The sequence below is a fragment of the Orcinus orca genome, chromosome 20 (genome assembly GCF_937001465.1).
Source record: "Orcinus orca chromosome 20, mOrcOrc1.1, whole genome shotgun sequence".
In the NCBI taxonomy this organism is placed as follows: domain Eukaryota; kingdom Metazoa; phylum Chordata; class Mammalia; order Artiodactyla; family Delphinidae; genus Orcinus; species Orcinus orca.
This window is the reverse complement of record NC_064578.1, coordinates 33812280-33955661: the sequence shown is the minus strand read 5'-3', so window position 1 is coordinate 33955661 and position 143382 is coordinate 33812280. Positions and strand designations below refer to the sequence as shown.

Below are 143382 nucleotides of genomic sequence, written 5' to 3'. Positions count from 1 at the left end.
ATCACTAGTTTCCTCCAAGAGTATAAAGCTGAAGAGGGATTTTATGTGTCCTAAATCCTTTTTGGAATCATCAGCTACTTTTTGTATTTAACAAAATCCTTGAATCTTTTCCCCTAGAAAAATATGTCTGTGTATGTACACATACGGTGCATGTACTTGGAGAGGTTTTCAAGGATTTCCTGATGCCAGGCTACTTGGAATCCATTGGCTCCAAGAAAGAAATTTTTGTTACAGTTCCAAAGATTTTTCATACCTTTACTTCTAACAGAACAGTTCATTTTCCAAAAAAGTCTTTGCTCTGGTTGAAATGGACCAAGGATCCTTGCTAGGTTAGCCTCTCATCACCAGCGCCCTCACTCTCTCATACGCTCTTCCACACTGTTAGGAAATTACTGTTGAGTCTAGTCCTCTAACTTTACAGGTGGGGAAGACAGTCTTAGATTTTCAAAGTGACTTTACGTCCCCATGACTTACTGAAGACAACTAACACCAAGTCTCTTGACTCTGATTGAAAGGATGTTTATGTGTGTGTGTTGAACTTAAGTCATGAGCCATTATAATGGTATGGTTAAGAATGTAGACGCTTATGCCAAACTGGATTCTAATCTCAGATCTTACTACTTGCTAGTTTTGTAACCTTAGGCAAGTTAGTAACGTTAGTGTTTTCATTTATAAAATGGGTATAATGCCAATCTCGGTAGAGGAAGATAATGTATAGGATATAGGTGTATCACCAGTCATCTTATATTGAGTATTAAATTGTTAATTCATGGAGAGCACTTAAACAGTGCTTGGCTACAGAGTCAATGCTCAGTAAATCTAGTTGTTAAACCAAACCCTAAAAGTAAAAAAAGGAACAAAACAAAAAACCTCATTGTTACAACTTTACCTAATATCAACATCTCAGTTGAGATAGCCAGGAGGAAGTTGTGCTTATCTTTTGAATCAGGCAAACTCCTGAATACTGGATTAAATACAAAGAGAAAGGCTATTTGGCCTCGAATGATTTAAGAAACCTAAAATGGTTCTAGGTGTTTTCTCAAGCAACTTCACTGAAAACATAAAGGCTGTGACTGCCGGATAGTGCTGCTTTTTGAGTGGCTCTTTTCTCCTTTAGAACTGGACTCTTGATGGGCATTTTGTAGAGACTTGAGTCTCTACATCCTTCTGGCTGACAGATGCTCTGCCTTCATCAGCAACTAAAGTGGCTCTATCATTTCCTCTCCTGTTGAAACCAAAGAAACTTGAGTCTCATTCTGTTTCCAAACTACACTTTCTATATGCTTTACATTAGGTAAGTATAATTTCTATCTTTTTCTACTAAAAATAGGTGCACCTTGTCTGCATCATAGAACACAAAACATTTTTTAAATTGATGTTTTTAGTGAATGATTGTGTGCCATGCAAGTCTATTTGTGTGAGAGACAAAAAAGGAAGTAAAAGGATATCCATTACCTGAAAGTTCTAGGTGTGCTCCTTCATCACCTTTGTACACTGCCCTTTAAGTGGCAAGTGCTTTGTTGGGTATTTGTGTGAGGAAGAATTTTTGCACTCTCAGAACTTGTTGCCTGGGGGGAATACAGACCAGTGATTGAGCAGTTACCATGTGGTTTAAGTGCTATGAGGGGTAAAAGTGTGGGACGCTATAGGAGCCCAGAGGAAGTGGGCCAGCCCAGACACAACTTGACAGAGGTTATTTCCTTCTGATCTGAAGGGTCAGTCGTGGCGGGTAGGGGTGGGGCAGAGGCAGTTCTTGAACTAGCCTGGTGGTGAGGAGTTGGAGAGGAATTGTGGCAAGAGCTGAGGCTGGAAGTAAGTAGGCATCTGGGGTTGGGAGTCTTGTGAGGGTAGTGGCAAGCCACCAAACTGTTTTGGTAGGGAAGTGACTTAACTGGATTTGCATTTTATGATCATGACTGCAACTGTGTGGACTGAAGGGCCATGCCCTGGAGGGCAGTTAGGAACTGCTGCTATATAGTCCAGGTGAGAGATGAGGGCTCCTGAACCAGAGAAGTAAGAGCTTTCAGTAGTCAAATGAGTGGGACTTTGTGGGAGGCCAAGAGAGGGAGCAGTTGAGCATCAAGTCTACCACTTTTTCCATCCTGTTACCTGTTACAGAAATAAAGTTTCAGTGATCACCAATGATTGGGAACTATTTTATCTTCTTAGAGAGTCCCTATGCTCCAAAGCATATTAAAAGCTCCAAGTGGTCCTGCAGTAGAGGAACCTGTTTCCCTGACGTTTTGTGAAATGCCTGTTAATGTACACTGTGGATATTTGGGTATTTGTCATATTTGTCTACCAAGGTTGTTTTGAATGCCCTTGCTAGGTGTGGGGAATGCCAGCTGAATGAGTCCAGTCTCTTGGAAGACAACCCAGAAAACTCCCTTCCTTTGCATTTGGGACGAGGGTGAGGCCATAAAGATAAGTTTCTGTTGCAGAGTACTTAGTAGTGCTCAGTGGTAGTGGCACCGGTTTCCTCATCAGGCCAGCTTGATGGCATGGGTATGGGCATTCTTTTCTAAAAGTTTAGCCAGACCTCCCCAAAGTCCTGTGAGGTACCCAACCCTTTCGATAGTCTGTCTTCTGTTTAATCAGCCAAAGTCAGCTTCTCTTTCTTGCCAATAAGACCCTGACTTACAGAATATTACACAGAAGAAGTGTTCCAAAGAGCATGCTTTGAGGAGACTTGACCCGTCCCTGTAAGGGACTAGGGAGCTGCTTCAAACCAAGCGTGATGTCATCTTCCAGGTAAGGGGTCTCTGGGCCATGTGTAGTGGAAGAGTCCAGCCTGGCAGATTGACTTGGGTCGTAGTCCTGGTTCCTCCATTAACCGCTTAGGCAGGTGACTTATTCTTAAAGTTCCTATATTCTGAGTCCTTGTCATCCGTGTATCTTTAGTACCCTAGAGCACCTGGCATTTGGAAGATGCTCAGTTACTGTTGGTTGAATGAGTGAATGAACCTTAACTTTGGTATTTAAATTTTGTACATAATTACACCAAGTCATAAGTTTTCTTACGTAATGTATCTAGTTTTATGGGGAGGTTCTTAAGATAGAAGGCTAAATACTAAGATTTGTAAGGTAAATAACAGTAGGGAAACTAACTAAAATAGCTAAGTCTATTATAAATTCATTAAGTAAATCAAAAGAGAAATATTGTATATCCTTGCTAGAAGTTGCTGTTTTTTAAAAAAGTTTATTTGTTTTTGGCTGCTTTGGGTCTGCGCTGCCGCGCGCGGGTTTTCTCTAGTTGCGGCGAGTGGGAGCTACTCTTCGTTGCACTGCGCAGGCTACTCATTGCGGTGGCTTCTCGTTGCAGAGCACGGGCTCTAGGCACGCGAGCTTCAGTAGTTGTAGCACGTGGGCTCAGTAGTTGTGGCTCGAGGGCTCTAGAGCACAGGCTCAGTAGTTGTGGCGCATGGGCTTAGTTGCTCCGCGGCATGTGGGTTCTTTCTGGACCAGGACTTGAACCCGTGTCCCCTGCATTGGCAGGTGGATTCTTAACCATTGCACCACCAGGGAAGCCCCTAAAACAATAATTTCATACCATCAAATATTCAGCTCATACTTCCCCAGTTTCCTCATAAGTGTCTCTTTTAGAGTTGGTTTGTCTGAATCAAGAATCAGATAAAGTAAATTTAAATAGCAACAGTTTGGGGAAAAAAACAAACTAGGGTCTGGGCCTGGGTTTCTGAAATTATATCTGATTACATTTGTGAACTCATGCACATAGAATACTTTTTCAATAAATAAAATGACTCCAGTTAAGAGCTTCCACAGTAAACAACATTATCACAGGAACACCATTGCGCTCTCTTCATGTATTAACAACTTCAAAGGAAATGGGGAACCCAGTACCCAAGTCACAATGAAAGTCCAGTTTGACTGCTGTGCGGCATCCTTAGAGAATTCCCAGTCCAGATAAGGGCAGGAGGAAAGGAAGGAGATCACAGGAAGAAACTGGAATGGATATATTTGAACATACGGCAAATACTGTTGACAAAGATGTTAGACATTTGGAAAAAAATAATGGCAGATTGATGGAAAGCCAGGATAATGAAAAAAAGGCAATTATTAACTCCAAGATAAATGAAGGTTGTATAAGAAAGAGACTGGCTTTAGTGGACTTCTTAGAAGTTTAGCAGTGAGCAGTATTTGCATTGTCCTAGTAATTTGGATAGTGATCGCTGATTTAATCAAGAATTGTGGTACAGTTTTGTTGGATGAAGGAGAAATGGGGGAGAGGGTACAGGAGAGCTAAGTCCTTACCTACCAGGGCAAGAAGGTAAGAAATAGTATATAATACTGACAAATAAGAAAAAGTAATAGCTTATCATTTGGGAGTATGGAGATGATAATAGGAGAAACAGGTAGAATAGTTGAGAATGTCTACTTCCTAGAATGGGCTTGGGGTTGGAAAGAAGTAAAGCAAGGGACTGCCATTCTTTTATGATTTTCAAATTGTGTATATGTATAAATACTTCTTTTCAGTGAGGTAGCAAAATGAATATGAGTTTGCTAGCTGGAGTAGTTCATTTTATGAGTGGAGAAACAGGTATAGAGAGCATTTTACCCAATTTGAGAGCCCTTGCTCTGCTCTTATACTTAGTCATTTTCTACGTTCCTCCCTTTATCTGGTGTTACCCATTAAAACTTTGGTTTCCTCAGTTTGCTAGCTCTTCAGTAAATACCAACAAATTCATTAGGAGACAGTGTATTGCATTTATTTTAACTCAGGTCTGACTGTGTAGGGTCAGTCCCATATTTGTCGTTTGCAAATCACGTGCTCTTAGGCAAGTAGCTTAACTTCTCTGTGCTTCAGTTCTCTCATCTCTAACATAGGGATGCTAACGTCACATGGGATTGTTGACGGTTTATATAGCTTAATGCGTGCAAAACTCTTAGAGCAGTGTCTGGCACATAGTGATGGCTCAAGAAATACTGTCAGTGGGACCCTCACTCTCCAAATAGGGAATGGAACCCATTATTATTACCAATGAATATGGGGGAACTGATCAAAACAGGGATAGGTTCTAAAGGCTTTTAAAAAAATCAACTTTATTGAGGTTAATTTACATAAAACAACTCTCTAATTATTATAAAAAACAGTTTTTAACTGTACAGTTTGATGGATTTTGATAAATGGAGCACCCCTGTAACAATCACTACAAGCAAGACACGGAACATTTCAGTCACCCCAAAGGGTTCCATCCTCCCATTTCCCAGTCAGTTCCATCCCCTACCCCTGGCTCTGGGCAACTCCTGTTCGGCTCTTTAGATTTGTGGTTTCTAGAGCTTCACATAAATGAAATCACAGTATAATCATACAGTACTCTTTAGTCTGGTTTCTTTTGCTAAACATATTTTTGAGACTTTTTGTCTATGTTAATATATGTATCTGTAATTCATCCCTTTCCATTGCTTTTTTTTGTTTCTCCATTTACCTGTTGATGGGTATTTGGATTGTTTCCAGTTTGGGGCTGTTATTAATAGACCTTCTGTGAATATTCATGTACAGTTCAGTGTGGATATATTCATTTTTCTTGAATACCTGGAGTGGGATTGCTGGATTATGGGCTGAGTATACGTGACTTTATAAGAAACCACTCAACTGTTTTCTGAAGAGGTTGCCCCATTTTACATTCCCACCAGCAATGTTTGAAGGTTCCAGGAGCTATACCCCCACTAAAAAGGCTAAAATGAGAAAGACTGACAATACTGGTTTAGGCGAGGAGATAGAACTGACTCTGTTGACTTTTGGGTAAATAGGACGCTCTTAAAATGTTCTCCCATCACTCTGTTTGGATCAAAACCATTTAAGGTTTGTTGCTTTCCAAAGGTTAAGTGAGTTAGATGGGATTTAGGGCAACCTGTATTGCCCTAAATACTCACCGCAACGAAGAGTAGCCCAGGCTCGCCGCAACTAGAGAAAGCCCGCGCACAGCAACGAAGACCCAACGCAGCCTAAAATAAATAAATACATAAATAAAAAATTATGCCAATACTACCTGCTTATTCTAGAAAACCCCCAAAATAAACTAGTTGAAAAATAAGATATTTAAATGATCTCCTTTAACTCCCCCTATAGTTAAACACAGGTGACACTTCGGTATATATACTTTCATAGGTATTCCCTCTGTGTGTGTTTTTCCAAAAATGGGATTATACTATATATGCTGCTTTGTAACCTGCCTTTTTGCTTCATAGTACCTGGTGAACACCTTTCTTGCCTTATGAATAAACACTGTCAAAGGATGATTTTCAACAAGTTTATATTTTCATTCATCAAATAAACGTATAGTGAGCATCTGTCAGTTCCTTAATGAAGGAAACAGGAAGATGGTAAAATTGGTATAAAGGAGGAACAGAAATTTATTTAGTGAGGAATAATATACTTAAACAAGACTGCTAGGAAACCATAAAATTCCTAGAAAGAAGAAAAGATTGGCAGCACTCTTTCTTTTTTTTTTATCTTTTCTTTATTTTTAAATGAATTTTTATTGGAGTATAGTTGCTTTACAACGTTGTGTTCATAGGCAGAACTCTTTGACATAAATTGCAGCAATATTTTTTTGGATCTGTCTCCTAAACTGAAGGAAATAAAAGCAAACATAAATAAATGGGACCTAATTGAACCTAAAAGCTTTTGCACAGTAAACTAAACCATCGACAAAATGAAAAGACAACCCACTGAATGGGAGAAAATATTTGCAAATGATATGACTGATAAGGGGTTACTATCCAAAATATATAAACAATTCAACATCAAAAAAACAAACAACCCAATTAAAAAATGAGCAGAAGAATTGAGTAGACATTTTTCCAAAGGAGACATACAGATGGCCAACAGGCACCTGAAAATATGCTCAACGTCATTAATCAGCAGAGAAATGCAAATTAAGACCACAGTGAGATATCCCCTCACACCTGTCAGAATGGGCTGTCATCAAAAAGAACACAAATAACACATGTTGGCGAGGATGTGGAGAAAGGGAACCCTTGCACACTGTTGGTGGGAATGTAAATTGGTGCAGCCACTGTGAAAAACAGTATGGAGGTTTCTCAAAAAACTAAGAACTACCATATGACCCAGCAATTCCACTCCTTTGTGTACATAAATATATAGAGAGAGTGCGTGTGTGCAAGCGCGCTAGTTGGAAAAGATACATGCACCCCAATGTTCATAGCAGCATTATTTACAATTGCCAAGATACAGAAGCAACCTAAGTGTCCATCAACAGATGTATGGATAAAGAAGATGTGGTATATATATACGGTGGAATACTACTCAGTTATAAAAAGGAATGAAATTTTGCCATTTGCAACGTGGATGGACTTGGAGGGTATTATGCTAAATGAAATAAGTCGGACAGAGAAAGACAAATACTGTATGGTATCACTTATATGTGGAATCTAAAAAATAAAATAGTGAATATAACAAAGAAGAAATAGACTCACAGATACAGAGAACAAACTAGTAGTTACCAGTGGGTAGAGGGAAGGGGGGGGAGGGGATTAAGAAGTACAAACTACTAGGGACTTCCCTGGCGGTCCAGCAGTGAAGACTCCTTTGCTTCCACTGCAAGGGGCATGGGTTAGATCCCTGGTTGGGGAACTAAGATCCCGCAAGCCGCAAACCACGCGGCGCAGCCAAAAAAATAACACCAAACAGTACAAACTACTATGTATAAAATAAATAAGCTACAAGGATATGTTATACAACACAGGGAATATATTTTATATTTTATATAAATTGTAATATTTTATAACTAATGGAATATAACCTTTAAAAATTGTGAATCACTATGTTGTACACCTGAAACTTACATAATGTACATCAACGATACCTCAAAAAAAAAGAAGATTGCTAGGTTAGGTATGAAATTGGTTGTGTCCTACAAGGCAATGAAATTGTATTCTTTGAGGTTATATTTTCTACTAGACAGAAATAATTTGCATCTCAATAGGACAAAATCATTTGTAATTTATCAATCTATAAATTATATCTAACTTCATAGAATCTAGGCCAATAAGCAAATAGTCACTCAACAAAAGTACATTTCTCTGATTCTCAACCTAGGGCAATATTGCTGCCCAGGAGACATTTGTCCTCTGAGGGGCAAAGTCATCCCCCCTGTTTAGAACCCCTGGTGTAGATTTGCACTGTACAAAACGGTACATGGAGGGCTGAGGATAGAGTATCTGCTGGGACAGGAGGACAACAGGCCAGGCCCCACAGGACAGCCATCTTTTTGGTTTACATCTCCTATCCCACAATGAGTCTAACACTCAGAGGAACTGGAAGTAGATCTAAGACTGTGTATCAGGAAAATGGAAATGATTAATGCCAGGGTGTACTGGGGAAGCTTGCTGAGCTATACAGCCCCCAGGCCTGGGTAAAGGAAAGTCCGAGGGAGTTTCTGGGGTGACTGAGGAGGCTCCCAGGCAAGAGATGAGGTGTTGGAAGCATGTGGCAGGGTGCTGTGGCTGCACAGGTATGTCATGTAAAAGTCTGAGCCTGATTCTACCTGGTTCAGTTATGCACCTACAGGGTCAAAGGTTTTCAACGAATATTGATCAGAGTGTGTTTTTAGGAAGATTACCCAACAGACGTGTGAAACAGGAGTCTGAGAGAACAGCTAGTTCCTATTTGAAACAAAATTTATCTGCAAATAATTGATTACAAGCATTTTTATTGTCTCAAAAGGAAAGAGGCCTTCTAAGCAATCTAATTCAAAAATTCCCTCTTGACAGTGATAATTTGTAGGAAAAGGGGGTGGTTGGCTGGATCATTGACGTTGATCATGTCAATCATTGCTTGGCTGGATTTTTTAAAATGCCTGGTTAACCTGGATTATTAGATGGTTAAAGGTCACTGGGCTTCCCCTAAGACTGATGATCTTAGGTGGGTCCTGGAAGGGCTCTTAAGCTCATTAGTTTATCATTCATTTTTAGTAGAAATATAATATCTCACAGGAAATAGTAATAAAATAGATCCCATAGTTCTCCCCCGACTAAGGTTTTGAACTATTTTTTCTTGCTCATCCCCATAGTGAGAGAAATAGCAAGAATCTGTTTTGTCTCCCCCTATTCTGTCTAGATTGCATGCCCTACTCTTTCTTGATTATGTGGTCTCTATTCATTTAAGAAATGGCATGCTTATTTTGTGCCAGGTCTTGGCCAGTGTTGGGAAGACAGTGATGTGTGAAAACAGGCAGTCTTATCCTTACAAGGTTTAGTGTGCAGTTGGGCAGAGTATGGGTATAAGAATTGTGCAGAACTATACACAAATTTAAGTTATAACTGTAATTTTGAACTGTGCTTTGAAGCAAAGGAACAGGATATGTGCCATCTCCAGGGAGACCCATCTCAGACTTCAAAATCAGAGGAGGCACCTATGAAGAAGTGACTCTTGCATTCACCGTGACAGCGGTGGGGTCTGGGGCTTGTCCAAAGTCCTAAGGCAGAAGAGGCCCTTTGGAGGGCGGCTTAAGGGCAGAATGCAGGAGGTGACGTGAGATGAAGCTGCAGGCCAGGATGAGACACTGCAGCTGGCTAAGATTTTGATCCCCATCCTAAGAGAAATGGAAGCCACTGAAAGGGTTCAAGCAAAGGAGTGCATATGAGAAAGTTGGAGGGATATTCATTCTTAAAGAAATCACTCCAGCTTCTCAACGGATGGTGAGGGTAGAAAAAGAGACCAGAAGGCCATGTGGTCAAGACAAGAGAAGATAGTAGCTTGGACTAGGGAGGTTAGATCATCAGTAGCCAGGAAAGAGAGATCTAGGAAGTAAAACCCACCAACATATATCTGGGGGCTCCAAGTTTTCCTTGTGCCTAAAGTTGGTCTTTGATGGGCCTCAGCTTCTGTACAACTTCAGCTACACCTCTGTGATTATTTTCCAAAATATGCTATAGTAATTAGTCATTTCCTTTACTAGACAGTCAACTTTTTGAGGGTAGTGTTGCCATGGGATGGAACTTTTCTCCCATACATTGGTGACCTGAAAGCTATATATCTATTGGGTGCTCCATAAATGCATGTAATTATAAAGACTACAGGAGATTCTCCTGTACTTTTTCTTCTTTCTGAGTACTTACCACAACTGTAATTAAATACTTACATAATTATATATTTAACACATCTCTCACTAAACTGTAAACTCCATAAGGACAAAGACAAATGACAGGGTCCATATCTGTCTTGGTTATTGTTTTATCCCAATGCCCAGCACTGTACCTGGTACTCAATAAATATTTGTGAAAGAATCCTTTTGTTATTTGTTAAACGAAAGCTTCAACCATACATTTATATGGTGCTTATTATGTGCCAGTCTCTGTTCTTAGCATATTAAACACATTAACACATTTATCCTTATAACAACTCCATTACGTATATATTACTGGTATCCCCATTTCATTGATGAGGAAACTGAGGCAGGAAGGTTTAGTAACTTCTTAGGGAGTCCATCAAACAGGGACTTTGTCTGTGACAGGAGCTGTGCTAGGCACAAAATAAAATCGTGGTTAATATTTTTTGAGCACCTACTACATACATACATCAGGCTTGGAGTTAGGCGCTTTACATAATATTTTTTTAAGCCTCACAATAACCTGGCAAGTTAGGCATCCTTAATCGCATTTGATTATTATGGAAATAAAGGTTTGGCAAGTTCAGTAACTTGATAAATGTCACTAGCTGGTGGGAGGCGGAGTCGGTTCTACCCTTCAAATCCAGCCTTCCCCTTCCTGAGAAAACCCATAAGACACGCCCCTCCGCAAGGTCTGGGCCCGCCCAACCTCCCCTCTACGCCTGCGCTCTCCCCGCGCTGGCCACCACCCCGCTCCGCCGCCGACACGCCACGCGCACGCGCATTGCTTTCCCATGTGGGCTCGGGCCGTCATCGGGCCCAGCTGAACAGTAGTGCATAGACCTCTAGACTGCAAGACCTTGCTGCCAGCTGAGCAGACTCCACCGTCTTGCTGTTGCCCTCCTCTCTCGGTCTTCCCGCCAGCGCAATTCACAATGGGCAAGAGCCGGACGAAACGCTTCAAGCGACCTCAGTTCTCCCCTACGGGCGACTGTCAGGCCGAGGCGGCGGCGGCGAACGGGACTGAGCCAGAGGAGGACGACGGGCCAGCGGCGGAGCTGCTAGAAAAAGTGAGGCGAGGGCTCGCCGGGCCGCGCGGGGAGGGGCGGGGGGCAGGCCTCCCCCGGAGCCCCCGAGCAACGCCACACGCCCCTGCCGCCGCGTCCCCGCGCGTGCGCTCTGCTCTCTGACACTTGTTCTTTCCCGCAGCTCCAGCACCCGAGCGCCGAGGTCCGCGAGTGCGCCTGCGCGGGGCTGGCCCGGCTGGTGCAGCAGCGGCCGGCGCTGCCGGGCCTGGCTCGGCGGGACGCCGTGCGACGCCTCGGGCCGCTGCTGCTCGACCCCAGCCTGGCGGTGAGGGAGACGGCGGCTGGCGCACTGAGGTGAGCAGGGAATGGGGTCCGGGGTTGTGCCTCGGAACCGGGCCCACGGCGTCCAGCTGGCGCCTCCTGTGTGCCACGCACCGTAGCTAATCGGCTTCATCCTCAGTGCACTTGTCTGCGGCAGCTCGGGAGGGCCAGGAACTGCAGAGGCTCTCCTGTTTGCAGAGGGGGGCATTTGAACATAGGCTTCAGACTCCGGAGGACCCCATGAGCCCCGGACTACACGCATTGCTGCTTCACCTGCAGTAGCCACCTGTCAAACGTCCTCTCCTCAAGGCCTAGCGCACGTTGTACCCTCTCCAGGGAGCCACCATGGAGTCCTGAGGTTCAGTGAACTCTTCCAGTATAAATGCCAGGTGTTCTAGGTGCGGTAGATTTTGAGCAGGCAGGACATTGAGCAAGACAGCCAAGATCCCTGCCTTCACAGAACCCGTGTTGATGCGGAGACAGACAGGAAACCAGTAAACAGGTGAAACATAACATTAGATCGTAAGTGGTGCTATGGAGAAACCAAGAGGATGATGAGTTGGGGGTGGGAAGTTACTTTAAATTGGGTGATCTTTAGATGACATTTGTGAACTCTAGCCTCCTGGCTCTGGAGGCTAGAGCCAGGCGTGGACAAACAAGGGAAAGAGCATTCCTGACAGAGGGAACAGCAACAGCAGAGGGCTTGGCATGTATCTTGGTTAAAGAATGGGAAGGTTATGTGGCCGAATAGAGTGGAGGGCGGGCATTGTAAGAGTTGAGGCTGGAGAGATGGTTAAGGATCCGGTGGTGTAGAGCTAAAGGACCTATTCTAAGCAGGAGTGACTGGTCTAATTTACCTTTTCAAAAGGCCACTCTGGTAGCTGTGCAGAGAATGGACTGTAGGGGGGGCAAGAGTAAAGTTAATATTCGTAGTTTTCATAGCTCTGTCTTTATTTATTCTGTTTCATTCATTGATTTAGCAAGTATATATTGAGTGCCTGCTGTGCACCAGGCAGTGGGCTAGGTCGTGGGCATGTGGCAGTGAACAAGACACATAATTTCTGTCCTTAATGGATCTTACAGTATTGAGGGAGGCAGGCATTATGCAATTAATCACACAAGTGTGTAATTACAGCCAGTGATATTTACAGAAGATGCTGTGAGAAGGTATACCTGGGGGTTCAGGGAAGAAAACCCTAAGGGCGTGATGTCTGAGGTGAGATCTGGGGGATGAGTGGGGATTAACCACTTGATGGAGGAAACAGTGTGTGGAAAACCCTCCCCTCCCCCCAAAGCATACACACACTGAGAGCTCCTGGAAGATGGTGAGGCTTCATATCCTGAGTGCCTAGCACAGTTTCTCTTCATATCCTGATTGCCTAGCACAGTGCTCTGCACTCAGAGGGCAAGCACTGTCTTTCCAATCAAAACTAAATTTAGTCAGGATTGCTTCAAGGGAATGTCTTTCTCAATAGCCTCACCCTTCCTACCCTGGAAGTCCTGATTCCAAGAAAAGTTCCCTTCGTATAAAATCAGGCAGGGGACTTCCCTGGCAGTCCAGTGGTTAGGACTCCCTGCTCTGTCTGCGGAGGGTGCGGGTTCAATCCCTGGTCGGGGAACTAAAATCTCACAAGCCAGGCTGTGTGGCCAAAAAAAAAAAGATCAGGCCATGACTGATTCACATTAAATAAGAGAAGTCTTTCCTCTCCCTGTGTATCATCTCAGTCCTGAAAACTAAGCTGTTACAAGACAGAGACATCTGTTTACTTCATGTAGAGCAAGGATCAGCATAGGTGGAGATCTGTGGATTGGCTGTGCAACATCTTACAGGAATCATAAGCAATTTCTTCCGGGAAACCTTAAGTATGGGTAGAAATAGAAATAAACTTGAGCGCTTAATATGTTTTGTGACATGTGGTCTGAAAGTAAAACCTGTTTTAAACTTCTTGTGTAGAAATCTCAGTGCTTGTGGCGGTTTCGAAGTTTGTGATGACATGGTGACCAAGGATATCATGACTCCGCTGGTCGCACTGCTGAAAGAGGTATGCCACTTTCCCAGGTCGCTGTTAGTATACACACTCAGACGGTTTGGGGTTTTGTTTTGCCCTTTTTTTTTTTTTTAATAAGTTTATTTATTTATTTTTGGCTGCATTGGGTCTTTGTTGCTGTGCGCGGGCTTTCTCTAGTTGCGGTGAGCCGCGGCTACTCTTCGTAGCAGTGCCTGGGCTTCTCATTGCTGTGGCTTCTCTTGTTGTGGAGCACGGGCTCTCGGTGCGAGGGCTCAGTAGTTGTGGCTCGTGGGCTCTAGAGTGCAGGCTCAGTAGCTGTGGCGCACGGACTTAGTTGCTCCACGGCATGTGGGATCTTCCCGGACCAGGGATCGAACCAGTGTCCCCTGCATTGGCAAGTGGATTCTTAATCACTGTGCTACCAAGGAAGTCCCTGTTTTGCTTTTTAAGTACTTTGGTGTTAGTTATTTTGTCTTTCCTCAAAACATTCTATAGGAATTGTATTTCTTTCCTGGAAACACTGATCTCATCATGGATACTAGTCTCTAGTTTGTCCCCACTACCTTTATTTATCTGCTTGTTAGAAAAGACCTTCCTAAAACTATAGACTGACTCCTTTAGACTTTAAACTTCATACGATGAAAATAAGTTGTATTTATTGGTTGCTTATTTATGTGCTCGGTGCTGTCTTGTGTATTATTTCACTTAATCTTCGGAGCAGTCCTGTTTGGCAGGTATCGTTATTCCTGTTTTACAGATGAGGAAGCTGAAGCGCAGACATTAGGAATTTGCCGAGAAGACTAGATTATGTTCTCAGATTTAACATCATGCCACCTTTATTGCATGATGTAGTTCAGGGATTAAGGAGCTCTTCCTCCGCCGTGCCTCCGGTCCACTCTTCTGTATTGGTGGGTAATTTTCACTTGAGGCCATATAAAGGATATCCAGTTTCGATGAGAGGTGTCAGTCTTGTTCCCTTTAGAACAGTGATTGTACTAGGGATGATGTGCCCTGCAGGGGACATTTAGCAATGTCTGGAGCCATTTTTGATTGTTATGGCTTTGGAGTAGGGGTTGCTACTGGCATCTAGTGGGTAGAGGCCAAGGATGCTGCTGAACATCCTGCATTGCGCATGACAGCCACGTGCACCACAGCAAAGAGTCATCCCATCCAAATGTCAGTAGTGCCGAGATTAAGAAGCCTGCTTTAGAGGGTGCCGTGGATTTTAGGAGGGGCAGAACTGCAGAGTGGTTCAGAGCACCAGTTCGGAGCCAGGATGCCTGGATCTGAATCCCACTTCGCTAGATACTAAGCTACACCTTCAGCAAGCTCTCTGTACCTGTTTCCTATTTGTAGCAGGAGATTAGGGATAAGAGTTCATCTACTTCATAGGTTTGTGGTGAGGATTAAATGACTTAACAGACATGAAGTGCTTAGAATAGTGCCTTGCACAAAGAAGGTACTGTATAGATGTTAGCTCTTATTATGTGTTACTTTTCTTTGCCTTATATACTATCTTTACCACATTAGATAAAATATTTTGTATTGATTTTACATTTTCACTTAAAATGTGAAATGCTTTTTATCCAGTTTGTACAGTGCCTTGTGAACCTTTCTTGTCTGTATTTCTTGCCAGAAGGGCGCAGGGTTACAGGAACTGTACTGTTTAAGAATTTGATGGGCTTGTTAACCACTATCATTTTTAAAAAAATTTTATTGGAGTATAGTTGATTTACAGTGTTGTGTTTATTTCAGGCGTATAGCAAAGTGAATCAGTTGTACATATACACATCTCCACTCTTATTTTTTCTTTAGATTCTTTTCCCATATAGGCAACCACTATCATTTTTGATGTTTACTTTTTGTGATTCTTCACTGTCTTTCTGTTTAATTTTTCTTTTGAACAAAGGTACTAATCATGGTATTTGATTTCAGTGTAGTACTGGACTGGATTCAAATGAGATGTCTCCACAGGAAAAAAAAGATCAGAACAGAAATTCTATTGAAAACATAGCCAATGAGGCCGTAAACGTGCTGTGGAATATATGGTAAGATGCTTTCCAGACGCAGCCTCCTGCTTCAGTGCTACTCAGGCTGCTGCTCCCTCTGTTAAACTGCAGAGGAATCTCTGTTCTCTTTGGTAGGCGTGTAAATCTGTGATGTTCGTGCTTGGTCGGAGGTCTCATCAAGTGACCTAAGATCAACTGTCCTTCCCAAGCCGTTTTCCTCGTAGCATCACTACGTCCTTTTTTGCTTTACAGCTCTTCTCTCCAGTCATTGCTGCTGACAAAATAAGAGGAATCATGGTCATTAGTACCCACTGCACCTCCTTCCTCCCCCACTACCCATGTACCTTAAGGAGCAGTTGTCTTCAAGCCAGCCGGCCCCCAGTGCAGTAGATGCTTTGGCCTGGCATCTGGAATGAGACAGGGACCACAGACCTCAGTGGGTGCTTTACTCCTCTGCCGTGGCAGGTGCCATTTGACAGGGAAGTAGATGCCTGAGAAGAGCTCCTTTGGTCCCAGTAGGAAGAAGGCCACGCTCCATTCCATCATTGTAACAATGGCCAGGGGCGGGGGAGGGTGGGAGTAGGGGTGGGGGTGGGTGGACTTGCTTTTAAGAATGGAGATGGCTGGAAACACAACCTGCATTTTTTTCTATGCCATTTTATTGTCTCACATTTCTAGCCAGATTCTAGCAAGAATCTGTCATTTCCTTATTTTCAGTCAGCAGCGATGATTATTTCTGACCTAAAGCACAGGTACTTCATAGAATACAAGGTTAAGTTGGATCCTGGAAAGCTGCCTACACAGCAATCCAAACTTGCCTATGATTTCTCTCTTTTTTTTTTTAGTTTTTATTTTTATTTTTTAATTTTTATTGGGGTATAGTTGATTTACAATGCTGTGTTAGTTTCAGGTGTACAGCAAAGTGAATCTGTTATACATATACGTATATCCACTCTTTTTTAGATTCTTTTCCCATATAGGCTATTATAGAGTTATTGAGTAGAGTTCCTTGTGCTCTACACTAGGTCCTTATTAGTTATCTATTTTATATATAGTAGTGTGTATATGTCAATCCCAATCCTCCAATTTATCCGTCCCCCCCATGATTTCATTTTAAACTAGTGGATGCATTCCACCAGGAGAATTGGAGAGATCAGGTTTGAGGAAATGCCATATTCAAGCAAGCTAGTGGGTGCTGTTTTTCAGATAACTTTAATATATAAATTGTTGAACTCAGAAATTTAAAAAAAGTTTTCTTTGAAAAGTGCCTGGAAAAGTGGTCTCCACAGTGATCTCTCTTTCCTGAGTGCCCATTATCTTAACACGTTTATGCTTTATTTTCCTGACTATACCTGACTTTACTATGGGCTTCTTGAGGGCAGGTTCATAGCAGTGTTGCAGTAACTAGATGGATGGATGGATGGACGGATGGATGGATGGATGGATGGATAGATAGATGGATACATAAACAGAAAATAGTTTATCTTTAGAGAGCAGGATTGAATTTAATCATTTAGTCAGCTCTGTTAGCTGTTAGTCTGTCATGTGTATATATGGTATGTCTGGAGGAATATTCTTCTCTGGAACCAGGAAAAAAATTATTATAATTAGCTCTGTTTACCCTATATTTAGCATATATGTTAATAACATTGATAACATTAATTCTGATTCTTTTATTAAAAAATAGTGTAATTTCAAAAATGCTTATTATAACAATTTGTTGCAATCTACAAATTCTGTTAAAATTATAATAGTCTAGATGGAATGAATAAAATTTTAATTTTACTTTCTTTTAAATTTGTACTTTTTGTGTGATAAGTATAGAGGCCTTTTATCCTTACTTTAATTTATTATTACTGTGATACAGTGGAAAGACAAGTTAAGCTGGACCCAAAGACTCACTAGTAACAAAGTGTGTGATCTTTGGACAGATGACTTCACCTCTTGGGGTCTGAGTTTCCTTACCCACAAAATGAGGAATTGAAGTAAATGATTTCTAAGCTCTCTTCCATCTTTAACTTCCTGTAAGGAAATTGGCGTGCAGGTAAAGAGATTGGCTAAAAGATCCTACTGAGATGGAAATAAATGTACAGATAGCCAGTTGTGTTCCTGCACAGTGACTATGAATGGGCATTGGTTTCTTCATCTATAAAAATGGTGGGTGTATGACTACAACTCTTTGGTTCTTTTACAAAGCCTAATTATTTTTTCATGAATTTCTGTGGTTGATAATGTTAAAATGTGAATAGTAAAACATTTTTTTTCCCCCTTCAATTTAGTGAATGCAGTAGTAGAGCAGTATCTATATTCAACAAAGAAGGGTGTTTGGAGATTGTATTAAAGTATTTAAGTAGGTTTTCCACCAATGTTGACCTGGCTATTTCAGTAGGTAAGTGAAGAAAAGTATGTGTGGCCTTATTCAAAATTTTTTATTCAGACATAGCATGTTTATTCTACAGGAGTGATTTTTTTTTCTCATTGTATGTAAATGCATAGCTGAGTTCTATTCTGAAGCTTTTAAAGTCTGTGATTAATGCTTTACTTACTCATGTAGTTTTCCCACTCTTGACCCTGAGAGGGAGGAAAGTAATTATGTGAGCATATGTGGTTTCTAGTATACTACCATTCTTAGAAGGCTTTATTAATTCTGGAAGCTTTCATCTCCCATTTGCCGAGAAACAGTAACCCACAACTACCAGGCCTTTGAGCCATAGTTAATTGGAATGTAGACTTATTTAAATGGCTTGTACCACTATCTCATACTTCCAGAAGAATACTTCTGATAACTTGTGTTTTTTTTGAGAGAGGAAAATAAGTGATTGGAATTTCACGTAGGCCTGCTTGCCTTCCAGGCAGGGAAAGCAAAGTGTGGCAGCTTCAGCTGCCTTGGCTCCCTCGCCTTCTGTACATGGGGTTAGAGAGCCACCGGGGGCCCTTACTCAGCAGGTGGAGGAGACAGAAACCAGAGGATGGGTGGCTCAGCAGAACTCTGGGGGCAAGTGGAGAAATAATCGGTGAAAAGCATTTTTTTCTACCCATCATAATATAGGCATCTGGCTGTCCTTTTATTTAACTGTGTATTTCTCCTGGCAAGGACAAGTTTATTCCACTTCCTGAAGTGTATTCCCCTTACCAGTGTTTCTCTTGGCTCTAGTGGACATAGAACAGAAAAGAAAAAAATAATAGTGGAATAAATACTACTGAGAAAAATTTTTAAATCAGTTTCTCAAAATGGAATCTTTGGCAAAGGGGAGATTTGTGAGTAAATGAGAATTTTAAAAACAGTCGAACTAGGAAATTGGTAGGTGACTTTTAGTCTCAGAGGACAGTCTTTATTACAATAAGAGAATTTCAGGAAAGTTCATAGCTTTTAAAAGAGAAACTTCACTTCTGTTTTGGGGCCTTAAGGTTTGTAGATTTGGTTATTTATTTAGTTTTTTTTCCTAAAGAACTTTTTTAAAGAACTTTAAAAAAATGGATCAGAATAAAGTTATTTTGCATTGTATAGCAGTGTTTTCCTTGGCACTTACCTAGGTTCATGATTTTTTAAACAAATGTCAAACTACTTCTGTTTTGGAAATCAAGCACAGCTTACATATAGTAAAGTGAAATTCTGAGATTCCATCCTATGTATTAATACAGCTTTCTTTGAGCTTGTGTTGTCATAGCAATCACAACTTATCTTGTTTTTTTGCTAAAGTGAGTTTAATTAGTCTCTTAATGAAAAAAATACTACATTGGGATATATGTATATGTACATATATGCATATATATGGATTTATATATAAATGTATTTTGGAAACCAAAATAGAGCACAGCAATAGCATGTATTTTGACTACTAATTTGGATGGGAACGATCTGCTTTGGAAGTTTTAGACCTGGAAAGAAATGGATTTGTATGGTCTACAGTATCTCAAAGAAAACAGATTTGGGCTTGCTTCCTCATTTGTGCTTCGGTCAGACCTTTCATGCAGTCCCAACTGTTTTTATACTTTCAGTTAATTATTTCTAATTTACAAGTTGTAATCCATTGTCTTGTTCTAATGCCAGAGAACAGTTAAGTGCTAAATAAATCATATGTCTATTAATATTTTACCCATCTCTTAATTTGCTCATATTTTTATATAAAACACTTTTTTCCTTAAATATGTTTCACCAGAAATAACTCTAACTTTTAAGGTCGTGCTGAATTTCAGCGAAACCAGAATGTTCCCAAACCTAGGGCTTGTCTTTGACAACAGAACTACCCTGAGAGTGTTGTCAGTGCACTGGTGTTTGGTCCGCAGGCTGTTTGCTACTGGTCTGTGATGAGTACAGAAATAGAGGCTAAACCTTTATAAATGTTTATAGTAATTCCACATTGTCACGGCGGTTAAGAGGCTTTTAAATTATATTTCATAAAAGTATAGTTTTATAAAGGATTAGAAATTAAGAAAAAAGGGAAAAAGGTCTTTTATACCTCTGATAGTTTGGGAAGCCTCATTTGCATGTTCCGTGTTTGAGGGAAAGCGTATATCTCCTACAAAAGCTACCTGTGTCCAAAGAACTTGTAAAGATGCAAATGTTTTTTGATGAGTTATTTTGGTTTAAATTATCCTAGCAGAATTCATTTTTTTCTAAATATTTGATGTTTGTCTTTATAGCATATTGTTTGCAGACGGTGACTGAAGATAACCCAGAGCTACTGAAATCTTTCAGTGCCCCGGCATTGCATGTGCTGGAATCAGCAATGCTTTCTCCTGTCAATTCCATGGAATATATTCTATTAAAGACATTGGTGGCAGGTAAAGTTTAGCCATATGTGATAGTGTGCTTTTTTAGTAACTTGCAGTAGGTAGAGATGGGGGACAAAGTTATTCCCCCATTTCACCGCATCAGGGCTTTCTGTGCTTAGTCTGTTCTGAAAATTTTAATATTTTAGTGGAGACCCTTAATTCAAGCGGTTCTGCATAGTTTCAAAGCCTTCTAAGATTAAATGTGTTTTTAGTTTAACAAACTACTGTTGTCTGATAAAGAAATGCTGTTGTCAGGACCCCCTCTTATTTATGAACCAGTGAGTTCAGAAGTTGACTGTGTAGTGTAGGCATCTAAGACATGACCATTCACTTTCCTATAAGATCTTCACCCGCAATGCATCTCCCCAGAATTTCTAAATACAGAAAGAAGAAATAATCTGATGACATGTCAAGTAGTAGGAAACTTATCATATAGTTTCCTCTTGCCTTTGGTCTTCCAGGGGTAATTTATCTTGAGAGGTGGTTTTTCCCCCTAAACTGATAAAATACACATAACATAAAATTTAACATCTTAACCATTTTTAAGTGTACAGTTAAGCAGTGTACATTCGCATTGTTATATAACCGATCTCCAGAACACTTTTCATCTTGCAAAACGGAAACTCTGTACACATTAAACAACTCCATTTCCCTCTCCCCTCAGCCCCCAGCAACTACTATTCTCCTTTCTGTCTCTATGGATTTGACTACTCTAGTGCCTCAAATAGGTGGAATCATACAGTATTTTTCTTTTTGTGACTGGTTTATTTCGCTTAGTGTAATGTCCTCAGGGTTCATCCATGTTATAGCATGTGTCAGAATTTCCTTCCTTTTTAAGGCTGAATAATATTCCACTCTATGTATATATGACATTTTGTTTATCCATTCATCTGTGGACGGACACTTGGCTTGCTTCCACCTTTTTGTTATTGAATAATGCTGCTATGAATATGGTCCTACAGATGTCCATGTGAGTCCTTGCTTTCAATTCTTTTTGAATATATATACACCCAGGAATGATTTTTATTTTAACCGTCACATTTTTTTTTTTTTAATTAGTCTAACTACTTAGTGGTAGCTATTCTAGTTTCATAAGCAAAAAACCAAGAACCTGCTCTCTGGTTGTCCGTGAGACCTTGGAATTTTAGTGCATTCCATTCCACTCTTGGAATATAAGAAGCTGCTTAGGAGAACAGCTCAGGTTAAGATGAAAGAAAGCCAGGCAACTCAATTTGTCGTGGTAAAAGAAACTTGATCGGTGTTCTCTTGATCTGTTGCTCTCTGGTGTATCAGAGCAAGGCATTGTGTGCCAAGAAAAGGAGACGATTGTGAAGGACTGCTGTAATAAAGGGAGCTGCCTCAGTGCAAAGCTTTTCGACATTTAATAAAAACTGAACAAAGGCAGTGGGATCAGGATTTTTTGAAATTACACCTGAGCTTAAAGAGCCACTCTCATGGAAACTGTATTTAATAAAAGATTTCACAGTTGATTTCTTTGTCCTTATGCTCATTTTTTTTTCCACAGGCACAATTTGGAATCTGAAGGACATTATTCCATCCAAGAGTCAGGCAGAAATCATAAATGCCATACTAAAGATCTTATCTGAAGTTCTGGAAATGGATGCTGGTGAAACGGTTCTTCAAATGAAGGAGGCCGAAACTCAAAGGATAAAAACTGCTGCAGAGACTGAGGACACATTACAGAATGTTAATGGTGATGATTTGATTGAGGATGATGAAATGGAAGGAATTCCTCATAGAAGGAAAGTCAGAAGGAAAGCTTTCATTTCAGATTTACTTCCAGTAAGTCGGATTGATGCTTTCAGACATGGATTAATACAGCTATTTTCTTTCAATAGGTATCCTAAGCTTTGTAGGAAAATGTTACAGGAAAGTTAATTATAAAGTGAATTTCAGTTAAAAAAAAAAAGTCATGTTTTCCCATTAACTCGTAACTCAGAAATCTCCCAAAGGAGAAAAAAAAATGTCCTAAGACAAAACTTTTATATAGAGAAGGTTTGAAAGATGGGGTAGACCAGTACTTTTGCAGCACTTCAGAGACATGTGGTCATCTCCCACTTCAGTTACACATTCTCTTCCAGACTGTCTTCAAACTAAAGGAATTTTTACTTTGCTTGAATTGTCCCTTGCATTCTTGTCTCTTTTATTTTAGTGTTTAGCCTTACCAAAGTAGCAAGCCAAACTTTCATTTACCCCCTACTGGCGAGCAGAGGAGGTTGGGTGATTATGAAAATTAATGATGGTTTGTAGTTTTTGCAGACTGGTTTATAGTTTTTGTTTGTTTGTTTGTTTGTTTTATAAATTTATTTATTTATTTTTGGCTGCGTTGGGTCATCGTTGCTGCACGTAGGCTTTCTCTAGTTGAGGCGAGCAGGGGCTACTCTTCGTTGTGGTGCGCGGGCTTCTCACTGCAGTGGCTTCTCTTGTGGAGCACAGGCCGTAGGCACGCGGTCTTCAGTAGTTGTGGCATGCGGGCTCAGTAGTTGTGGCTCGCGGGCTCTAGAGCGCAGGCTCAGTAGATGTGGCGCACAGGCTTCGTTCCTCCGCGGCATGTGGGATCTTCCCGGACCAGGGCTCGAACCTGTGTCCCCTGCATTGGCAGGCGGATTCTCACCCACTGTGCCACCAGGGAAGTCCCTGGTTTATAGTGTTTGATTGGGGCTCATTTGTGCTAGTGGGTGTGACGGTGGGGCGAGGAGGAGCAGTCTTGGGTGCAGGGAACATTTCAGCTGAGCCAGCAGCGATGGAGCCATACTTTGGGAAAACATTTTTCCCAAGGAGGAGAGCAGGTCATCAGGAAGACAGGGAGGACAGTGAGTTGGGCTTTATTCATCTAGGTGCACATTTTCTGTGCTTACTCTGTGTGCCAGGCCCTGTGCCAGGTGCTGCTGATAGAAAGATGATTAAGGCATACTTCCTGTCTTCAGGGACCTTTTCTGTCTTGAGAGGATAGACATGTAATGATAATTTATTATAATGCCTGTGCTAAGAACAGTGATAGGGCTGTGCACAGACTTCTGAGGGGGTCGTATCTATAGAGTAGGCACACCTGACTCAGCCCTGATGGAAGCAGAAAGGAAGACGCTCTCAGAAAAGGCTTTGTGGACAGAACACCTGAGCTGTCTTAAAGGATGGCATAAGAAACAGCGTGATGAAAGCGGATTAGTGTTGTTTGAGGGGACTGGAGGCAGGAAGACCGGACAGGAGGCTGCTGAAGTCATTGGGAAGAAAGACAATGAAGCCTGAACTGGAAGAACCCTAGTAATGTCCTGTCACACTTTCTACCATCTCACTCGTGGCCTGTCCTGATTCATGTGCAATGAACTGAAACTGAGAAGTATCTTAAGTCAGTGTCTTAGAGTTTTGACAGATTTATTTTTTTTTTTTATTTTTTTTTTGCGGTACGCGGGCCTCTCACTGTTGTGGCCTCTCCTGTTGCGGAGCACAGGCTCCGGACGCGCAGGCTCAGCGGCCATGGCTCACGGGCCCAGCCACTCCGCGGCATGTGGGATCTTCCCAGACCAGGGCACGAACCCGTGTCCCCTGCATCGGCAGGCGGACTCCTAACCACTGCGCCACCAGGGAAGCCCCTGACAGATTTATTTTTAAAGAATTCTTAGTGGGCATAAACTCATCAGTATACCACTGCCCTACATTCATGAAGTCCTGTAAAGCTGAATTGGTGGTGTCTTACAGCAGTCAAATGTTGTAGTTAAGAACTACTTTCTCACTACAGATAACTCAATTTCGTTTCTTTCTATGGCTGATTAATATTCCATTGTATATATGTGCCACACTCCCCATGAACAGCTGTTAGGTGCAAAGCATTGTGTTAAGTGCTGGGGTGAATACGAAAATGAAAAGGCCATCCTGCCCTTGAGTTGCTTGCAAATCGTAGAGCGGCTTAAAAATCATATCACCCCCTTTTGGTGCAAGAGGCGTGTATTTGAACACCCAGTTTACTCCTTGTCTCACTTGTGCATCTGAGTCAGAGTGGGTAGAATTTAAAATCAGTAAAGCAAGATAGACAAAGGCATAGCTCTGAGCCTTGTCATTCCAAAGGGTGTTTCTAGAACCCCAGCAGCAGCCCCTCAGGTACCACATGGAGGTGAGTTACAGGTCTGGGATCCACACGTGGAACATCAGCTATAACAGGTCAGGGTTTGGAGGCTCTTCTGCAGGTGTTGCATCGTGCTGACCAGGTCACTTTATCCTGCCAGATGCACATATGCTATGTTTCCCCACCCCGGATTCCCATCAGAGCAGAAGTGGAAATTCCAGTTGGGCTGTCAGGGGACTCTGAAAGATCGGACATCTCTGGCTGGGAGAACAGCACTCCTGCAGGGTTTCCTCATCTCCAGCCTTGCTTTCAGGGGCCCTACAGGGAATGAGTGAGTGGGGATTGAGATCCACATCCGCCAAGATGAAGTGTCACTGTTTCAAAGTATCGATATTTAACTGTTATTTAGAGATTCACTTTCCCAAGTATTACTTAGAAATGGAATTTTGGTGCTTAGAAAATGCAGTGTTTTCTCATAACAAAAGCTTGCTTTTTAAAGCCTATCACCATAGCTGAGTAGACCGGATGATTAACATGCTGATCAGGCAGCCAGTGTTTAAGTGCCAGTAGTGTGCTAAGCATCGTGCTGCCATGTGCCAGGAATACAAATTTACAGCCAGGCAGCTCTGGTCTTTCAGGCTGCCCAGTGGCTTGTGCAGGGATCCTTTAGAATCAAAACCCTTAATTGCATCATTTAACTTAAGAAGGTATAAGCACAAATCTGTAAAGAGAGAACTGACCCAAGTTGTGGCTGTAACATGCAGAAGTAGGACAATCCCTACCCAGCTTCCACAGTTAGCAGTTGTCAAATCACAGTCTGTTTTCTTTCATCTATTTCCCTACCCACTCTCCCCTCTCAACTACTGAATATTTTGAAGCAAATCTCAGCTGTCAAAACATTTTCTCTAGATTGGTTCTTTAGGTCAATTTGGTAACAATAAGAAGCAGGGAAATGTTCTGAGCAGGAAAGTCAGGTAAAGAAGTGGAACTTAGTTTCAGAATTCTTCTAAGCCAGATCTTCTTAGGTTTTAAGTGGATGAGAGCTCAGCAAAGGCATGTCTTATGTAGCTTTGAGTCGCCTCTAAGAAATGTTTAGTTGAATATCATACACGCACGAAATGAGTAGGAATAAATTTTAGATACGTTCTTTTCTTTTTAATTAATTAATTTTATTTTTGGCTGTGTCGGGTCTTAGTTGTGGCACATGGGATCTTTCATTGCGGCGCATGGGCTCCAGAGCATGTGAGCTCTGTGGTTGTGGCCCGCGGGCTCAGTAGTTGCAGCGCGCGGGCTTAGTTGCCCCGCTGCATGTGGAATCTTAGTTCCCTGACCAGGGATCGAACCCGCATCCCCTGCATTGGAAGGTGGATTCTTAACCACTGGACAACCAGGGAAGTCCCTAGATACATTCTTGCCAGCAATAAAATGAATATAAACATAGGGATTCCTATGCTACATCTATTAGATAAGCTGTCTTCTTTTTTTTTTTTTTTTAAGAATGTGGTTCAAAATTACAGTTAAATCGTTGCACAAGAAGTTGCTGGAGGATTAAAAATGAGTACAACATTCTGGAAAAGGAGAACAGGAATATGTCACAGTATCTATAGATGTGTTTTTAACCTTTGATCCAGTAAATCTGAGGAAATAAGATAACCAAGTAATCTGAAATATTCCATGCTAGAGGAATGCTTAATAAATTATAATACATTCATTTAATGGAATATTTTACAGCCATTGAAAAGACAGAAAACTTTTGAAACTGGGAAACATTCAGACAACAAAATATACATTACTTTTAGCTTATGTACTGTTTTAGAGTAAAGCTATTTCACTTTTCATAGGTGACTTGAGAATTAAGGTCATATAAATTTATACAACCCATTTTGAGAATGTTAATTGATAAGTTAGGTTCATGTTATTTATTCCCAGGAGAAAAAGTCCCCCTCTTCCTTCAGTCTTTAAGAAATGCTTTATTGCAGTCTTCGGAGAAAGCCAGAAAGCAGCAAGCCTGTCTGCTCCTTAGTCAAGTTCTGGTGGTCATATAAGGGCCTGTTAATAATTCTGGTTAATGAAGTCTCTTCCAAGAAACTGTGTAAGTGTCTAAAAGCAGATTTGTTGTGTGTAAGTGCCTGGTGTCCAAAATGAACTCTTGTTTTAATCTTAGTATGCTGAGCTACTTCTTAACACATTAGATTAAGTTTCAGGGTGAATTTAGTTCAGAATTCCTGAATATTTTTCTGTTCTCTCCAGCTAACTAAGCAACACTTAGAAAATAACCGTGCAGATAGATGGAAACCCGGTGAACAGTGGCACGCTGCACAGTGCCAAGAGGAATCATAATGCCTGTTTGTCCTTCCAGCACTTTATGACTTTTCTTCTACTTACCCACCCCCACCCATGTCCTCTATTCCAAGTGCAAATATCATTTAGTAGGCTTTAACTAAGGAGAGTCACATGAAAATATTTTTCCACACATTTGAGAGTTGGTCGTTTGCTTTTTTTTTTTTTTAAGCCCACCGACAAGGAGCTGAGAGAGACCATAGCGTTGCTGACAGCTCAGCAGACTGCTCTGGAAATCATTGTCAACATGTGCTGCAGTGAAGGTTTGTGACCAGTTCCCATTTAGTTATCCTCCCCTGGACTGGGAGGGCAGCTTCCATGAGGATTATCTCAAATAGTCCAGTTCTGTGTGATCTGCCCTCTTCCCAGATCCCACCGACGATGAATGGGAAGAGCTCTCCAGCAGTGATGAAAGCGACTCATTTATGGAGAATTCCCTCAATGAATGCGGTGGGCAGCTGCTGTCTCCCCTCTGCCTCTCCCATGAGGTTCACACCGCTCTCACCAACTACCTCATCCCGAAGAAGGTAATCTGTTTTCAGTCTAGGCTCGTTCTAGAGCACAGGGAAGGCTGAAGAAAGCTGTTACTTCTGTGTGCAAAAGAAGTGCGCTAATACTGCCAGGTGTGGCTAATTGGTAAGACCTGGGAAACAAAACAATGACCAGCACTGGAGGCGGGCCGTTCAGAATTCCTGAGCACCTCTTTATCAAGCCTGACCATCTCACTTAGAAGTCACATGTTGGGATTTTATAAAGGAATCGTGTGAAAACCCTACTCTTTAACCTTTGCCTTACTTCCTTTTTAAATTTAGATTTTTGAGAAAACTGCCTTTCCAAACAGCACTGCAGTTGACGTGTGTTCCAGGAACCCCAGTTGGAAACCTTTGATTAGAAAGTAAGAACTTTTCTAGTTTCAAAACCATTTGTCATTGTTATTATATGAAATGATGGACCATTCAATGGAAGATGCCGACTCCCCCTTCAGGATCTCTCCCCCTTTGTCCTGTGTATGTTCCCTGGAGAAGTCTGCCCATATGTTCACTAAGACAGGAGAGTGCACGTAGCAGTGTGGTTCACAGTTGCCCCTACTTGGAAACAACCCCAATGTCCATCAGTGGCAGAATGGATAAATAAGTGCTGACATAATCATACAGTAGAATACATACAGCTGAGCTACTTCTTAACACATTAGATTAACACATGCAGCAATAAAAAATCTGAACTAGAACACTGACACTAAACTGTTTCCTTTAGTGATGCATACATAGGTGGTAAACCTGTAAAGAAAAGCAAGGAAATGTCTGCTATAAAAGTCTGGAGAGTGGTGACCTTTGGGGTCAAGGAGGTGGGGCGTGATAGGGAAGGGATAGGTGGGCCGTGAGGGTGCTAGCAGCATTTCTTTTCTTTTTTTTTTAATTGAAGTATAGTTGATTTACAGTGTTGTGTTAGTTTCAGGTGTACAGCAGTGTTTCAGATATATATGTATTCTTTTTCAGATTCTTTTCCCTTATAGGTTATTACCCTATAGTTCTCTGTGTTATACAGTAGGTCCTTGTTGCCTAACTATTTTATATATAGTAGTGTGTGTATGTTAATCCCAAACTCCTGATTTATCCCTCCCCCCCTTTCCCCTTTGGCAACCATAAGTTTGTTTTCTATGTCTGTGGGTCTATTTCTGTTTTGTAAATAAGTTCATTTGTATCTTTTTTTTTTTTTTAGTTTCCACCTATAAGCGATATCATATGACGTTTGTCTTTCTGGCTTAGTTCACTTAGTATGATAATCTCTAGGTCCATCCATGTTACTGCAGGTGGCGTTATTTCATTCTTTTTTATGTCTGAGTAATGTTCCATTGTATAAATACGCCACATCTTCTTTATCCATTCATCTGTCGTTGGACATTTAGGTTGCTTCCATGTCCTTTAAATAGTGCTAGCATTGTTTATTTCCTACCTAGATGCACAGGTGTTTGCTTTGTAAACCGTTATATTTGTTGAGCGCTTTATGTATGTCATATCTCACAATTAAAAATAATTTTAAAGATACTGCCATGCATAGAAATTTTTCTCAAGCAGATTCCATGTGACTCATAAATGCGCTGTGCCTCAGAGGCCTTGAGTGCTCAAGCAGTTTGATGTGGTAGGATTTTTTTTTTTTTTTTTTTTTTTTTTTGCGATACGCGGGCCTCTCACTGTTGTGGCCTCTCCCGTTGCGGAGCACGGGCTCCGGACGCGCAGGCTCAGCGGCCATGGCTCACGGGCCCAGCCGCTCCGCGGCATGTGGAATCTTCCCGGCCCGGGGCACGAACCCGTGTCCCCTGCATTGGCAGGCGGACTCTCCACCACTGCGCCACCAGGGAAGCCTGATCTGGTAGGATTAACAGTTCACTTTACGAATCCTTGCTCACTGCCCTAGACCTCCTTCTGCTTACATATGGTCCCTGTCAGAATCTGACACTTAGTTTCAAGGTCAGTGCTGAATTCTGCTGGGTTACTGTGAGAGGAACAGACAGCATTCTCTCTCTTCCTTTGCAGAATGAGCACTATACAATGCAGAGCCCTCGTGTGTCTCCAGAGCCTTGTCTCCCTCCTGGATGTGGACCATCTGGGAGGACCTGCAGCCCTTCAGACACTTGCACAGCATCTGTCACAACTGCTTTTTTCTCAGCCAGGTAAATATTTAGGCCTTATTGTGAAAAACGACTGGGATGGAGCAGAATTTTGAAGGGCCAGGAACTTGGAGTTTGTAATTATACGGTCTCTCATCCAACCTGCAGAAACCTTTCCCAGACACTAGCAGTCATATATTTATAGTTGCCGGTGGGATAGAGTCAACAAAGTATGCAGGCAGGCCTCTGGGGTATAATTACCTTTTTCATTAAAATTGCTTGCATCCAGTTACGTCAGGACAATCAAGGCTGCATCACAAATATCGTAAATATTAGGGTTCATTAAAATATTTGGGTAATTCTCTATTCCTTAGTTTTCTTCTTAAATATAAAATCGTTTGATTTATATTTGATGGGGTGCTACAGATGTGTATGACAGAATTCACAAGGTTTGAGAGCACATAAAGTGGAAAGCCTCCCTCCTTTTTCTCACACTACCCAGTTCCTCTCCCAGAATTGGTCACTGTGGCCAGTTTCTTGTGTATTCTTCCAGAGAGATTCTCGATACCAAAGTATGTATGTGTATTTTTAAGGCAAATGATAGACTACCGTACACACAGTTCTACACCTTGCTTTTTTTCTAATACATCTCTTTCTTCAAATACCTTTGCATGGTACAAGCTGAATCTTTAAGTTACAGGTATCTGATACAGATTAATTTCATTTGTACGCAGAAACCTAGAGAGATACTGTACATTAGATAGGTGTTCTTTTTTTTTTTTTTAATTTTTACTGGAGTATAGTTGATTTACAGTGTTGTGTAAGTTTCTGCTGTACAGCAAAGTGAATCAGTTATACATATACCCACTGTTTTTTAGATTGTTTTCCCATGTAGGTCATTACAGAGTATTGAGAAGGGTTCCCTGTGTTATATAGTAGGTCCTTATTAGTTATCTATTTTATATATAGTAGTGTGTATATGTCAGTCCCACTCTCCCAGTTTATCCCTCCCCTCCTTCCCCCTGGTAACCATAAGTTTGTTTTCTACATCTGTGACTCTGTTTTGTATATCAGTTCATTTGTATCATTTTTTAGATTCCACATACAAGCAATATCATAGACTATTTGTTAACTGTTCTTTTGAAATGACCTAGCTGTACAGTGTATAATGCATGCTCTTCTAACAGATTGTCATAGTTCACTGTAGTAGAATCTCATTTAACTTCGGCACATTAAACTATAGGAGCTCAAACAAAACCGAGAAAGGAAATAGAGGTATTTTACATAGTAAAGGAAAATTCTTCGTGTTACTCTATCCGGCATGTGTGTCTGGAGTGAGGGTTAATATGGGAGATGTGAATCTGCTCTATTTCTGTGCAAAACTGTTTAACATTTCCCCTTCTCAGACACAGTACTAAGTCCAAGAGCTGAAACTCTTAGAAGATCAAAATATGGTCACTTTTCACTAAATACAAGTTTCTGTATAAGCATTCCTTCAAGAGGCGGTCTCTGATTCTTTAAGACATCTATCTTGCACTCTATGAAGAGGTGCTGTGTATTTAATGGTGCATGTTTTAGAAGTTCTAGATTAATTTTTAAAGATTAAATAAATAAATATTTAGAAACTCATTATATAGTTATCAATATTTGTCCATTAACAGGTGGAGTTTTCAAGTGATCTCACGCTGTGTATTCTTTAGCTGGTGCCGTCATGTGAAAACCACATGCCCAGCCATACCTAAGACAGGATGTTGAACAGGATGTGAGCAGTATTAGCCCCACTCCCGTTCCAAGCCCGTACTGGGCCAGCTCTGGAGCACAGAGGTGACTGGTCATTGTGAGCTGATGACTATAGCTTTATATTTCTCTCCCAGCCTTATAAACCTAACGAGATCTGGCTGGCATGGGGGGCAAGAGGGATGGTTTCCGTCAGCCCAGCAGGATGTCCTGTGGAGGGGTGGCTGGGGGAGACTGCTATTGCTCATGTCCCCTCCCATCCACGCATTCCCATGGGCTCCCTGCAACGGGCAGGGCCAGATAGGGGAGTCCACAGCTAGGCCCCCAGGCGAGCAGGACCTACCCAGACCTCTTAGTGCTTCCAAGACCTGCTTAACCTGAGAGAACCCTGTTTGCCCTAGTTTCACAATTGCCATCTCTTTCCTCTGGGCCATTTCTCCATGAGAGTCCAGTCAAGGTCCCACAAGCCCCATCCCCTGCCAGCATGAAGAGTTTATTTCACTGGAAGTAAGTGCACATATTCTGTGCCTCTGCTTATGCAGAACACACTTAGGTGTGTTTCTCCTAGTTCAGCTGGCTGTTCTTGGTCACTGGTACAGGCTCATTTATTACCTGGAAAGATCATAGGAAAACCATAACAAGCTGAGCCTTAGAGAAATAATGGAAAGTTTCTGAATTGTGAGAAAGTATAATTAAGCACTTAGATTTTTAATAAATTCCAGTTTCCTAGCTATTATAGACATAACCTTTTTATCAGAATGAAATTTTTGATAAAGGATAATTGCTTATACTATTCTAGTATAGTCTTTTCAAATATTTGGGATTTATAAAATAGTATAACCCTGTGAGCTCTACATGGATAATGTGAACTGTTATTGAAGAATTTGGTGGGGAGAATGGGGCTAAATTTCTCTCTTGTGTGTTTGAGAGTTAAATGTATGAGGATCGTACAGCTGTATTGTATTTAACTTGTTTTAGTTTTGCTGCTGAAATACAGTTCTGAATACTTATAAAATTTTTGATACATACCTCCATAGATTTGTGGCTGACATCAGAGATAAAATGAGCAAGTTTTTAGTAGAGTCTGGTCCTTGTGTTCAAAACACCAACATCTTTGTCTCCTTCATTTAAAATATTGATCTTCAAAACATAAGAAATTTTTAGCAATGTTGTATTTGCAGATTGGGTCAGTTTGTCATTTTTTCCATTACGCGGGTTCTAAAATCATTTAGGATTCCCTGCTACCCTAGATTTTGGGGAGCAGAAAGCTCATTTTCATTACAGTTAGAATGGTGGTAGCACCCATTCTGGGATATGGTTTTTATTCCACATCAGAACATTGAAAATCAGTCTGCAGAATTCACCTAAATATAATTTGCTGCTTGATTACTTGTGGGTTGACTATTTACCTACATTTAGGTGTGCTACAAATTCTTAGATGCTGTACAAAGTTGTTGCGGGGAAAGACATTTTGAATCACCTCTTTTGTTTAACTTCTTTTGACATTTACTTAATTTCTTTTGACAATACCACATGTCTTGACCTTTTACTGAGAATTTCTCAGAAAGGCAGAGTTGTTTGAACTTCCTTCCCTAATTTGGATAAATGAACAGAAATGTGAATTAAATAAAAATCATCCAAATTTAGGGAAAATATGAATTTCACGTAATATAAAACAGTAGTGTAGTTTAGATTAGGATTTTGAATCTAAGGTAATTGTTATTTTCCTAAGAATAGAGGATAGAAAAAAAATTGGTTCTGAGATGTGTTCTAGTTTGTATCAAGTTAGTTCTGCATAACATGGTTTAATAGTTTTATGTGCAGCTGACAGATTTCCAGGACTACACTTACAGCTTTAATCAAATATAAGTTACTTTTCAGAGCCAGTATGGTGACTTTTGGAAGTTTAATAGTAACAATTTTATACCAATTTTTGAGGGCCTGTTAGGTACTAGGTTTTATGAGCTAGGCATTTATTACTCCACCTGCCTGATGGGGACGCTGAGATTTAGAGGTTTAGGAACTTTTTTCAGGGGGGTTCCTTCTTTTAACAACTATTTATTTATTGACTTACTTTATGCCTTGCGCTGTTCCAGGTCCAAGGTATACAGGCATAAACAAGATAGGCAAGGCCGCCATGCTCATGGAGCTTGCATTTTCATATAAATAAAGGTTTAAGGTCATTTTTGCTAGGAAGGAAAAACATAAAAGCAGAATGGTATGAGGTGTCGCACTAGTTAGTATGGAAAGGCCCCTTTGAGGAGCTAACACTTGGGCTGAGACCAAAATGAGAGGTCACATAATGTCAAAGGCTGGATCCTGTCCCTGGTCTGTCTGATCCTAAAGTATCCTAGTATCTGTTCTGTGATACTTACAGGAATTCCCTACCTCTGTGCATAACATATATCTGAAAATGAGAGAGCCGAAAGATAAGACAAGCCTTAATTCCAGTCTTTGCAGAAGCTGCCTTGCTCTCATGCGGCCCAGAAAGGGGCATCAGAATCTCTATTTGGCCAAGGACACCACAGAGGAGAAGGACACAGTGTCTCCTGCTGTATAACAAATCACCCCAAAACTTGCTGGCTTAAAACAGCAGTAATCGTATGCTATTTCTCATGGTTTCTGTGGGTCAGGGATTTAGAAAGGGTCCAGCGGAGATGGTTTTCTCTACCCCATGATGTCTAGGCCAGTGTGTCTCAACTGGCAGCAGTTTTTGCCCCCCGAGGACTTTTGTCAATGTCTGGAGACCTTTTCTGTTGTTACAATTTGGGGGTTGCTGCTGGTATCTAGAGGGTAGAGGCCAGAGATGTTGTTAAATATCCTAGTGCCCAGGCGACTCCACATGCACCACAAAGAATGATCTGGTCCAAAATGTCCATAGTGCTGAAGTTGAGAAACCCTAGCCTAGGGCCTCTGCTGGAAGACTGGGAGCCAGAATCATCTGAGGCCTATTCACTCACATGTCTGGTAGTTGGTTTGGGGCTGTCAGCCAGAACACCCACCTCTGACCCCTTCATGTGACCTGGGCTTCCATAATATGGTGGCTGGGTTCCAAGGGCGAGAGTTGAGAGAGAGGAGAGGGCAAAGGCATGTGAGTCAGGTGGAAGTCATGCCTTTTACCACTTAGCCTGTCACTTTCACATGTTGTCCTGGTTGGAGAAGCCACAAAGTCCCACCCAGGTTCAAGGGGAGGGGAAATAGACTCCACAGTCTTTATGGGAAGTGGCAAGGTTCTGCAAGATCATGCAGAACTGGAAATACTCTTGTGGCTATTTTTTTCTATTTTAAATCAATTTATTGGGTTTTTAAAAAAAACACATTTATTTATTTATTTGTTTTTTTATTTTTGGCTGTGTTGGGGCTTCGCTGCTGCACACGGGCTTTCTGTAGTTGCAGCGAGTGGGGCTACTCTTCGTTGCGGTGCGCGGGCTTCTCATTGCAGTGGCTTCTTTTGTTGCGGAGCATGGGCTCAGGGCACGCAGGTTTCAGTAGTTGTGGCTTGTGGGCTCTACAGCGCAGGCTCAGTAGTTGTGGCGCACGGGCTTAGTTGCTCCGCGGCATGTGGGATCTTCCCAGACCAGGGCTCGAACCCGTGTCCCCTGCATTGGCAGGCGGATTCTTAACCACTGCGCCACCAGGGAAGCCCTGTTGTGGCTATTTTTGGAAAATATAACCTATCACACCACATCAATTGCTTTCCCTTCCACCAAAGGGGTTAGGGAGCCAGCTCACCTAGGCGGTCCTCACTCTCCTATATGGCTGTGTTAGCATAATTGTTTATTGCTGTTGTTCTGTTTATCCTGTGTGGGAAGAAGGGACAATAAGAAAAGAGTAAAAATGAGCAAGAGTGAGAAGGGGAAGCTGGGTCAGTAAAAACTACAGGAGCCACTGAAAACCAGAGGCATAGTGGCCTGGCCCTGCACAAGCAACACTTCTTGGCTGGGCAGTGGGCTTGGGTTGGCGAGGAGGCACTCTGACTTGGGAGATGACTCTACCCTATGTCTGCCCAGCACCGTGATAGCAATCTGTGAAAAGCTGAATTCAGTCTACAAAGGTTAACTCAGGCTTATCACGTGCTACAGTGTGAGTTAAATGAAAATCCAGCATCTACAAGTCAAGGACTCTCAGGACTATCCTGATTATTTCAATCGTGGTCATCTTTCCGACTCAAATATGCAGTTCACAGGGAGCTGTGAAGTGGAAGTTTGGGCTTAAATATCAAATGTTTTTAATATTGTAGCATATATTAACATTTAACATGCTTTATTTTGACTCTTTTTCTATAAATAACTCTTCTTAGAGAAAGACAAAAACAAATTTATATTTCACTTTTGTGTTTTAGATTTTGCTAAGCATGTTGACTTTTTAGAAGCTATAAGTAGTGCCTTGAGGGCCCTTTTGCAAACGGTGGCCTCCAAGAACATTCCTCAGGTAAGGTTTTAAAATTTTTTTGTGGAACTAGCCAAGATTCTGTATTATGGAGGCAAAATTTATTGCTTAACTGTTTTTAAGTATTTATTTCTATTGAAAGAGTAATGCATGATCCTCGTAAAGTGGAAACAAAAGTACCGAAAGTATAAAAGTAAAATCTTTTCCTTCTCCCCACCACCCCCACCCGCAAAACATACACAGTTTTTTAGTTGATATAATGTGTTTGGCATTTGTGTTGTAAGTATTTTCTCTGGAAATCATTTGTCTTTTTTAAAACATTTTATGACAGAAATGTATAGGCATGTTCTCCAGGTCCTCCACAGTGATCTGTCTGCACCTCTGTGATAGGTGCCTTATCACGTTTATTTTTTACTTTTTATGAAGGAAATTTTCAAACATTTCTAAAGGCAGAGGTAATAGTATTGCTACCTGAACGCATTATCACCAAGTGTCAACAAGTTGCCAACATCTTGCCACTCTTGTTTCTCTCACTTCCCCTACATTTTGGTTTTAGCTTCTTGGAATAGTTAAAGCAAATCATGTTATTTCACCCATGAGTGTTTTATTGTGTGCTTCATATGTGTCGGTGACAGAAAATGAACTTTTAAAAATCTTAACCGCAATACCATTATCCCAAACCCCCAAATCAACAGGTGTTTTAAAATTATCATTCGATATGCAGTCTGAGTTCAGTTTCCCCTGATGACTTTTTAAATGTTTTTTTTTTCAATTGGTTTGTTCAAATCAGCATCTAAGTAGGATGCATGTATTGTTCTTAGTTGGTATTTTGGTCTCTTAAATACATATATTTTAACGGGGTTAGTGAGATTGAATTCGCATACCATACAGTTCACCCATTTAAAGTATACAATTCAGTAGTTTTTAGTATACTGACAGATTCTTAAATCTCTGAATTTATAACATTTCCCCTGCCTGCCCGCCATTCCCCATACTATTTATTCATCGAAGAAGCTATCGGGTTTCCCTGGTGGCGCAGTGGTTGAGAATCCGCCTGCCAATGCAGGGGACACGGGTTCGAGCCCTGGTCCAGGAAGATCCCACATGCCGTGGAGCAACTAAGCCCGCGCACCACAACTGCTGAGCCTGCACTCTAGAGCCCGCGAGCCACAATTACTGAGCCCATGAGCCACAACTACTGAGCCCGAATGCCCAGAGCCTGTGCTCTGCAACAAGATAAGCCACCACAATGAGAAAGCCGTGCACTGCAATGAAGAGTAGCCCCTGCTGGCCGCAACCAGAGAAGAGCCCGCGCACACCCAAAAATAAAGACCCAATGCAGCCAAAAATAAAAAATAAATAAAGTAATTAAATTTTTTTTAAAACCCAGAAAACGCCATAATATTAAAAAGAAGAAGAAGAATAAGAAGCTGTCATCTGTCCTAAAGAATTTTCCCCATTCTCAGATATGGCTGCTTTAACAATGTTACTATTTAACAGGTCCCTCTGTCTCCCATATTGCCTATAAATTGGGAGCTAGGTCTAGAGCCTTAATTAGATTCAGGATCAGATCGTTTAGGCAAAAATAATTCACAGTGCTGTATGTATATTCTACTTTATATCACAAATCACATATTGTTGTAAAATAGTGATGTTAAGATTAATCAATGGATTCACTTGTAGCAACCAGTGATTTTTGTTGTATAGATCCACTATTTTGCAAACCACTATAGGGTTTGCAAAATGGAGATATCCTAATTTTGTCATTCCTTTTAAAGCATTTATTAGCTGTGATTCCTCTATAAATAAAAACTTCCTATTTCATCAATTAGTTGGTAACTTTGAAATAAATTTCATACTAAAAAAGATAGGGTATGATTCTCCCTCCCCCCACCCCACCCTTTTTTCTAGAATAATGAGTTCATGTCCTAGCAGTCTCTAAAAATAACCACTTTTTTAAACCATCATTAAAAACTCATTATTAATTATTTACCCTACAGAATATAGTTAATAATTTCAAAATAATGGTGTTATTACTAACAATAACACTACTGAATGCAGTTTAAGATTTCTTTGTGATTCTTCATGTCCTTAGGGAAAAAAATCCCTCTAGGACTATACGAATTACTGTGTTTTAAAGTTGCTTGAAAAGTTCTCTTTGTGGCTTGTTATAAAGTTAGCTTCAGTTGTTTCAGCTTTTATTAAAGCATTTTTTGTTTGCTTTAATTTTTAAATTATATAAAATATTTACACAGTTTCAGAGTTAAAACTGAAACAAGATATATTCAGAGAAAAATATGGTATATACATACTATGGAATAGTATTCAGCTATAAAGAAGAATGAAATTCTGATACATGCTACTGCATGGATGAACCTGGAAGACATTATGCTAAATGAAAGACACAAAAGGACAAGTATTGTATGAATCCTCTTATGAGGGACCTAGAGTAGTTAAATTTGTGGGACAGAAAGTAGAACAGTGGTTACCAGGGGTTGGGGTAAGGGTGGGGTGTGTGGGGAGACATTGTTTAATGGGTACAGGGTTGCAGTATGGAACAATGAAGAAGTTCTGGGGATGAACGGTGGTGTTGCACCAACCGGTTGCACAACAGTGTGAATGTACTGTACTTACTACCACTGAACTGTACTTTTAAATATGGTTGAAATGGTAAGTTTTACGTATATTTTATCCCCAAAAAGAATATATATATGTATATATTTAGAGAGGTCTAGCCTCTGTCCCTTTGCCCCTGTTCTTTCCTTTGTGCTGTTGGTAATCATCCTTTTTGGTTTTTTAATTTATCATTCTGTTGTTCTTTTTTGGAAAACATAAGCAAAATATGTATGTATTTGTATTTCAGTCCTTTTCTTTCTTTTTTTTTTTTTTTGCGGTATGCGGGCCTCTCACTGTTGTGGGCTCTCCCGTGGCGGAGCACAGGCTCTGGACGCACAGGCTCAGCGGCGTGGCTCACGGGCCCAGCCGCTCCGCGGCATGTGGGATCCTCCCAGACCGGGGCACGAACCCGTGTCCCTGCATCAGCAGGCGGACTCTCAACCACTGCACCACCAGGGAAGCCCCACTCCTTTCCTTAAAAGTAGTGCTTCTGTACTTTGCTCTTCTCCCTTATTAATCACCATAGACATGTTTCTCATTTCTTTTTTACAGCTTCATATCACTCCATTGTGTACATATTCCATATTCAACATGTCTGCATCGATGGATATTGTAGTTGTTTCCAATCTTTTGCTATTACAAATAGAACTGCAGTGAATAGCCTTTTTACAGAAGTTCTGTTGTGTTTATTGCCATTGTGTCTTTGGGATCGATTCCTAGAATTGGGCTTGCCGGCTCAGAGAACAGATGGATTTGTAGCTTTGCTCTGGGTATTGCTGTAGTCCCCTCCTTAGAGTCTGAGGCGTTTCGAATCTCCACCAGCAGCGTTTGAGAGTGCCTGTTCTGCCAGAGCCTCACCAGAAGAATATGTTGTCAAAATGTTGGATTTTAAGTGGTCTGATGGGTGAGAAATTATATCTCAATTTTAATTTGCATTTCTCTTACTGTGAGGAGGTTGGACATCTTTTCATGTGTTTTAAGGGCCTTTGCATTTCTTTTTCTGTAACTTTTCCCATCTTTTGCCAATTTTGCTATCGGGTCTGTGGTCTTTTTCCTCTGTGTGTATAAGGGCAAATCCTGGGGCTTTGCCCCCAGTCTACTGAAACAGAAACTCTGGGGAGGGGCCCAGAGATGTCTGTGTTTTAACAAGTTCTCTAGGTGATTGTCACGCACTCTGAAGTTTGAGAGCTACAGTTCTAAACCGTCCTCACTGCTTCCTTTCTAAAATCCTCCAGTTCTGAGTACCATGTCACTAGACCACACCACCCCACCTCTCTTGGTTACAGTCACCCACCACCCCCAAGGGCGCCCCTCGTTCCTTGAAGATTCCTGCTGTTGGTTTCTGTTACTTTTCACTGGTCCCGTCATGATTCTAGGTGATTTCAGAATCCACGTGGATGCTCTTCCCAGGAACCTGGCTTCGCAGTTCTTCCGCCTCCCTTCCTCTGGTGGCCTGTCTTCCTTCCGTCCTTAGTCATTGCATGGCCACACCTCTAGAGCAGTGCTAACCCAGACTTGGCCCTGTTCCAGAGTTTAATGGGAAGTCTCTGGTGTTTTACTGTTAAATATAGCACATGATGTTGGCCTCTAATACATACTCTTTAAATATTTTCTCTTTGTATATTTGAGAATTTTTTTCAAGAACGTAACTTCTAAAGAAAAAAGAAAGAACATAACTTCTGACCCTCAGTTTCTATGAAAGGGAAAGTGACATTTGCACTCTTGTGATACCTGTGTCCACGTGTGTGTTCAAATCAGCTTAAAATGAAAATTATCACTACTTGGTGGAAGCACTATATAATTTAATGGGTTTTACAATCTTTATTAATTTACCATAACACACAAATCTCAGAGTCAGTTCTTACCTTGTATAGATTTCAGCCCATTTTTATTAAAGCTGTATGGTCCTATTTATATTTTTTATGATCAACGTTGAAAAGAAATGAGAATCTCTTTGGTCTGTGTACCTCTGAATGAAAGTCTTCAAATGAGACAAATAGGATCTGAAGGTTCTTTTACAGGCTTACAGCCATGGGATAGAAAAAGTGGTGACAGTGACATGAGCAGGCCTCGTCCTAGTTCAGAGTTACCAACGTTATTAATGAGTGATTAGAATATGTAATAACTTCTCCACCGAGAGTTTGTGTCACTTGTAGCATCCTGCCTCTTGTAGAAGAGACTCCTGCCAATCCCGTTGCACATGCTGTTGGAATTGGCTGAGTTTAACGTGCTAAATACTGTCTCCTTCTCTTTCAACAGTGCATGACTCCCGACCAGCTGTTGACACTATGCAGAGCAGGCATCCATAGTAGTAATGTTGGGGTGAGGGTGAATGTGGTTAGTATTTTAGGAATCACTGGCAGCGTCCTAGCCAAAGAAGATGGTACACTTGACACTCTTAAGGTAAAAACAATATGCTTCCAACCTAAATCATCAAATCATTAGAAATGGGAGAAGAGTGACTATTGGTGTGGGATTTTAAAAACTTCTGTGGACTTCATGAGAAGAAATCATATCGAGAAGTTGCTTACTGGGGACTTCTCTGGTGGTCCAGTGGTTAAGACTCCAAGCTTCCAATGCAGGGGGTATGGGTTTGCTCCCTGGTCAGGGAACTAAAATCCCGCCTGCCGTGCGGCACAGCCAAAAAATAAAACTAAAAAATATATATATATATATTGCAAGAAAAAGAAAAGTTGCTTACTAAGGTATATTATTAAAACATACCCTTTGGCTTAATCTAACTCCATGAATCAGATAGGTACTTGAAGAGTTGTCACATTTTGCCATTTAACTTTACTCCGGAGATGTTTTATCAAAAATAAATTTGTCTTCAGTGGAAGGCCAGGGTTCAGAGTTGTTCAAGATGCCTCTGCCTTTGCTGTTGCGTTAAATGTGTACATGTTGTATTCTCCTCCTGGTGAAGGAACAGTCCAGACAGCTTCCTCAGCACACCAGGCTGTAGTGCATTCTGCACAAAGCCACCCAGTTCATCCTAAGACCTCTCATAAATTTTAAGCAGCAACTCTGGTAGTGCCAGCACACTAGGAACTCACTCAGCATGTTTGCTTCCAGCACTTTATCTCAACAAGTTGCTTAGGAACTGCACTGCCAGAGATATAGCCTAGTAACTAAAAGAACAGTAATAGTAAAATTACCCTTTGTTGTGCTAATCATCATTGCTGAAGTGTAGATTGCTGATAATGGATTATAAACTGATTATTATAAAGTATTTTCTTAACTTGCTAAGAGCTAAACAATGTGACTGGTATTTTTTAGAAGCTTATTTTGAAATGGTGATACATGCATATAGCAAAATATTTAGGAAAGTAGAAAAGAATCTATAGTGCAAAGACACATCTCCACTCCTAAACATCCGGTCCCCCAGTTCCACTCTAGAGAGGCAGCCACTGTTACCCATCTCTTCTGTGTCATTCCAGGGATTTTGATTATATATAGACACCAAGTGAGAGAGCATGGCTGTGTGGCTCTGTACGTGTACACATATACCGATGAGCATGTGTAGGTATAATCACTTCCCACCCCTTTAGACTGTAAGGTCCAAGGTCCACTTTAGGGGAACAGCGAGTTTTTCTCAGGCATAACATAAGATTTCTAAAATATTTTTATTTAGTCACATTTTCAAGCATGAAGAAAAGTAGAAAGTACAGTAAATTTTTGTATAGCCATCAAGCGTATTTAAGAATTACTAGTTTTCTATCATATATACTTCAAGTAGTTGCTCTGCTGAGTGTGTTAAAGACATCCTGGTATTTTGCCCCTATGGGTTCAGTAGGCATATCTTAACAAGAGGGACACTCTCTTATATAACCACCATTATGCTGTACACAATTAACAGTTATTTCTTAATATGTCTAATACCTGGTCCATATTCAGAACTTTCCAGTTGTTCCAAAAATATCTATTTGTGGATGGTTTGTTTAAACCAGGATCTAAGTCAAGTCTACATGTTGTGCCTGTTTGGGGGTCTTCTAAGCCTCTCTTCATCTAGAGCCGTGCTCCTTCTTGCGCCACCTCCCAACCCCTGTTTTCTCCTCAGCTCCTGGGTTGGTTGTGGTTCGTAATGTTCAGCTTCTGGATTTGTCTGATTGCTTCCTTGTGACGTTACGTTTGTTCCTTTATCCTCTGAATCTCCCGCAAGATGGAAGTTAGATCTAAAAGCTAGGTTCGATTCAGATTAATCTTTTCAGTAAAACTACTTCGTAGGTGATGCTGTATATTTCATGTTGTATGATAAGATACTAAATTTAAATACTATCCTAGAGGTTATCTAGACCACTTATATTCAGATGAGAAAATTGAGGCCCAGCGTGGGTAACGGAACTGTCCCGGAGTCACCCCGTTATTTATGGTAGAGCTGGAGTTTGGACTCAGCATTTCTTAAATTTATTTTATTTTATTTTATTTATTTTATTTTTGGCTGTGTTGGGTCTTCGTTGCTGTGCGCGGGCTTTTCTCTGGTTGCGGTGAGCGGGGGCTACTCTTTGTTGCGATGTGCAGCCTTCTCATTGCGGTGGCTTCTCTTGTTGTGGAGCACGGGGCTCTAGGCGCGTGGGCTTCAGTAGTTGTGGCTTGTGGGCTCTAGAGCGCAGGCTCAGTAGCTCAGTAGCTGTGGTGCATGGGCTTAGTTGCTCCGCGGCATGTGGGATCTTCCCAGACCAGGGCTCGAACCCGTGTCCTCTGCATTGGCAGGCAGAGTCTCAACCACTGTGCCACCAGGGAAGCCCTGGACTCAGCATTTCCACTCTCCCACCCGTAATACAGATGTGCACATCGCCCTTAAGACATAAAGTGTGAAGCAGAACAGCCAAAATAAAATAACTTTACTCTTAAACAATTCTTTGCAGGTAGGGAATGGTCTGTTCATTAGCTAGCTAATTGTGAAAGAAATGGGTAGATGTTAAAAATCATCACAGTGGTGCAAAATAAGATTATGTGCTCTTTAGTTTTTTAATTGTCTTAGAGTGTTTTTCATGTAATTTAAAAAGCAGGGGCTTCCCTGCTGGCGCAGTGGTTAAGAATCCGCCTGCCAATGCAGGGGACGTGGATTCAAGCCCTAGGCCGGGAAGATCCCACGTGCTGTGGAGCAACTAGGCCCGTTCGCCACAACTGCTGAGCCTGCGCTCTAGAGCCCGTGAGCTGCAACTACTGAGCCCGTGTGCCACAACTACTGAAGCTCACGCACCTAGACCCCGTGCTCTGCAACAAGAGAAGCCACTGCAATGAGAAGCCCACGCACTGCAACGAAGAGTAGCCCCCACTCGCCACAACTAGAGAAAGCCCGCGCATAGCAATGAAGACCCAACGCAGCCATAAATAAATAAATTAATTAATTAATTTAAAAAAATTTTTAAAAAAGGGTTTTTTGTTACAGATAATATTTATATGCATTTTGACACCATGGGAAAAGCCTTTTTGACGGAGATAGAAAGGAAATTTTAATAACTTCCAATATCTGTCTTTCATATATCATTTATGGATCTTAATTCATTTTATTTAGGAATATAAACTCTACGATTTTAAATTTATCTTGCTTATGTTATACTTGGTATTTTTATAAATATGTGTTGCCTTTGATCTTTTTAAAGTTTAAATTTTTCCCTAGCATTTATTTATTTATTTATTTATTTATGGGCCACACCGCATGGCTGTGGGATCTTAGTTCCTCAACCAGGGATCACACCCACGCCCCCTGCAGTGGAAGTACAGAGTCTTAACTGGACTGCCAGGAAAGTCCCTCCCTAGCATTTTTATGTAAAATTTTATGCGTGAATTGTTGTCACCTTTAGAGTTAGTACTTATTTCGAAAGCTGACTCAGGATGTTGGATGATAACTGTGTTTTGTTGTCTCCAGACCATCGGGTGCTTTCTGCTTGAGGTTGCCACCAAAGATCCCTCCCTTGTAGTAGCAGGAGAGGCTTTGGATGCCCTCTTTGATGTTTTTGCAGATGGTAAGGAAGCTGAAAGGGCCTCAGTTCAAATTAAATTGTTATCTGCTCTGAAGGAATTCCAGCCAGTCTTCAAAATGAAGGTATGTAGCATTTTATTTAGAAATGCTGAAGTCTCAGCGTTCTGTGGGAGGCGGGTGTGTGTGGTTCCCTCCGTGCAATCTCAGTGATTCATATAGCACTCCATCCCCAGTTCTGTGTAAACGCTTGTTGGCTGAGTCAGGGCTCAGTCTCCCTTTCTGTTGAATCACTGTGACGTGAGCCAAAATGGTGTCGACACGTTCCTGTTTCTGCAGCGGTTTAGAAATGTTAACAGTGCTTATGTGTAAGCACTACAGTCTGGCCTGCAAAGCACTTTCATAGACATGTTAAATTTATTTTATATCATGTAATGCATTATAGGCTGATTTCATTGTTACGAATATTTCCCTTTGGTGCTCTGAAAAAAAGGCAAACAAACTCCAAGTTGGCCTCTAATGGAGAACGTAGCTACCTTCATTTACCCTTTTATTGATTGATTGATTGACTGATTCATCAGAAGCATCAAAGCTAACTTTGAGTCAAAAAAATAATGTTCAAAAACTGTTTTAGTGGTTGGGGGAAGGCAATCAGAAATTTTAAAAACAGCGTTTGATCACATGTCCACGAATGTAAGTTTATCAATTCTCCTCTTATCTAAATCTCTATTTCATTTTGAGAAATAAAAATATTTGTATTTTTTGCTTTTACATTTTAAATTAAACTTTTGCTTTTAAAGCTTTGTCAAGAGAATAGAGGCTTTAATGGAAAAGTAGCTTACTTTTGTTGCTTTCCAATACGTGTTTCTTTTCTCTAACAAGCTTCTAAGGCAGAATTCAGTTCCTGTGGCCAGAGCTCTGTGATAAGTTTTTAGGTGAATGTGATTGTATGTTTAGAAATTTAAACTTTTTGAATTTTTTTAAGGCATAAAAAATAGTTTTCTTTTGCAGAAGAAAAAAATAGCACATGCCGTGCACATTCTGTGTCACAGTTACATCAGTATTAGTTTAGGAACATTAATAATTGGTTTGTTTTTAACATTTTCATGTTTTGGCATCCCACATTTAAAAATGTAGTGATAGTGGCTGACACTTACTGAGTTAAGCTTCACCAGTAGGTGACTTTAGTCTTGAGGGGGGAAAATTGATCAGTTTACTCTTAATTATGCTTTGTTTAAGCCTGTAGTATTGTTTGTTTCTTTGTCTGGGTTTTGTTTTGTTTTGAGATGTAATTGACATATAGTGTCAGTTTTAGGTATACAACATAATAATTTGATATATGTATCTATTGCAAAATGATTACCGCAATAAGTTTAGTTAACATTCATCACCACACATAGTTACAAATTTTTTTCTTGTAATGAAAACTTATAAGACCTACTCTCTTAGTCACTTTCAGATATATAGTACAGTGTTGTTAACTGTCATCACCTTGCTATACATTACATCCCCAGGACTTATTTCTCTTATACAGTTGATCCTTGAATAACACGGGGCAGATCCACTTAAATACACAGATTTTCTTCCGTGGTAAATACTACAGTACTGCATCATCCGCAGTTGGTTGAATCCGTGGCCAACAGTAAACTTATTCCCAGGTTTTTGACTGGGGGGTGGGGAGTTGACGCCCTAACCACTGCATTGTTCAGGGGTCAGCGGGAACCGAAGTGTGTACCTTTTGACCACCTTCACCCATTTTACCCACCCCGATCCCAAAGACCTAGTGTTTATTTTTTAAGCAGTGAGAAGTTTTATTCCCACCTGTTCCCTGTCTCATGGGTAACCAAATTGAATGGTGTTTCTCTAAGCAAAGACAAATGCACCTTAGTATTTTCCCCCTTCATTATCCAAAAGGTAGTATAATATATTCACATTCCTGTCCTTTTTGTGCTTTTATTTAACACTGTCTCCTAGAGACATTTCCATACCAGTACGTGGAGGGTGTCCACATTGTTCTTAAAGATCACAGGCCCTTTAAACTTCTGAAAAAGCAGTCTGCATGGTAAGGAGAAAATGTCCCCTTTCCCTGCAGCTGCAAGGAAAGCAGATGCAGTTGAGTCATCAGACTGTGTAGAAGCGAATGCTTAGAGAGCAGTGATGTAAACTGTGAACTAGGAAAGTAACCCCTAACCTCTGGAATGTCCATTGTTCTGATTGATTTTCCTACTTAATATGCCTTGCAGTGATGGTGATATTTAATTGTTTTTCTTTTCTCAAAGCTATAAAGCCCTGATGAAATTTCTCTGTTAGCCAGAACGGCAGCATGTAGTTTTTTATATGAAGCTCCTTTGTGAATGAAGCCACAGTTGCATTAAAGGCTGTTTGGTATATATTTAGCCCCAAATTGCATCTAAACACAATACAATGCATTTTACCAAAAAACTTCTTTAGAGCAGCTGTCCTCAAAAGTGTCCTGTATCCACAGCGCCAGCATCACCTGGTAACTTGTTACAAATGCAAATTCTCAGGCCCAGCTCCAGACCTACTGAAAATCAGAAACTGTGTGGATAGGCCCACCAGTCTGGTTTTTAACAAGCCTTCCAGATGCTAAAATTTCAGAACCATGGCTCTGGATTAGAGGTGAGGTATAGTTCACATACCATACAACTCATTCTTTTAAAGTCTACAATTCAGTTGTTCTTGTAACTATCAGTTAAAAGGTGCACAATCTTAATTTATCTTTATTATGGCTAATGTACTGTGTTCCATCACCTTGGAAGTGAAAATGTTTCACCAAAATCTGACTGCTGTTTGTTCTAAAAATAAATACACCACAAATTAAATGCTTTCTTATTTAAAGGAATTAGTGATATATACCAAATCACATATGATATATTTTTGGCAGATACGGAAAGAAGGGAGAGCTAAATACAGTCCAGATCAGCTGTGTGTTCTTGACAACGTGAAGATGAACTTGAGAAGGTTTGTCGCTTATCAAGAAACTGTTGAGAAAAAACTGACTACTTGAAAGAGACCAGTCCTCGTCTCAGAGCGTTCAAAGCTGAAGAATACTAGAGGGTTTCCTTTCAGTGTGTGTGTTCCTGAAAGTCATTTTTTAATGCCTGTACACTAATTTGAAGTTCATAAAAACTCCAGAACCTATCAGAAACTCTTAAAAGCTCTGGGATCTGTGTGGCATTTCTAGTGCTCTCAGAAATGTTTCCAGCATATTTTAATCACTGGAAACACGAAGAGTGGAAACACAAGGAAATCTCAGGTGCTTCTTCACGAGCAGTGAAGACACTTCCAAACAATCATGTTTTCCTTGAATTTTGCAAAAAAGGAAAATCCGAAGCATTGCTTGGCTGCTCTTTTAAGCCATTATCATTTTATATTAGCTAAATCTTTAACTGAAATATGAAGACAAGCTTTATAAATTTTTTTTGGTATGAAGTATATCAATTATGCTTACCTTTTGTGAAGAGGGGAGTGAGTTGGAGTCATACACCACTATTTAGCAGACTATACTACTAGCTAATGAGCTCATGAGGTCATCGTCGTCCTCTGTACAAAAGGATCTGATCGGATACTGCTTTGGAACATCACTCCTTATTTAATTGGAATTTAAATGGAATCAGAATTGGAAGAATATGTTTTTTAATAAATAACTTTTTAATTGAAAGCTTTGTGTCTTGGAAGATCTTTTTTAAAATATCAGATAATCCTATTACTGCGTGTTTGCTTGCTAATGGATCTTGCTTTGAATATATGTGTGCTATTAAAAACAAGACTTTATACCAAGAATCTCCAGCATTACTGTCAATGTCCTTGAGGTAGTACGGTGACAGGTGGAGCAAAGGGAGGGAGCTTCAGTGCACATCATTGTCGGAGTGGGGCCCCTGGACCGGGTCTGTTGTCTGTCTATTTGCCTGATCAGAGGAGTTGTTGGAGATTTGAAAATTTACCTACTGTAGATCTCAGTTGACCTGTTAAAAGGCCCAATACCCAGCACAGGACTTAACTTTAGTTAACATCCATCACCTCACATACATTTTTTTTCCTTGTGATAAGAACCTTTAGCATCGACTCTCTCAGCAACTTTCAAATGTGCAATACGGTATTGTTAACTGTAGTCCCCGTGCTGGACATGACATGCCCAGTCACTTATAATTGGAAGTCTGTACCTTTTGACAACCTTCACCCATTTTGCTTGCCCCCCACTGCTCACCTCGGGCGACTAACAATCTATTCTCTCTATGCATTCAGTTGTTTGGTTTTGGGGCGTTTTTTTGTTTGTTTTTTTAGATTCCACATATGAGTGAGATCATACAGTATTTGTTTTTCTCTGATGTATTTCACTTAGCATAATGTCCTCAAGGTCTACCCACATTGTCACAAATGGCAGGATTTCCTTCTTTTTTATGGCTGAATACTATCCCATTGTGTATATACAGTACGTTTTCTTTACCCATACATCCACTGATGGGCGTTTAGGTTGTTTCCATGTCTTGGCTACTGTGAATAATGCTACAATGAACAAATGGTGCATATATCTTTTTAAAAATAAATTTATGTATGTATGTATTTATTTTTGGCTACGTTGGGTCTTCGTTGATGCCTGGGGGCTTTCTTCAGTTGCGGCAAGCGGGGGCTACTCTTAGTTGTGGTGCACAGGCTTCTCATTGTGGTGGCTTCTCTTGTTGCGGAGCATGGGCTGTAGGTTTGTGGGCTTCAGTAGTTGTGGCTTGCGGGCTCTAGATCGCAGGCTCAGTAGCTGTGGCGCACGGGCTTAGTTGCTCCGCAGCATGTGGGATCTTTCCCGACCAGGGCTCGAACCCGTGTCCCCTGCATTGGCAGGCGGATTCTTAACCACTGCGCCACCAGGGAAGTCCGGCAGATATCTTTTTGAGACAGTGATTTCATTTCCTTCAGATCTATACCCAGAGGTGGAATTGCTGTATCATATGGTGGTTCTATTTTGAATTTTCTGAGGAATCTCTCTACTGTGTTCATAGTGGCTACACAATTTACTTTCCCACCAATATTGCACAAGGGTTCCCTTTTCTTCACATCCTCACCAACACATATCTCTTGTCTTTTTGAAAATAGCCATTGTAGCAGGTGTGAAGTGATAGCTCATTGTGGTTTTGAGAGACAAATTCTTCCAATGAAGAAAAGTTTCAGAGTTCTCCCTGCTTCAAATGTTTATAGCATATATTCATTTTCAAGGAGGATAAAATTTCCAATTTTGTAATCTTTCCCACACTTTCCAACCTATAAACATTATGCAAAATAACTAGCACAGGGCTTAGTACATAGTAGGCCCTCGATAAATATTTGTCGAACAAATAAATGTTAGTGATTTTCTGTCTTATTAAGCAAGCTTGTTGCAGTTTTTGAATGCAGAATCACCCTATGGAACAGTGGAACGTGAGTTATTACATTGGAAATGTGCCATCCCCCCAATGTTTTAGGCTCTGAGGCATTAAGAGTCTGTACTGCTACCATTTAATTTTGCTACTCAGAACAACAATAAAGATAGGAAAAGATTAAATATACTCTACAGCTGTTTACATAATAGCTCAGCAAGCATATGAATATTATTCATGCCACAGTAAAATAGAAACTGTAGTTTTTTATGTAGGAAAAAAAAGTCTGCTTTAAAATACAGTTATTTGCAAATTATCCAGAATAGTCCATTAAGCATATACACTCTTTTAAGAGTTGAAGTATAAGCTCATGTGAGAGCCTTTTTTCTAGAAAATATTTTTAAGTGTCCAACCTGCCATGGCATGTTTATCCAAGGAAATAAAAATCACTGCTTTACTTCTCTCCTTTTCTTTTTGCCTTTAAGATGGAAACTCATTTTAAAATAGAATTGATTTTGAAATATTAGTCATTTAATTACATTTCTTTATCTGTAGTTTTATCTTTTGCCTTTATCTAGTCTTTCAGAGGAATACCTTTGAGTAATCAAGATAGGGAAAGTTCTTATCTCTTCAGCGTTCCTGTTCAGCCAGTTCTGTTGCAGGCTTGCTTCCTGCCTTTTTGAAATTGCATGGACCAATACTTGATTGTACAGGCAGACCTCGGAGATACTGGTCCAGACACCTGTGTCAAAGCAAATATTGTAATAAAGTGAGTCACCAATTTTTTGATTTCCCAGTGCATAAGTGTGCAATAGCATTATGTTTAAAAAATAATGTACATACTTTTTTTTTCCTTTTTGGCTGCGTTGGGTCTTCGTTGCTGCGCGCGGGCTTTCTCTAGTTGTGGCCAGTGGGGGCTACTCTCCGTTGCGGTGCGTGGGCTTCTCATTGCGGTGGCTTCTCTTGTTGCGGAGCACGGGCTCTAGGCGCATGGGCTTCGGTAGTTGCAGCACGCGGGCTCAGTAGGTGCGGCACGTGGGCCCTAGAGCACGCGGGCTTCAGTAGTTGTGGCGCGTGGGCTCAGTAGTTGTGGCTCGTGGGCTCTAGAGCGCAGGCTCAGTAGTTGTGGCGCACGGGCTTAGTTGCTCCGCGGCATGTGGGATCTTCCAGGACTAGGGATCGAACCCGTGCCCCCTGCATTGGCAGGCAGATTCTTAACCACTGCGCCACCAGGGAAGTCCTACATACCTTAATTTTAAAATACTTTATTGTTAAAAAATGCTACCCATCATCTGAGCCTTCAGTGAGTTGTAATCTTTTTTGCTGGTGGAGGCTCTTGCCTGGATATTGATGCAGCTGACTGACCCGGGTGGTGGTTGCTGAAGGCTGGGGGCGCTGTGGCAATTTTTTAAGTCACTAGTGAAGCATCTCTTGACGCCTCCTTTCGTAAACAAGTTCTTTGTAGCGTGCAAAGCTTTTGATAGCATTTTATCCACTTCTTTCAAAATTAGAGTCAAACCCTACTGCTTCCTTGTCAACTAAGTTTTTGCTCATCCATAAGAAGTAACTCCTCATCCATTAAAGTTTTATAATGAGATTGCAGCAATTCAGTCACATCTTCGGACTCCACTTGTGATTCTAGTTCTTATGCTGTTTCTACCACATCGGCAGTAACTTCCTTCACTGAAATCCTGAAATCCTCAAAGTCATCCATTAGAGTTGGAGTCAACTTCTTCCAAACTCCTGTTAATATTGATATTTTCATCTCTTACCATGAATCATGAATATTTTTAATGGCATCTAGAATGGTGAGTCCTTTCCACAAGGTTTTCAGTTTATTTTGCCCAAGTCCATCAGAGGAATTGCTGACTTTGGCAGCTATAGCCTTACAAAATGTATTTCTTAAATAAGACTTGAAAGTGGAAATTACTCCTTTATCCATGGGCTGCAGAATGGGTGCTGAGTTAGCAGGCATGAAAACAACATTAATCTCATTGTACATCTCCATCAGAGCTCTTGGGTGACCAGGTGCATTGTCAATGAGCATTAATATTTTGAAAGTCATCTTTTTTTTTCTGAGCAGTAGGTCTCAACAGTGAGTTTAAACTATTCAGTAAACTACGTTGTAAACAGATGTGCTGTCATCCAGACTTTACTGTTTCATTTATAGAGCACAGGTAGAGTATATTTAGCATAATTCTTAAGGGTCCTAGGATTTTTGGAATTGGAAAGGAGTATTGGGTGCAACTTAAAAAGTCACCAGCTGCATTAGCCCCTGACGAGAGACTCAGCCTGTCCTTTGAAGCTTTGAAGCCAGGCATTGACATAACCTCTCTAGCTATAAGTCCTAGACAGCATCTTCTCCCAGTATAAGGCTGTTACATCTACAATGAAACTCTGTTCTTTAGTGTAGCCACCTCATTAATTATCTTAGCTAGATCTCCTGGATAACTTGCTGCAGATTCTACATCAGTACGTGCTGCTTCACCTTGCACTTTTATGTTATGGAGTTAACTTCTTTCCTTAAACCTCATGAACCAACCTCTGCTACCTTCCAACTTGCTTCTGCAGCTTCTCACCTCTCTCAGCCTTCATAGAATTAGAGTTAGGGCCTTGCTCTGGAATAGGTTTTGGTTTAAGGGAATGTTGTGGGTGGGTTTGATCTTCTATCCAGACCACTAAAACCATTTCAGCTATAAGGCTGTTTCACTTTCTTATCATTCCTGTGTTCAGTGGAGTAGAACTTTTAATTTCCTTCAAGTACTTTTCCTTTGCATTCACAACTTGGCTAACAGTTTGGTGCAAGAGGCCAAGCTTTTGGCTGATCTAGGCTTTCACATGCCTTCCTCACTGAGGTTAATCGTTTCTAGCTTTTGATTTAAAGTGAGAGACATGCGACGCTTCCTTTCACTTGAACACTTACAGACCAGTTAGGGCTATTAATTGGCCTAATTTCAATATCTTTTTGTCTCAGGGAATAGGGAGGCCCAGTAGAGGGAGAGTAACGGAACAGCCCGTGGGTAGAGCAGTCAGAACACACACAAAATTTATTAAGTTCATCATCTTATCTAGGTGCAGTTTGTGGTGCCCCGAAACAATTACAATAGTAAACATCAAAGATCTTTGATCACAGATCGCTGTAACAAATATAACAATAATGAAAATTTTGGAATGTTGTGAGAATTACCAAAATGTGACACAAACACAGAGGAAGCAAATTTGTAAAAAACGCCGCTATCTGTGAATTGCAAGGTATGCCTAATTTAACTGATATATAGGACATGAGCAATTTTAACACTCTCTTCTCCATATCCAAAAACACTTTGTTTTCAGCAACAGTAAACTTGTATTATACTAGTTTAAAACATCCGCTTTTAGGAGCAGAACACTTCCTTCCTTTCCTTGCCATTTTATTTCTATAAAATATGGATTTATAGTATATGGTTAGTCCATATATTCTGTCCCCTTCAAAATAAAATCTGTCATCGTCTCTGTCTTGTTACTGCTTAGATTTATTTTTTTTTAAATTTATTTTATTGACGTGTAGTTGATTGACAATGTGTTAATTTCTGCTATACAACAAAGTAATTCGGTTATACATATATACATTCTTTTTCATATTCTTTTCCATTAGGGTTTATCACAGGATATTGAATACAGTTCCCTGTGCTATACAGTAGAACCTTGTTGTTTACTCATTCTATATATAATAGATTGCATCTGCTAATCCCAAACTCCCAGTCCTTCCCTCCTCTACCACTCCTTCCCCCTGGCAGCCACAAATCTGTTCTCTATGTCTGTGAGTCTGTTTCTGTTTCATAGATAAGTCCATTTGTGTCATATTTTAGATTCCACATGTAAGTGATATCATATGGTATTTGTCTTTCTCTTTCTGACATACTTCACTTAGTATGATAATCTCTAGGTCCATCCATGTTGCTGCAAATGGCATTATTTCAGTCCTTTTTATGGCTGAGTAATATTCCATTGTATATATATGTACCACATTTTCTTTATCCATTCATCTTTCGATGGGCACTTAGGTTGTTTCATGTCTTGGCTATTGTGCTACTATGAACATAAGGGTGTATGTATCTTTTGGAATTATAGTTTTTGAATTCTAGTTTTGTCTGGATATATACCCAGGAGTGGGATTTCTGGATCATACGGCAACTCTATTTTTAGTTTTTTGAGGACCATACTGTTTTCCATGGTGGCTGCACCAATTTACATTCCCATCAACAGTGAGAAAAGGAGGCTTCCCTTTTCTCCACACCCTCGCCAGCATTTGTTATTTGTGGATTTTTTAATGATGGCCATTCTGACCAGTGTGAGGTGGTACCTCATTGTATGCTTAGATTTATTTCTAAGTGTTTATTTCTATTATAAGTGGACTGTGATACTGATAGATTGTCTGCTGCCAAAGTAATTCGTGGTCCTTTGGATGGTTCTGCCCCAGGGCTTGGACTGCTGTGGAACCAACACCAAGTCAAGTGTTCGTGAGACATTTGTGGCAGGAGCAAGAGGCCTGTGGTCACAATGGTGTCCTCTTTGGGGCAGCAGTTTCTTACTAGGCCGTTCCTATGGCTGCACCAGGTCCCTTGTACCCTGTGTCTGCATTTCCTGCCCATTGAGAGAAACTGATTCTCCCTCCCTCTCATCAGTTTTGTGAGCTACCCTAGAACTTTATAATAAACTTTATTTTTTGATAGCCATGCTGTTTCTGCTGCTTGCAACCTAAAAACCCTGGTTGATAGGTATCCTTCTAGAACTTTCTGGGCACATCCATCTAGACATACATGAATGTATTTTTTCTACAATAGGCACATAATGTTCTGCAGCTTGGCTTTTTTCTTTAACAGTAATTCAGGGATGTATTGTCATGTCAGAATTGTGATTAGGTCTTAGGGTAAAGACCTAATCTTTAGGTCTTTAGACCTAAAGACCTAAAGACCTAATCTTAAGGTCAAGACCTTTCTTCTTGAACGTGAAAAATCACTTCGTTTCCACTGGAGCGTCTGTTAGATCTTAGCTTGATAGGTTGGGGTGAATTTGCTTTTCTAGGCCTGTTCTTTTTTTTTTAATTGAAGTATAGTTGATTTACAATGTTGTGTTAATTGCTGCTGTACAGCGAAGTGATTCAGTTATACATGTATATACATTCTTTTTCATATTCTTTTCCACTATGGTTTATCACAGGATACTGAATATAGTTCCCTGTGCTATACAGTGGGACCTTGCTGTTTATCCATTCTATATATAATGGTTTGCATCTCTAGGCCTGTTCTTGAGACAGCACTTTTAAACATTCTTTTGAATCTTCCAGTGGTTTGGAAAATTGAATCTCCTCATTTGTTGGACCTAATCCCAAACTTTTATTAAAAATAAACCCATAGAAACTATAAGATAGGGACCAAAGATTTTTAGAAATCTAGTATGTATTTTACAGTAGTAATTCCTAACCTTTTCTGGGTCATTAATTATGCTGAGAATCTAATGAAAATTATAGACGCTTCAAATAAATGCACTGCATTAGTTATCTCCTGTGTAACAAATTACCCCAAATTTAATAGCTTAAAATAACAAACTTTATTATCTCACAATTTCTGTGGATCAGGAATTCAGGAGCAACTTAGCTGGGTGGTTCTGCCTCAGGGTCTCACAAGGTTGCAGTAACGATGTCGTCCAGGGCTGCAGTCAGCTGAAGGCTTGACTGGGCTGGAGGGTTTCTTCCAAGGTGGCCCATTCACTTGGTTATTGGCAGGAAACCTCAGTCCTCATGACACAGCAACTGGCTTTCGCCAGAGTCAATATTCCAAGAGAGAGAGGAGAAAGCTGAGATGCCTTTTATAACCTATTTTCTTTTCTTTTTTGTTTTTAAACATCTTTATTGGAGTATAATTGCTTTACAATGGTGTGTTAGTTTCTGCTTTATAACAAAGTGAATCAGCTATACATATACATATATCCCCATATCTCTTCCCTCTTGCGTCTCCTTCCCTCCCACCCTCCCTATCCCACCCCTCTAGGTTGTCACAAAGCACCGAGCTGATTATAACCTACTTTCAAGAGTATGAAAAAGAATATGTATATGTATAACTGAATTGCTTTGCTGTACAGCAGAAATTAACACATTGTCAATCAACTATACTTCAATAAAATTTAAAAATTAAATAAATATAACCTAGTTTCAGAAGTAACACGCCATCACTCCAGCCATGTTCTATTCGTTGTAAGTGAACCAATAAGTCCAACGCACGCTCAGGAGGAGGAGAATTAAGTTCCACATCTTGAAGAAAGGAATAGCAGAGAATTGGTGGACATATTTTTAAACATACATACCTTTATTCTGCATCAGAGTTCAGACTGTTTATGGATTTTTTCAGTTCACACATGGACATCAGGTTGAGATTTGTGATTTTATACTGAGTTGGTTACTCTTCTAACTTTAAGTCAAAAAGTATTCTGTGCACTTCTACATGCAATTGTCTACTGAATTAATTTTTAAAAATTTTATTGAAGTATAGTTGATTTACAATGTGTTCATTTCCACTGTACAGCAAAGTGATTCAGTTATACATATACACACATTCTTTTTCATATTCTTTTCCATTATGGTTTATCACAGGATATTGAATATAGTTCCCTGTGCTATACAATAGGACCTTGTTGTTTATCCATCTTATACATAATAGTTTGCATCTGCTAATCCCAAATTCCCAATCCTTCCTTCCCCCATCCCCCCTCCCCGCCTCCCCCCCGCAACCACAAGTCTGTTCTCTATGTCTGTGCGTCTATTTCTGTTTCATAGATAAGTTCATTTGTGTCATATTTTAGATTCCACATAGAAGTGCTATCATATGGTATTTGTCTTTCTCTTTCTGACTTACTTCACTTAGTGTGATAATCTCTAGGTCCATCCATGTTGCTGCAAATAGCATTATTACATTCTTTTTTATGCTGAGTAGTATTCTGTTGTATATGTACCACATCTTCTTTATCCATTCATCTGTCGATAGACATTTAGGTTGTTTCCATGTCTTGACTGTTGTAAATAGTGCTGTTATGAACGTAGGGGTGCATGTATCTTTTTGAATTATAGTTTTGTCTGGATATATGCCCAGGAGTGGGATTGCTGAATCATATGGTAACTCTATTTTTAGCTTTTTAAGGAAACTTCATACTGTTTTCTGTAGTGACTACACCAATTTACATTCCCACCAACAGCATAGGAGGTTTCCCTTTTCTCCGCGTCCTCTCCAGCATTTATTTGTAGACATTTTAAAAATTTTTATTTTATTTTATTTTTTTGGCTGTGCCTTGCGACATGTGGGATCTTAGGTCCCCAACCAGGGATCGAACCCGTGTCCCCTGCATTGGAAGGCGAATTCTTAACCACTGGACCACCAGGAAGGTCCCCCATGTAGACTTTTTAATGATGGCCATTCTGACTAGTGTGAGGTGGTACCTCATTGTGGTTTGCATTTCTCTAATGATGAGCTAGATGTAATTGTCTATTTCTTTATTCATTCAACAGTTAGTGTTTTATTAAACAAATACTGCCCCATTGTTATCTTTTCTCCACATTGGAGTGAGAGTAGTCTTTCTGAAACATGAAATAACTTACGTTGCTTCCTTGCTTTTTGCTCTAATTCTTCAATGTTTCCCATCACCCATAAGATAAGGTTTAAAATCCTTGCTATCCCCTGCACGTAGCGTGATTACATGTCCAGGTTTGCCTGAGAGTCCAGCATAATTATTAACACCACTCTATTTGACTATCAGAAGTGCTCTGGAAACTAATGAGACAGTGTAAGATCCAGGATTGGGTCTGGGACCAGGGTACAAGCAGCTCTAATGGACATAACTGAGACAACTGACCAAGTTGAATTTGTAAGGTGGACTAGATAGTAGTATTTTATCACTGTTAAATGTCCTGATTTGATTACTGTGTTTATGAAAGGGAATGTCCTTGTTCTTAGGAAATACACATTGACACATTTAGGAGTAAAGGAGCAGGATGTCTCTGACTTACTCTCAAATGATTCAGAACAAAAATTCATCTCTATATAAATGTAGAAAGAAATCAAATGGGGCAAAATGTAAAGAACTAGTGAATTGGGTAAAGGGTACATGGGACTTCTCTGAACTATTCTTGTACTTTTCGTTAAGTTTGAAATTATATCAAAATTAAAACTTAGAAAAATAATGTTTTTAAATTAGGGGAAAAGAAGTTCTCCAGTTTAGACATTAAATTAAATGGCATCCTAACCATAACCCCCTGCTTGACCCCTGGTTCCTCCTGCTATCTGCCTCGCTAAGTTTCAGCCATTCTGTCTTTTATTCAGTTGTTTGAATGCACCATGCTCCTCTGTGTCACATGTGTACGCAAACCCACCATCTGGCTTCTTTTCCCACTTAATTTAGGGAACTCCTATTCATCCCTCAAAACTCAGCTCAAATAGCAATTTCGCAGGGAAACTTTCTCTAATCCTCCAGACAAGCTCAGGAGTTAGTGTTCTAGCCACTCATAGCATCTTGTACTATATACCCTTCCTTTGTAGCACTTCATTCTTCATCAGAATGCTAGCACTTGCCTGTGTGCCAAGCACGCAGCTTCTGAAGACACCAAGGTAAGGAAAATGTCTTTATAGAGCTTATGGACTCACAGGAGACAGACATAGTCAACGTAAAATTACAAAGGTGAGAAGTGCTACGAACAGAGAGTACAGGTTGTTATGAGGCCATAAGAGAGACTTGCTCTAGACAGCGAGGTCAGTGGAGGCTTACCTGGATACACAGGAGCAACCCGAGAGGTAGGAGAAAAACCAGAAGAGTGCAAAGACAGGGGCACTAGGGAATGCTTTCAGGAGGAAGGGGCCAAGATCATGAAATGTGATTCAGGTCCAGGAAGAGGAGAGATGAAAAACGGCCACCAGTTTAGTGACTCGGATGTCACTGGTGTCAGTAGCAAGGGCTCTTTCCATGGAGCGATCAGGTCAGACGTCAGCCTGGAGGGAGTTGGTGGAATGTGAGAGGGGAGGAAATGAAGCTGGTGCGAAGACCAGTCTTCAGAGAGGTTTGTGAAGGGAAAAAGGAGACAAGGCAGTAGCTGAAGAAAGGAGTCACATGTGTTCATTTACTATAAATGAATGAACTGGTGATGTATTGGATATGGACGATAGAGCAAAAGAAAATCCCAGGATCATCCTGGCTTCCAGCTTATGGAACTAATTGAATAGTGGTCTATTTGTCTATTGGAGATGGGAAGCAAGACTCAGTTTAGGAGGAAAGTACCTGTAGTTTGAGTTGAGGATGCATTTACCTAGGAAAATGTTTTTTTTTAATTTATTTATTTTTGGCCGTGTTGGGTCTTCATTGCTGCGCGAGAGCTTTCTCTAGTTGCGGCAAGCGGGGGCTACTCTTCATTGCGGCACGTGGGCTTCTCATTGCAGTGGCTTCTCTTGTTGCAGAGCACGGGCTCTAGGCACATGGGCTTCAGTAGTTGTGGCACGAGGGCTCAGCAGTTGTGGCTCGTGGGCTCTAGAGTGCAGGCTCAGTAGTTGTGGCACACGGGCTCAGCTGAGCCGTGGCATGTGGGATCTTCCTGGACCAGGGCTTGACCGTGTCCCTTGCATTGGCAGGTGGATTCTTAACCACTGAGCCACCAAGGAAGTCCCTACCTAGGGAATCTTAATTTACCTTTTAAAGAAGTTGCTTTTTTCCTCCCCAAACCTCAAAACTCGTTTACTGCTTCTGTTGGTAACAAACATTGAGAGTTTCAAAGTCTTAGTGCACACTCTTTTCATCTTATCCTGTCTTTGAGTTAAAAGTTCACCTTAGTCTTACTGTCTAACCGAAAAAATGTTATTTCTTCATATAGTGGAAGATTCTCAAACTTTGCCTTATTAGAGAAATTTATATCTGTAATTGAAACTATTTTGGTCCCCTTATTTTAATGAAAGAATTAACTTGAGTCATTTTTTTCTAGGCAGAGTGAGAAATTACAAACAAGTGATTTCCAGTTTTGCTTAAATATATTTTTTCTTTTCTTTTTTTTTTTTAGCGGTACGTGGGCCTCTCACTGTTGTGGCCTCTCCCGTTGCGGAGCACAGGCTCCGGATGCGCAGGCTCAGTGGCCATGGCTCACAGGCCCAGCCGCTCCGCGGCATGTGGGATCTTCCCAGACCGGGTCACGAACCCGTGTCCCCTGCATCGGCAGGCGGACTCTCAACCACTGCGCCACCAGGGAAGCCCTTAAATATATTTTTATCCTCCCTAATCTCATATAGGAATCCTAATTATGACAACACAGTTACCCTAAACTTTTAACATTTTCAGGAATGTATGCCTGTCCATGAAAAAAAAAAATTCTTTTTGAATAAAGAAGTTATAGTCTTCAATTGCTTTCATTTAGTATGAATGAAACCAGGAAAAATGCTTTCCTACTCTCATTTGTAGGAACCAATTTCCTGAGTTTATTTAACATAAAGATAATTAAAGTTATTCAAGTAAAATAGGAAGAAATGAAGTTTTTGTTTTTAGACTGAATGCTATTGAATTAAAGGAATAATGGATTTGTTTTTAGGGCCATGAGATTTTAAATTACAGGTAGTGGAATAGGTACAGAACATGGAGCTGAAATGATTTCACAAAGGTGTTAGAAATAGTCGCCTCCTTTTCCTTTTTTATTTCAAAGATTAGTGTAAAAAGATTAGTCAGAAAAGAAGTTTAAAATCATGGCCATTTTTTTTTCTTTTTTAATTTTTGGCTGCGTTGGGTCTTCATTGCTGTGTGCGGGCGTTCTCTAGTTGTGGTGAGCACGGCCTACTCTTCGTTGCGGTGCGCAGGCTTCTCATTGCGGTGGCTTCTCTTTGTTGCAGAGCACGGGCTCTAGAGCGCAGGCTCAGTAGTTGTGGCGCACGGGCTTAGTTGCTCTGCGACATGTGGGATTTTCCTGGACCAGGCTCAAACCCGTGTCCCCTGCATTGGCAGGTGGATTCTTAACAACTGCACCACCAGGGAAGTCCCATGGCCATTTTTAAAACATTACACACTCAAAGGAAATAACTCCGTATCGTGCAATTATTTTCATTAAAATTTACACATGAATTTAATGTGTTTCACAATTTGATAAAAGTAAAACTGATAAGCCACCAAAAAATTTTTAAACCATATGAAAGATAAGGAAGTTTTCACCTTTGGTCTTTCACTTTGACCTTAAAGTATAAAGTAAAATAAGTTCTGAAAAATTCAGAAGATAACATTTCCCATTGCTCTATTGAAAGAAGTTACATTTCCTTTCAATTATTTATTTATTTTAATTAAAAAAATTTTATTTTTATTTTTTGGCCGTGCCGCGCGGCTTGCAGGATCTTAGTTCTCTGACCAGGGATTGAACCTGGGCCACAGCAATGAGAGCGCCGAGTTCTAACCACTAGACTGCCAGGGAATTTCCTCAATTTTTAAAAATTATATTCAAGAGGTATTACATGTGTATGATAAGCAATTAAACAATGCCAGAAAAGTCCTTGAAAAAATTTTCTATTTCCCAGTTCCTCTCCCCAAAAAACATACCCCTTCCGGTTTTACATGCATCCTTCTAGAAATGCTCTTTGCATGATAAAGCTCATACATGTGTTCTGCCCCAGTTTTTTTTTGTTTGTTTTTTTCTGTTGTTGTTGTTGTTGTTTTTGTGGTACGCGGGCCTCTCACTGTTGTGGCCTCTCCCGTTGCGGAGCACAGGCTCCGGACGCGCAGGCTCAGCGGCCATGGCTCACGGGCCCAGCCGCTCTGCGGCATGTGGGATCTTCCCGGACCGGGGCACGAACCCATGACCCCTGCATCGGCAGGTGGACTCTCAACCACTGCGCCACCAGGGAAGCCCCCTGCCCCTGTTTTGTATAAAAATCTTAGTGTACTCTTCATACTATTCAGTATCTTCATGTTGTTAGTTAATATCTTCAAGATATTTCCATATCAACTTTTATAGAACTGCCCCCCACCCCACCCCCCATTTTATTAGCAGCTCCATAGAATACCATTAAAAGGCTGGAAGCATGATTTAATTAATCTCCCCTTAGAGAGGGAGGCAGCATTGCATCCAGGTCAAGAGATTAGGCTCTGGAGCCAGATTGCCTGGGTTTGAATCCCGATTCTACCACTTCCTCATTGTGTTAAGTTGGACAAGTGACTTAATTTGCATGCCTCAGTTTTCTCATCTGAAAAAGGGAATAATGACATTAGACCCTTAATAGGTTTGTTGTTGAGGGTTAAGTGAGTTACTATTTGTAAAACACAGAACAGTGCCTAACACGTATTAAAAGCTATACAAATGTTTCTTACCTAGATAGGTACCTAGACTGTGTCCAGTCTTTTGCTGCTGTAGACAATGCTGAAGTGAATATTCTAGTACTTATGTGAATATCTATGCACAAGATCCTAGGACTTGAATTACTAAAGGAAAAGAAGTATATATATATATATGTATATGCACACACTTATATGTATATATAATGTATTATATATATTATGTATAACATATATTATGATGTCCCTTCCCACACCCCTCATCTAAAATAACACACCCTTGGGAATTCCCTGGTGGTCCAGTGGTTAGAACTCGGTGCTTTCACTGCTGGGGCCCTGGTTCAATCCCTAGTTGGGGAACTAAGATCCTGCAAGCCACACAGCACAGCCAAATAAATAAATAAAATAAAATAAAATAGCACACCCTATGCACACTATACACCCTTACTCTGCTGTGTATTTTTTCTTTAGTACTTATCACCGTTTGATATATACTTTTATTTAGAACATTATATTTTTAATTCCATAAATCGGCCCAGATTTCTTCTCTTTACATTTGGAAAGAATAGCAAACAGAAACTGGAGAAACCTCCTGTGTTCTAGGTTTCTGCATTGCTTTAAAAAGGGCTTTAGAAAGAACAGGGATCTGGAAGCCGCGTGTTACCTAGCGCTCACCTTGCCCTTTCCTGCTAGCGCTGGAAGGCGAGGAAGTCTCTGTACCTGCCTTCCGGGGGCTTGCAGCGTCCCTGCAGAGAATGAGAGGCCTGTGAGTCTCTGTGATTTGTAATGACATGGGCAGCCAAATAAATTCTGGAAGAAACAGGGGGAAAGAGGCAACTAATCCTGCTTAGAAGTTTTAGGAAGACAGATGTGTCAGATGCTACCCTACAGATCTGCCCTCATCCTTGCCCCCTTGGCACACATCTGCCTAATTTCCTGCTGCCAGCCCCTACGTTTCCTTGCCTGAGGACTTTCTTTGGCCCCCAGGTGTTTCTTTGCCCCAGCATGACAAGGAATGGATGAAACCTCCCCCTTCCCATTCCTTCCATCAACGACTGTCAGGCAGAGGTGTAATAACTACCCAGCACACCTGTCCCCTGGATGGGGTGTGGCTCTGAGGTGCCCGCATGATCCAGCAGGATTAAGTCTTAGTTACACTGGTAACTAAGACTAAAACAAACCCTTCATCGCTGCCTCCCTTCCCCATCTGGCTTTCCTTCTTCCCACTGGGGTCTCCTGGGATCACCTCCCACATAAACTGTTTGCACTTGAAACCCTGGCTCAGTGCCTGCTTCTTGGAGAACCCAAAGCAACACAAGACATATTTAAGTTGTGTTTTAGGGGGCAAAACTATGTGTGTGTAAAATTCGTAAGTTCATAAATTTCCATTCTGGGTGTGCAAGAGTTTTGTGCGTTAGCCATATCCATGGAGTGGCTCTAGTCAACGTGCAGGGTGATCATCTTAGATTTCCTGCCTTAGGATAGAAGATAATTCTCACTTCCATTTATCAAACTAATTTCCTTCTGCAGACATCAAAAATTGCTTACGCCAGCCCACATCTCTAGTTAACAGAAATGGATTTGATGATCGATTAAATTATATTTCGATCTACTTAGGATCAGAATAATATAGCTATTTGAAAAAAATGTGTTAAAAAATACTAGTGGGAAAATACGATGGCACTCCCCATGCTTGTCATGTCATTGCCAATTACGTGGGAAACAAATTCAAGAGGGAAATCTTTCATCCTGAAACTCATAATTGCTGGTGGATTCTGAGGTCCGAACAACTAACTTCAAAGCTGATTTTTGAGATCTAACCTATGAGTGTGTGGATGGAGATACTTGCTGAACTACACATGAAATTGCACTTGGAAAGCCAATTGATAAGTTCTTGTCTAACAGGAATGAGATGAAATGAGATACTGGAAAATCAGAGCAATACACCTAGTTTGAAAAACAGTGTTTTAATCCAGGAGAGATGACAGGTATAAAAAATATAAGAACTTGCTTATCTAAACTGTGCCTCATTTCTGCATCTGTGAAGGGGGATCACCTTGATGATTACTTGGATAGGTCTGGGGATTAATTTAGAAAAATAAAAATAAAGTCGTTATTAAAAGACATGTATTTTAAGATATAGAACTGCATAGACTCCTATGAAGATCTTTCTTACAGCAGTGTTTGTCATAGCAAAAGATTGCAAACTACCTAATGCCCATCTGTAGAGGTGTGGCTAAATTCCGTATGGAGTTAAAAACGGAGGAAAGTAGGGGCTTCCCTGGTGGCGCAGTGGTTGAGAGTCTGCCTGCCGATGCAGGGGACACGGGTTCGTGCCCGGGTCCGGGAAGGTCCCACGTGCCGCGGAGCGGCTGGGCCCGTGAGCCATGGCCGCTGAGCCTGCGCGTCCAGAGCCTGTGCTCCGCAACGGGAGAGGCCACAACAGTGAGAGGCCCGTGTACCGCAAAAAAAAAAAAAAAAAAAGGAGGAGAGATCTCTAAGGTTGCTAAGTGAAAAGAAAGTTACATTACAAAATACACATCTATATTTTTAAGACAAATAATATGTTTTTATAAAGATACATATGTATGTGTCTAAGAGTATGAGTGTGTGTATTGAATTTTAAAATTTTTTATTGTTTGTCTCCCCTACTAGACAGTACGTTCTATCGAATCAAGGGCTATGTTTTATACGTTATGTTCACTGCTATATGTACCTTCAGTGTCCTTAGCAGGAGCTCAGTAGTTATTTTTATTCATGTGCATATGTGTGCGTATGTTCCTCTTCTTTTTTTGTGGCAAAATATACATAAATATATATTTTAAATATACTTAAATATGACGTAAATTTACCACTTTCACCCCTTTTAAGTGTACAGTTCAGTGGCATTAAGGACACTCACACTGTTGTGCAACCATCACCACCATGCATCTGCAGAATGTTTTTCATTTTCCTCAACCAAAACTCTGTACCATTAAACATTAACTCCCCTCACCCCACAGCCCCTGACAACCATCATTCTACTTTCTGTCTCTATGGATCTGACTACTCTAGGGACCTCCATATAAGTGGAACCATATGATATCTGTTGTTTTGTGACTGACTTATCTCACTTAACATTATGTATTGCAGGATCATCCGTGTCTGAGCACGCAACACATTTTTTTAAATCCATTTATCTGTTGATGGACACTTGGGTTGCTTTCACCTCTTGGCTATTGTGAATAATGCTACTATAAACATGAGTGTATATATATCTGCTCAAGTCTCTGATTTCAATTCTTTTTTTTTTTAATATTTATTTATTTATTTGGCTGCGCCGGGTCTTAGTTGCAGCACACAGAATCTTCATTGCTGCGTGCGGGCTCTTTTCGTTGCTACAGGCAGGCTCTTTTGGGTATACACCCAGAAGTGGAATTGCTGTGTGATGTGGTAGTTCTGTTTTTAATTTTTTGAGGAACCACCATGTGTTTTCCCCAGCAGCTGCACCATTTTACATCCCCCCCAATAGTGTGAGGTTGCAATTTCTCCACGTCTTTGACAACACTTGCTACTTTTTATGTTTTGATAATAGCCCTCCTAATGGGAGTGAAGTAGGCCATAGTTATTTTTTTGAATAAACAAATAAACAAACAATATTTCTAAAATTAGAATAATGACTGTTTATTGCATGGCATCTTGTCTAAGGATATTAATATTACAGAAGAATACTTGTATCCTTCTGAGATGCACTGTTTCAGTTCAATTCAACAGCAAGAGCATTAGACTTTCCATTTTCTACAGGATATCTAATAGACCCTAAGACAAAATATAATGCTAAACCCAAATTACTGCTTTAACTACGATAAATAATATCCGTTGTCAAAGAGAGACCAGACTGAAAGATCTTTCAAGATCCTGTCATATACATTCTCATTTATGGCATGTAACTAAATATTAAAATACAATGAAAAGTAATATTCATCCTCAGAAAGTTAAAACATAGAATTACCATATGACCCAGCAATTCCACTCCCAGGTATGTACCCAAAAGAACTGAAAAGAGGTATTCAAATAAAAACATGTAAACAAATGTTCATAGCAGCACTGTTCACAATAGCTAAAAGTTGGAAACAATACAAATGCCCACTGCGAATGAACAGAAAAACTTCCTGTAGGATATTCATACAATGAAATATTGTTCAGCCATAAAAAGGAATGATACATGCTACGGTGTGGATGCACCTTGAAAACACTATCCTAAGTGAAAGAAACCAGGCAGAAAGGCCACACTATTATGATTCTGTTTATAAGAAATATACAAAGAAGGTAAATCCATAGAGATGCAAAGCAGATTAGTGGTTGCTAGGGTCTGGGTGGAGAAGGGAGAGCGATTGCTCATTTGGGGTGACGAAAATGTTTGGAACCAGAGAGAAGTGATGGTTGCGTAACATTGTGAATGCACTAAGTGCCGTTGAATTGTACGCTTTTAGATGGTTAAAATGGTGAATGTTTTTCTACGTGAATTTTTTACCTTAAGAAAAGAGTAACATGCCTTCACCTAGCAGTGAGGGTGGGCAAAGCACAAACAGTATGGAAGGGTATAAGGAACAAATTCTTCCTCCTCATGCTCCAGGTCCACTCTTTAGTGGTAATGACTGCCAATAGTTTCTTGTAAATCCTTCCAGAAAATATTGGTGCTTAATTTTTTTTTCTTTTTACAGAAATTGGATCATATTCTATACACTGCACCGTGCCTTTTCTGCTTAATGATATAGTTTAGTGAGTTCTCCATGTCACCGTGTTTAGCGCTGGCTCATTCGTTTTAACAGTTGCGTGGCAGTATTTTATTGACTGAATGTACCTTAATTCGTTTGACTAGCCCTCTCCTGAGGGATGCTTAGGTTATTTACAGTTTTTGGCTACAGCAGACAGTACAGTTTTTGTGTTTTTTTTAAATTAATTAATTTATTTATTTTTGGCTGCATTGGGTCTTCGTTGCTGTGCTTGGGCTTTCTCTACTTTGGGCGAGCGGGAGCTACTATTCGTCGTGGTGCGTGGGCTTCTGATTGCGGTGGCTTCTCGTGTTGCAGATCACGGGCTCTAGGCATGCGGGCTTCAGTAGTTGTGGCACGCGGGCTCAGGAATTGTGGCGCACGGGCTTAGTTGCTCCATGGCATGTGGGATCTTCCCAGACCAGGGCTCGAACCCATGTCCCCTGCAATGGCAGGCAGATTCTTAACCACTGCGCCACCAGGGAAGCCTGACAATACAGTTTTAAATATTGTTATTTAAAGATCTTTGTGCACAATGCAAACACATATGTCAGATAAATCTCCAAAACTGGATTTGCTGGGTGTTATGGACTATACTGTGACCCTAACTCCTGCCCCCTGCCAAATTCACACCTTGAAATCCTAACCCTCAATGTGTATTTGGAGAGAGGGTCTTTAGGGAGGTAATTAAGGTTAAATGAAGTCATCAGTGTGGGGCCCTGATCCAACAGAACTTGTGTTCTTTTAAGGAGAGGAAGAGAGTCCAGAGATCGCTTTCTTCCTCTGTGTGCACATTTAGACACAGGGAAAAAATGTCACCTACGAGCTAAAAAGAGAGTTCTCACCAGAATCTAACCCCATCCACACCTTGATCTTGGACTTCCAGCCTCCAGAACTGAGAGAAAATAAATTTCTGTTGTTTCAGCCAGCCACCCAGTCTGTGATATTCTGTAATGGCAGCCCGAGTAGACTAAAACACTGGGACAAAGGACATACACATTTTTAATTTGATAGATGGACCAAAATAATCCTCTGAAGTTTTGCTCCACTTGACCCTTCCACACACAGTAAACAAGGCTTGTTTCCCCTGTATCCTCACCGGCACTGGGTATAATCACACTGTTTAATCTTTGTCAATCTGAGAGACACAAAAAATGTATGTATGTAACTTAATGTATGCTTGAAATTGAGATTTTTTTCCAGATGAGTGTGTGACTTTTAGAGTGAATCCTTTATCCTCCCTCTCCATCCCTGGAAGCCCATTATGTGGTATTACATGAAAGCTTGTCCAACTCCACAGGGACGTTTCAAGTAATTTTCTTATTCACTTTCCATTTCCTCTTGCTTCTTTAATAATTCATGAGTTGAAATGGCTATAAAAGAAATAAAGGTAAGAGAGCATTATTGGGAGGGTCTCTCATATTTGGTAGTAAGATATTTAATTCACTGTGATTTGGAAAAATGAGCTATAGGTCATATAATATTATATATGAACGTAAGTTTCCACTAGAGTCAAATTTTCTCAACTGCCTGATTGCCATGTGAAATGTATTTGAACAGTTTTAGAACAGAAGTTGTTATTACATGTGTCCACAGACTGATAGAAGTAGGAATGGGGGAGACGTGCAATTTTTTTTCTCTGAGACATGTTGAGCTATCTTCTTACTGATCATTCTTCTTTCTTCTTGGGAGTACAAGGATGTGTCACCAGGACACTCTGCTCCAGGGGCTCCCAGGTGCCCCATTTGAATTATACATCCCCTGTGCCTATCCTCCAGGTGCTTGCATTCCAGCCAAATGAAAAAGGTTGGGCTACAATGACATATATTGATTAGAAAACACACCCACAAACCCATGGACCACTGGATTATGAATGATGCCCCTGACTTGTACCCCAGTGTTAAATGTTGATGGAACGAGTAAATGTATGTATGTATGAATGAATGGCAAAAATACCAATTAGTTAAGTATCCAAATGTTTCTTGGGAAGGATGTTATTTTGGCCAAGAGGCTGAGCACAGCTTTTTTTTTTTTTTTTTTTTTTTTGCATACGCGGGCCTCTTACTGTTGTGGCCTCTCCCATTGCGGAGCACAGGCTCCAGACGCGCAGGCTCAGCGGCCATGGCTCACAGGCCTAGCCGCTCCGCGGCATGTGGGATCTTCCCGGACCGGGGCACGAACCCATGTCCCCTGCATCAGCAGGCGGACTCTCAACCACTGCGCCACCAGGGAAGCCCTGAGCACAGCTTTTGATCTTCATAGCATTCAAAGTCATGACCTTGTAGCCACACTGGCAAATTTCGTGGCTTGAACAGATGGAACAATCAAGCCAACCTATGAAAAACTGAAATATTTTACACATATATACCCTCACACGAAGTGAATTACGATTTGAGAAGCTGGATAGCGATGATATCTTATTACTCACTGTTTTTTAGCCGTTAATTCACAGATGTTGATTAATCATTGACCACTCATGATTGTGTGTTTTCTGATTCAGTTCTAGAACTTTGAACAAGGTCAGTAACCTTGTGTTGCTGTGGTCATAGTACCTTGCTAATTACTGAGAGTGAATAATTATGTCAAATATTTTCTAGAGCACTAAGAAATGGCTTTCAGGATATCTTAAATTTGTTATATGGGCTAGTTTTAAAACAGATCAGGGCTACAAATTTGAAACTATTCCACTGGCATGATGTCTGCGGGGGCGGGTGTGTGTGTGGTGTGTGTGTTTGTTGTTTGTGTGTTTGTTTGTTTGTTTTGGTAAGTGGTGACCTTGGCAATTTCTATTGTGGCACATGGTGTGTGGCCTCTCAGAGCTCTACGCTATACTCTCTGACTCGGTTTTCCTTGCTATGCAATGAGTTCATTTGTCCTCAGCCTGCAAATTTCAGTTGGCTTTTTTTCCCTTCTGCCAAACCAATATTGAAATTGCCCCCCTCCCATTACTTTGGCCACATTTTTCAAAGCTTATCAGACCAGCCCCAAACTCCAGCATAACTCTATAACTTAAATTATTCAAAATTTTCTTGAATGAGATGCCTTTTAGACTGGATACATGATAACAATAAGGGAAAAACTTGGCACGTTTTGTCTCGCATTTTACTGTAGAAAAGGCCCTGGTGGCTTAGCTTACACATGTCTGGAAACAAAATTTGCCTTTCTGCATCTTTGTGAGGCAGTCAAAGCATGATGTGCAAGTCCAAAATATATTTAGTTCTGTCTGTAGCAATTCTTTTTAAAAAATATTTATTAATTTATTTGGCTGCGACGGGTCTTAGTTGCGGCATATTGCCACGTGCGGGATCTTCATTGCAGCATGCAGGATCTTTGGTTGCGGCATGCGGGATCTTTAATTGCAGCATGCGATCTCTTAGTTGTGGCATGTGGGATCTTAGTTCCCTGACAAGGGATCGAACCCTGGCCCCCTGCATTGGGAGCATGGAGTCTTAGCCACTGGACCACCAGGGAAGTCCCCGTAGCAATTCTTTTGTTGAAGATGCTTGCCATGAAACATCCTGGAGGGGGGATTGGTGGAAGAATAATAGACTAGGGTGTTGCTTGGATGGGGCAGGCAGAGCACTGCCTAAAGGAATAGTGCTGAAGAAGTGATTTTACTTTATAAAACATTCAAATCTGAAGTCACGGGGGCTATTTTGTTCTCTTGTGTATGTGTTTAAGTAATACATTTATAGCATAAAACTATTTTTCAAACAGTTCAAAAGGGTATAAAATGAAATGAAAGTCTCCCTCCTTCATGGATTTCTAATACTTTTGTTTTCCTCCCCAGACTTTTGTCAGTTTCTTGTAGACCCCTCTAGAGAAATTCTACATTTATGCAGGTACACACATACACACACAAGTGATAGCATATTATAACACAATTGTCCACTTTGTTTTCTCTGTTTTGTTTTTGCGTAATAATATAGTAATTCAACAGACATTTATTGGGCACCTAATATATGCTGGATCCTGTTCTAAGTACTCAGGATAGAACAATGAAGAAAAAAACTATGTTGGTTTTCTATTGCTGAATAACAAATTACCACAAATTTAGTAGCTAAGAACAACAGACATTTATTATCTCTCAGTTTCAGTGTATCAAGAGTCTGGGCACTACTTAGTTGAGTTTTCTGCTTCAGGCTCTGGCCAGGCTGCAATCAACGTGTCCGCAAGGCTGTGTTCTCATCTGAAGGCTCAGTTGGATTCTTCATCTGCTTCCAAGCTCGCTCCAGTTGTTGGTAGAATCATTTCCTTTTGGTGCCTGGACTGAGAGCTTCAGGTTTTCAACTGGCTTTTGGTCAGAGGTGCTAAGTTCCCAATTGCCAGCCTCAAACAGTTCACAAATGGCAGCTTGCTTCTTCAAGACCAGCAGGAGAGTGAGAGTGGATCCACTAGCAAAACAGTCTTATATTATGGAACATAATCACGGGAATGACAGCCCATCACTTTGTCGCATTCTGTTGGTTAGAAACAAGTCACATGGGACTTCCCTGGTTGTCCAGTGGGTAAGAAGCCGTGCTCCCAATGCAGGGGGCCCGGGTTTGAGCCCTGGTTGGGGAACTAGATCCCACATGCATGCCGCAACTACGAGTTCGCATGCTGCAACTAACACTCCGTGTGCCGCAACTAAGAAGCCTGCATACTGCAACTAAGAGTCAGCATGCCACAACTAAAGATCCCACATGCCTCAACTAAAAAACATGCCACAACAAAGATCCTGCATGTTGCAAATAAGACCTGGTGCAGCCTAAATAAATAAATAAATAAATATATATATATAAAAGAAACAAGTCACAGGTCCCATCCGCATGGAAGAGGAAGGAATTAAACACCAGTAAGTGGGGATTGTGGGTGGGGGCATGCGTCTTAGAGTCTGTCGCCTCACGAACCAAGCCCCTGCGGTCATGGAGCTTACATTATAGTAGGGGAAGACAGACAACAAAGGAATAGACAGATAAAGGTTGCAAATAAATGCTAAAGCAGAACAATAAATCTGGCTAAATGGAACAGAAGTGAAGGGTGCAGTCAGGGCAGGCCTCTCAGGGGCAGCAACATGGGAGCAGAGACCTGAAGGGAGTGAGGAAGCTGCAGAGAGCTAATAGAAGTGGGCTCCAGCCTGAGACAGCAAGTGCACAGGCCCTACCTTGTGGATTTGCTGGAGAGTTCTGTAAGTCGGCAGACTGGTGTTGCTGCAAGCCATCGCTCAGGTGGAAGGACACAAGCCCAGAGAGGAGATGGGATCAGATGGGATGGGACCTTGTGGGTGTAAGGATCTCTGAGCAAGATGCAGAGCTATTGGAAAATTGGGGGCAGAGGAGAAACGTTGTTTGGCTTACCTTTGCAAAAGATCACATGGTTCCTGGGGTGAGAACAGACTGAAGGGAGGCGGCGGAAGCAGGGAGACCAGTTTGCAAGCTGTTTTAATCATCTCGGCAGGAAACAATGATGGTTTGGATGGAAGTGGCGCTGGTGTGTTTCCTGGAAAGTAGGCGGATCTAGTCTGAGGTGGAGCCTGCAGCACTGAGGGTGGAATTGATGGGCGGTGGGAAGGAAAGAGAAAGGTTAAGGGTGATGGCAAGGATTTGGGCCTGAGCCACTTGAAGAATGGTGTCACCATTTACTGAGATGCAGAAGACAGTGGGAGGAATGGGTTTGGACAGAAAAAATCTAGAGTTTGATTTTATTATACACTTGAAGGCGAAGGATATAGTCAACTTCATTTTTTTTTTTTTTTTTTTTTTTTTTTTGCCGTAAGCGGGCCTCTCTCACTGTTGTGGCCTCTCCCGTTGCAGAGCACAGGCTCCGGACGCGCAGGCCCAGCGGCCATGGCTCACGGGCCCAGGCGCTCCGCAGCACATGGGATCTTCCCGGACCGGGGCACGAACCCGTGTCCCCTGCATCGGCAGGTGGACTCTCAACCACTGCGCCACCAGGGAAGCCCTCAACTTCATATTTTTAAAAGTTCACTCTGGTTGCTGTGATATGTTGGATTGAGAAGTTAAAGTGTGGATGCTCTGAGACAACAATTGGAATGGTATTGTGGCAGCCCAGGCAAGGAGTGTTGGTGGCCCGGGCTCAGCAGAATAGGGTGGGAGGAGATGGAACTGAATGGACTTTCAGTGTGTCCTGGAGGTAAAATAGGGCAGGTCTGGAGGTTGTCTGAAGGTAGTAGGAATGGCTTTGTTGCAGGGAAGACCACACTTATCTGATGGGCATAAAGCAGAAGGTGACTATCAAAGTAGAACAACAGCAAGAGTAAAACTGGATTCTCCACAGGGGCTTTGGAAACTTCTTTCATGAACAAGTGTCTTAGTCCAGGCTGCTATAACAGAATGCCACAGAAAACCACAAGGTGGCTTATAAGCAACAGAAATTTATTTCCTGCAGTTCTGGAGACTCAAAGCCTAAGGTTGGGGTTCCAGCTTGGTCAGGTTCTGGTGAGGACCCTCTTCCAGGTTGCAGACTGCCAATTTCTCGATGTATCTTCATATGGTGGAGAACAGAGGGAGGAAGCTAGTTCTCTCATGACTCTTTAAGGGCACCAATCCCATTTGTGAGGGCTCCACCCTCATGACCTCATCTATTCCTAATTGTATACTCAACTCCCCCCCACCCCCCAACCCCAGACTCCTATACCATCACATCAGGGAGTAGGGTCTGGGAGAACATAAACATTCAATCCATAATATTCTTCCCCTGGATCCCCCACATTCATGTCCTTCTCACACACAAAATACATCTGCTCAAAAGTCTTAAACTCATTCCAGCATCAACTCTAAAGTCTAAAGTCCAAAGTCTCATCTAAATATTATCCAAATCAGGTATGGATGAGACTTGAGGTATGATTCATCCTGAGGTTGATTCCTTTCTAGCTGTGAACTTGTGAAACCAAACCAATTATGTGTTGCTAAAATACAATGATGGGACAAGCATAGGACAGACATTCCCATTCTAAAAGGGAGAAACAGGGAAGAAGGCAGGGGTGATGGGTTCCAAGCAAGTCCAGAACCCAGCAAGCCAAACTCCATGAGATCTTAAAGCTCCAGGATAACCCTCTTTGGTTCCATGCTCTCCCCTCCAGGCCCACTGGGGCAGAAATCCCACCTTTCTGACCCACTGGGGCAGTGGCCCCACCTCCACTGGGGTGGAGGTGCTGCCTCCAGAGCCCTACTAGGCAACAGTCGGCCCCCAGGACTCTGCTAGGAAGCCCCATCCCCACAGCTCTGGGCAGCCCTGCCTGTCCGGCTCTGGGCAGAGGCTGTCTAGCCTGGTAGAAGCAAGGCAATGGTCTTATTTTCTGAAACCAAGGAGGCAGCCCTGATGATCTCTGAATCGCCTTTGGGGTCACTCTTCTCTCGTCTTGAAGAATAGCACATGATCTCACCAAATAGCTCTACGGTCTCATCCTGTAAAATCCACAAAGTTTGACAGCCTTCCTTCATTCCTTCCTATTTCCTCCTCCTTCAGTTTAAATTGGCAGTTTTCCTCCTGGGGTGCCAGCCATATCCTTACCCATTTCCTGATGCCCCAAATGGTCACTTGGCCATATCCTTAGTGTTCTCATTTTCTGCAATATGGATAGGCTGAGAATTTTCCAAATCATTAAGTTCTACTTCCCTTTTGCTTAACAGTCTGTCTTTAAGTCATTTCTCTCTTCTTGAATTTTACTATAAGCAGCCAGGAAGAGCCAAGCCACACCTTCGACACTTTATTTTAGCAATTGCTTCAGTTAAATACCCAATTTCATTGCTTGCAAGTTCTACCTTCCACAAAACACTGGAACACAAACACAATTCAGCCAAGTTCTTTACCACTTTATAACAAGGATTGCCTTCCCACCAGTTTCCAATAACATGTTCCTCATTTCCATCTGAGACCTCACCAGAATGGCATTTACCATTCATATTTCCACCAACATACCGTACATGACTACTTAGGTATCCCCAAAGAAAACTGAGACTTTCTCTACAGATCTCTTTTCTTTGACCTCTCATCAGAATGACCTTTAAAGGCGGAATTCCCTGCAAGTCCAGTGGTTAGGACACTGCGCTCTCATTGCCAAGGGCCTGGGTTCAATCTCTGGTCAGGGAACTAAGATCCTGCAAGCAATGCGGCCAAAAAAAAAAAAATTACCTTTAAAGGGCCTTTCATGGCAGTATAAACTCTTCTACCATGCACCTCCAAACTTCCCCAGTCTCTACCCATTTCCCAGATCCAAAGCTGCTTCCACATTTTTAGGTATTTGTTAGAGCAGCACCTCCACTTCCTAGCACCAATGACCTATATTAGTCAGGGTTCTCCAGGGAAAAAACCGGGAGGATATATATATTATCTATTATTTGGATTTGTTATCTATGTAATATATATCCATATATAGAGATTTATATGGAGATCTATTATGAGGAATTGGCTTATGCAGTTGTGAAGGCTGAGAAGTCTCATGATCTCCTGTCTGCAAGCTGGAGACCCAGGAAAACCAGTGGTGTAATTCAGTCCAAGTCTGAATGCCTGAGAACCAGGGTCGCTAATGATATAAATCCCAGTCCAAGCTGGAAACGATGAGACGAGATGAGATGTCTCAGCTGAAACAGCAAGGTGTGAAAAACGGGGTGAATTCCTCCTTCCTCTGCCTTTTGTCCTATTCAGGCCCTGAACCCATAGGACTCCAAAACTGCACTGTGGTGATGGCTGCACAACTCTGTAAATTTAGGAAAAGTTATTAAATTGTACGCTTAAAATGAGTGAATTTTATGGTATAGAAATTACAGTATAAAGACTTTAAACACACACACACATGCATACACACACAGATACTCTCACTCCAAAGATCCCAGAATGCACACAATTTGAGCAATATTTTTTCTAAAAGTTAGGAATGGGAGAAACTTCCATTGCACAGAACAAGATACAGGCTTCCACACTGCATGTTATTTTGAAGTCTCATTGAAATGCAATTCCCTACTTGGAATCCTCTTTGTACTCACAAAGGAGGAAACAAACATGGTACAATGGTGTATATTCTGTGCAAAAAAGGGAAAGTTGTAAATGGTACCTAAGCCCAAGATTATTAATACCTGGGCAAATACTTCATTTGCTAAACACAGAAGATACTAATAACTATAACTATGTGACTATTATTCATGGTTTTGTGAACTCTGGAGTAATATAACCACACACTAAGATTTAATTACAATGACAACTATTAATAACACCATGTAGTAGTATGTATGTGCAATTCCCCTTCTGTTTTATTCAAGTTAATAAATAAACAAAATTGTACTTAAATTTGCCTGATTCTTGGGCAACTTGCTTTTCATTTATCTACTCAATTTTTACTCTGCAGAATCTTGATGTTTCTGTAAATCTTGCAAGTTGAGACCATCAGCTCAGTATTTTCCCCCCTAAGAGTAAGAATGCTGAGAATGAATAGGACGTTATATTATGCAGGATAATGTCTGGTGGGTTTTTTTAAAAATTAATTAATTAATTAATTTGGTTACACAGGGTCTTAGTTGCAGCAGGCGGGCTCCTTAGTTGTGGCATGTGGACTCTTAGTTGTGGCATGCATGTGGGATCTAGTTCCCTGGCTGGGGATCAGACCTAGGGCCCCTGCATAGGGAGCATGGAGTCCCAACCACTGCGCCACTGGGGAAGTCCCCAATGTCTGGGTTTTTGATAGCTGTGTTTTTTGGCTCATCAGTTTAATGAAGGTGGTTTTAAAGAATGTAATGTTCTAAATAGCAAAATGAAAAGGTTGAGTAATCAAAATTTATTATTGAAATTAGTGTAGTCTTTCTCTTTGGTCGCAGTAGTAGATTACTTAGAGACAAAACATTGAGATTTGTTGTGGAAAGTGAATATATTTTTGTGTATTTAAAATTCCCTATTGTTTTAGACTGGATGGTTTTTGAGGAAACTTCCAGAAGAGATACTTTATGATTCTATACACATTCAACACTCATTTACATTGCCTTATCATCCTGCACACAAAGTAAATTCCTGCCTCAGGGCCTTTGCACTTGCTGATTTGCACTTGCTATTCCCTCTGTCTGATGTGTCATTCCCTAGATGGTCATGGTCCACTCCCTCACTTAAGTCCCTGATCAAATATCACTTCCTCAGAGCAGCCTTCCCTGATTAGCCCATCTAAAAATAGCACACCGTCACTATCCTTTTAGCTTGCTTTCTTTCTCTTCACAGCACTTAGCCACTGTCTGACCTTATATGCTTGGCAGGGACATCGTCAGTATTGTTCATTGCTATATCCCCAGACTTTGGCACATAATAATTGCTCAAGACATGTTTGTTGAATTAACTGAATGAATTTTAATTTGACTTTAAATATTTACCTTTTTTTGCCTCCCTAATCAGACAGTAAATTCATGGAAGGCAGCCAAAGGCCCTGGTTGCTTATTTATCTTCTCTAAAACAATTAGCTCAGCTCTGCAAGGATGCTAAACATTCAACCAAGATTTACTGAATGAATGCCCTGAAACATGGACATGTGACACGGCTAACCAGTCAGCGTTACCTGCAGGTGAACAAGAACAGTGATGTCTTGCCTTACAGCCCACATTTTACAAATTACTTTTATGTATATTAACTCATATGATCATTTTGGTAATACTTTAGTAGTTCTGAAGGTTTGCCTGAAGAAACAAGCATTCAAAAATAACAAATGTTAATTTCCGGCGTGTACTATTGCTAATTCTGAATACTATTTTTTTTTTTTGGTTTAAATATCATTTAATGTGTTCTTGGACATCTGAAAAACTATTTTAAAAGACTGAATAAGATTTAAAATAAATAAGGAAATAAGTAAAAATAAGAAAGACTGTCTTGAAACATATATGCATGGAGAGATTTTTCGAAGAGTGTTTATCAAAGTCTTCATGGTAGTTATTTCTACATGGTGGGATCTTAGTATTACTTTTTTTTGGCTTTGCATTTTTCTCACTTGAATGTTTAAAACAAATTTGAAGTCATGAAAAGAAACTTTTTTCTATACAATGCTTTATTTTTAATTTGCCAGTGTGAAGAGCATAAAAATATCACTACTCATTTTCCTGGCTATGTAATTCTCAGGACATAGCAAATTTCATTCTGAGAAAACTTTTAATACTGATTTATAGTAAAGCAACAACAAACATAGAACGAACCAAAATTCTTTAGGGTTTTCGGTGTGTTTTCCATATTTATGCCCATGTTATTCTCTGAGCACGAAAAAAGGTAGAGCAGTGCTTCGTAATTTGTTAATTTTTCATCTTTGCCAAAAAACCTTTCCAGGAAATTGCGCTCCCAAAATAGGCCAAAATCGGGCGTTAGGGGCTCATTCTGGACTTTGGACCAACCTTAGAGGGCACACATAAAACGTACTAACTTATTTTCCGTTTTTCTCTTGATGATTTAAAACACTTAAAATCCCTGTCTTTTCCCCACAGGAATTGGGAAGATATGCAAATAACCACTTTGTGGAAAATCTCTGCTGATGCCAACAATATGGTCCTCAAATTAGGCTTAAAAGGTTTTGGGTTTTCTTTCATTCTGAACTAAGAAGGGTTTTTCATGGTTGCTGGTGCACCTTTGGGCAAGTGAAGTTTCTTTACACGCTGAACACCTTGTGTCTGTCTCCCTGCCGGTGCGTCTGCGCGTGTTTCTGTGCGCAAGTCTGCATAAAGTCGGTTTGGGGTGTGTGACGGTGGTTTTGAGCCCATGGTTTACGCACTCTACGAAGAAGCGCGTCCAGCCCTGTAGGTGGGCACAGGTTTCTCCAGTCTCGGGGTCGTGTGGGGGGACCCTCCGCCAAGGCCTGCGGCTCCCAACCCCAGCCAGGGCGCGGCAGAGCGGGCGCAGGGAGTAGTGGGATGGCCCGGCAGCCTGCGTCCAGGCAGGGTCCGGGACACATGCTCGGGTGGCGAGGGGGCGCATTTTCTCCCCTCTGGAACACTGCTTAGAGCGGAGATCTCGGGAAGGGTCGGAGAAGCCCAGGGGGTCCCGGCGCTGCAGACTGGGGGAGGGGACAGTGGGCGGGGCGGCACCTCCCACAATCCATTCCCTGCGGAGGGGGCGGCGACCTCCGTCCGGCCCCACCCAGCCTCAGGGACCGGGAAACTGGTACCGGAGGCGGCACGCGCATCAGGGGCGCCTGGACGCCCAGGTGCGTGCTACCCTATCCCTAGCCGGCGCCGGGACGGTTGGGCCGGGCGGTTTCAGCCCCAGACACACCTTCCCGCGGCCTCTGTGACGCACCGCGCGGCCTCTGGGGCTGGACCGGCGGCGCGGCGCGCGCTGTGGGGGCGGGGCGGGGGCGGGGCGTGAGGGGCGGCCCCGGCAGCGGCCCCGCCCCGGGGCCGGAGGAGCAAGGACGCTACGGAGCAGGCGCGTCCCGCCGCCGTCGCTGCCGCTGCCGCCGCCGACGATCACCCTTCTCCAGAGCCGCCGCTGCAGCCGCCATTTGCACGGGGACCCCGGTGACAGGGGCTCGGCAGAGGGGCGGAGGGAGGGGGGGAGGGCCCGCGGAGCCCCCGAGGGCGGGAGCGACGCCGCCGGCGCCGGCCGGGCTCACAGCGCGACCGCGCCGCCCGCGGCGGGCCGGGAGCAGCAGCAGCAGCAGCAGCAGCAGCAGCAGCAGCAGCAGCAACAGCAACAGCAGCAGCAGCCGCCGAGGCCGGGCGTGCGCCTGAGGCGCGGCGGCGGCGGCGGCCCTGCGGGCAGCCAGGAGGGGCGGGGGCAGCGGCCGCCGCCGTTTGATGGATCCGAGGATCGCCTGGTTCCAGCCAGAGCAGCTCGGACCGTCCAACAGTCTGTGGATGCAGATCTGGGAGACGACCCAGGGACTGAGGAACCTCTACTTCAACCACCACTGTCACAGCAGCGGCGGCGCGAGCGGCGGCGGCGGCGGCAGCAGCACGGCCACCGGCGGGAGCGGCAGCAGCACCGGCAGCCCGGGCGGCGCGGCCCCGGCCCCGGCCCCGGCCGGCATGTACCGTTCCGGGGAGCGCCTGCTGGGCGGCCACGCGCTGCCGGCAGAGCAGCGGGACTTCCTGCCCCTGGAGACGACCAACAACAACAACCACCACCACCAGCCCGCGGCCTGGGCCCGCCGGGCTGCCGCGGGCCCCTCGGCGTCCCCGTCCCCCTTGGCGTCCTCGTCCCCGCACTCCTCGGCCGCCGTCCCCGCCGCGGAACCCGCCGACCCAGCTTCGGGCAGCAGCAACAAGAGGAAGCGCGACAATAAGGCCAGCACCTACGGACTCAACTACAGCCTGCTGCAGCCCAGCGGAGGGCGGGCCGCGGGGGGCGGCCGGGCCGACGGCAGCGGGGGCTTGTACAGCGGGACCCCGTGGAAGCGGAGGAACTACAACCAGGGAGTCGTGGGGTGAGTGGTGGCCCTGCGGCCTGGCGGCCTGGCCCTTGCACACGCGCAGCCGGGCACACGCCCACAGAAGGGGGATTGGGGGGGAGCCTGGGTGAGGCCACCCCCCTCTGCCTCCCTTCGTTACTGGTCCTCAGGGGGCTGATGGCCATCGCTCCATCCCTCCGCCATCCATACCTTCTCCCAACCTTGGTTAGCGGTCCACAGCTTTCCCCCCTCCCCCTCAGCTCCACGCCTTTTCTGGACATCCCCTCAGCCATCCACACCCTCCCCTCACCTCCCTTAGTCATCCACATCCTCCTTTTTAACCCTCCACACCTTCCCTGGACCCCCCCGTTATCCATCCAGTCTTTCCTCCCATCCCCCCTAGTCAAAGACACCTTCCCTCTATTCCCTTTCCAGCCCTCTAGCCCTCCCCACCCTGCTCCCCATCATCACACCCCAAAATGAAGTCGCTTAGCACAGGCAAATCATTCATTCCCTGAGAACGTTCCTGTGTTAGTGCCTTTTGACGGTACAGGACTTGGAGGTGCTTTTCTTGCCAAGAATAGAAACATCCAGAAAGCTCCTCCCCCTCCCCCAATCCCAAACAGGAATCCGTGTCAGCCCTGAAAGGCTTTGCCTGCTATTGACCCTTGGCCCATCTCTTTATTTTTTATTTTTAAAACTTTCTTATATTAGCGATGCCTTGCTTTGTGGGGAGTGAGGAATGGGGTGACAGTTAAGTTTAGGCTGATGGAGATGGTGAGCTCTTCTTCTCAGGCGGATAGAACTTTCTAGGAGTTCATGGTCCTTGGCCCCAGTTTCTCCCTGTAAAGTTGTCATCCTGGCAGAGACAGCCAGTGCTTTTCATTCTAGGGGGTAACTTTATGCTAATGAATGAATGTTGCACCACTAATGACTTTCTGTTTAAAGTTCAGCTGTTACAAAATGGAATCTTACCTGACCCCTAGTGAATTATGTACATAAACAGGGACTGTTTCCAGCTAGATTTCCCTTCTGGAAGAGCCCCTGTGCTGGAATAGATTATAGAGTCCTTTTTAAAAATTTTTGTAAAATGAAGCTTTTGGGCCGTGTGTGTGTGTGTGTGTGTGTGTGTGTGTGTGTGTGTTTAGCTTGAGTATGGAGAATGAGCTTTAAAATTGCTTTTCATTTTTCAGATCCTGTTTTACATTGTGGGCTACAGTAGCAAATGAAATCACCATTAGTAGTCCTTTGTGAAACCTTTTCTTAGATTCATCCATTCAGATCTGCCCTGCTTTGGCAAGCAGAGAGAGTTCTGTGTACCTTTTTGAAGGTCTGGGTAAAATGAGTTGGTGGGTTCCATCTGCTTCTAGTGGGCTGGTGTCTGCTGTATGCTACTATTACAACTCCCACCTTTTATGGAAGATGTAGTCAAGCATTTTAGGACTGGCATTGGGGTACATATCAAACCTGTCCTCACTTTCCAGAGGGGAACCTTTTTGGGTTTAGTCCTCTGTTGCTAAGCTTCAAGGGCGCTCTCCATGGTCATCTCGTTTTAATAAAAGGCTCATGGTTCCATCCTGTTAGCATTTCCAAGATGAAGCATAAACCTGTGGTTTAGTGACAAGCAAATTGATATTGAGGGATTCTGGTAGTTTCATTTCACAGGAATAAGCTCCAGTTAAGTAATCACTGTAAACTAAAATCTTGAAGTTCCCTAGTTTCATTTTACTGAAGCTTCTGCATATGTATGTAGCAATGATACATTATAAATCCAAAATGCTGGCTTGCCTCTCTTTTTGATAGATTAGAAATTCTCCTCTCTTTCACTTGCTATTTAATATTGAGGATACTGTCAAAGGCTCACATTTGAACTTAGGTAGAAGCAAGATGTTCTTGGTCCTGATTCAAATATTATATTGTCCTCAAAGGGATTAAGGAGAGGAATTTCCATTTCCCAGAGGGATTACTGTTTAAAAACTGATTGTAAACCTGTCTTAAAACTGCTTATCGCTTCATCAGACTTTCCATTCTTTTGCCTCCTTCTTTAGAGGATGTCAGCAGTTAAATTTTTTAAATTTTATTAAGCGGTTCCTAAGAGTGTTTTTGTAAAAGTGTCTGGGTGCTTAAAAATTCTTGTGATTTACGGATCCTTATTTCTTGACTTTTACAAAAGTTTTGCTTTTTTTAATACAGGTGTTTTAAAAAATCTGATTTCAGAGTGCACCTCAATGTTAACGCTATTCTGAGATTAAATACAGTAAAACTATTCTGAGTTCTTGGGATGACTGACATTTAGCTAACAGATTAACAAATCGTGGTGGTCCCTGGCCTATGAACTGACATGACTGTCCAGATAGGGAAGAGGAAGAAAAAGCACATGAACAGTGGACTGGAACTGTGGGACAGCTGTATACACACTCTGTCTCACATGTTTGATCTCTCTGTGTTCTTTGTTTTGGCCAGACTGGTTGACTTATTCCCTGAACACTCCAAGATCCAGTTCAAAATCCTGACTTTGTTGCCCAGGTTCATGGTTTTTTTGGTTCTTCCTCTGAAATCTTGTAGTACTTGTTTCATGCTCTTGGTATAGCTTGCTTATGTTTGATTTCCTTTTATGTATATGTTTTCTCTTACCCACTAGGTCACTAGTTAAGATGAAATTTCTTTCTTTCTTTTTTTTAAATTCAGGTAAGCTGGAAATTTCTTAAATGTAGAGTAAGATGTTTGGATTTCATCCCGAAGTTTTCATGGTCCTCTTTCAAAATTGAAACTCACCTGGGCTTACCATCTCAGCCTTCTCTGTGTACCCCAGATCCAGGGAGTTTGTTTACTTTTCTTTTCCTTTTTTTTTTGCGGTATGCGGGCCTCTCACTGTTGTGGCCTCTCCCGTTGTGGAGCACAGGCTCCGGACGCGCAGGCTCAGCGGCCATGGCTCACGGGCCCAGCTGCTCCGCGGCACGTGGGATCTTCCTGGACCAGGGCACGAACCCATGTCCCTGCATCGGCAGGCGGACTCTCGACCACTGCGCCACCAGGGAAGCCCATAGACTTATTCTTTTTTACTTAATGATTTTAATAGCTGTGTATTATTCTGTCTAGTGGTTACATCATATTTTACTTAAACTCGTCCCTATTTTAAGCATTTTATATTTCAATACATTGTTCAATATTCTTTGTGACTATGAGTTTCTCTATAGTTTGAATTATTTAGGTTAGAATCTTTTTTTTTTTTTTTGCGGTACGCAGGCCTCTCACTGTTGTGGCCTCTCCCGTTGCGGAGCACAGGCTCCGGACGCGCAGGCTCAGCGGCCCTGACTCACGGGCCCAGCCGCTCCGCGGCATGTGGGATCTTCCCGAACCGGGGCACGAACCCGTGTCCCCTGCATCGGCAGGCGGACTCTCAACCACTGCGCCACCAGGGAAGCCTTCTTTTTTTCTTTATAAAGTTGCTTTCACTTATTCTGTTTCTTGGAATTCATCCCCTTTCAGCGCTGGCTATGATGTAGGACGAGTCCGCCTGCCGCTTCTGGTTGTCCGTGAAAATGAACTTTAAGCCCTTTGCTTTTCGGAGATTTAATTGTTGATCATAATGGAGAAAGAGGAGATGCCAAAAGGTAGCAAACATGGGAAACTTTGGCAGATTCAGAGTCCTTGGTCCTGCGTCCAGGTGTCCAGAAACTTCTTGTGGAAGGTGCTTGGCGCTTGTCCAAGCTCATGAGGATAGGCTTGTGTTGGCTGCACTGCCAACTCTGTAGATATTTTTTCAAGGCTTGGATGACTTGTTCAAAACAACGTTTTAGAGTATGAATTTGACTGTGGGACATCAAGAAGTCCCTGGTGGGAAACTTGGGTTGAAGGAATAATTTCTTGAACTGGGATGATGCGTATGGGAATGGGAAGGAGTGAATGTGAAAGGTACCACAAGGTAAGAATGGAAAAGATTCTGACTCCCTTCATGGATTTAATAACAGCTTTGAATTTGAGTGACTAGGGTAATGTTCGTGTTATTGTTGAAAATAAGGGTTATGACTGTTGGTTTGGAGCAAAAGGTATGGTGCTGTTTAGATAGAACTGTCTAGCAGGGAGATGAAATTTTGGGGCTGAGATACAGTCATCTTTACTGCAGTGGGGCAGTGTCCTTTCTTATGCGTGTTGTACACTGTATCGTAGTAAGTCCGAGATGTTAACGCTATTCTTTGGCCCTGGCCTTATGGCCTCTTTCTGACTGTTTCTACACAATATGATCAGTGGGATTGGTGTTAGTGCTGGGCTCCAAAGCGATCAGGCAGATTAACATGAAAGAATTTAGAGGCCTTATTCCAAGGGTTTGCTCTAAGTATAATTTCTGTGCATTTGCAAATGTAGCCCACAGTAATTCTTCACTGAACTAGGACCTTCAGGTTATTGAATTTTACTGCATTTGGGTGCTTAAATGTGCTTTCAAGAAGACATTAGGTTTTCTGCAGTGTAGTTTCTACACTAACAACGTGATTCATATTTGAGAATTTCAAATCTAGTATACCGTGTTCAACTAAGCTGCTTCCATGCCACAACTCATCTTCTGTCTAAAATCTGTGACAGTGAACACTGTCACACCGTCAGAATCATTGGCATTTTAGCGTGTGGAATTTTCTTCAACACCCATTAAGTTTTTAGGTGCCGAAAGGCAGAAAGAAACCATTACTAGAGCTTTTAGGAATCTACCGTTGGGGTCACACAGAAGGTTTAGTTTTTTTCTGGAAAGGAAGCATGGGAAAGGGATACTAGGAAAGTCTAAGGTAGGGAGGAGGAGGGAGTGTGTGTTACAGCAGTTCTGGTCCTGGGGTGGTAGATGGCCTTACATCACAACTTCTTCCGTGAAACCGCTACCAGTAAATCCTAGTGTTAGGAGTCCAGAAGGGTCCATGGGGAGAAAATTTCAAGGGCTCCCTTGCTGGTATTGGGCTGGTCAGACAGTTGTGGTTAGGTATTCTTATACCTGAGAAAAATTTAAGCCACTTTTCTATGGAAAGTAGCAAAGCAAGGTGTTGTATGATTTTACTCAGCTTTCTTTTTGTCCTTCAGAGTAAAATTTAGTGGAGGAAACTATTTCAGGCTCACACCCACTGCACTGGAGACTGTATATATTAATCATTTATACACACATAGGTATGGAGTAGTCTTGAAGGGGCTGTAGGCCTAAGAGGATGCTCATTTGAAGAATTAGGGTCCAGTTCCCAGCAGCTGGTCTGAGACTGCTATTTTGACTCTTTCCTACAGAACTGGCTGGACAGCTCAGCCTACTTCAGGGATTCAGAGGATGGCCTAACCCTCTGAATATTTGTTAGGGACTCAGCTGCTACAGAACACCAAAAAGACTTTAAATTCATTTTTACCATTTTTACCATGACAGGAAATTATTTTTTTCTAAGAGAATATTTATCGAAGTTGAGGATGCCCTTGAACTAGGCTTTTCATTAATTTGAACCCAAACAGCAGGTGTTAATTTATTTCCATCCTATAAGTTACTTAATGATATTAGAGACTTTTTTTTAATACTAAGGGCTTTGGGTTATGTGGAAATTTGAGTTAAAGATTTTGGGAAAAAGCTGAATGTGGAGCTGTTTTTGTTGTGTACTGGCTCCTTAATCACTTGAAGGGTTTCAGAGTGTGGAAAAAAATCTTGCCATGTGCATAAGAGATTTCATGTAGTATCTGGTAACTGAACTCTGGAATTCTAGCTCAAGTCATGCTTTCTGCTGAAATAGTTTGAATAGTATACAGAAACCTGTGTTTTCAAATTAGTTGCTTTATTAAAAGTGCTCTATAAAATAAAAGTGCTCATGGAGCCTTTTTACCATGTTCCATATGCTGTGTTAAACCTTTTGTATTTCTTATATTAACCTTCTCATGCATAGCCCCATCTAATTTTTTAAAACTTTTTATTTTGAAATATAGATTCACAGAAAGTTGCAAAAAATAGTACAGAAAGATCCCATGTTCCCTTCACCTAGTTTCGTGCAGTGGTAACATCTTACATAACTATAGTTTAATATCAAAACCAGGCAATCAACGTTGTTATAATCCATAGCCTTATTCAGATTTCACCAGTCTTACGTGCACTCATTTGTGTAGTGTGTGTGTGTTTAGTTCTGTGCAATTTTACATGTGTAGATTTGTGTAACCACCACCGCCGTCTTTAAGATGCAGAACTATACCATCACCTCAAAGATCCCTCATGCCATCCCTTTATTTTCACGCACACGCATCCTCATCTCTAACCTCGAACAACCACTGATCTGCTCTCCATGTTTATAATTTTTTCATTTCGAAAATGTTATATAAATGGAATCATATAGTACTTTACTTTGACTTTTTTCCATTTACCATAACTCCTTTGAGTTCTTTCCAAATTGTTGCATGTTTAATAGTTCCTTCCTTTTTAATGCTGAGTAGTGTTCCAAAATTTGGATGTACCACAGTTTGTTTAACAGTTTACCTGGCGAAGGACATTCTGGAAGAGTTTATATGGTTTTTGGCTATTGCAAATAAAGTTGCTATAAACATTCATGTAGTACACATTTTTATGTGAATGTAAGTTTTCACTTTGGGGGGAATAAATGCCCAAAGGTGCTGAGTCATTTGGTAAGCACATGAAACTGCTAAACTCTCTTCTAGAGTCGCTGTATCACATTACATTCCTACCAGCAATGTATGTGAGATCTGGTTTCTCTGCATCCTCGCCAGCATTTGGTATTATTACTGTTTTTCATTTTAGCTGTTCTCATATGAATAGCAATAGTTTACTATGCTTTTATCATATTAACCACCTCATAAATAACTCCACCTAATTTTAAGTTTTATTATAAAAACTTCTTGGCAGTATTGAGAATGTCAGCAATTAAAAATCTGTAAGTAAAATTGACTTAAAAGGGCCTTACTTTTCGATTTGCTTTGATTTTATGCTTAGCAATATCACTTCAACTCTTTTATCATTGAATTACTTTACAGTGTTTCCTTTACATGTTGCTTTTTCTTAGAAACTAGTATGAAGTAGAGCTTTATTTTCATTTACTAAAAACATATAAAAGGATAACTTCAGAGTTGATTTCAAAATTTAGAGTCCTTCCTTTCATATGCTATGAATAAACTTTATTTTCTGTTGGCTTGGTTATATTATGGGGAGTAAACCCCGTGGTTAGTGGTGATTTTTTTTTTAAATGAATTTATTTTTTGGCTGTTTTGGGTGTTTGTTGTTGCACTCAGGCTTTCTCTAGCAGCGAGGGGCTACTCTGTTGCAGTGTGCGGGCTTCTCACGGCAGTGGCTTCTCTTTGTTGCAGGACATGGGCTCTAGGCGTGAGGGCTTCGGTAGTTGTGGCACGCGAGCTCAGTAGTTGTGGTGCACGGGGTTAGTTGCTCTGCGGCATGTGGGATCTTCCTGGACCAGGGCTCGAACCCATGTCCCCTGCATTGGCAGGTGGATTCTTAACTACTGCGCCACCAGGGAAGTCCCTAGTGGTGACTTTTTTTGTTGGTGGTGGTAGTAAGGTTTTTTTTGTTTTTTTTCACAGTATTTTTACATCTGAACAGTGCCTTCAGACTGTGTAGAATAAATATATTTTCTTCATATCTATGCTAGAATAAACCATGTTTCATTGGAACCATTTTCTGGACTGAGAATTAGGACCTGGTCTCTTATCTTTCCCTTACCAGCCCCTTTAGTCACTGTTTTGATTTTGTCAAAATAACATAACTTTTAGCACTGTCAAGTTTGTATTATAAATTGTACTTTTTTTTTTTTTTTTTTTTGCGGTATGCGGATCTCTCACTGTTGTGGCCTCTCCCGCTGCGGAGCACAGGCTCCGGACGCGCAGGCTCAGCGGCCATGGCTCACGGGCCCAGCCACTCCGCGGCATGTGGGATCTTCCCGGACCAGGGCACGAACCCGTGTCCCCTGCATCGGCAGGCAGACTCTCAACCACTGCGCCACCAGGGAAGCCCTATAAATCGTAAATTTATTGTACTGTAAATTTCTGCCAAAGCAAGAGTAAGGATGCATTAGGATTGTGGTTGTGGAGTTTTTATTTATTTATTTATTTATTTTTGGCTGCGTTGGGTCTTTGTTGTTGTGTGAGGGCTTTCTCTAGTTGCGGCGAGTGGGGGCTACTCTTCGTTGCAGTGCACAGGCTTCTCACTGCGGAGGCTTCTCTTGTTGCGGAACATGGGATCTAGGCGCGCGGGCTCCAGTAGTTGTGGCACGTGGGCCCAGTAGTTGTGACTTGTGGGCTCTAGTACACAGGCTAAGTAGTTGTGGCACACGGGCTTAGTTGCTCCGCGGCATGTGGGCTCTTCCCGGACCAGGGCTCGAACCCATGTCCCCTGCATTGGCAGGCGAATTCTTCCGTTATTTTTTTTAATTTTTTTTGCGGTATGCGGGTCTCTCACTGTTGTGGCCTCTCCCGCTGCGGAGCACAGGCTCCGGACGCGCAGGCTCAGCAGCCATGGCTCACGGGCCCAGCCACTCCGCGGCATGTGGGATCTTCCCGGACCGGGGCACGAACCCGTGTTCCCTGCATCAGCAGGCGGACTCTCAACCACTGCGCCACCCGGGAAGCCCGGTTGTGGAGTTTTAAAAGTTTTCTTCTAGTAATTTGGATTTATTAAAGTGTTAGGTCTGTGATGAGGTTTTAAATTTGATGTCTTTATTCTTAAATTTAGTTATTCACCCTTGGTTTTCTTCTTTGAGGTGTTAATACCACTGTTCCTTAGAATACTTGTTTTCTGGTGTTTTTTTTTTTTTTTTTGGCTGTGTTGGGTCTTCGTTGCTGTGCGTGGGCTTTCTCTAGTTGCAGGGAGCGGGGGCTACTCTTTGTTGCGGTGCGAGGGCTTCTCATTACGGTGGCTTCTCTTTTTTTTTTTTTGCAGTTTTTTTTTTTTAACATCTTTATTGGAGTATAATTGCATTACAATGGTGTGTTAGTTTCTGCTTTATAACAAAGTGAATCAGTTATACATATACATATGTTCCCATATCTCTTCTCTCTTGCATCTCCCTCCCTCCCACCCTCCCTATCCCACCCCTCTAGGTGGTCACAAACCACCTAGCTGATCTCCCTGTGCTATGCGGCTGCTTCCCACTAGCTATCTATTTTACGTTTGGTAGTGTATATATGTCCATGCCACTCTCTCACTTTGTCACAGCTTACCCTTCCCCCTCCCCATATTCTCAAGTCCATGCTCTAGTAGGTCTGTGTCTTTATTCCCATCTTACCGCTAGGTTCTTCATGACCTTTTTTTTTTCTTTCTTAGATTCCATATATATGTGTTAGCATACAGTATTTGTTTTTCTCTTTCTGACTTACTTCACTCTGTATGACAGACTCTAGGTCCATCCACCTCACTACAAATAACTCAATTTCATTTCTTTCTATGGCTGAGTAATATTCCATTGTATATACGTGCCACATCTTCTTTATCCATTTATCTGTTGATGGACACTTAGGTTGCTTCCATGTCCTGGCTATTATAAATAGAGCTGCAATGAACATTTTGGTACATGACTCTTTTTGAATTATGGTTTTCTCAGGGTATATGCCCAGTAGTGGGATTGCTGGGTCGTATGGTTGTTCTATTTTTAGTATTTTAAGGAATCTCCATACTGTTCTCCATAGTGGCTGTACATTCCCACCAACAGTGCAAGAGTGTTCCCACTGCAACAAAAAGAATAAAATATCTAGGAATAAACCTACCTAAGAAGACAAAACACCTGTATGCAGAAAATTATAAGACACTGATGAAAGAAATTAAAGATTATACAGATAGATGGAGAGATATACCATGTTCTTGGATTGGAAGAATCAACATTGTGAAAATGACTCTACTACCCAAAGCAATCTACAGATTCAATGCAATCCCTATCAAACTACCACTGGCATTTTTCACAGAACTAGTACAAAAAATTTCACAATTTATATGGAAACACAAAAGACCCCGAATAGCCAAAGCAATCTTGAGAATGAAACATGGAGCTGGAGGAATCAGGCTCCTTGACTTCAGACTATACTACAAAGCTACAGTAATCAAGACAGTATGGTACTGGCACAAAAGCAGAAATATAGATCAATGGAACAGGATAGAAAGCCCAGGGATAAACCCACGCATATATGGTCTCCTTATCTTTGATAAAGGAGGCAAGAATATACAGTGGAGAAAAGACAGCCTCTTCAATAAGTGGTGCTGGGAAAACTGGACAGGTACATGTAAAAGTATGAAATTAGAACACTCCCTAACACCATACACAAAAATAATGGATTAAAGACCTAAATGTAAGGCCAGACACTATCAAACTCTTTGAGGAAAACATAGGCAGAACACTCTATGACATAAATCACAGCAAGATCCTTTTTGACCCACCTCCTAGAGAAATGGAGATAAAAACAAAAATGAACAAATGGGACCTAATGAAACTTCAAAGCTTTTGCACAGCAAAGGAAACCATAAACAAGACCAAAGGACAACCCTCAGAATGGGAGAAAATATTTGCAAATGAAGCAACTGACAAAGGATTAATCTCCAAAATTTACTAGCAGCTCATGCAGCTCAATAACAAAAAAAAACAAACAACCCAATCCAAAAATGGGCAGAAGACCTAAACAGACATTTCTCCAAAGAAGATACACAGATTGCCAACAAACACATGAAGAATGCTCAACATCATTAATCATTAGAGAAATGCAGTGGCTTCTCTTGTTGTGGAGCTTGGGCTCTAGGTGCGTGGGCTTCAGTAGTTGCAGCACACAGGCTCAGTAGTTGTGGTATGTGGGCTCAGTTGCTTTGTGTGGCATGTGGGATCTTCCCCAACCAGGGATTGATCCCGTGTCCCCTGCATTGGCAGGCGGATTCTTAACCACTGCGCCACCAGGGAAGTCCCAGAATACTTGTTTTTAAAATCAACATATGTTTTATATACTACTAATAAGTGCTAATTGTCAAAAAATTACAAAATACAGCTAAACCAAAGGAAGAAAAAATAGCCCCTATAATACTAGTACCAGGACATAACTATTGTTAGCATATTTTGGTGTAGATATTTTTTATAATTTTATAATATTAAATATATTTAATATACTTACTATATTTCATTTTTTCTGTCTATCAATATGGACTCCACTATGGGTATACTTAAAATTTTTTTCCAATTTAAAGAAAAATTTTTTTGTTTGTTTGTTTTTGCAGTACACAGGCCTCTCAGTGTTGTGGACTCTTCCGTTGCGGAGCACAGGCTCCGGACGCGCAGGCTCAGCAGCCATGGCTTACGGGCTCAGCCGCTCCGCGGCATGTGGGATCTTCCCGGACGGGGGCACGAACCCGTGTCCCCCGCATCGGCAGGCGGACTCTCAACCACTGCGCCACCATGGAAGCCCCTAGAAAAAAATTTTTTGAATAATAGAAATTTATTCTCTCACAATCTGGAGGCCAGAACTTAGAACTGGTTTTTATCTTAAGATTGTTTTCTACTTTGGGAGAAGGGTATCAGACTATTGTGGGCATACTTTTTTGACTTAAAAAAATGTATTAATGTGACAAATATTTTGCATATGAAATACATTTCTACAGCATTTAAAAATACCCCACTACCTTTAGTATGACTCTGTGTACCTACTGTGTGTGGACATGGTATTCCAGTGATTGAATGTACCTTAATTTATTTCACCAATCCCCAGTTGAACATTTAGTTTGTTTCCAATCTTTTTTTTTCTTTTTTTTTTGCGTTACGCGGGCCTCTCACTGTTGTGGCCTCTCCCGTTACAGAGTGCAGGCTCAGCGGCCATGGCTCACGGGCCCAGCTGCTCCGTGGCATGTGGGATCTTCCTGGTATCTTCCTGGACTGGGGCACGAACCCGTGTCTTCTGCATCGGCAGGCAGGCTTTCAACCACTGCGCCACCAGGGAAGCCCCAGTCTTTTGTTTTTTAAAAGACATGTTTTTAGCTGAGCCTGTGCCACAGTGAGGATTATTTCTTCTATTTTTCTACTTATTTTTACTGAGATAAAATTCATATGCTATCATATTCACCTTTTTAAAGTGTACAATTCAGTGGTTTTAGACCATTACAAGATTGTGCAACCATCACAGCTATCTAATTCCAGAACGTTTTCATCACCACAGAAAGAAACCCTGTACCCATTATCACTCCACTATCCCCTTCCCCTTCAGATCCTGGAAGCCTCATACAGACTTTTTGTCTCTGTGGATTTATGATTCTGGAAACTTCATAAGGATGGAGTCATATAATATGTGGCCTTTTGTGTCTGGCTTCTTTCACTTAGCATGTTTTCAGAGTTCATTTGTGTTGTAGCAGGTATCAGTACTTCATTCCTTTTTATGCCTAAATATTCCAGTGTATGAATATACCACATTTTGTTTATCCATTTATTAGTTGATGGACATTTGGGTTGTTTCCACTTTTTGGCTATTATAAATAATGAACATTCATGTACAGATTTTTTTTGTGGACATGTGTTTTCATTTTTCTTGGGTAAATAACTTGGAGTGGAATTGCTGGGTCATATAAAGTGGCTATAATATTTTTCATTCCCACCAGCAATGTCTGAGGTTTCCAGTTTCTCCGTGTTCTTGTCAATACTTTTCATTATCTGTCTTTTTGATTATAGCCATCCTAGGGAGTGTGAAGTAGTATCTCATTGTGTTTTTTTGTTTTTTAAAATTTATTTAATTCATTTTATTTTTGGCTGCGTTGGGTATTTGTTGCTGCGCGCGAGCTTTCTCTAGTTGGCGCAAGCGGGGGCTACTCTTCGTTGCGGTGTGTGTGGGCTTCTCATCGCAGTGCCCTCTCGTTGCGGAGCACAGTCTCTAGGCGCGCGGGCTCAGTACTTGTGGCTCGTGGGCTCCAGAGCACAGGCTCAGTAGTTGTGGCGCACAGGCTTAGTTGCTCCGCAGCATGTAGGATCCTCTCCGACCAGGGCTCGAACCCATGTCCCCTGCACTGGTAGGCGTATTCCCACCCATTGCACCACCAGAGAAGCCCTCATTGTGGTTTTGATTGCATTTCCCTAACGACTAAGGGTGTTGAGCATCTTTTCATGTGCTTGTAGGCTGCGTGTATATCTTCTTTGGAGAAATGTCTATTTAAGTTGCTTGCCCAATTTTTTCTAGTGGACTTTTTATTGTTTATGGTAAGAGTTCTTTATATATTCTGGATTGTAGACCCTTATCAGATAGATGATTTGCAGATATTTTCTCCCATTTTGTGGATTGTCTTTATATTATCTTCATATTGTCCTTTGAGGCACAAAGTTTTATTTGTTTTGTTCTATTTTATAAATCCCAATTTGTCTATTTTTGTTCTGTTTCTTGTGCTTTAGGTGTCATATCTAAGAAACCATTGCCAAGATCACAAAAATTGACCCCTATTTTGCCTTTTAAGAGTCTTACAGTTTTAGCTCTTAAATTTAGGTCTTTGATCCATTTTGAATTCACTTTTGCATATGGTGTGAGGTAGAGGTCTAAGTTCATCCTTTTGCCTGTGGATATGAGGTTGTCCCAGCACCATTGGTTAAAGACCATTCTTTCTCCATAAATTGTCTTGCCACATGGTTATTTCTTGAGGATAAAGTTTTAGACTGGAGAATGTTTATATCTTTTAAGGCTTGTGCCAAATTTTCCTGTGGAAAGATTGGATCAGTTTACCCTTGCATTAGCAGTGTGCGAGAGTCCGAATTTTCCCTAAACCTTCACCAATGCTACATGTTACAAATAAAAGCAAATACCAATACAAAAGGAAACATCTTTTGCCAATTTTATAGGTAAAAAATAGTATTTTACTGATTTCATTTGCACATGCCTTCACATTAATTGGCTATTTTTCTTTGCAATTTCTTATTTCCCTTGCCTATCTTTTTTTAATTGGAGTATAATTGCTTTACAATGTTGTGTTAGTTTCTGCTGTACAGTGAAGTGAATCAGCTATATGTATACCTATATCCTCTCCCTCTTGGACCTCCCTCCCACCCCCCGCTCCATCCCACCCATCTAGGCTGTCACGGAGCACCAAGCTGAGCTCCCTGTGCTATACAGCAGGTTCCCACTAGCTATCTGTTTTACATGTGGTAGTGTTTTTATGTCAAACCTAATCTCCCAATTCATTCCATCCACCCCTTTTCCCCTCTGTCCACATATCCGTTCTCTATGTCTACGTCTCTATTCCTGCCCTACAAATAGGGTGTTTGTACCATTTTTCTAGATTCCACATATATGCGTTAATATATGATATTTGTTTTTCTCTTTCTGGCTTACTTCACTCTGTATGACAGACTCTAGGTCCATCCACATCTCTACAAATGACCCAGTTTCGTTCCTTTTTCTTGGAGATGTTGGTCTTATTTATAAGAGCCCTTGTTCTGTCCTATTACAAATACATGTAATTTTTAATTCTAATTTTATGATTTATAAATAGCTTTTATTAGGATATAATTTATATATAATAAATTCACCCATTTAAATTGTACAGATAGGTGACTTTTGGAAATATATACAGTTGTGTGACCACAACAATCAAAATGTAGGAAGAAGATACAGAACATTTCCATCACTCAGAAAGTACCCTCATGCCCGTTACAGTCAGTTGCTTTACCCCGTCGCTTCCCCTGAGCAACCACTTTTGCCTTTTCTAGGATTTTGATTAAATGGAATTATGTATGCTGGGTAGTCTTTTGTGCCTGACTCCTCTTAGCGTGATGTTTTGGAGGTTCATGCATATTGTGTGTAATATAGTTCTTTGTTACTTTTTAATGCCGAGTAGCATGTTTATTGTATGGATCTATCACAATATGTTCATCCATTCTTTATGACATATAGATTTTGTAAACATGTCCTCTGCTTTTGGTTCTTTATTCCTTGTTGATTTTGCAACTCATCTCCAAACAGACCAGGATGATCCACACGGTTTTTTGGTTGGATAATCTACTGCTGTACGCAAGCCACTGCACTAGGCTTTTTGTGGGAAGTAAAGACAGTAAAACCTTCTCTGCCTTCTAAGAAATTATGGTCTGGTTGGATAAACTGGATAAGGTGGAGAGGTTGCTTTTGACTAGTGAGGTAAGGGCAAACTTTGAGAAGAGTAGAGATTTTTTGCTAATGTTTTGAAAGATTGGTTAGGTTGTGGAGGGTTGGAAAGGAAAAATTGGTTATACAGGTTTCATATGACAATCCCTAAAAGGATAGGTTGGATATACAGTGGTCCCTGGGTATCCATAGGGGATTGGTTCCAGGATGGATACCAAAACACGGGGATGCTCAAATCCCTTACATAAAATGGTGTAGTGCAATGAATACAGTTGGCCCTCCATATCTGTGGGGTTTGCATCTGAGGAATCAACCAACCTCGGATTGAGATTTTGATCTGTGGTTGGTTGATTGTTTGGATGTGAAACCCACGGGTACGGAGGGCTGACTGTGTAGTATTTAGCATAATCGAGATAGATGGGGAGCAGCATCTACTATGATGGGCTATAATGGTTTATCTTTCTTAGAAAAATTTGAGGTCTGAAATTACTCTACTTCATTTTTTTTTTTTTTGCGGTACGCGGGCCTCTCACTGCTGTGGCCTCTCCCATTGCGGACCACAGGCTCCAGACGCGCAGGCTCAGCGGCCATGGCTCACGGGCCCAGCCGCTCCGCGGCATGTGGGATCTTCCCGGACCAGGGCACGAACCCGTGTCCCCTGCATCGGCAGGCGGACTCTCAACCACTGCGCCACCAGGGAAGCCCTCTACTTCATTTTTCAAAACATTTTTATTATGGAGAATCACAAACGGTATGAAAGTACACAGAATAGATAATGAACTTCCATGTACTCATCACACAACTTCAACAGTCATCAACGCATGGCCAAACTCATTTCACTTGCATGCCAGTCCATTTCCACCCCACATTATTTTGAAGCAAATTCCAGATGTCACATCATTTTATATAAACCTTTCTGTATGCATGCGTCTCTAGATAAGGACTTAAAAAGAAACCATAATCGTGATACTATTATTACACCTGAATAAGTTAACAATAATTCGTTAGTTACCTCAAATACCCAATGTTTATATTTCCCCAATTGTGCCTTAATTTTTTTTTTAACAGTTTGTTCAAATCAGAATCCAAATGAGTTTCTTGCATTGCTGTTGGTTGAAATGCCTTTTTAATCTTTTAATCAACAGCTTTGTCTGCTGTTTTCCCCCCATTAATTTATTTGTTGAAGAAGCTGGGGTGTTTTTCCTATAGATTTTTCTGCTTTCTGAGTTTTGCTAATTGCACTCCTGTGGTGTCAATTTAATATGTTCTGTGTACCCCTGTATTTTCTATAAATTTGTGATTAGATCTAGAGGCTTGTTTAGATTTGTTGTTGTTGTTTTCTGCAAGAATACTTCATAAAGGGTGGTGTGTACTTTTCCCAGGACACATATAGTATCTGAATGTCTTTATTTTTGTGATATTAGTAGCCATTAATGATCATTGCCTATAAATATTAGTTCATTATTAGAGTTGTAAACTTGGGATCTTCTTATTCTCTTGATCCTTTATCATTTATTAGCTCGTAAAAGGAGAAACTTTTCCTCCTCAACCATTTGGTTGTCCTGAGGGTACGGTTCCCATAGGGAAAACAGGGTAAGAGTGAGAAAGGGGATATAACTTTTAACTAGCTCTGTTAATGAGCTGTCATCCCTCAGGAAAGAGAAGCAAGGTGGGCTGCAGGAAGCTGAAGTGGGCTTTGGGCCGACTAGTGCCTGGTGTGTGGAAGAGGAAGTAGTGAACTGTATGTGACCTTTGGTCGGTGGCTGGGACTGTCAGGGGAGCCCTTGGCCCACAGGCACACCTGACCTTTGCTTTCAGCTTGTGGTAGCTGAAGAAAACCATGATGGATGTAGTGGCCTGTGAGCCTCTGCTCAGGAGACAGAATTCTCACAGCCTTAACTTGACAACCAGAGTAATACATTTATTTTTCCTTTAAATTGAACTTGGATTATGTTTCTTCATCTTGTGCTAATATTCTTTAACCTTAGGCTGAAGAATGCTGTAACCCATACAGCATTATAGGAAGGATTCCTACCGGGAGTAAATGTTTAACACTTTACCTCCAATCAAATACTTATTTTAAAGGTTACTATTTACGTATAAAAACCATGTAGCAAGGTGTGTAAGGGAAGGGCAGTATGACCTCTGTAAAGGAAGGCTCCAAGATGACGACGTGAATCGAGCCTCAAGATCATGGTTTGGCTTCAGCTTCCTTAGGAGTTTGTGGTCGCCCCTTCTGGGGAGTCAGTAGGCAGGGAAAACTGTGAGACCTGGGCAAAGTGGAGATATTCATGGACATTTCTGTTCTGAAGTAGCTGGTTCCTCTTTCCTTCCCCAAGAGCCGTGTGTGTGTGTGTGTGTGTGTGTGTGTTTTATGTATATATTTGTGTGTATATGATTTTTTCTTGAGCAGTTTTACGTTTACAGAAAAATTGAACAGAAAGTACAGAGTTCTCATATACTCCCTCACTTCCCCACTCCCACCCCAGTTCCTCTATAATTAATGTATTGTATTTATTGTATTTGTTACAATTGATGGGCCATATGTTGATACATTACGACTAATTAAAGTCCATAGTTTACTGTTAGGTTTCACTCTTTGTGTTGTACATTCTGTGGATTTGGCAAATGTATATAATGACTTGTATCCATCATTATACAGAATGATATCACGCAGAATAGTTTCACTGCCCTAAAAATCCTGTGTTCTACCTGTTCATTTCTCTCTCCCCCTGAGCCCCTGGCAACCACTGATCTTTTTATTGTCTCCATTGTTTTGTGTTTTCCAGAATGTTATATAGTTGGAATCATACAGTATGTGACCATTTCAGATTGTCTACTTTCACTTAGCAGTATGCATTTAAGGTTCCTCTGTATCTTTTCCTGGCTTGATAGCTCATTTTTATTGCTGAATAGTACTCCATTGTATGGGTGTACCACAGCTTATGTATCCAATTACCTGTTGAAGGACGCCTTGGTTATTCCAGGTTTGGGCAGTTATGAATAAAGCTGTTATAAGCATCTGTGTGCAGGTTTTTGTGTGAACATAAGTTTTCAGCTCCTTTGGGTTAATACCAAGGAGTGTGAGATTCCTGGATGGATGGTAAGAGTTTATTAAGTTCTGTAAGAAACTACCAACTGTCTTCCAAAGTGACTGTTCTATTTTACATTCCCACCAGCAATGAATGAGAGTTCTTGTTGCTCCACATCCTCTCCAGCATTTGGTGTTGTCAGTGTTTTGGATTTTGGCCATTCTAATAGGTGTATAGTGGTATCTCATTGTTTTAATTTGCAGTTCCCTAATGACATATGATGTCAGGTATCTTTTCTTATACTTGTCATCTGTATTTTCTTTGGTGAGGTGTCTCCTCAGATATTTTGCTTTTTTTTTTAATTGAAGTATAGGTGACTTACAATATTATATTAATTTCAGGTGTACCGCATAGAATTTGATATTTTTATAGATGATACTCCATGTTTTGCTCATTTGTAAGTTAGGTTATTTTCTTTCTTTTCTTTTTAAATTAATTAATTAATTTATTTTTGCTGTGTTGGGTCTTCATTTCGGCACGAGGGCCTTCTCCAGTTGGGGCAAGCGGGGGCCACTCTTCGTCGCGGTGCGCAGGCCTCTCACTATTGCAACTTCTCTTGTTGCAGAGCACGGGCTCCAGACGCGCAGGCTCAGTAGCTGTGGCTCATGGGCTTAGTTGCTCCGCGGCATGTGGGATCTTCCCAGACCAGGGCTCGAACCCATGTCCCCTGCATTGGCAGGCAGAATCTCAACCACTGCGCCACCAGGGAAGCTCAGTTAGGTTATTTTATTATTGTTGAGTTTTAAATATTTTGGATACCAGTCCTTTATTAAATATGTATTTTTAAAAAATTATTTATTTATTTATTTTATTTATTAGTTGCGGCATGCGGAATCTTCATTGAAGCATACGGGATCTTTCGTTGTGGTGCGCGGGCTCTTCGTTGTGACACTCGGGCTTCTCTCTAGTTGTGGTGTATGGGTTTCCTCTTCTCTAGTTCTGGTGCGCAGGCAGGCTCCAGGGCGCGTGGACTCTGTAGTTTGCGACCCGCAGGCTCTCTAGTTGAGGCGCGCGAGCTTATTAATTGTGGTGCGCGGTCTTAGTTGCCCTGCAGCATGTGGGATCTTAGTTCCCCGAAGTTCCCCGACCAGGGATTGAACCCTCATCCCCTGCATTGCAAGGTGGATTTTTTAACACTGGACCACCAGGGAAGTCCCTTAAATATGTGTTTTGTAAAAAATTTTTTCCCAGTCGATGGCTTGCCTTTTTTCCTTCTCTTGACAGTGTCTTTTGCAGAGCAGAAGTTTTTACTTTTAGTGAAGTACAATTTAGCAATTTTCTTTTATGGACTGTGCTTTTGGTATTGTGTCTGAAAAGTCATGGCCAAACTCAAGGTCACCTAAATTTTTTCTTAGGTTGTCTTCTAGGAATTTTATAGTTTTGTGGGTTTTTTTGTTTGTTTGTTTGTTTTTCTTTTGTGGTACGTGGGCCTCTCACTGTTGTGACCTCTCCTGTTGCGGAGCACAGGCTCTGCACACGCAGGCTCAGCGGCCATGGCTCACGGGCCCAGCCGCTCCGCGGCACGTGGGCTCCTCCCGAACTGGGGCACGAACCCGTGTCCCCTGCATCGGCAGGCGGACTCCCAGCCACTGCGCCACCAGGGAAGCCCTGGGCTTTCTATTCTGTTCCGTGTCTAGCCTTTCGCCAGTACCTCACTGTCTTGATTACTTTAGCATCATAGTAAGTCTTGAAGTCAGGTATTGTCATTCCTCTGACTTTATTCTTCTCCTTCTATATTATTTTGGCTATTCTGGATCTTTTGCCTTTCCATATAAATTTTAGAATCAGTTTGTTGATATGTACAAAATGTCTTGCTGAATTTTGATTGGGATTTCATTGTATCTGTAGATCAAGTTGCAAAGAAATGGAATAGATCTTTGATTTCTTTCATCAGAGTTTTGTAGTTTTCTTTGTATAGATCTTGATCATATGTTGTTACATTTATACCTAAGTATTTCTGTTTTGGGTTTTTTTTAAATGGTATTGCATTTTAAATTTCATATTTCATTTGTTTATTGCTGGTATATAAGGAAGCAGTTGACTTTTGTTTATTAACTTTGTATCCTGTAACCTTGCTATAATGGCTTATTAGTTCCAGGAATTTTTTTGTTACTTCTTTGGGATTTTCTACATAGATAATCATGTCAGTAGCAAACAAAGGCAATTTTATTCTTCCTTTCCAATATGTACACTTTTTATTTCCTTGTTTTGTTCTATTGCATTAGGACTTCCAATATGATGCTGATTAGGAGTGGTGAGAGTGGACATCTTGCCTTGTCCCTAATCTTAGTGGGAAAGCATCTAATTTACACCATTAAGTAGCTGTAAGGTATTTGTAATATGTTCTTTATCAAGTTGAGTAACTTCCCCTCTATTTCCGGTTTCCTGAGTTGTTTTTTTTGGGGGGGGCAGGGCGGCGCACCACGAGGCATGGGGGAATATTAGTTCTCCAACTAGGGACTGAACCCGTGCCCCCTGCAGTCGTAACCATTGGACCACCATGGAATTCCCTTCCTGAGTGTTTTTGATTGGGTGTTAGATTTTTTTCAAATGCTTTTTCTATTTGATATGATTATAGGATTTTTCTTCTTTAGCCTGTTGTTGTGATGGATTACATAAATTTATTTTTGAATGTTGACTCAGTCTTGCATACCTGGAATAAATCCCACTTGGTCATGGTGTATAATTCTTTTTGTACATTGTTGTATTTGGTTTGCTAATATTTTGTTCAAGATTTTTACATCTGAGTTCAGAGATATATCAGAGATATTGGTCTGTAGTTTTTCTTTCTTATAATGTCTTTGGTTTGGGGATTAGGGTAATCGTCTCAGAGAATGCATTACAAACGATTTCCTCTGCTTCTATTTTCTGGAAGAGATTGTAGAAAATTCAGATAATTTCTTCCTTAGATCTTTGGTAGATTTCCCTAGTGAACCCATCTGGGGTTGTTGCTTTTTATTTTAAGAGCGTTATTAGTTATTGATTCAGTTTCCGTAATAGACATAGGCCTATTCAGATTGTTCTTTTCTTCTTGTATAAATCCTGGTAGATTGTCTCTTTCAAGGAATTGGTGTATTTTATCTAGGTTATCAATTTGTGGGTTCATAATATTTCTTTATCTTCCTGTTAATATCCATAGCATCAGTAGTGATGGCCCTTCATTCATTTCTGATGTTAGTAATTAGTGTCTTCTTTTTTCTCAATTTGGCTAGAGGTTTATCCATTTCATTGATCTTTCCAAAGAGTCAGCTTTTGTTTCACTGATTTTTCTCTATAGATTTCTTTTTTCACTGATTTCTGCTCAAATTTTAATTATTTTTCTCGTCCTTACTTTGAATATAATTTGTTCACCTTTTTCTAGTTTCCTAAGGTAGAAACTTAGATAATTGAATTTTAGATCTCTCTTCTTTTCTTTCTTTTTTTTAAAATAAATTTATTTATTTTATTTATTTATTTTTGGCTGCACTGGGTCTTCATTGGTGCTCGCAGGCTTTCTCTAGTTGCAGCAAGCAGGGGCTACTCTTCGTTGTGGTGTGCGGGCTTCTCATTGCGGTGGCTTCTCTTGTTGCAGAGCACAGGCTCTAGGCATGCAGGCTTCCGTAGTTGTGGCATGTGGGCTCAGTAGTTGTGGCTTGTAGGCTCCAGAGCGCAGGCTCAGCAGCTGTGGCGCACAGGCCCCGCTGCTCTGCGGCATGTGGGATCTTCCCGGACCAGGGCTCGAACCCATGTCCCCTGCATTGGCAGGCGGGCTCTCAGTCACTGCGCCACCAGGGAATCCCTTTCTTCTTTTTTAATATTTGCATTCAGTGATATAAATTTTACTCTATGTACTGCTTTCCCTGCATGTCACAAGTTTTGATAAGTTATATTTTCACTTTCATTTAGTTAGGACTATCTCTTGAGACAACTTCTTTGACCCAACTTTTAATTTCCCAATTATTTAGTCTCCAAGTATTGCATATTTAATCTTCAAATATTATATTTGGGATTTTCCAGCTATTTTTAAATTACTGATTTCTCGTTTAATTCCACTGAGGTCTGAGAGTATACTTTGTATGATTTAAAAGTTTTTAAGGTGTGTTTTATGGCCCAGAATGTGATCTGCTTACAGGTCTTTTTTTTTTCCCCCCCAAGAAATGTGATGATGTAAGGTTCTCTCATTTTTATTGTATGTGACTTCAAAGTAACATACAGTTAAAAAAAAAAAAATCAGAATGAAGCAACCCAAGTGTTCATTGATGGATGAATGGGTAAACAAAATGTTGTAATATACACACAATGTAATATCATTCAGCTTTATAAGGGAAGGAAATTGACACATGCTACGACATGGGTGAAACTAAAGGACGTGCTAGGTGAAAAAAAAGCTGGTCACAAAGGACAGAATTGAATGAGATTCTACTTCTATGAGATACCTAGGGAGTAGTTAAATTCATAGAGACAGAAAGTAGAACAGTGACTGCTAGGGGTTTGGGGGCGGGGGAGAAGAGAATGGGGAGTTAGGGTTTAATGGGTACAGAGTTTCATTTGGGGAAGATTAAAAAGTGGAGGGCTTCCCTGGTGGCGCAGTGGTTGAGAGTCCGTCTGCCGATGCAGGGGACACGGGTTCGTGCCCCGGTCCGGGAAGATCCCACATGCCATGGAGTGGCTGGACCCGTGAGCCACGGCCGCCGAGCCTGCGCGTCTGGAGCCTGTGCTCCACAATGGGAGAGGCCACAACAGTGAGAGGCCCGCGTACCGCAAAAAAAAAAAAAAAAAAAAGTAAATAAAGGGGGCAGGAGGAAACTTTTGGGAGGTGTTGGATATGTTTTTGGCCTTGATGGTTGGTGATAGTTTTACAAGTATGGTTATATACATTAAATATTTTATGTGTCAGTCATACTTCAGTAAAGTGGTTTAAAAAGAAAAGTTCTACAGATGGATAGTAGTGATAGTTTCACAAGATTGTGTATGTCTTCTTTTTGTTTTTTTAACGTCTTTATTGGAGTATAATTGTTTTACAGTGGTGTGTTAGTTTCTGCTCTATAACAAAATGAATCAGCTATACATATATCCCCATAACTCTTCCTTCTTGCATCTCCCTCCCTCCTGCCCTCCCTATCCCGCCCCTCTAAGTGGTCACAAAGCACTGAGCTGATCTCCCTTTGCTATGCCGCTGCTTCCCACTAGCTATCTATTTTACGTTTGGTCGTGTAAATATGTACATGCCACTCGCTCACTTTGTCCCAGCGTACCCTTCCCCCTCCCCGTGTTCTCAAGTCCATTCTCTAGTAGGTCTGCGTCTTTATTCCCGTCCTGCCTCTAGGTTCTTCATGACCTTTTTTTTTTTTTTTTAGATTCCATATATATGTGTTAATATATGGTATTTGTTTTTCTCTTTCTGACGTACTTCACTCTGTATGACAGTCTCTCGGTCCATCCACCTCACTACAAATAAATCAATGTCGTTTCTTTTTATGGCTGAGTAGATGTGTATGTCTTAATGCCATAGAACTGCACACTTAAAAATGTTTAAAATGGTAAATTTTACACATATTTTACCACAGTTTTTAAAAATGGGAAAAAATTTCCTTTAATCAGAACATTAACAAAGACAAGGTTGAATTATTTTAAAAATTTCTTTATTCCAAATGTATGTATTTATTTTTATAGTTTTATTTATTTATATCTTTTTATTATTTTTTTAAATAGATCTTTATTGGAGTATAATTGCTTCACAATACTGTGTCAGTTTCTGTTGTACAACAAAATGAATCAGCCATACGCATACATATATCCCCCTATCCCCTCCCTCTTGAGCCTCCTCCCCACCCTCCCTATCCCACCCCTCTAGGTTGTTGCAAAGCACTGAGCTGATCTCCCTGTGCTATGCGGCTGCTTCCCACTAGCTAACTACTTTACATTCGGTAGTGTATATATACGTCGATGCTACTCTCACTTCACCCCAGCTTACCCCCACACCCCGCCCCGTGTGCTCAAGTCCATTCTTTATGTCTGTGTCTTTATTCCTGCCCTGCCACTAGGTTCATCAGTACCGTTTTTTTTTTTTTACGGTATGCGGGCCTCTCACTGCTGTGGCCTCTCCCGTTGCGGAGCACAGGCTCTGGACGCGCAGGCTCAGCGGCCATGGCTCACGGGCCTAGCCGCTCCGCGGCATGTGGGATGTTCCCGGACCGGGGCACGAACCCGTGTCCCCTGCATCGGCAGGCGGATTCTCAACCACTGTGCCACCAGGGAAGCCCAGTACCATTTTTTTTCCCTTTAGATTCCATATATATGCAGTAGTATATGGTATTTGTTTTTCTGTTTCTGACTTCACTCTGTATGACAGATATTGAGCTCCATGAGCTGTTTGTATATTTTGGTGTCTGTTTCCTTTGCAAATATTTTCTCCCATTCTGAGGGTTGTCTTTTTGTCTTGTTTATGGTTTCCTTTGCTGTGCAAAAGCTTTTAAGTTTAATTAGGTCTCATTTGTTTGTTTTTATTTTCATTACTCTAGGATGTGGGTCAAAAAAAATCTTGCTGTGATTTATGTCAAAGATTGTTTTTCCTATGTTTTCCTCTAAGAGTTTTATAGTGTCTGGTCTTACACTTAGGTCTTTAATCCATTTGGAGTTTATTTTTGTGTATGGTGTTAGGTAGTGTTCTAATTTCATTCTTTTACAAGTAGCTGTCCAGTTTTCCCAGCACCACATATTGAAGAGGTTGTCTTTTCTCCATTGTATGTTCTTGCCTTCTTTGTCATAAATTAGGTGACCATATGTGTGTGGGTTTATCTCTGGACTTTCTATCCTATTCCATTGACCTATATTTCTGTTTTTGTGCCAGTACCCTACTGTCTTGATTACTGTAGCTTTGTAGTATAGTTTGAAGTCGGGGAGCCTGATTCCTCCAGCTCCGTTTTTCTTTCTCAAGATTGCTTTGGGTATTCAGGGTCTTTTGTGTTTCCATACGAATTGTAAAATTTTTTGTTCTAATTCTGTGAAGAATGTGATTGGTAGTTTGGTAGGGATTGCATTGAATCTGTAAATTTCTTTGGGTAGTAGAGTCATTTTCACAATGTTGATTCTTCCAATCCAAGAACATGGTATATTTCTCCATCTGTTTATGTCATCTTTGATTTCTTTCATTAGTGTTTTAGTTTTCTGAGTACAAGTCTTTCGCCTCCTTAGATAGGTTTATTCCTAGGTATTTTATTCTTTTTGTTGCGATGGTAAATGGGATTGTTTCCTTAATTTCTCTTTCTGATTTTGTGTTGTTAGTATATAGGAATGCCAGAGATTTCTGTGCATTAATTTTGTATCCTGCAACTTTACCAAATTCATTGATTAACTCTAGTAGTTTTCTGGTGGCATCTTTAGGATTTTCCGTGTATAGTATCATGTCATCTGCAAACAGTGACAGTTTTACTTCTTCTTTTCCAATTTGTATTCCTTTTATATCTTTTTCTTCTCTGATTGCCGTGGCTAGGACTTCCAAAACTATGTTGAATAATAGCGGTGAGAGTGGACATCCTTGTCTTGTTCCTGATCTTAGAGGAAATGCTTTCAGTTTTTCACCATTGAGAATGATGTTTGCTGTGGGTTTGTCGTATATGGCCTTTATTATGTTGAGGTAGGTTCCCTCTATGCCCATTTTCTGGAGAGTTTTTAATCATAAATGGGTGTTGAATTTTATCAAAAGCTTTTTCTGTGTCTATTGAGCTGATCATATGGTTTTTATTCCTTAATTTATTAATACAGTGTATCACATTGATTGATTTGTGTATATTGAAGAACCTTTGCATCCCTGGGATAAATCCCACTTGATCATGGTATGTGATCCTTTTAATGTGCTGTTGGATTCTGTTTGCTAGTATTTTGTTGAGGATTTTTGCATCTATGTTCATCAGTGATATTGGCCTGTAGTTTTCTTTTTTTGTGGTATCTTTTTCTGGTTTTGGTATCAGGGTGATGGTGTTTTCGTAGAATGAATTTGGGAGTGTTCCCCCCTCAGCAATCTTTTGGAAGAGTTTGAGAAGGATCAGTGTTAGTTCTTCTCTAAATGTTTGATAAAATTCACCTGTGAAGCCATCTGGTCCTGGACTTTTGTTTGTTGGAAGATTTTTTTTTTTAACCTTTAATTCATTTATTTTAAATCCTTTGTTCATAGGAATTTAGAGACTATTTTCAAACTAGTACAAATATTTTATAAATAATATCTAGCAGTTTATTAACTAGTGGAGTATACTGCACAACAAACTACCTCACATCTTTCAGGAAGAAAAACTACTAAATTTGAAAAGTAAAAAGATGTCACCCACTGAATTTGGACACAATTAAAATGTGCTTTAAATATTTGTTTGGAGGAGGGGGGTCACACACTTCTACTCAATTAAGAGAAACATTTATACAGTCCAGGTCTTCTATTTTCTTTACACCCATCATGCCATGAATTCATAGGGAATGGGCTCTAACAGTTCAGGATCCTTTCCGTTGGTTCTCACAAAGTGTGCTTCTCTGGGTGGAGCAGGCTGGCGCTTCAGTTGAACCCAAGTACCTTTCTCTTTGTCTTCCTTCTTTTTCTGATCGTTTTCCTTCACCCGTTTCAGGAAGCTGTCTCGGCTCTTAGAGTGCTTAATATGCTCGATACGCACATGAATTCTCTTGGCAAGAATCTTGCCCTTAACTTGTTTGTTTACAATGATGCCAACAGCATGCTGGGTAACATTGTAGACTCTCCCAGTTTTGCCATGGTAACATTTCTGAGGTATTCCTTTTTTTTTTTTTTTTTTTTATTTGCGCGGTATGCATGCCTCTCACTGCTGTGGCCTCTCCCGTTGCGGAGCACAGGCTCCGGACACGCAGGCTCAGCGGCCATGGCTCACGGGCCCAGCCGCTCCGCGGCACGTGGGATCCTCCCGAACCGGGGCACGAACCCGTGTCCCCTGCATCAGCAGGCGGACTCTCAACCACTGTGCCACCAGGGAAGCCTGGGGTATTCCTTTTTGAACAGTGTTCAGATATCTACAGTATCTCCTTTCTTGTAGATTCGCATGTATGTGGCCAAAGGAACAACTCCATATTTTCTAAAGGGCCTGGAGAACATGCCCCTCCTCTTTCCCTTTGTGTTGATCATTTTGGCGAATTACTGGAAGATGGTGGTTCCGGCCGAAAAGCTGTTGGAAGATTTTTAATTACAGTTTCAATTTCATTGTTTGTGATGGGTCTGTTTATATTTTCTATTTCTTTCTGGTTCAGTCTTGGAAATTTGTACCTTTCCAAGAATTTGTCCATTTCTTCGTGGTTGTCCATTTTATTGGCATTTAGTTGTTTGTAGTAGTCTCTTATAATCCTTTGTAATTCTGCAGTGTCAGTTGTGATTTCTCCTTTTTCATTTCTAATTTTACTTATTTGCGTCCTCTCCCTTTTTTTCTTGATGAGTCTGGCTAAGGGTTTATCAATTTTGTTTATCTTCTCAAAGAACCAGCTTTTAGTTTTATTGATCTTTGCTATTGTTTTCTTCATTTCTATTTCATATATTTCTGCTCTGATCTTTATGATTTCTTTCCTTCTACTGACTTGGGGTTCTTTTTGTTCTTCTTTCTCTAGTTGCTTTAGGTGTAGGATTAGATTGTTTATTTTGATAGTTTTATTTATTTGTTTGTTTAATTTTTAAAGAAATATTTATTTGGTTGCATTGGGTCTTAGTTGCGGCTCGCAGGCTCCTTACTTGCAGCTCCAGGGCTCCTTAGTTGTGGCTCACGGGCTCCTTAGTTGTGGCATGCAAACTCTTAGTTGCAGCATGCATGTGTGATCTAGTTCCCCAACCAGGGATTGAACCTGGGCCCCCTGCATTGGGAGCGTGGAGTCTTATCCACTGCGCCACCAGGGAAATCCGTGTATTTATTTTGAGACTTATGTGACTAGTTTAATTTTCACTTGTGATTGATCTGATAGAATCTAATTAGGTTCAGTTAGGATTTCTTATGGTGTGATGATGAATAGAATTTTTATGTAGATTAGCATAAAATTATATGTATGATGAATCTGATACTCGCAGAAGATATTCATGCATTTATTTAAGGATACTCTGCTTATGGACTTGATTGATTTGTGGCCACATGGTAGAATCATCATGGGGTTTTAGATCAGAGGATCTTCGGAGGTCATTTATTCCAGTCCTTTAAAAAATTGATAATTTGAACCTCAGAGAGGTTAAATGACTTTACCAAGTTTCAAGTTAGTGGAGTGACTTTATCTTTAGTTGAAACCAGGGCTTCTTACTAGCCCTAGTCTATAATGGATCTTAGTTATAGAGAATCTTGTCCTGTTAGCCTAACTCTGTGATTTCAAATAAAACTGGGGGTTGGTGTTTCAGCTCCTCTGCTGGCTGCCACTGTGTTTCCTATGGCCCATGCAGATAATGGTGTTCTGCTTCCTGAGCTGGATAAGAGCAACGCCTAAACCAGTTACTTCAACACAGGGTTCTCAATCTGAGGAAGTTAAAAAAGAGAATTGATGACGGGAACCCACTCCTCAGAGATTCTGATTTAATAGGTCTGCAGTGGGTGGTGGCTCTCACGTCATATTTAAAAAATAATAATCGTATGCAGCATGGATTGAGAAGTACTGCTTAAAACCCACTTTTAGAGCGTGGGTTCCCAAATCCGGCTAATTATCAGAATCCCTTGGACCCCCTTGCTATAAGAGGGGTTCCTTGTTGAGGCGGGAGATGAGATGCTGGAAGTCCTCCGAAATTATGCTCAAAATGGAATAGCTTTGCCTTCCCACTAACTTTTCTGTATTGATTAAAACCAGACCAAGTGAATGAAACAACTTCAAAATAGTTATGTGGGCAACATACATCATCTTAATGAGGTGAAGTTTGGCTAAGGCTTTGTAACACTATCGTTTTTTGGATGAAAAGTAAAAATGCTTATTAAGGAGTTTGAGATTATGTGTAAGATTTTTTAAAAATTTGGTCTTGTACTAAAAGTGCTTTTTTCCTTTTTTTTTTTTTTTGGCGAGGAGGGTGTCTGGGGTTGTTTTTAAGGAAGGAAACATATTTACATTGTTGGATAGGTACAGAGGGAAGTGTGTTTTTGTATTTAAATGTGAAGACAGGGCACCTTCAATGCGCTTTATCAGTTAGACCCATACCACCTGTGTTCATATAGATTTGAATTCCCTTAATGGAATATTAGATAAATCACATGCAATTTATGATCCAGAGATTTTTCTTAAATTATAATTATGGAAATAAGGCATGAATTTATTCTCCTTGTAAAAACTCAAAACGTTACAGAAAAGTCAGGAGTCTCCTTTGACCACCATTCTTATTCTTAGCTCCAGCCTCTTCTTCAGAGGTAGTGGTTGTTTCCAGTGTCCTGTGGATCCTCCCAGAACTTTTCCTACTGGGTGGACTTTATTTTGTAAATTTTGGTTTTTTCCAAATAATGTATCTTGGAAATTTTTTCGTGTCAGTTCACGTGCTGTGTAGAATTCGACTGTGTAGTTGTACCATAATTTTTAAAGCCATTTTCCTCCTGGTGAGCACAAATGTTGTTTCCACTGTTTCCTATTCCAGTGCTGCAGTGAACATTCTTGTGGCTGCCTCTGTGTGCACATGTGCTGTGATTGCTGGGGCAAAATGCTAAATTGTCCTCCAGCCAGGTCATGCTGCAGAAGTGTTGAGGAGGGGAACTCAGGAGAATTTTCTGGACTTCATTGAATTTGCAAATATTTCAGTGAAGGCACAAGAGTAGCAGAGCAATTTTTTTGTTTATAATTGTCAAAAATTTGAGGAGTGTTTTGGGTTTGCTCCGCATACCCTGAATGTCTTCATGCCCAGTGCCATTGTGCTGGCTGCTGACTTGGAAATAGTTTATAAAAAACGCTGAATTAGGTTAGTGATGTGAAGATGATTAACAGATAATGGTAGCCAGAATAATTGTGTCAAAACAGCAAGAAATATCAAGAGAATTTGATGAGTTCTGCATTTTCTTTGGTGCTTGCCTTTCATAATAGTGTTAGAAACTTTACGTTGTATATTCAATCAACTTGACTGTACAATAACAACAAATATGCCACTTCAAAGAAGCTCTTCATTAAAAATTATCAACTAATATTAGTCTCCGTAAACTCTTATTTAAGTGTCATTGTAAAAGATCCATTTAAAAATATACAATTTTCTTTTACTTGAAAGATCTTATTGCTTCTCCTAGTTTACATTTTGCATGGTCTTTTCCATGTATTCACATAGTCTATGATGCAGTGTTTTTTGGAGAGGGTAGACCATATTTTCCTACATAACTATATACCAGGGTTTACTAAAGCACGCCCTTGTTGTTGGACATCTAAGTTGCTTTTCATTTTCTGTTGTGAATAAAGCACGAGAAACATACTTATAAGTGTTGTTTACTTTTGAGCCAGTTTCTCCATCTGTGTTCCTCAAAGTAAAATTTCTGGTCTCATTATGTGTTAGAAAGACTGTGAAGGTTAACGGTGCATGAGGGAAACTGTTACCGCTTTTCTGAAGGCTCCCAGGCTCCTACCCTGCACCCTCCTACCCCCAAGTAGATTTGGGCTTTATCCGTTTACTTATTTTTGTCATGGAATAGTGGTTGTGAGATTTTTGCCCCATGGGTTTGTTGGTGTGTGTGTTTGTTGAGGTATGTGTAAATGTGTTCGCTGTATTATTATTCTACTTTGAAGTTTCTAGTGTGTTAATGTTCTGATTTTTCTCACGCGTATCACTTTCTTATCTGAAAGTGAGGTAATAATGAACTTGGCACCACTGAAGTAGAACATTGGCAGTTTGTCCTTGACCAGAAGATCATATGCCCAGGAAAGAGGTAATTACATGAGGGATTCAGCAGTTCCAGAAATGGGTGGTTGTGTCTTCCAATGGAGAATGTCAAAGAGTTATTCAGATTTATAAAACTTTCCGTAAAATGAGACAAGACTCCCTAAGTAATGGTAAACTTAAGGACATATAATATATGCTCATTGTTAGGGAAGTTAATGGTGAAAAGAGTTTTTGTTTTTTTGTTTTTGACTTTCTGTGGATGTTTGAGGATTATCCTGTGAAACCAGCAGTGCCCAGGAGGGAGCTGAGGTGGGCAGGCGCAGATTCATGGACTCTCTAATGACATGTGGAGAAGCTATTGGGACTCTCGGATTAGATTGATGTTGCGTTAAAAGTTCTGAATGCCAGGCTTACCTGGTGGCGCAGTGGTTGAGAGTCCGCCTGCCGATGCAGGGCACACGGGTTCGTGCCCTGGTCCGGGAGGATCCCACATGCCGCAGAGCGGCTGGGCCCGTGAGCCATGGCCGCTGAGCCTGCGCGTCCGGAGCCTGTGCGGGTGGGAGGCCTGCGTACCGCAAAAAAAAAAAAAAAAAAGTTCTGAATGCTTTAGATACATGTTGACCCTGGGATCCCTAGGTCCTTTTTGGGTCTTTCAGTATTTCAAAAAGCGTAACAATTTGCCTGCTACCTTGGTCCATGTGCTAAGTAAAATGTCAAGTTGTTTTGTTTTGGGTTTGTGTTAAGTCATTTACTACCTGGATATACAAGTCTTCTTTCTATTGACTTATAGACTCTCCTATTCCTCTTATTTTGCTTTGTGGTAACATACAAGTTGAGGCAGAATCTTTTGGGGTCTGTAATGGCAGCTTGTCCTTGTTTTTTCTTTTTTCCCTAATAATAGCCTCACTGAGATATGTACAGTTCAGATGTCTTTTAGTATATTCACAGAGTTGTGCAGCTATCATCAGAATGAGTTTTAGAATATTTTCATCACCCCCAAAACAAGCCTCATATCCACTAGCAGTTACTTTGTATCTCTATGGATTTGCTTATTTTGGGCGTTTCATATAAATGGAATTATATAGCTTAGGTGTCCTTTTGTGTGTGCCTTCTTTCACTTAGCGTGTTTTTAAGGTTCATCCATGTTGTAGTATGTATCATGCCTGTATGTGGCTGAATAACATTTCAGTGTGTCCACATTTTGTTTATTCATTCATCAATCGATGGACACTTGGATTGTTTCCACTTTTTGGCTATTGTGAATAATGCTGTTACGAACAGCTTTTGCGTGGGTAGACGTTTTCATTTCCCTTGGATAGATACCTAGGAGTGTTCCCTCTTTTGGTTCTTAGTGTCATTTTGAGCCTGGTGTACTTTTACATCTCCCATACTTACATGGAAATAGTGTTTTGGCTAAAAGAAAAAAAAAGATCTAATTGTGTGTTGTGTATGTGTGTGAGAGAGAGAGAGAGAGGGAGAGGGAGAGGGAGAGAGAGAGAAAGAATGACTATGAATGGCTCTAGGGTTATTTCTACCCTGATCTTATTTGTACACTTTTGATATAACTGGCAAAGTAGCAAAGCTCCAAGTTGCAGTTGCTTCCAAGTTCCGCCTTGTTTGGGAATTTTTGCCTTTTATTGACAATTTTCAGTTACCTGCAGTAAGTAATTATGAACCAATCGTAACTGTATTACTACTAGCCTGGTATGAATTTAATTGTATGTAGCAATGCTGCAGTTTTTACATTAATTCTAATGGGAATTAGTGTTTTTTTAACTTGCAATTTTGGAGGCAAGCAAAAATTGTAAGACCAATTATGGTCTCAGAGTGAGAGATAGAAAAGTCTGGCTAGTGAATGCTGATTGACAACTCTGACTGCTTGTTGGTGGCAGCTTAGATCCATGGGGAGAGGGGAAGATGGGAAGTAGAAGGTGCTCTTGATGGTAAATTGGGAACGTGGCCTGTGTCTGGGCTGTCTGCTCATTCATTGTGTAGAATGGCTAAAGGAAGTTTTAATTCCTTATTATGTAAACTTTTGATTCTTAGTCATTTCACATTTTTATTATTAACTATTTCAAACATATGGAGAGGATACAGAATAGCAGTGAACCCCTGAGTCCCCACCATCTGGATTTAACAAATTTGACTTTTTCCCTTTTTTCCCTCCCTCCCTCCCTTCTTTTCTTCCATTTTTTCTTCTTTTTTTTCCTTTACATAAGGAATATAACTTTTCAGGTACACTTGAACACTGTTTGGCATACCTCCCATTTACCTCCCTCCTTTCCCAGAGGTAACCACTCTTGCAACGCTGATGTTTTTATGCTTCTGTGTTTACATCCATAGCAATATATACCATTGGTGTCTATATTTTTAAACATTACATAAATGGTTTAATTTTTAATTCTAACTCTGTAGCAGTGTTTCTCAGATTAAGATCTTCATAAAATATTTTTGGCAGATATCCAGTGTTAGCTTAAGTTTTTCTTATTGTGATAAAATATACATAACATAAAATTTACCATTGTTAAGTATACAGTTCAGTGGCATTAAGTACATTCACATCACTGTCCAACCGTCACCACTATCAGTTTCCAGAATTTTTCGTCATTCCAAGCAGAAACTATCTACCCATTAAACTGTCACTCCCCATTCCCCCCTCCCCTCCAGCCCCTGGTAACTAACCTCTGTTCTGCTTTCCCGCTGAATTTGCCTATTCTAGGTACTTCATATAAGTGGAAACATACAATATTTGTCCTTTTGTGTCTGACTTATTGTTTCACTTAGCATAATGTTCTTAACATGCATGTTATGACATATATCAAAATATCCTTCGTTTTTATTTATTTATTTATTTATTTATTTATTTATTTTTGTCGGTACGCGGGCCTCTCACTGCTGTGGCCTCTCCTGTTTGTGGAGCACAGGCTCCCGATGCGCAGGCTCAGTGGCCATGGCTCACGGGCCCAGCCGCTCCGCGGCATGTGGGATCTTCCCAGACCGGGGCACAAACCTGTGTCCCCTGCATCGGCAGGCAGACTCTCAACCACTGCGCCACCAGGGAAGCCCTATCCTTCGTTTTTAATGCCGACTAATATTCCACATTTTGTTTATCCATTCATTTGTTGATGGACATTTGGTTTGTTTCCACCTTTTGGCTATTGTGAATAATGCTATGAACATTGGTGTATAAGTATCTTGAGTTTCTGCTTTCAGTTCTTCTGGGTTTATACCTAGGAGTGGAATTGCTGCATCATATGGTAATTCTACTTTTTAAGGAACTGCCACAGTTTTCCACCTGAGCTAATCATTTTATATTCCCACCAGCAATGTAGGAGGGTTCCGATTTTTCCACATTTCACCAACATTTGTTAATTTCTGTTTATTTGATAATAGCCATCCTAATGGGTTGAAGTAATCTGATGGTACTGATTTGCATTTCTCTAATTGACTATTGATGTTGAGTATCTTTTTTTTTTTTTTTTTTTTTGCGGTACGCGGGCCTCTCACTGTTGTGGCCTCTCCCGTTGCGGAGCACAGGCTCCGGACGCACAGGCTCAGCGGCCATGGCTTACGGGCCCAGCCGCTCCGCGGCATGTGGGATCTTCCTGGACCGGGGCACAAACCCGCATCCCCTGCATCGGCAGGCGGACTCTCAACCACTGCGCCACCAGGGAAGCCCGATGTTGAGTATCTTTTCATGTGCTTATTGGTCATCCATAGTTCTTCTTTGGAGAAATGTCCATTCAAGTCCTTTGTCCATTTTTGAATTGGGATTTGATTTTGTTGTTGAATTGTAGGAGTTCTTTGTATATTTTGGATATTAATCCCTTATCAGATAGATGATTTGAAAATATTTTCTCCCATTCTGTTGGTTGTCTTTTCACTCTCTTTTTTTTTTTTTTCTTTTTCGGTACGCGGGCCTCTCACTGTTGTGGCCTCTCCTGTTGCGAGCACTGGCTCCAGACGCCCAGGCTAAGTGGCCATGGCTCACGGGCCCAGCCGCTCTGCGGCATGTGGGATCTTCCCGGACCGGGGCCCGAACCCGCGTCCCCTGCATCGGCAGGCGGACTCTCAACCATTGCGCCGCCAGGGAAGCCCCCTAGCACCATTTTTTGAAAAGACTGTCCTTTCTCCATCGACTGCTCTTGGCACCCTAGCTTGAGTTATTTTTATTATAATGTAAGAATGCACACAAGGATAAATTTCTTATGCTTAAAAAAGGTTACAAAAACAAAACAACCAGGTAAATACAGATAAAATGACAGAATCAATAAAATTAAAATTAATTTATGGGACAGATGATGTTTTACGCAGATCATATTGCTACTCTCAATGTAAATATGATATTGCCTGCTGTGGTGTTGGGAATGCACTGGAAATGCCTTTGGTACCTTGCCATGTGACAACTCAGTTCTCTCATCATTTTTCTCTATTCTGAAAACTGTAGAAATGTTCAGGGGTGCCATTTGACCTTTACTTGGCATATGTGTGTGATACATGTATCAGGTCTTACCCTGTTCTTGACTGTTAGTACAGACCAATTAAAATCCTCTTCTTTGGCCTTAGCTTGATGGTAAACACAACAGCATGTGGGCTGGAGAATCCCTGGGCAGCTCTCTGTTTCCAGAGAAGCATCTGGATGATCCAGAACAAGCTCATGCTAATGTTATTAGAGTAATATTGAAGTGAAAACACACAATTTAAAAATTCTCATAGAGAACGTATGGACTTAGAAGAAGTATCTACAGGGCCAGTTTGAGACACATTTCTTTCTTTCTTCCTTTCTCTCTTTCTCCTTTCTTCCTTCCTTCCTTCCTTTCTTTCTTTCTTTCTCTCTTTCTCTCTTTCTCTCTTTCTCTCTTTCTCCCTCTTTCTCTCTCTCTCTCTCTCTCTCTCTCTCTCTCCCCCCCTCTTTCTCTCCCTCTCCCTCTCCCTCTCCCTCCCCCTCCCCTCCCCTCCCCTCCCCCTCTCCCTCCCCCTCCCCTCCCCCTCCCCCTCCCTTTCTTTCCTTTCTTTCCTTCCCATGCCACGTGCGTGGCACGTGGGATCTTAGTTCCCCAACCAGGGATCAAACCTGTGCCCCCTGCACTGGAGGCAGGGGAGTCTTAACCACTGGACTGCCAGGGAAGCCCCAGGTTCAGTTATTTTTATTATAACTTCAGGGTTTTTAAAATTGCTTCTCTTTAGTGCTTTTATATATTATTGTTTTTTCTCTTGATTACAACCAAAATAAAACCTGGTATTCTTAATCTCAGATCCTGATGTATGTGTTTAAATATAATTTTACTGCCAAAAATCTGTCAAATTTGGTTTTTATTACGTTAGTTTTGTTTTTTGTGGATAACATGACCCTCAAATACCATGTCTTCTCACTGTTAAATTCTCAACTGAGTTGTCCCTATTTGAAGTGTAAGACTGCCAATTTGATTTTAAAATATTGGAAGTGAATTATGGTGAGATAGAGCCGTGAAGAAAGAAGCTTCATGTTCCCCTGGTTATAAATGCCTTTGGCATTTGTTTCTACTTGAAGACAACTTTTTCCTAATGCTTTTTTGAGGGAAGAACGTCTCACCTCTTCAGATAGGTCTGGGGGCAAATGGCTAAGAGACATGAACGAAAGCCCTGCGCTGTCTCCTGACAGGAAATCCCTTTCACACTCTCTCTCAAGTGTTCTAGTATGTAAGTGTGTTTCCTATTTGTGTGAACTCCTATATTTAGCGCCTAAAATAAAAATTCTTATCTTCTATGCCTGACATGAAGTTTTATGACATGTGGACGTGGGTGTGGGTAGATGTACATATGTCAGCTGAGGGTCCCTTCCTCAAGAAGTGCTTTTCCGTACTGTGTCCTGGGTCTGGGGACACAGAGCTGCCTCGGAGAGTCGAGTCGGAGCAGGGAGGCCTGTGAGCAGGGCATCTGCTGTGAACTCGCTTGGATTGACTGCTGGGCAGGAGGTAGGACTAAGACTAGAGGGGCAGGAGCGCTGCGGAGGAGCTGAAGTGACACTGCTTCTGGGAACTTGACTGAGGAGGTGCTAGTGGAGCTCGCAAAGGCTGAGTAAAAAGGTGTTCCAGGCACAGGGCCTGCCTGTACAAGGGCGGGGCTCTTGAGGAGGCCTGGCGTGTACCAGCACAGTTCTTTGTGGCTGTACTGGGGGGGAAGAGGCATCAGGAAATGACACAGATAGCTTGAGGAAGGGTGATCACGTGGAAGATGGCCCAGAGAAGGGAAAAGCTAGGGGCAGGGAGACCAGTTTGGTTTCCATTTTGGGGAAACAATAACTCAGGGAAGAAAATGCAAGCAGGAAGGCTAGGTTTTGGAAGAAGACAAGGAATTTCATTTTGAATGAGTTTGAGGTGACATATAGGTAGAGGAGTCTAGCCGGCAGCCGGAAATATAGGACGTGTGTGTGTGTGTGTGTGTGTGTGTGTGTGTGTGTGTGTGTGTGAGACAATTTCTTTGTAAAAATCAGATTCTAGAGCCTCCTGAAGATGTCACTCAGACTGCTCTAGGGATTGCCTCAGGGCTTGCTGTTATTCACTTCTTTTGGTGCCTACTTGCATTTGAAAAAAATCAAACAGTACAAAAGGCTGTATAAATCCCTGTACCTCAGACCTCAGTCCCACCCCCTCCCCCCAGAGGAAACCACTGCGAGCAGTTTTTATGTATTCTTCCAGAAATTTGTCTTGCATATACACACAGATTTAAGTCCCTAGAAGGGGTGAGTCAGACAGCAGCAGAAACTTACTACTATACTCACTGCATCATGCATGACGTAACTTCCCAACTGTGTCATGTGTCAGTTGCTGCGTGCCCGGGTTTGGGGTCCCCTCTCTGCTCAAGTCTTCCAGCTGCCTGGTGTGTAGCCTTTTGGTCTGCAAAGCTCGATTATTAGAGTAAGCTGAGTCTTTTTCCTTTAAGTGTTAATTTTCTTTAATGATATTTTTCCTTGTTATAAAAATATACAATGGTAATTAATGTGTATGCATTTTAAATGATAGACTATATATATATCAGTGTATACTTTAAAAAAAGTGAGTCTCTTCCCAGCCCCAAATTCACTCACCAGGTTTAGTCACCGTAAACAGTATGGTATATAGACCATGTTCTGTGGGGCGAAGCTTTGGGGAAATACACGTGTGTATTTTTCACATGGAAAATATAAAGACGATGACAAGTGACCTGTAATCTCGCCCAACAGATAATGATGATTCCTGTTAGAAAAGCAGACAAACAAATAAGCACTAGTGGTTTTAAAAAAATTACAAGATTATACAGAGTGATATGAAATAAAAAACTAAAGTGTCCCTACCTCTCCTGCCATGCCCTGTCCCCACAGCCATCACTGTTAACAGTTCTCCTTCCAGAAAACTTGTAATGCAAATAGAAACATATGGTGACTCTCTCTCTTTGTGTGTGTGTTATTACTTTATTTTATTTTTTAAAATTTATTTTATTTATTTATTTGGCTGCGCCGGGTCTTAGCTGTGGCGCGCGGGATCTTCGTTGCGGCATGTGGGATCTCTTTCCCTGACCAGGGATCGAACCTGGGCCCCCTGCATTGGGAGCATGGAGTCTTACCCGCTGGACCACCGGGGAAGTCCCTGTGTGTGTCTTTTTAATGTACATGAAAGGGATCCTTTCTTTTAAACATAACAAATCTTAGATCTTTCTCTCTTGGCTCATTTAGCTCTTCATCATTCTTTTTAATGGGTTATTGGCTATAGTTCAAGGGAAGGTCAATGAGTACTCCTATGATTATTTAATTGGATCCCATTGATGGACATCGAAGCTGTTTCTCAATTATTTAGTATCCTAAATCATGCTGTGGTGAATATCCTTGTTCCCTCATGGAAATATTTCTGAAGGGTGAAAAGAAGGGGATTTGTTTTTAAACAGCTTTACAAAAACCTGCACGTATTTCATGCAGATATTCAACTGGATGAGTTTGGACATACGCATCCCCCCATGAAACCATTACTGCAGTCAAGGTAATAGATATCCAGCACCTGCAAAAGTTTCCTTGTGTCCCTCACTTGTTTTGTGGTACGAATACAACATGAAATCTACCCTCTTAACAAATTTTTAAGTGCATAACACAGTATTGTTAACTATAGACACTGTGTTGTACAGCATATCTATAGAACTTATTCATCTTGTTTAACTGAAACTGTATACCCATTGAACAACTCCTCACCCACACCCCTATGCCAGCCCCTGGCATCCACCATTCTGTTCTCTGCTTCTGTGAGTTTGTTTTAAATATTGCCTATAAGTGGAATCATGCAGTATGTGTCTTTCTCTGATTGGCTTATTTTACTTAACATAATGTCCTTCAGGTTTGTCTATGTTGCAAATGGCAAGATTTCCTTTTTTAAGGCTGAATAACATGTCATTATAGATATAGACCATGTTTTCTTTATCTGTTCATCTGTCAATGTACATTTCGGTTGTTTCCATATCTTGGCTATTGTGAATAATGCTGCAGTAAACATGGGACTGCAGATAAGATACTCTTCCAGATCCTGATTTTAATGAAATAATGGGATTTTAAAAATTATTTATATAAGCATTATTTATCACTAATTAATACAACAACCTCTGGAGAGGTTGTAGTAATTTATATTTTTACATACAGCATGTGAGTGCCTTTTCCATATGTCCTTGTCAAAATTGGTTATTATTAATCTTAAAATTTGGGGGGGGGGAAGTAATTGAATAGAACTTTGTCAATGCCTTCATGTAAATCTGAAGTTATAATTAATGAGGACTTCAGTTATGGAAACTGGAAAGCTTGCCCTTGATGTGGCAGTGTTTTCAGGCACATTGCAAGCTGGACAGCTGTCCCTCAGGAAGCAGGGTTAGCCCCTGAACAGATTTTGGCTGAACTGCAGGGGGCAGTGTTGAGCAGCGGGGCCAGCAGTGGGTGATCTGCCTGCCTTGGCCTGGAGGCATCAGGGAGACTGCCATGTTGCCTCTGGTTTTGAGGGTACAGAAGCTCCTTAGAGACTCACACCGCCACCCTGGGCAACCCAGCTGAAAGGGTGTGAAGCAGTTCTTCCCTTTGATAGCCAGAGAAACGGAGCCTTTGAGGGCCATTTTGAAAGGCTAACATTTCTCCCTGGTGGAACTTTTCTCAGAGCAGAAGCAATTTTTTTTTTTTCATGTCTCTGTTTTGACCTAAATTATCTGTGGGGTTGTACTTTTTAAAATACAGAAGCTATTTTTTGTTGATATTTCTTCCTTGTCACTTCAAATTTTTGTATTATCATTAATTTTGAGATTAATGTAATTTTACCCCAGCAAATTAATTTTGATTCTGTTTTTGGGGGGGGTGGTATCCTCTCCAGTTGTATAGTTGCACCTACTTTATCATATTGCTTTTATATTATGTACTTTTCCTTTAAAAACAGGGAGTGGGTGTGCTTTCATGCTCACTTTATCTTTTAAAAAGAAAACATTGATATCCTGATAGAGGGCACTGTGTTTTGATCACTCAGGAATTTTGATCACAGGAGAGTTGTATTTTATTAATTTAAGATGAGAAACCGTAAGGCTGCGTATGTAGCATACAGCAATATTTACTAATTAATCATATTGAGTTTTGACCCAGATGTGGGAGAAACTAAAGTTTTCTCTGAGTCATTGATTTCAGAGGCATAAAGTTGCATTAATATGTGAAAGCAAACTTGCAAAGTTTCTCTAGTTTCCAGCCTTTATTAGGTCATCATGTCACTCAGAAGTGTGCCAGGCATGCAGTAGTTACTCCAAAAATGGGATTCAGTTCCTTCAGGATTTTTGAAGCCCCTAGATATACATGGCACCATGCCAGTAAAATTATGTAGTCCACAGGGATAGAGCCCCTCAGAATTATTTAAAAATCTTTACTGGAAATTTATTTCCTAAATATACCAACATTTCTCACTTAGTTCTTTAAGCATTTTATAAGTAGCTAGTTAAATATAGACGAGATATAGGTAGTGATGTTTGTGTTTGGTGTGGGTAAAGAGATGACCCTGGCAGGCTTGAGATGGGTTCTCTTGTTCTTACTGTTCCAGTACGTTTTTGTTTTAATAGCCCTCCCTTTTTCCTTTATTCCTCTTTCCCCCTTCCAATATGGCAAATGCAAATCTACAGATAAGCTGTAGAACCATATTTTCCTAAATGGGAAGATGGTTCCATGGATTTTTAAAGTTTAGGGTAGTCTTGATTTAAGGATTTGTCACGTAAAACTGTAATATCTTGTCTCCAAATTAATGTGCTAATTAGAAACCTAAAAGCCTAGTGATAAATAGGAATTTTAGAATCTTCTCCACTTTTTACCAAGTTCAGAAATCTCTTATAAGACCTTTGTTTGCTTCATGGTCATCTAGTTTTTTTAATTTATACTTGTAGTGACGGGGACCTTACTACCTTGCAAGGCAACCCCTTTCCATTTCCCGAAGCCATCATCACTGGAAAGCACTCCTGTTCATCTGCAACCTGCCTGTGGTGGAACAGGGCGGAATATATATATTACACATCACAAAACTACTTCAAATGAGTACTTCTTTTCATCATTAGATGGAAACTACCCAGTGCAAGGATCATGTGTGACTAGCCTTTTTCTTTGTAATGCCCTGAACATAGGCGCTCGGTAGCGTTCTTACTTAGTTTCATATGACTTGAAGATTAACTGGAAGACAGGCTAAATATTTTTTGCCTGTATTTGAATTAGAAAATGTGTAAGTGGGCCTTTGTAGAATAGATAACAGTCAAATTTAGGAGGTTTTTTCCATTGGTTAAAATGGAAGTATTCTACAGTGATATGCTTTCGAACCACAAATAAACTCTGATACATAGCAAGTGATCCAGTTAGATAAGAAGTCCATTTATTTTGTTGTTTATTTGTGGCCCTCATCCCTGCCAAAAGTGCAGAAGAGTAAAGCAAGCTGTAAACTCTGTAATGACTAGTCATTTTAGCTGTTGTCTTTAAGAAGCCAAAGGGGATAACCTTAGAGAATATATTAAAACCTGGGAAGCTTAAAAGTAAATCAGAAGATCCTAGGGTACCTAGAAGCATACCAAGGAAGACTTGATTCCACCTGCAGAACTCCCTGGAGTTTTAAAATCCAGTTTTCTGTGGTATTGCACAGTGAACAGGCAGAACGCTGCTATAAATCATTCCTTACCAAATGGCCCAGGATTTGAAACTAAGGGGCTGAAAAGGCTCCCTGTTGCCAACCCCTTGGTCGTGCCTGAGGACACCAAGGCCAGAAAGTGTGAGTTGCTTTTCAAAAAGAACATAGCTGCCCTCAGGCAGAGCCTGAGTGTGGTACTCAAAGTTTTTTGGACTCTGGAACTCAAGTTTTTTGGACTCTGTCTAAAAATAAAACATCAGAAGAGGCAGAAACTGTTGATTGCTTACTCAGCCACATTTTAAATGTTATAGCCGGCGGAGGTTGGGACTTAGACATTTTTCTTTCCTTTCTTTAGAACCATTTTGGATCTCCTGGTGTTTCTAGCTTCCTGTGAATCCCGGACCCGCTCTGGACCTAGATGGGCTTGCCACTGCGGGCACACCCCTCCTTCCAGATTCTGTTACTTCGAGGCTGCACTGCCTCCCACTGCCCCCCAGCATGCTCCCCTCTGGCACTTGGCACCCATTGCTATTTAACTAGTGCCCTTCTCCTGGCTTCCTGGTCCATCACAGCTGTGCTAGACTGAGACACCACGAGCACAACCTCACTCTGGCTTACCTCCAGCTACCTGGAGCCCGGCCTCCCACCTTGTCTGCGTCCAACACAAGTTTAGCAGATTTCCTCCGGTTTTATATTCAGTTTTCCCTCCTAGAGGTAGCTCTTCACAGTTGCGTCAGCTTGTTAAGGAATGCTATTTTCGTCTTCTTCTATTCTGCAGTAGTAATTGACTACACCCAGCCCCTCAGCCAGCCTAGTTTTTCCTTTCATCTTGTTCATTGATGCCCCCAGCCGCTCAGGCCTCAGCCCTTGCAGGTGTCCCCGCTCCTGTCTTTCCATTGCTGGTCATGCCCTGCGGCCCAGCCATTGTGTCCGTGTGTGTGGCGCTTCTGGAGCCCATTTCTTTCCTTCCACCATCCTCCAGGCCTTCAGCTAGTTAGTTCTTCTACAGTTGCAGTAATTTATGAGCCATTCCTCCGCCTCCAGTCTCGTCTCTTTCCCAATCCATTGTTTGCACCACTGCCAGATGAATCTTCTTAAAATGCTCCATTTTTTAAGTCAGTCTTTCCCGGGTCCCTCTCAGAAGCATTTAAATAGTTCCGTTACCACCGGGGAAGGTCTGAACTTCTTAGCTTTTCGTTCAAAGCCTGCTGTCATCAGGTGCTGCCTTCCTCTCAGCTGCTGTTCCTCCCTTTACTCCTCCCTCCGCCACAGGCTGTGCCCTTTGCTCGGTGCTCCCTGAGTGTGCCTCGTACCTCTCGGTCTCTGGAAGTCTTCTTAGCTCCTTCGTGGAGCCTTGTCTGCCAGCCATTCTTTTCAGGTCTTTGCTGATATTCACTGGCTGACCTATTCATTTGACACTTAATTCACTAAGCAAACATTATGAAAGACACGCTGTTTTGCTCCTGTGAGGAATGGATTACAGAGGGGTTAGAGGGTCATCCGCACTGCCAGGAAGCTTGTCTTTGTCACCTAGATTCTGTATCTTCTTGTGTTCATAGCTACTGGATCAGAAGTGTAAAGGCAGAGGCCAGGCCTTACACTTGAAATTTAAAAATCACCAGCACCCAGCGAATATTCTGCACAGGCAGATAAATACGTGCTGTGAGAGCTGCTAGTACACTTCTCTTAAGGCTTCTTGGAATTTGGAATTTCTTGTTTTATTTATTTTGGCATTTTGATTAAATTTTGTACGTTCCCATTTTAGCATGAATTGTAACTTTAAAATTAAGGTGAGAAATCTATGAATGTAAAATCATCAGCTGAGTTATCTTATAAACTTAATTAGGGAAGATTATTTAAGCTAGTGATTTCTCACTAGTCTGGCCCCGCTCATATTAACTTTTCTGCTTTTTTTTTTCAGTCTGCATGAAGAAATAAGTGATTTTTATGAATACATGTCTCCAAGACCAGAGGAGGAGAAGATGCGGATGGAGGTGGTGAACAGGATCGAGAGTGTGATTAAGGAACTCTGGCCCAGTGCTGACGTGAGTACCTGTCTAGGTAGAAGTGTGCTTAGGTGGTAATATCCCTGTGTATGTGCATCTGTCGAGTTGTGATCTAATGAAATTTTAAAAGCAAAGAATTTTCTTCAGCTTTTAGAATTTTGGGCTTCCTAATTATTTGCATTGAATTGGATGACTTACTTAAAACTGTTTCTTTGCAGTACTGAATAGCAGCTACTAACTGCAAACTATTTTTGGGAATCATTACTATAAAGAGAAGAAAGACAAATAAAGCCTCCTTGTAGTAGTGGGTTATTTGGATGTGATGTCTCAAAACGCTGTTACTATTTTGTTCCAGCCTGTCAGTATGAACATTACATAATTGTGTACAGCTGAATGAAGATGTCAAGTAGGAATTTCTTATGTCATTTGAAATTCATTTTCCTAGGGTAATGCAGGCGTGTGTTCTACTTTCCTGAAACTGCTGTTTTCTTCTCTTTTTCTAATCACTCCTTGCCTCCCAGTATAGCTCCCACCCAGTGAACAAAACTTTTGCCCAAGATTTCCTCTGCTTATTTGTGGTTCTTATTGTGGACGCTCACTTTTTAGGGCTCCTTTGAGGGTCTGTTGTACAATTTTGTGCATTCGAAGAAGTAACTTATTAGAATCCATTACATTGTACATTGTGTTGTATAGCTTTTCTTTAGACTCCATCATGGGCTGGTAAAGGTGAAGCCAGGGAAGTTTTTCTGGTCCAGTTGGCAAAACAAAGAAGCTTCAAATAAGATACTGTAGGTACAGGGAAGAGGGGAGGACACTAATAATATTTTATTGAGCAGCCACTGTATGCCACGTTGTTCCTCCCATGTGATCTAGATTGACAGCTTTCAACTGGGGACAAGTTTCTCCCCCAGGAGGCATCTGGCAATGTCAGAGACATTTTTTATTATCGTGACTGGTGAGGTGCTCCTGGCATATAATGAGTAGAGGCCAGGGAGGTTGCTAAACATCACATGATGCACAGGACAGCTCCTCAACACAAAGAATTATCTGCCCCGGAAGCCAGCAGTGCTGAAGTTGAGAAACCCTGATCTAAATCAGTCCTCCTCCTTCTGAGGTGGGGGATTTTATCCACAATTTTTTTGCAGATGAGGCGCACGAGGCTGTGATTAGGTTCCTGGGTCCATCTCACCTCAAAAGTTGAACTGTTTTCATTGTTCATCCTTTATTGCAATTACTTGCAAACACATATTTGCCCGAGTCTTCCACTGTTCTCTGTGGTTTGAGATAGGATATGTCCTGATTTTATGCCACAGCATGATGTGATAATGACAGTGCCTGGTGTTCTCTGTGGAGATGGCCTACAGGCTGGCACTTGTCCTGGAACTGAAGTAGTCTGACCCTAATTCAGTAATCTATGCGAAGATTCCTTTTGAGAGAACAAAAGTTAAGGATTTGTGATTATATCTCTAGATTATCAGGGAACATTAGTGACCTGAACATTACTTTTGAGAGGTTTCTATTTAAGTCTACATATTTGATATTTGAACCTAATAAGTTTAAGCTATATTCCGAATGTCTGCCTATAAGCCACGGGATCCCGCTTCATGAAAGCATGGTGTTAGAAAAAAAATGCTCTTGTAGTACTAAAAATTACCAGTAGAGGGTGGCAAAACCCTGCATTTCTCCATAGCTTGGTGGCTTTTCATCTGATATTTTAATATAACAATTTTTTTTCTTTTAGGTCCAGATATTTGGAAGTTTTAAAACTGGCCTGTATTTACCTACTAGGTTAGTACATTTATGGCACTTATAAGGGATTGTACATTTTTTTAGAGTGTATGCGCTTTGACTGTTGAATGTGTAAGAGTGGAAACAAAGCAGGTTTATGAAACAAAAATTCACTTACCTGTATTTTATTTGAATTATCTTGAAGTAGAATATCACTGCAGAGAACTGCTCAACCCTGTAACTTAACCCACTAACACAGATGTTAATGTCATATTATGGTAAAACACCTGATTATGCTCTAGAACTTTGTATTCTCTGGAATGCCAGGTCTCTCATTTTTTATTGAGAACTCATACTATTAGCTCCTGTTCCAGTGTTCTGATTCAGAAAATCAGGGTACAGACTCTTCTCTGAGGGAAGTCTTGGTCTTTTCAGGCCTCTTGTTTGTTTCGGTCTTCTCAAATGAGGGCTGTCTTGGCCCATAGCTGGGGGTGGGGTGTGTGTGTTGGGGGTGATTTGGGGGGTTAGTAAGACTTCCTTGAGGAGTGAGTACCCGTCCTCTAAGAATTGAAATGCTGTGGTCTTTACGAAGCAAAAACATTTATGATGTTTTTGTTTTTATTGTGGTAAGAGCACTCAACCTGAGATTTACCCTTTTAACAAATGTTCAAGCGCACTCTAGGCATCCATCATGTTTTTCATTTGAGTTTGATTCACTCTACTTTACCCAAACTTAAAATGTGTTAAAGTGGATGGATCCTAGCAATTTCCATTCTTCCCATTGCTGTCTTAGGCCTACAAAAGCCATAAAATATTCAATTTGAGTCCATTAATATTTTTCCTTATTTAGGTTCTGAGCCTCAGCAAAACCTGAGTCACTCTTTCTAATAATTGAATTAAATGTTATGAACAGTACTACATTTACCTAGTTCAGATTTGAAAAGAGCACACACACAATTACAATGCAAAGTCTGGATCCCACCTCTCTCCCCCAGTTTCTCTCCTTGGAGGAGCTGCTATTACCAGTTCTTTGCATATCCTTCCAGAGATATTCTATGCATATAAAAGGAGTGTTTCTTCCTTTTGTGTTTCTTCCTTTTGTACACAAATGGTAGCATACTAGATACACTGCCTGCATCTTGCTTTTTATACTTAATAATGTAAGTCACAATCAGTTAACCTCATTCACTTGGAAGGTCTTAAGTTTTTTAGTACCAGAAGCCTTTATGAACAGGAAACGTTAACTGGTGTTTTTGAGGTGTTACTTCTTTTAAAATCACCCCGGGAAATGACCAGGAGAAGGAGGAGGTTGTTAAAATCACCAGTTTCCACTTCCTCTCTAAAAACAGTCCTCACCAACACATTTAGTCTTCATGGGCAGGGTGAGAAATAGAGTTCCATTGTACTAACCTGCTGTCTGTAGCTTGAATGAGTTAAAGTAAGTACAGTTTCTCACTTCTTGAAACAACTCTTGTGTGTGCTCTGTGTTCAGTGACATCGATCTTGTGGTGTTTGGGAAGTGGGAGAACCTACCCCTCTGGACCCTGGAAGAAGCTCTTCGGAAGCATAAGGTTGCAGATGAGGATTCGGTGAAAGTTCTAGACAAAGCAACTGTAAGTTCTTCAACATTTCATCTTAAACTCTCTAGGTTACTTATACATGAAACTTGTAAAATTAAAATTTAATTTTGGTGAGCACCGTCGGATTGTGAGTGAATTATTCCTTCCTTTTGTTCATGATCACAGTGCTTGTACATAAAAAGTTGTGTTTGTGAGACAAATGAATTATTCTGGTTGTACATTTCTTTAAAAAATATTATTCAATTTATCATACATAATACTGTAGAGATTTTTTCATATAAAAAACATAAGTAAAAATGTGGATATCTGATAAAGTTTATAGTTGTACAGCTGTTGCTTTTCTATCATATTTTGTATCCTTGAAGAATTGTATTAATTGAAATTTTGTAAATCAAGTCATATTTTAACTAACGGAATGGACATTAAAGAATTTTCACAGAAGCTCATTTTAGAAATAAATATGTCTATTTTAGAAGTTTGGATTTTTGCATATTAGGTTTTATTAGAGCAAAACAACTTGTATTGTTTTTTATTAAAAGCTGTTAATTTGGAAATCCAGTTCGGTACACAAAGTTTGCTGGCCTGAGTTTTCTAATGCATGGTAGAAATAGAGCTTTTTTTTTTTTTTTTTTTTAAGAATTCCTGATATCGCATATAAATCATCCTATCATTTTTCTTTTGAGAATCATTCTTACATTTTAAGTTCTCTTGTTAGGTTGTTTTTTGGGCTGTTTGCAAAACTGACCAAAAAGGCCAGCGACTTACTGCGTGTGACTTAAGAATCTAGCAGTTTTCTTATTGGAAACGGTTCGGCGCTGTGGGCTGACGTTCATAATTCTGGATTTTCTTGAGTTGGAAACTGTTCTCCAAAGTATATTGATGTTGAGAACGTTTTTGTTACCTGATTTCAAAACTCTCAGTTAGTAGAAACTACAAATATATTGCATGAGGTTAGTGCTAAATATGTAAAATATCTAGAAAGCCAAGTCAGCTATGGTGTGGAGGGTTCAGAGTACTCCGTGTTTTTATGTCCTCATGAGGAGGTGAAGACCTCAGGTCTGATAACCTTCCATCCCCTGATCTTGTCATTTAATTTGGTTAAAGTATTTAAATTTTACCTGTCTTCTCTTTCTAGGTACCTATTATTAAATTAACAGATTCTTTTACCGAAGTGAAAGTTGATATCAGCTTTAATGTACAGAATGGTGTGAGAGCAGCTGACCTCATCAAAGATTTTACCAAGGTCAGAGAATTTATAGTGTTTATTCAGTGAAAATGTTAGAAATGGAGTTGTGTTTTGAGATTCTGTTGTGGTGGTGTTCTGATATACTTGGCTAAACTATTTTTCTATGTGTATCGCTGACAAATGCTTCTTTTCTGTGCAGTGGGTTTACTTTCCTTGAATCTGCTTGTAATAATCAGTAATTTATAATGTGACCTCAAGTAAGAATTAAGGGTTGAGGAAGCTTTTGAAGAACTTCTCTCCAAGAGTTCAGATTAAGACCCTCTCTAGGGAGCCTTTTCTAGATTTTAATCCCCAAGTCACCTGTAAGATAGGTCCTGCCGGTGTCCTTATCTTATCTTGAAGTGGTTTAAGTCTGTTTCTGCTTATTCTGTTTTCTTCCCAGATAGTGCAGAATTTGTCAACATCATCTTCAGCACATTTCACATGCTTAAACCCATCAGCTTTTTTCTCCCAAAACTAAAACTGTGAACTGCTTTGGCTTATGTAGAATATCATTTCTCTCCATTCACAATGTTTTTTTTAAAAAATAAATTTATTTATTTTATTCGTTTATTTAATTTTTGGCTGCATTGGGTCTTCTCTGCTGCACGCGGTTTTCTCTAGCTGCTGAGAGCGGGGGGGCTACTCTTCGTTGCAGTACGCGGGCTTCTCACTGCAGTGGCTTCTCTTGTTGCGGAGCACAGGCCCTAGAGCACGCGGGCTTCAGTAGTTGTGTCGCATGGGCTCAGTAGTGGCAGCACGCGGGCTCTAGAGCACAGGCTCAGTAGTTGTGGCTCACGGGCTTAGTTGCTCCGTGGCATGTGGGATCTTCCTGGACCAGGGCTCGAACCCTGCAGTGGCAGGCAGATTCTTAACCACTGTGCCACCAGGGAAGCCCCCACGATGTTTTTTTTTTTTAGCAGCTCTTCAGGTTCACCTTTTCTTTTTATGTCAGAAAAAATTTTAACTCTCCTGTGGTAAACATTATATTCTTGTATGAATGAGCAGAGTATAGAAAAGCAGAAAAAGAAAAGAAATATTATCTGTAATCCCACTCTTTTGGAGGTATTGGGTGTGTATAAAATTTCTTTTCACCAGAAAGAAACTTTTTTAAAAATTGAGGATAATAGTATGATAAAAAATCTTACCAGTATAAAAGGGTAGTGAAAAGTGAGTCACCCTTACACCTTACATGCTTAGACCAGCTTCATAGGATGTGCCTTCCTCGGCTTTTTTTCTTTGCTTTTTATCCTCTTCTTGAAATGTTTAACAAAAGGAATATAGCACGCTATATACAAGATGTCTAATACTTTTTTTCTAACTTAATATTTTGGTGGGTTTTTCTGTATCAGCACAGTCAGGGTTCCTTCATTCTTTTCACTGACTACATGCTTGTCCCTCGTCAGGATTATTGTGCTTTGTGTAGCAGTTCCCGGTGTTGCTTCCAGTGGTTTTTTCTGTTACAGAAAGTGCTTGGTGGACATCCTTCCATGCCTACATCTTTCTTTACACTAATAAATTGTAGGAAGATTCCCGGAAGTGGAATTTCTGGGTCAGAGGATATATGCAGAAAAAATTCTGTTGGAAATTTGCCTAGTTGTTCTTTAAAGAGACTATATTTCTGAGTTCAGCTGTAGTGTTTAAAAATGATTATTTCTCCATATTTTTGTTGTTTCTCGTGCCTGCTTACTTCGACATGATTTGCAAAAGTTTAAACTTTTTTCTTTCTTATGGAAGCAGTTTGTTTCCATTGTAAGTGTCAAGAAAAGAGTGGAAATCACTAGTAATTCTGCCGCCCTAGGTGATGGCTGTTGACTTCTTTCTCGATGTTTGTGCTTGCTTTGTTCCCCTCAGCATCCCTAGCCTAGGGCCTGGCTTGTGGAGAGAACTTAATGAGTGTGTGCCTGAGTGACAGACAGACTCACACTCTCCCTATTGGCCAGTATGGACGTTCTCACCCTTCTTTGTAAAGCACAGAAGGTGGGTCTGTGTGTTCACCCGCCCGCATGGAGAACAGCAGGCAGGATGGCTCCTGCTTCTGGGCTCTGCAGAATCGTCTGAAGGACCCTGGTCTGCCTATGGAGTGCCGCCTGCAAGAAGTGATTCTTTAAAATCCCACTGATTTAGTGCTTCAAGAGATGGGAATTCCCTGGCGGTCCAGTGGTTAGGACTCTGCGCTTTCACTACATGGGGCCTGGATTCGACCCCTGGTCGGGGAACTAAGATCCTGCAAGCTGGGAGGTGTGGCCAAAAAAAAAAAAAAAAAAAAAAGAATTGAGACATTGTCCTGTACTGTTTCTGTTACCTATTTATAATTGAATATTATTCGGTAATGGTCATAAATGAGTGTCACAAAATATGTATTGCTAGCGTTTCTGTCCTGTAGTGAGTGCTTGGCTGCTGTCATTTACGTCTACATGTTTTAGATTTTAGATGTGAGGAGACAATCCTTAATTACTTATAGCTTACTTTTTTATAGCTTGTTTTTAAAATAGAAAATTAAGTATATTACGTATGTCCACCAAAGTTTGTAATGTAAGGACCAGTTTATACTTAGAGACCATATATGCTGTTAATGCTTAGAGCTGTTATTGATGTAGGAATTCATTGAAAATACAATTTTCTTTTCCAGAAATATCCTGTATTACCATACTTGGTTTTAGTATTGAAACAGTTCTTATTACAGAGGGACCTTAATGAAGTATTTACAGGTGGAATTGGTTCTTATAGTCTCTTTTTAATGGCAGTGAGTTTCCTTCAGGTAAGTTATACCATACTAGTGTACACTAAACATTTTTTAAAATAAATCAGTTGGGAATCATTTTGGAAAAAATTTAAATCAAGCTCTAATTAGAGTGTTTCCCTTGATTACTTACGACTTTTCCCTTTAAACTAGGTACCTTTTTATAATTTAGCAAATAAGTACTTTAAAATCCCTAGGGAAGAATATTTATTTTTAATCCCGTGTGCTCTCGTATTTTTGAGACTTTTCACTGCAAATTTTAGCATGCTAAAGTATGGTGTGGTTTCCATAGGTGTAAATAGTAACACAAAGGCCAAAATTAAGAATGTCTTCTAAGCAACTACTCTTGTAAGTTTAGCTGGAGTTGAGATTTGCTGTCTGGTTAAGATGAGTTAGAAGTCTTAATCTCGTCAGTGAGCGTATTTAGTATTTATGTGGCGCAGTGTTGCCAACTGTGACTCGCTGGTGAGTCAGAATGACTTCCCTGATGTTGGGCCAAGCCCGCGCTCTCAGCATCCTGGGGCAGCTGTAAAATTCAGCCTTATAAATTGTCCCCCACCAGGTCCCCCCACACCCATGGGGCTTTAATTTAGGTTGTCTATAACAGAAGTACTATTATGATTAGCCTGCTCTGACTCCATGACCTATTGGCTGCTATGCTAAGGCAAAATTATAATAATACTGTTTATAGAAGTTAGAATGTCATTTATTATCCTCACCTTGAATTTAGAGAAAGTCCAATATAATTCTTTTTCTTCTCATTTTAGTTACATCCCAGGGAAGATGCTTGCATCCCCAATACAAACTATGGTGTTCTCTTAATAGAATTTTTTGAATTATATGGACGACACTTCAATTATTTAAAGACTGGCATCCGGATAAAGGATGGTGGTTCCTATGTGGCCAAAGATGAAGTACAGAAAAATATGCTAGATGGCTACAGGCCATCCATGCTTTATATTGAAGATCCTTTACAACCAGGTATTGAATTTAGGTAAATTTATGGACATTCAAAGAAAAAGGCATTGGGAATTCCCTGGCAGTCCAGTGGTTAGGACTCACTCCACGCTTTCACTGCTGAGGGCCTGGGTTCAATCCCTGGTCGGGGGAACTGAGATCCCGCAGGCCTCGCAGTGCGGCCAAAAAAAGAAAAAGAAAGAAAAGGGCATTGTCAGTCATCATATTGTACTTTAAACTCTCTTCAGATGAAAAATTAAGCATTAACTTGTAGTAGTCATTTTTTTTTTCCTCAAAATATATATATATATTTTTTTGCGGTACGCGGGCCTCTCACTGTCGTGGCCTCTCCCGTTGCGGAGCACAGGCTCCGGACGCGCAGGCTCAGCGGCCATGGCTCACGGGCCCAGCCGCTCCGCGGTATGTGGGATCTTCCCGGACCGGGGCACGAACCCGTGTCCCCTGCATCTGCAGGCGGACTCTCAACCACTGCGCCACCAGGGAAGCCCTCAAAATATTTTATAAGCAAACACATGAACATAAACACACACACACAGCAGGAAAACACATTGCATACTTCCAAATGAGTTGGGAGTGGAATCCATTCGACTCTTAAAGGCAAAGGAGAATGGGTATTAACTATATGGGTGGGTTTGTGCATCTCCAGTTTGGTGCCATTTTTCTTCTTTCTTGCGTCCTCACTGCTTCTGATTCTAACCAGGTGTCAAACGGCGCTTTAAGTGAGGATTTTGAGGTCCTTAGAGGGAGTGAGCTCGCTCATATGTCTCAGAATTCATGAGGGAAAGGGTACCAAGAGATAGTTTACTTTCCCTTTGGACCCCTTCTTTTTAATTTTGCATAGTCTCCCTGTGCTTTTTCCAGCTTTATGTTGGCTTAAAAGTGAGCAGAAAATGAATTCCTCCTGTGCTTTCATGATGCTGTGTTTGCTTGCTTGTATCCTAGTTTTTCTGGGCAATATTTTTTCCTGATATAATTGTAAAATATTTAGATTCCGTGTTATCGGACTTCAATGGAAATGCTTTTAGTCATTTGCTTTTAATGTATTGGCCTTGAAAATGAGTAAGGAAAGGGAGTTAAGAGATAGAGTAGTTACCTAGGAGCCCTTTTCTGGCTTGAATAGCCATCTTATAAACATTAATAGTTCTGTGTGGTGACTTCCCTGGCGGTCCAGTGGTTAAGACTCTGCCCTTCCAATGTAGGGGGCTCAGGTTCGATCCCTGGTCGGGGAACTAGGATTCCATATGCCGCGCAGTGCGGCCAATAAAAAAAAGAAAGTTCTGTGTTTATTCATTGAGGAAATGTTTACTGGGAGCCTACCCTACATAAAGGACACAAAGGTTTTTTCAGAAAGATGGTCCTTGCTTTTTAGAAGCTCATAATTTAGTGAAGGAGATGTCTGTATACCTACCAAGCAAAAAATAAGTATTTATAATTTAGCTTGGTTTCCCTCTTAGGGAAAACCAGACAGTTACTTCTTTTATTTGCATGACCGTGTATGGGATAGTCCTGTTGGGCCAGAAGACATTTAGGCAATTTATATGACATAAGAACATATTTATGCGTGATGCACGCGTTTATAGAGTCTGGGGAGCTGTGGGACCGACTGACAGCTCAGATTCTGAGTGCCGCTCTAGCAGGATAGTGAGTGCCCTTGCTCTCCCAGAAGAGGGCTCAAAAACATTTAGTTCATTTTAAGCCACGGTAAGGTTTAATGTCTTTTGTATATATTTCTTTTAAAGGTAATGATGTTGGAAGGAGTTCATATGGGGCCATGCAAGTGAAACAGGCCTTTGATTATGCCTACGTTGTTCTGAGTCATGCTGTATCGCCAATAGCAAAGTACTATCCCAACAACGAAACGGAGAGGTAAAAGTTTAACTAAAATCAGCCCATTGGGTCAAAATTGGTTGTGGCTTCTTATCTTCAAATTAATGTACCTCCCCTCTTTTTTTTTTTAAACACTTGCAGCATATTAGGTAGAATAATTAGAGTAACAGATGAAGTTGCCACATATAGAGACTGGATATCAAAGCAGTGGGGCTTGCAGAATAGGCCTGAGCCTTCATGCAATGGTAAGAGTTTTTCATCGATTGAGTATTAGAGGCTTTTCTGTGTTGTGTGTGCTTAATGGGAAGAAACGTTTTCCAATCTTTTGCCACTCTTTCAGGAAATGGTGTTACCTTGATAGTAGATACTCAGCAGTTAGATAAATGTAATAATAATCTATCTGAAGAAAATGAAGCCCTTGGAAAATGTAGAAGTAAAACTTCGGAATCTGTTAGTAAACACTCTTCAAACTCTTCATCAGGTCCAGTGTCTTCCTCTTCCGCTACACAGTCCAGCTCTAGTGACGTCGTAAGTATGAAGACGTTGTTTTCTAAACCTAGACCCTTAGGAGTTCTGTTGGGGGTAACTCTATCTAGAGAGCCAAGGCTAGCTCATTTTCTTATTTGTTCCTGGGAAATTTTAATAACTTTATGATTGTACTTTTTTTTTTTTTCTTGCAGTACGCGGGCCTCTCACTGTTGTCACCTCTCCCGTTGCGGAGCACAGGCTCCGGGCGCGCAGGCTCAGTGGCCATGGCCCACGGGCCCAGCCGCTCTGCGGCATGTGGGATCCTCCCGGACCGGGGCACGAACCCGCGTCCCCAGCATTGGCAGGCGGACTCTCAACCACTGCGCCACCAGGGAAGCCCTATGATTATACTTTTTCTCAACATTGTGTTCAAATTTTCAAGCATACAGCCAAAAGTGAAAGGATTTTAGTGAACATCCATATACACCACCACTAGATTCTACCATTAACATTTTACTGGCTTATCACAGAGCTGTCCATTCATTCACCAGTTCATCTTATTCTTTGATACATGTCAAAGTATTGCAGACATTAGCACACTTCCCACAAAGCACTGTTGTGTGCTTGTCATTAACCACAGTTCAGTGTTTGTCCAGTTTTCTCTTTTGATATAAAATTAACATATAAGGAAATCTTAATTATACATTTACTAAATTTTAACAAATGCATACACATGTGTAACACCAAATCCTAACAAGATACAGACTATTACCATCACCCCAAAGAGTTTCCTCATGATGTTTTCAAGTAAATTCCCAATCTTACCCTCAGAGGTAACCACCACTACGATTTTCTAATACCATAGATTAGTTTTGTCTGTTTCAAAATTGTATATAAATGGGATATATACTCTCTTGTTCACCATTTAGAAATGTACAACTTAAGTGGTTTTCTTTTAGCATATTTATAATATTGTGCAGCTATACCACTATCTAATTCCAGGACATTTCCATCACCCCAAAAACAAACCTATTAGCAGTCCCTAATTTCTTCTCTCCCCCTGTGCCCTGGAAATCCCTAATCTACTTTCTGTCTTATCCTGAGTTTACTTAAAATCAAGATCTATTAATAAAATGGGCTTTATTGGCTTCATTAAGTGTATAACATAAAATAATCTAAATATGGAAGAGGAAGGCTTCCCTGGTGGCGCAGTGGTTGAGAGTCTGCCTGCCGATGCAGGGGATGCGGGTTTGTGCCCCGGTCCCGGAAGATCCCACATGCCGTGGAGCGGTTGGGCCCGTGAGCCATGGCCGCTGAGCCTGCAGGTCCGGAGCCTGTGTTCCGCAATGGGAGAGGCCACAATGCTCCGAGAGCCCGCGTACCGCAAAAAAAAAAAAAAAAAAAAATTGTAAATATGGAAGAGGCGTAGTTTTCCGTTGTCGACGATGACCGTTTATCATAATGGAGTCGTAAACGCTCACATGCAGGATCTACCTGTGGGCAGTTGTGGTTCCTAGAGCAGAGCTGTGGAGGACAGAATGCTGAGTTAGATGTCACAGACACAGGGGCAAAAGCAGACACAGCCTCGAGAGGGCACCTTAGGGACTGAGAGTATGTGTCTCTGAAATGCTGGGCAGAGTGTGAGGGGAAAGGTAGAGCTGAGGAAAGAGTAGCAGTCACGGCCCCAGCAGCCCCGAAACAGGTGGGCTCAGACCGGTGTCTCTGGGAAGTCTGGTCCACTCGGTGTGTTCGGTGCAGGGAGCGCTGATTTGTCATCGCAGACTCTGAGAGACCGAGCTTTGTAAAGTGACTGTTTTGTATTTGGTTGAAGACATTGAATCAGGGACCGGGACCTAGGTCCTCACTCTTTACCATGCTCTTTCCACTCTACCATGGTTCATTTTCTGTAAATAAAAATGCAAATAAACTTGGACCTCTATGAGCTCCTTCAAGGCCGATTAACAAGGTCAGGCGTGGGCAGTGGATTTAACAATGAACAGAAACCCTCTGATAGAATAAGCCACTTTAAATGTTTGGAAGAAAACTTAAGCAGTTAATTTTATAAATTCCTCAGTGTGCTTCCTTTAACTCCCAAATATTTATTAGACTTAGTCCAGAGAGTGCTTAGCTGAAGTTCTTTTCCTTTCTTAATATTGAATGTCTAAATTATTACTGTGTCACATTATAATTCATGTGACTTGTGTTAGGATTCCGACGCGACACCGTGCAAAACCCCGAAACAGCTGCTCTGCCGCCCGTCCACTGGGAACCGGGTAGGGTCGCAGGATGTGTCCTTGGAGTCCTCTCAGGCAGGCGGGAAAATGCAGAGCACCCAGACCACTAACATATCCAACAGCACCAACAAATCCCAGGTGTGTGGAATTTGTGTTTTTGATTGTTAATATTCCGTATAGAATATTTAGAGTTTTGTACGTGCATATACATATATACATATGTATTCATACACATTATGGGTTTAAAGAAAGCTCTAGGTTAAAAAACAAACATATTTTGTTCTAAGAGGTGCCAAAGCATGACAGTGCTTCTAGTAACAGGATGTCCTGAGGATCTTTGTGAGACACCAGTGTAACATAAACCTTTGTGGGAATCTAGCACCTGGTCCTTATAAGATGTCCTGGCCAACCCACCTTATTACAGATTCAGCATAAAAAAAAATTGCTTCAAGTTATACAAAGTTTCAGCTGTACTTGAAGTAAACTCACGTGAAGTTTTTGCATGACCTCATTGCAGTGTTGTGCACATCTGGGAATAATGTATCCTTTTTTATTTTAAAATTCAATACCTGGTTGCCTGTGTTGAAATGATCAGACAGCAGTCAGCCATGGTCAGCTGACTAGCTTTAGCTTTGACTTAAAAAGGCCACAGAGACACTCTATTGGAAGTTTTTCAGTTGCCTGAAATTTTATTCATCGTGAGTAATGAATCAAAATGAGGGGAAGAAGTCATTTTGTACTAGACTCTGGCCTAAGGCCATCACACCCTCTCCCAGTACATCAGGGACCCTGGGGAAGGCCCCTTGGCAGTACAGATGGACTGTTAATGTCAGTCACCTCATGTGTGACTTGACTCTCAGAATCCACTTTACCTGTAGTCATGTGCACCAAACACAGACTCGTTTAGAAATGGCAATTAAAGTGACACGTGATAGCAGGAAAGGAGTGGCTGGCTGTGATGACCCCTGACCTGGCAACACACCTGCATGTCTGACAGCTTCTTCCAGTAATGCCATTTGTTACGTGGTGTATCGGTTGATAGGCTCCTTAAGAAAAGCCTTACATTGCATATACTCTGTTAAGAAGACAGGGCTTCTTCTTAACAGAAGAAGTGGTCTATGTTTTTTGATATTTAAAAGTTTTAGAGCCCGAGAGAGTTAACCCCTGTAGCATCGTTTTCTGCCTGCTAGATAAGTCAGCGTGTTCCTAGTTATGAAAGCTCCCCGAGGTAGGTCTTAGCCAGTGCTCTGTTGAATCTGCAATACTGATGTCTTTTTGACCGCTTTCCTTCTCTGCAGCATGGATCAGCAAGGCTCTTTCGTTCTTCCAGCAAAGGCTTCCAAGGTACAACCCAAACAAGCCATGGTTCCTTGATGACAAACAAACAACATCAAGGCAAATCAAATAATCAGTATTACCATGGCAAAAAGAGGAAACACAAGAGGGACGCCCCCCTCTCAGACCTTTGTAGATAGTCGGCGTTGTACGATGGACTGTCTTCTGTGTGCAATGATCTCATGCTCAGGACAGTTGGATAGGGACTCCTGGGAAACATTCGGGAGCCTTACACTGTTCAGACGTTGATTTAGCAACTGCGTTTTTTCCCAGCTCGCCACGGAATGGATCATGAAGACTGACAACTGCAAAAACAAAAAGCACGCAAAAAAGGGGGGAAAAAAAGGCTGCTCATTTGATAAGTCATATGCTATAACAGGGTCATTTTAAGATTTAAAGCTTGAATGTAAAATAAATCTATTTCTCATTGGCTTTATGCAGAGTTATAGGGAATAGTATTCAGTGTGGGTAGGGTGATAGAAACAAGAAACAATTTCAGAGGATGGGGTGGGGAAGGAAAACACAGGTATCTTATAGGAAGTCCAGATTTCAAAGGGGAAAGTGATCTGTGCATGTTTTTTTTTTTTTTAATATTTTTGCATATATTTACCATTTTATTGTGTGTATATATAGATGACCATATAGGAAATTGATATTTGTAATAGTGGATTTGTTAATACTTTTTACATAACATTACTGTTTAAATTGTAAACAGATTTTTCTCAGGATTAGTTTGAAAAATAATCTGAATTGTCATCTTAACATCCATCTATAGGGAAGTGATTAGTTCTATTACTCAATTTGTTTCCTCAACATTGAAATGACTTAATAGAACCCTTGTGACCTGCTGCAAAAATTTTCCTCTCTAAAGAAAAGGTTATGGTGGCAAATGACGTTTACTTTATTTTGTAAAAAAACAAAAAACAAAAAAAAAAGAACATACGTACTATGTACTTTTGTGTAAACACTGAAAAATCTCTAGTCATCTCTAAGAATTGACTTGCAACTGTTTTCTATAGTGCTGTCGTCTTGGGCAATGGGCAATTACATGACTTTGTGTTTGTTTCCTTTGCAGTCTTTTTTTTTTTTTCTTTTCTTCCTAATAGGAAAAAAAAAAAAGGCCACCCACGTCTGGTCCCATTCCTGTTGCAGGGAAACCTCGAGTTCCACAGACGTTGCATGCTGGCTCCTCTAACCCTGTGTGCTGCGTGTGCTTGTTTTTCTCATCTCTTATTCTTTTTTAAATTCATGCTTAACTACTGTGGGAGAGAATAACTGTAAACAGCTTTAATTAAATCATACTTATAAAAAACTATTTTCTTATACTCCACTTTATGCTTTTGGTATTGTTGATCTTTAAAAATTAAATGGTCTTTGATAATGGATCTATTTTGTATTGCCTTATTAAGACCAAATACTTCTTGTCATCCCATTCTTTATCCTCTCCTTTCATGGAATTGTTATCTTTAATTAAAACTTTTTTAAACATTGGCTTGTTTCAATCATGCTGTAAATTTTGGTTATGGTCAGTTTTGAGTGCAAATGAGATGTGTAATTCTGTTATTCATCACATGTTGAGTTTGAAACTCGGTTGGAAGTATTTAATAGAATGTAAGTGATATTTCTGAAAACGCTTTCTTTCAAGGTGAACACTCTTTATGTTCAGCATCACTATGTCTGGCTCTGTTAATTACAGCCATTTCTGAGATGAGATTCTTTTATAAATATATACATATAAAGTACTATTGGCTTTTAGGAATTTCTTTTATGTATGTTTATGAAATACTGAAGACCAATCAGACCATTAATGGACATTTAGTGCAACTTTTTATAAAGAAAATAATGCTAAAATAAGACCAAAACTGATGTCATCACTGAAATTAACAGTTTTCAATGAGTTCGTATTTTAATTCACAACAAAAAAATGTGTTCCAAAACTGGAAGTTCATAATACTTGTGTAAACCGTGGAAGATTTTAAATGTGATGTTATTTTGACAATGTTTTAAATTTTAGAGTCACATTTTATTCTGATCAGAATTTTTATCAAGATGTTGAGCTTCTGTTTTTTGAAACTAGTTTGTCATAACATTGTGCATAATCACAGTATTTATTTTCTAGGACTATTGTGAATGTGTAGACTTATGTTTACTGCTAAGGGAACAATTATTTATAAAATAATATTAAATCCAGTATTAGCTGCCTATTTCAGACACTTAATACTTGCAGAGATCCATGTTACATTTACCACACTGAAGTTTTTTTTTTAAAGAATCACCCTCATTGTTGAAAGTAAATGTACTCTTAGGGTGCAGATATTAGTGTTTCAATAAGCATGTGATTATATTAAGGTGGTGGTAGCGGGAAGATAATCTTGATTCCATTGGGAATCTTAGGTTTTCGTAAATTTATTGGGAAAATAGTTTTTCCTGTACTGCTGACGTTTCTTTTTGGTAAACAGTATCTTTCTAAAAGAAAAGCATGAAGGAGAAATTGAGGTGTGTACATTTCCTCAAATGACCAGCATTGTATTCGTGAATACTGTGTATCTTGCAATGAACGGTGTGGAAGCTGTTCATTTTTCAACCTGAAGTAAAATACTTTCAAGAACTTTTAGTTTGCCTGCTCATTTGTTTTGTACATTTCATCTCTGTATTTGACTCCTGTCTTTTTTCTTTTCTGAGTTTAAATAGTTTCTATAAAGATTTTGTGACTATGTCAGAAACATGCCATTTAAATATTATAGTCCATCCATATCCATGAGTCATAACCTGCCTTTGCTAGTACTTGTAGAATGGGGTTTTACAAATCCGGCCTCACTGTGGTGACATTTCTCTGGCAGTGGCGTATGTGTACCTGGCTGGTGTGGAAGCTCCTTAAAAAGTCATAATAAACTTTTCAAAATACTGGTTTTTAGAGGTTGCTGATGGGTCATAGAGGTGTCAGCACAAAACCTGAGTGGTTATGCTTTGATGATAAAGGTCAATGCACTTTTTCTTCCATTTTGAAGGTGTCCGTGAAGGTGCCCAGTTTTTAGCGTCTTTGATCTGTTTGGAGATGTTGCGCGTGGCTTGCAAGTCTAGCTCTGATCTGTGGGACCCGCTGCTTTTACATGTAGTCGCCCTCCAGGCTTCACCAGTTGATCATATTATATTTTTGTCCTGTTTTGAGTGTTTTCCATTTCCTTGCATTTTGAGCCTCTCATTAATATTTAGGTTTAATATTTAGGTCATTTGCTTTGGCTCCAGATATTCCCGGATAAAGTCTTTACAGAGCAAAACACGTGCGGTAGGGAGAGCATTTTTAATAGCCTTTTTTCCTCTGGAGTCTTAAATCTCCTTGTGTTTTCTTTTCATTGCCTTAAGCTATGGCCTAGTGTTTGGGGGTTCTGAACTGTAGGTGGGTCACGAGAGAGTATGGCTGCTCTGAGCTGCAGGACCCTATTGCTGTGACGTGTATCCATTGCAAAGACCTCCCTGATGACTAGGACGTAGTTTTTTAAGTTGCTCTGTAGAAATCCCTAGGACTCACCATGGGTATTATTGATAAGTTTTGCTGCTATTTTTATTGTTCATGACGTATCTTCTCAACTTTAATATCCATCTAGAGTTTGAAACCAAGCAGTTCCCTCAGTTATCAGACGCTGTTGATTTCTCAGTGTTTCAGTCACTAACTTGGAATGTTGATAGGAAGTTGGTTGCTTCTCAATTAACTTTTCAGGCATTAAATGGTAAAGTATAAAAAATATTCCCAATTTTGCTGTGATAAATATTAAAATGTCAGAATTAATAATCAGAAGAGTTTATGCTTATCCATCAGTTCTTACTCTCATTAATTTACTCTCATTGAATTAGTGGAAAGCAACATTCTCGTAAAGTATTTTGTGAGCGGAGTATTCAATAAATGACTATTAAACCTGAGTAGGAAAGTTATAGTTAACAGTTGCTCTTTATCCTAATTTTCATCAGTGACATCTAGTGAAGTGTGTAGAGAGAGGATGATGTAGCATTGAAGTGGGATCAAAGATACGTGTAAGTAATTCTTTGGAAGTGGTGTCTTTACCTTGTCTCAGTTTCTAAACCTCAAGACTCTTAACTGCCTGCAATTTTGTTAGAACATTTATGGGTGGAATAATGTTAAAGAATGAATTTTAATATGCTACTTGGTAGTTACCATAACTAAGAAACAAGCCAGATTTTACCCTGGAGAGTACTTGCATGACTTGAAAACCCTACATCACCCAGGAGCCTTTTTCTCGACCATCTTCTTGTGAGTTGTCTTGACTTTACACCTTAAGCAACATTTTTTCTTCAAAGAGAATGAACTAAATGTCTGTATACATTGAATGCTGACAAAATTGTTAACCAAAGGAATTGCTTATAAAGTCTGCTGATCTGTTTTATATCCAGAGTTAAATATTTACTTAAGGACAGCTTTTAGCTCATAAACTGCTAATGTGCTAATGTTTGTTTTCCTCATGTCAGGTTGGGTTTTTTTTTTTTTTCCTGAGTATTTGGCCTTTATATTTTCTGCTTGAGTATGTGCCTTATTAAGTTTAAGTTTAGCCTAGTCCAGAGTCTACTAGCCTGAAGGAGGTAACACTTTAGAAAGAGGCTGAACCAGAGAAATGGAGATAGATAGTGCATCCCCTTTGATGACTAAACGCTTGAGGTATCTCCTGGATTTACTGAGAGACATGTTAGCCATGTCAGTAAGAACAGATGCTAACAGGGAAGTCAGGTGTTCTCTTATTTTGTGTATTTCAGCGAACGTGTTGATTGGTATTTGCACATCATCTTAATTTTGCGTTTTAATTTAAGTCTTTTTGGTTCCACACAGCCATGGCTTCTTTTCATTGCAGCAGCTTCTACGTGTCCTGATTACAGGGAAGGTCTCCACTAAGGAAACAGTCTGGATGAATTTGTTAGGAGTGTTGTTTTATCTTAAAGATGCTGTGGTAACGAGAGGTTATGAAGTAAAACAAGCTGGTCGTTACCCACTGGTGGGGTGGGTGGGGAGGGGAGAAGAAAGGGGCCCAGGAGAAGCATTCTGTAAAGCCAGTAACTTGGTGAAATGTAGTCCTTGTCTCTTATGGATTAGTCAGCCGTACTTTTCGAAGAGAATGAGATTTTTGGTTATCAGCCACTTTCTTTGAGTTTAAATTTCTCTTCCGCTTTCTGCTTGGGTTCTGTGCAATTCATAGCTGTTCCCTAAATCATTCCATATTACCTTTTATATTTGGTTGCGGCTTTTCACAGCATGTCTCTTTGTCCCTAAACATAATCTCTGAAATTTAAGATCCCCTCCCTCTGATTTTTACGTACTGAAACTTCCAGTCACTGTTTTTTAAAGAAGTCTTTTGAAAGTCCTGTAATCCTAAAACAATTCAAAGACTTGTTACAAGTATCAGAGTCTTCGCACTGTACTCACTACTAAGAAGCACCGTCTTATCGCATGGTGTTAAAGATGAGAGGATAGGTGGCAGCC

At 41.0% G+C, this 143382-nt stretch overlaps 2 protein-coding genes across 5 annotated transcripts; both read left to right on the top strand.

Moving 5' to 3' along the window:
• The first annotated feature begins 10876 nt into the window (after positions 1–10876).
• HEATR3 (HEAT repeat containing 3) lies at positions 10877–47613 on the top strand. Of its 3 annotated transcripts, XM_004264882.3 has the most exons (15): positions 10877–11164; positions 11304–11476; positions 13398–13485; positions 15388–15500; positions 17741–17850; positions 20106–20246; positions 21763–22040; positions 26831–26921; positions 27028–27185; positions 27471–27553; positions 29193–29329; positions 35346–35434; positions 40268–40411; positions 43881–44057; positions 46837–47613. In XM_004264882.3, exons 1-15 carry the CDS (start codon positions 11030–11032, stop codon positions 46957–46959), a joined length of 2040 nt encoding a protein of 679 aa, XP_004264930.1. In that variant the 5' UTR covers positions 10877–11029; the 3' UTR covers positions 46960–47613. The 3 variants fall into 3 exon arrangements, with proteins under 3 accessions (XP_004264930.1, XP_033274785.1, XP_033274786.1); XM_033418894.2 differs by lacking the exon at positions 40268–40411; XM_033418895.2 differs by lacking the exons at positions 10877–11164; positions 11304–11476 and adding an exon at positions 11548–11945.
• A 31289-nt stretch (positions 47614–78902) lies between these two features.
• On the top strand, positions 78903–140511 carry TENT4B (terminal nucleotidyltransferase 4B). 2 transcript variants are annotated; one of them, XM_033418897.2, is made up of 12 exons: positions 78903–79744; positions 123695–123818; positions 125521–125567; positions 127000–127120; positions 128223–128330; positions 130945–131073; positions 131823–132036; positions 133773–133899; positions 134002–134105; positions 134342–134388; positions 136536–136700; positions 137861–140511. In XM_033418897.2, the coding sequence occupies exons 1-12, from the start codon at positions 79116–79118 to the stop codon at positions 138035–138037; spliced, it is 1992 nt and encodes a 663-aa protein (XP_033274788.1). In that variant the 5' UTR covers positions 78903–79115; the 3' UTR covers positions 138038–140511. The 2 variants fall into 2 exon arrangements, with proteins under 2 accessions (XP_033274788.1, XP_004264931.2); XM_004264883.3 differs by having other exon boundaries at positions 134201–134388.
• Positions 140512–143382: the final 2871 nt, after the last annotated feature.

Bases quoted from the DNA above. Each gene is read 5' to 3' on its own strand.
- HEATR3 (XM_004264882.3), top strand. From the start codon at position 11,030: ATGGGCAAGAGCCGGACGAAACGCTTCAAGCGACCTCAGTTCTCCCCT. The intron at 13,486-15,387 runs GTATGCCACTTT...ATTTGATTTCAG, and splicing joins TGGTCGCACTGCTGAAAGAG to TGTAGTACTGGACTGGATTC. The intron at 27,186-27,470 runs GTAATCTGTTTT...TTTTAAATTTAG, and splicing joins ACTACCTCATCCCGAAGAAG to ATTTTTGAGAAAACTGCCTT.
- TENT4B (XM_004264883.3), top strand. From the start codon at position 79,116: ATGGATCCGAGGATCGCCTGGTTCCAGCCAGAGCAGCTCGGACCGTCC. The intron at 79,745-123,694 runs GTGAGTGGTGGC...TTTTTTTTTCAG, and splicing joins TACAACCAGGGAGTCGTGGG to TCTGCATGAAGAAATAAGTG. The intron at 127,121-128,222 runs GTAAGTTCTTCA...TTCTCTTTCTAG, and splicing joins AAGTTCTAGACAAAGCAACT to GTACCTATTATTAAATTAAC.